The sequence below is a fragment of the Paroedura picta genome, chromosome 8 (genome assembly GCF_049243985.1).
Source record: "Paroedura picta isolate Pp20150507F chromosome 8, Ppicta_v3.0, whole genome shotgun sequence".
In the NCBI taxonomy this organism is placed as follows: domain Eukaryota; kingdom Metazoa; phylum Chordata; class Lepidosauria; order Squamata; family Gekkonidae; genus Paroedura; species Paroedura picta.
Window position 1 is genome coordinate 103,881,810 of NC_135376.1, and position 121,896 is coordinate 104,003,705.

General features: G+C 50.9%; 1 protein-coding gene across 6 annotated transcripts; it reads left to right on the forward strand.

Annotated features, from left to right (window-relative positions):
- Positions 1-4,906: 4,906 nt before the first annotated feature.
- On the forward strand, positions 4,907-121,474 carry PSD (pleckstrin and Sec7 domain containing). 6 transcript variants are annotated; one of them, XM_077351123.1, is made up of 20 exons: positions 6,731-7,048; positions 8,039-8,108; positions 9,174-9,312; positions 14,885-15,888; positions 15,994-16,096; positions 26,118-26,586; positions 45,788-45,912; positions 46,015-46,210; positions 54,903-55,103; positions 55,493-55,573; positions 62,876-62,988; positions 67,027-67,085; positions 70,028-70,117; positions 99,861-99,904; positions 115,320-115,501; positions 116,224-116,294; positions 117,255-117,412; positions 117,724-117,868; positions 118,642-118,785; positions 119,468-121,474. In XM_077351123.1, the coding sequence occupies exons 4-20, from the start codon at positions 14,986-14,988 to the stop codon at positions 119,693-119,695; spliced, it is 3,312 nt and encodes a 1,103-aa protein (XP_077207238.1). In that variant the 5' UTR covers positions 6,731-7,048; positions 8,039-8,108; positions 9,174-9,312; positions 14,885-14,985; the 3' UTR covers positions 119,696-121,474. The 6 variants fall into 6 exon arrangements, 5 of the variants coding, with proteins under 5 accessions (XP_077207236.1, XP_077207234.1, XP_077207238.1 ...); XM_077351119.1 differs by lacking the exons at positions 6,731-7,048; positions 8,039-8,108 and adding an exon at positions 4,936-5,005 and having other exon boundaries at positions 45,788-46,210; XR_013233806.1 differs by lacking the exons at positions 6,731-7,048; positions 8,039-8,108 and having other exon boundaries at positions 45,788-46,210; positions 119,468-121,029; positions 121,163-121,474.
- Positions 121,475-121,896: the final 422 nt, after the last annotated feature.

The window sequence follows — 121,896 nt, forward strand, 5'->3', positions numbered from 1 at the left end:
TGGGGCTACCAGGTGGGGCCCAGGATGGAGAAAGCTCTGGCCCTGGCTGAGGTCAAGTGATCTTCCCTGGGGCTAGACCTCACTTAGAATATTTGTGATAGCGGTAATAAAACCTACACATAGGACATTAAAAATTACAAGTTAGTTGCTAATAAAATTAGCAAGACGGGAAATCACCATCCTAAAGGAATATAAGAGTCAAGTTATTTTTTGCCAGTTCGAGTTTTGTCATGCAGGACTGTGGCCAAAATTCAGCCACCTTCTTTGTTACAATTAGAGGCTTGTCTACTAGTATAAATTGAATTTCCCCAATGGAAAAATGCACAGAATCAGGCATGACCGGGTCAATCAGGTGGTGACGGAGTACAGAAAACAACACGCAGTGCAGCAGAATATGCGGTGCAGAATCAGGTTCAGATTAGCAGAATGTGCACGATCTGTCCTCTAAAGGAGCACCTTTTTATTTCCCGGATAACACCACAGATGGAAAAATGTGCAGCCTGATGAACATAAATGCCCGGCAGTGAGATGGGTTAATAAGGTCTGAGAAATAATGGGGCTGATAACTTGAACTACGGGACAGGCCAAACTACAGGGTGAATCAGTGCGGCTTATCCCTGCCTCGGTGAGCTGAATTTCAATGACCCAGGTTCTTTGCCGAATAATATGGCATATTTGGAGCACACCATAATTAGTCAAAGCCTGTAGGTTAATACCAAGGGTGCTGCTTTTATGGTGTATTTGCTGAGACCAATTAAAAGCGTAAGAATCCATTAGCGGGTCATGGGCTGGGCTCCTACGCTGGGGCCGAAAGTGAAGTTTAAGCCAATACTTGATCATTATTGTCTGAGCAATAGTTGTCAGCAAGTACAAGCCAAGCCAAGTTTGTTACGGAGGGCGAAGAGACTGATCTCATTCGGGAGGCCCAGAATGATATGGGGGAAGAAAAGAATCTGATCTGTCCGCTTCAGAATCGGCTGCGTGGATCCAGATGTGTGGTGCTGGTTCCTAACTGAAGAAAGAGCAGCTTTTTGATGCGTGGACCAATTCAGCTGGTGACCGAACAGGACTCCCAGGGACCGGAATGTGGTCACTTGCTCCAATGGTTTCCCCTTGACTTTCCCGGAGTGACATTTCCATGATTCAGTGAAAATTATCTTCATTTTCTCAAGGTTTATACTCAAGCAGTCCTGGGAGCAAGAGGTGTGAAGGCCAACAGTAGGCATCACAGGGCCCTCTTAGCCGGCATGGGAGACCTCTTGATCAGCAAGGTAACCTCATATTGTGATGTCAAAGGCATCCCATGTCTGTACAGGCCAATAATATGGAACCCTAAATTGTCTTTAAGATAGAACCCGTCATCACTTGGTCATTCCATCTAAAACTCATCACATTACTGGCTTAATTACTTATTTTAGTATATTAGTTATATTAGTATTGCCCCAGATTAGGAGTGTAATTAAGCTACGACTGAAAGTAAATGACGAAATTGCAAACGATCTATGTGGATCAAAAGGTTTCTGTTTTATTCAGAGTCAAATACTATAAAGAGCCAATTGTCACTGGTATTTTAAACTGCAGGATTTGCTGGTGTAGAAGACTACTTTCCCCCCCTGAGAAACAGGCCTCCAAGTGGGGGGTCGGCCTATACGCCGGGTGCCCTTCAGTGGGGATAGACGGAGCTGCCCACAGTGGCCTCCCGGTGCCCGCCCACCTCATTCTGCATTCCATCCAGTATCACGCGGGATCCAGCGCGGCCGCAGCGGGTCATCAGCGTGGCTGTGGTGAGCATCAGCAGCGAGAGAGGGGTGCCAGCCTTTTCGGCATGACTGGCTCGTTCTGCTTGGCGGGAAGCAGCGGCACTCCGGCCTGCCCCTTGTCTACGCAGAGCTCGCACATGCGCACTTGCACACTAGTGCCGGTCACAGGGAGATGCAGGGGCGGGCCGGAGGCGCTGAGGTTGTGCTGCGGCCGTACAGTGGTGACAAACTCTATGTTTTGAGTGGAAATCCCCCCCCCCTCTTCCTCCCAGACCAGACTGCAATCTCCCACATCCCCACACCACCGTCTCGGGGTTGACTCCATTACAAGGCATTGACCTGTTCTGTATTGTACATTTATCTGTTTACATTTATACTTTATATTAGTTAGTGAGCGTGTATTTGATCCTAACGTATTGACTAGATGCTCATACAGAGATAAGTGTGTGTTTGCATGTTCATTGTGGGACGAGGACAGGTCTTGACTTCAAAAGACGACGGGGAGAGAAACCTCTCTGCAGCACAGGAGCAAAGACCTCGGCGTCTGCCAAGGGTCAGCCAGTCGCTCTAGAGCAGGGGCAGTCAAACGGCGGCCCTCCAGATGCCCATGGACTACAATTCCCATGAGCGTTCGCTGGCAGGGGCTCCTGGGAATTGCAGTCCATGGACATCTGGAGGGCCGCCGTTTGACTGCCCCTGCTCTAGAGGGCCGGTTGTGGGAGGCGGTGTGCAGTGGAGCTGTCCTTTCAGCACCACCTGGGCATGGATGACTGGGGGAGGCCTCCAGAAGCGGCAGCTGAAGCTTCCCTTTAGCTGCACCGATGGCCGGGGACAGACGCCCTGCTGCAGAATCGGACCCCTCAAGGGCCTCCCCGTGTGGCAGACTGGACTCTGGCAACGCCCATCAGCTGCCTGGTGGCATTCTCCTTCCCAAAAGATGAATGGTGGGAGGGAGGAAAGGAGGGGATGCCCGTCAGAGAGTGAGGAAACCAGACCACCTTGCTCCCTCTAGACTCGGAGAGATGTGAAAACAGCACAACCCAGCACAGGGAGAGCCCAAAGCAACCCGCTCAGGCCAGCTGGACCAAGGAGACAAATCTTTCCCCGTCAGTGACCCACAGCACAGCGGTCCAGAGAGCCACTGGCATTCCCACGCAGAGAGGAGAATGACCAGGCCTTCTGGATCTGGGAAGGAAGGGGAGGAGAGAGGGGTGGTTTCCTCGGCTGCCTTATGAGCAGTTGCCATAACAACTCCATGGAATTCTTCAAGAAAAAGGGAGTCTGTGGAGAAGAACGGGCAAGAGAAGCAGATGCTCCTTCCTGTTCTTGGTGGTGGTCTGGAGCTGGCCTGCCGGAGAAGCAGTCTGGGCTCACTGTGTGCTTTTAAGAACCCCGTCCCCACTGGGGAAGAGGCTTTTGCCTAAGCTGATAGAGGACAGATATAGGCAGACAATGGATGCTCCCTTTCGGAACCCCTTGACCAAAGCAAATATTTCATGTTGAAGACCAACCCAGCAAAAATGCACCATTTGGGAGGGGGAAAGTAGAATCATAGAGTTGGAAGGGATCGCAAGGGTCATCTAGTCCAACCCCCTGCACAATGCAAGAACTCACAAATACCTGCCCACCCACAGTGACCCCAATTTCATGCCCAAGTGATTCCCCCACCACCAGCGCAGATCTCCAGAATCTAGCCTGGCCTGGAGAAAATTCACCTACAATCCCACAGTGGCCATCAGGAATTCTCTGGGTATGCAAGGAAGGGGCACTAGAAACAAGCCCTGGCACATCCCTTCCTGCCCACCCCCTCCCCATCTGCCTAAATTTATAAAATCAGCATTTCTGTCAGATGGCTATCTAGCTTCTGCTTCAAAAATTCCAAAGATGGAGAACCCACCACCTCCCGAGGAAGCCTGTTCCACTGAGGAACCACTCTAACTTTCAGGAGCTTCTTCCGGATGTTTAGCCAAAAATTCTTTTGAATGAAACTCTTAGTCACCTTCTCTCCAGGCTAAACAGACCAAGCTCCCTCAGTCTTTCCTGGTACGACTCGGTCTCCAAACCCCTCCCCATCTTTGTAGCCCTCCTCTGGACACGCTCCAGTTTCTCTACATCTTTCTTCAGTTGTTGCCCAAAACTCTGTGGAGTGAACTCTGTCATTTCTCATACTCAGGAACAAGAGCAGCGTCCTAATCAAGGAGGGATTGGACTTCATTTCGGATAGGGAGAGCCTCTTGGCTTGTCTACAGAATGGACTCCATCCACAGATGAAAACCTCAGGGGTAGGATGGGCTGTTTTAATGGGCGGCCATCTGACCTGCTAGTCCTTGGCGTTTTCACATCTGCAGAAATCCTTCTTTTGAAATTCAAGTAGCCCTTCCTCTTGGCGGTCATATAGGGCATAACATGTAAATTGCCAACCTGTTTTCAGAGACAGAAAATTACAGCCCTTGAAGGGCGAAGAGGAGCATTTCCCAAGCCCGTCAACCACACAGAGGAGTTTCTGAGGCCTGGTTTCGCTTCCGCCGTTTTTGCGATGGGGGGAATTGCATCGTGCTTCTGGAGCCGAGGGCTCACGCCCTCAAAAGGCACGGCACGGAAACGGGCACGGAGCCCAGGCACGGTCACCTCGCAACTCCCCGCAGGGGCCTCTGGGAGTCAGGGGAGCCCTGCGGGATTTGCCCGGGAGGGTCCATGTGGCCCCGGTTTCCTCAAGGCCGGGGCTCTCTGCACCGCCCGGCGGGGTTTGCGGAAGGAGCAGGAATTCCTGCGTTCCCCTTGATGCGGCGACCTGGCGACCTAGGCACAGGCCTGGCGGGGGGGGGGGGAGCGGGGGCACAGCGGGGCTTCCCGGCCACGGCCCGGGGTCTCAGGCTTCTGCCCGGCGAAAAGGTTGCGGCAGGCTGCTCTGCAGGGCTCGGGCGGCCTCCCGCCTTCGTGCCTCTGCCTGCCTGCCTGCCTGCCTGCCTGCCTGCCTTCTGCGGCCATCGCGGCGTCCTCGGGCAGCCGCCGCCGCCGCCGCATTGGGGGACTCCAGACGAGGCGCAGCTGGACCCAACCATTGGGGGACTCCAGACGAGGGCCGGGCGCGGCGGGTGCGGGGGGGGGGGCTCGGGGGCGTGGCCTGGCGCGGGGGCGGGGGGGGAGGGGAGGGGGCCGCCGTCGCCACAGGCCCCGCCTTGCCCGCTGCCTGCGGCTGCCCCGAGCCCGGCCGGGAGGGAAGGAAGGAGGCGGGAGGCGCCCAGGTGAGCCGCCGCGCGGGCACACAAAGGCGGGCGGGGGGAGGGGGCGGCCGGCGGGGGGGGGGGCGCTGGTGCGGAGCCTGGGCCCGCCTCCCCCCCCCTTCGCCTCGTGGGCCGGGGGCCAGCGCTTCCTTCTCCCGGGAGGGGCCCGCGGGCAGGGCGGGAGGGGGGCGGGAGGGGCTCCCCACGGCGGTTCGTGGGCAGGGATCCCCGGCGCAAGGGGGAGTCGCGCGCGCGGAGAAGGAGCCGTGGCCCTGGCGGCCGCCCCACGCCTCCCGCCCCTCCCGCCCGCGCCCACGCCGGGGGTGAAGCGGCCCCGCGGGAAGTGCCAGGTGAGCGGCCCGGCCCGGCCCGGCCCTCTCGGCCGCCTCCTGCCGGCTCCTCCACCGAAGAAGAGGTCCCATCCAGCAGCACCTCCCGAACTGGGGCGGGAGCGCCTCTGCAAAGGGGGTCTGCGGAGTCCGGGGGGCGGGGGGGGGGCCCTGGCAGCAGATGCCCACCGGAGCGGCCGAGACCTTGTGGGGGAGCAGAGAGGCGGCAGAGGCCAAGTGGGGGCAGGCCCCGGGCGGGCGGGGGGGGGGGAGGCAGAGGCCCACCAGACTGGGATTGGCCCTCTGGGGAAGCCGAGGGCTGAGGGGGACATCAGGAGGTCTGTAAGGCCGTGGCCAGGGGGGAGACAGAACATTTCCTCCCTCTCCCCAAATACTTTGACTTTGGGGCCCTCCGATGAAGTTGATGGGGTGTAGATTCGGGGCAGGCCGAGGGGCCCGTTTCTTGAGTGCTTAAAACATGAGCAAGTCGCTTTTGATCTCCAGACCTGTGCTGGACATTAGAGATGGCTGCCCGGTGTTCCTGGGCCTACCTGCAGGGTCTCCCGGTCTTGTCTGAGTGCTGCTCAGAGCCCAGTCCCCTCCCCCCTGCAGAAGACCCGTGTCTTGGCTTCCCCCGCGTGTCACTGTGCCCGGCGTGGACAAATAACAGCTTTGGCCATTGCTTTTTGGCATGCCCCGAGATTCTGGCTTGCCCACCTTGAATAGTCTGAATGCGAAGCCTGACGTGGGAACCCAAAGGCCAGGCTGTTTTCAGTATCTCTCGACTCGGAATGGTCTTTTAGCGCAGACGCTGTCCATCAGTTGGCTCTATTGAGCAGATGCAAAAACTGGCCAAATTCTTGGCCAATCCAAGACTGCCTCTCTGTCAGCCGTTCTCAACCCCCAGGGGGGTCGATCGACGCTTTCAGGGGTCACCGGCAACCTCAGCAACCCAAAGGGGAAGCGTGAGAGCCCCAGCGGCAGCGATGACCCAAAGGGGGTCGTGGGGTTGCCTTGGCCTTACATGACCGACCGCCAGGCCACCCCACAGCCCCCTTTGGGTCACCGCCGCTGCCACCAGCACAGTGGCAGGCAAGCTGAGAACCTCTATGGGGAAGAGGAAAAGAGGAGCTGCGATAGATCCAGAAGACAGTCTGAAGCCCCATGGGCCAAAGTCCGAGTCCAGCCAGGCACCTGAAGACCAACCAAGTTTCATTCACGGGAGAAGTTTTTCTGGCCTGGCAATCTTCCTCAGAGGGAGAGGGAAATGGAATTTCTCCTCAACCACAGTGCGGGGGGGGGGGGTTAGGGGCAAGGGGCATGATTAACTTGGTGGTGATAGCTGAGATTGGATTAGGGCAGTTGGTAAGATCTGTAATTGGCAATATATTAGCATACAGGTACCAGGGCTAATAAACTGGTTGCACATGGGTGTACGTAAGTGAGCTGTGATGTAAGATGTCCACAGAATGTGAAGCCACAGAACAGAACAGAAAAATCCCTGTGGATTTCCCCTTGGATGGAAAGGGGTGGGGGGAGACAACTGGGATTAATTTACCACATTTTTAGTCCACCTTTGTCACTCAGACACTGGGCAAATGACAGATGCCATTAAGACGATGAGATCTCTCCTAAGCAATGTATTTGCACCAGGATTGCAGCATCTGAAATGCGTGAGAAATATCGGACGGGATGGGCTGAACAGTACAGAAAACTGTACCGAAGGACAAGACTTGTGGGTGTATCTGCTTTTCCTCAGCCTCATTCCCCCTCCTTCTGTCCCCTGAGCCCCTTCCTGCTTCCTTCTCTCCTTCCCACCATCCTGCCTTCATCTTTCCCTCCCTCCCTCCCTCCCTCCCTCCCTGGGCAAGCTCCGTGTGGTACCAGCCGGCAGGCCAGGCCCGGTTGCATGGGGGGGTGGGGGGAGGTACTGATCCCAGGCGTGCCTTCTTCCTTATCCCCCTCTTCTTGCCACACCTTCTTGCCGCCCTCTTGCTGCCTTTTCTTCTCCTGCCCTCCCTCTTCACCTGCACTTGTCATTTCTTTACTCCCCCCCCCCCCACCCGGCAGAGCAGCTGGCCTCTTCTGCTCTCCTCCCTTTTATGAGGCACGGAGAGAACAACTGGCCACCCGGGGGCAGAGTGCGGGTTCGAGTCATGGGTTGCCAGCTCTGGGCTGGGGAAGATCTGGAGATTTTGGAAGTGAAGCCTGGGGAGGGCGGGGCCTTCCAGAGCAGCCCCTTTCTCCAGAGGAACTGATGTCCGTTGCCTGGAGATCAGTTGTAATCCCAGAGGATCTCCAGCCAGCACCTAGAGGATTTGGACCTGGGTCTCACAGAGCTTGGCCTGAAACTTTAATCATCATCCCCCCCCCCTTGGTCTGGCCGGCTGGTGGGCTGGGGCCATCAGGCCCAGCTTCGGACCCACCGGCAGCAGAGCCCGCCAGTGAGGGGAGGAGGGATGTGCGCTTCGGCTCGGTTTGGCCACCTCGGCGGTGCCTCGGCCTTCAGTGATCGCCTCAGCAGGCCAACCGAGCCGAAGGACACATCTCTAGGGACAAGGGTCCCTTGCTTGAGGCGGCAGAACTGTGTTCGCTTTATGGCCACGGTCAGAGAGGCCTCTGTTATGCTCAGCACGGGTGCCCAGTTCGTTCCAGACGGTCAGAGGAACTGGTTTGACCAAATGAGGCCTCTATTAATATTTGGCTCTGCTGATTTTCCCCACAGCCAATCGCAGCTTTTCGAGTCAGACTGAAGATACAGCATATTTCAGCGTATGCTGCCCACGAGCTCAGGGGTGTGTGCGTGTTCTCAATAGTCCAATAGGTCTGATGGTGTAATACTATATATTTAGTTGGTCTTCGTGAATATGTGATTTAATTGAAAGATAATGATGAGATGCCTGGATGAGGGTCAGCTCTTGAGTTCTGCATCCGGGGGTGGTGGGAGAAGCATTACAGCCTCTGTCACTTGTCGTTTTTTCAGAAACAAAAGCAGCAGTGAAGGGGAGGGCAAGGGGCAAGATGACAATTGTGCTTAATTGCATAAAAGGTAGAGCTGTTGAAAAGGAGGCCAGTTTGTTTATTGCAGCTCTAGAGACAAGGGTTCAAGTGAGGGGAAAGGAGGTTCCACCGAAATATTACAAAGCATTTTCTGACGGGGAGGGCTGTCTGTGGATGGTGCCTCAGTCTCCTTCATTGGAGGTCTTTAGGAGGAGATTGCATGAGCACCTGTCAGGAGGGTGTAATCTTTAAGTCCCTGAGAAGGTGGAGGGCAGGATTAGATGTCCCTTTGTGGTTTAGAATCATGGAGTTGGAAGGGACCCCCAGGGTCATCTGCCGCAACCCCCTGCACAGTGATTCCACTTTCAAGCCTAAGTGATCCCCCCCACCACCAAAAACCTCCAGCATCCAGCCTGGCCTGGAGGAAATTCACCTCCCATCCCACAGTGGCCATCAGCAATTCCCTGGGTCTGCAAGGAAGGAAGGGCCACAAGAGACAAACATTACCTGCCCATCCAAGCACAATCTGCCTAAGTTCATAAAATCAGCATTTCTGTGAGATGACCATCTGGACTCTGCTTAAAAGCTTTCAAATAAGGAGAACTTACCACCTCCCGAGGAAGCCTGTTCCATTGAGGAACCGCTCTGTCAGGAACTTCTTCCGGATACTTAGTCGAAAATACTTTTGCATTAATTTCAACCCATTGGTTCTGGTCCGACCCTCTGGGGCAACAGAAAACAACTCTTCTCCATCTTCTCTATGGCAGCCCTTCAAGCATTTGAAGATGGTTATCATATCATCTCTTAGCCGTCTTTTCTCCAGGCTAAACTGACCAAGCTCCCTCAACCTTTCCTCATAGGACTTGGTCTCCAGACCCCTCCCCATCTTCGAAGATTTCCTCTGGACACACTCCGTTTTGCCTACCTCTTTCTTCAGTGGTGGTGCCCAAAACTGAACACAGGACTCCAAGTGAGGTCTTACCAGAGTGGAGTAAAAGGGTAACATCACTTCTTTTAATATACAGCCCAAAATCCCATTTGCTTTTTAGCAGCCAAGTCCCACTGCTGACTCCTGTTCAGGGCATGGTGTACTAAGACCTCCCAGATCCTTCCTACATGTACTACTGCCCAGACCAGTCTCTTCCAGCTTTGTATGATTCTGTGATTCCATGGCTGGAAGGCTGGGCTTGTGACTGCGTTTCATTCCCTGGATTGCCAGCCATCAGTCACCATGTGGTTTTCTCCAAGGGTTCTGCAGTGGTTTAGAACTTTTGCATTTCTCCCCTGGAAGGGATTCCTCTACTGGTCCAGATGGATGTCGTCCCTACTCAGAACTGATCCTTCCTGAGCTAAGGGCACCTGGGCTGATCTAGGCTGATCAGCTGGACTTGCCTTGGCAGGCCAAGGATAGATGGGAGAGGAAGGTGTTAGAAATAGCCTCCCAGACTGGAAGCGATGGGTCACCACTACCCTGTTCTCAGGCAGGAGTGCTGTGGCTGTGCCATTCTGCCTGGCCTCCGCTCCATCGGAGGAGGAGAAGCAGTGGGTGGTTCTCACCTGTCCCACCCCCTTCCTCTGCTTAGTTATGTATTTATTTTGTTATTTTTAGCCCACCTCTTCTGTGCGTGGTGAGGGGTTACAAATAGCTTTTGGTGTTATATATAATTGAGCAGGGCCCTCCTAGGCTTTACTTCTAGTCCGGACTTTACTTCTGGTCCGCTGTCCAATCGGGACATGCCGGACCGGCCACTCCCAGCCCCACCTACCCAGCCAGGAGCACTATGGCGCTATTCGTGCCAGTATGCCTGTGCCTGCCGCCGGGGACAGAGGGAGATGAGACTGTGGGGCGGGGGGGCATGGAGGTCCTGCTTGAACTCCGTCCTGAGCCGAAAACCTGTCCCATGGCCTCTGTGAGAGTGTGGGCGGGAGGGCTGAGAGTGGGGGTGGGGAAAAAGCCCCAACCATGAAAAGCCCCAACCAGCCTGGGAGATGCCATGGCAGGCTTTCCCCACTCTCTCTCTCTCTCCTCTTTTCTACCTCTTTCTACATCTCTCTCTCTCTCTCTCTCTCTCTCTCTCTCTCTCTCTCTCTCTCTCTCTCTCTCTTTCTTTCTCTCTTTCCACCCCTCTCACACACTTTCTTTATCTTTCTTTCTATCGCTCATTCCTTTTCTTTCTCTGTTTTTCTTTCTCTCTCCCTCTCTTAATTTCTCTTTTATTCTCTCTTTCTCTGTAATTCTCTCTTTCTCGCCCTCTCTTTCTCTATATATTTGTCTCTCTGTTCTTCTTTTCCTTTCTCTCTCTCTCTCTCTCTTTCCTTCTACCTATAGTTCTTACTCTCACTCTCTTTTCCCTCTCTTTTCTTAGCACTCTCTTCCTTTCTTTTTTCTATCCACTTTCTCTTTTTATCTCTATTTCTTAATCACTCTCTTCCTTCCTACCTCCCTCTCTCTTTGCTATTTCCCCCAGGTTGGGACCCAGGCTGTGCATGGCCTTGAAGGTTAAAACCCAAACCTTGGATCTGATCAGGGCCGTAACTGGCAACCAATGCAGCTGCCTCAGCACTGGCTGGATATGGGCCCTCCAAGATGTACCCATGCAGACCCTAGCAGCTTCATTCTGCAACGGCTGCCATTTCTGAGTCAAGGACAAGGGTAGGCCCGCGTACAGCGAGTTACAAATCTAATCTGGAGGTGGCCATTGCATGAATCACTGTAGCCAAGCAATCCGAGGAAAGACAAGGCACTAGTAGCCGTGCCTGGCGCAGGAGGAAGAACGCCTTGTATGCTACTCCCATGACCTGGGCCTCTACCAATAAGGAGGCAGCCACGCTTGGCCCCAAAGGGTGGCTGAGGTTGCAGAATGAGGGTGATTGCCCCTGGACAGTGTTGAAATCCTGGTGTGAAGGAAGCCTCCCCTCCAGTTTTCATCTGAGTTCTGCTGAGGGTTCCTCCTGGGTGGAGGGTCCAGGAAGACCATGGGGAGGTGGACTGGCTGAGAATGCAAAGTGGTAACTGGGCTCCAGTTGCCCACCATGTTGCTGCCTGCTAGGTTCTCAGGAGAGTTGGGGGCTTGGAGTTAGATTCATAGAATCATAGAGTTGGAAGGGGCCACACAGGGCATCTAGTCCAACCCCCTGCTCAACGCAGGATCAGCCCAGAGCATCCTAAAGCATCCAAGAAAAGTGTGTATCCAACCTTTGCTTGAAGACTGCCAGTGAGGGGGAGCTCACCACCTCCTTAGGCAGCCTATTCCACTGCTGAACTACTCTGACTGTGAAAATTTTTTTCCTGATATCTAGCCCATATCGTTGTACTTGTAGTTTTTTGCTGACAAAAAGTAGCATTGCCACTGAGCACCCCTTGGGCTTGTGGACCCATTGGCTGTACTGCACAAGGGTGAAGTGGACAAGCAGAGAGGCCTGCTTGGAACTGTGCTGTCCCTGGGGTTGTGCCAGGTCAGATGCTAACTCCCTGTCCTCTTCCCCCTCCCATTTCACTGATGCTTAATCCTGTGGAGGCAAGCTCTTTGCAAAGGTCACAGCCCCAGCAAAATACATGGTGTGTGTGTGTGTGGGGGGGGGGGGGTTGCACACATGGTCTTTCCAGCTCCAGAAGCCAAGGCTGTGGGAAATCCAAGGTGCTTCAGGCCTTGGGTGATAGACTCTGAGCCCCAGCCTCTAGTTCCTGGGGGCTTAAGCATCATTATTTTGTTGAAGGATCGGCACCACTAGTCTGTCACTGGGAGAGCTATACCTTCATGCCCTAGATGGCCCAGGCTAGCCCCATCTTGTCAGACCTGGTGAGGGCTTGGATGGGGGGCCACCAAGAGGGCTACTGAGGATCCCTCCACAGAGGCAGGCCGTGGCCAGCCACCTCTGAACAACTCTTGCTGGGAAGCCCCATGGCGGGCTCCGTAGGCCAGCTTGTTTGGTGGCTGGTTCCTGTAGCTGTGAGGGTTGGGCTTGTTTCTTTCTCTGACCTTGTGAGCCAGGCTCCCGATAGTAGCGGGTAAATGTTCTCCATAACGAGGTAAACTCCTGAGGCTTTCTCTAGTGCTCAGGACTGACTTTGAAGGGATTTGGCATGACCATCTCTAGAGTGGAGGGGGGGGGGTGTGCCTCACTGACCTGACCCTGAATTTATGCAAAGCTTCACCGACAGCTGGCTCAGTGCCTGAAGCCCCACCCCGCCAGGGCTGTGGAGTGCCTGTGAAAGAGCATCCCCCCCACACACACACAGGGCTCCTGAGACCTTTTCCTGCTCCAGCAGAAATCCTCCCCCCCCCCCCAGCAAAAATGCTAATCCGGGTCCAAGCTGCTGAACATAGAGAGCGGCAGCCGGGAAGGAAGATGCCGCTAAGACAAGTTTGGGAAATGACAGAGGGAAGCCGGAGGAAATGGGAGGGGGGATGCCCATGATCTTGAGGGATTTTGTCCGTATTTTGTGTAAACTGCCTGGTCCTTCTCATGGCCGCCAGGTGGAGCAGGTGTGGTTGTGCAGTTTGTGCACTCACAGAGACCGACTCTGCATTCTCCTCCGTGTCCTGGATGCTGAGGTGCTTCTGAAACATTCACGGTTTAGTGAGCTCTGATGTGGGATTAGGGTCCCCGCCCACCTGCTTCTTTCTTCTCCTGGAGCACGAGGTGGCTGTCTTGGAGGGCATGGAGGGGGGAGGGCTGACCCTCCCCTCCCCTCCCCTCCCCTCCCCTGCTGCACAGCTTCTGTACTAGCCCACAAACAGATGGTCAAAGATCCCCACCGGCAGCTCTGAGGAGGGAGGGAGGTTTAACTTGGGGGAAGAACGTGAAGGGAAAGGATCGAGCCCTTCCGTCTCACAGCATCACTGCCCCCTCCCGGAGGCCTTCGGAGCACCTCTTGGTCTCAGGAAAGCCAGCCAGGCCCTGGCCACCTCTGCAAGGGGCTGGGGTCCTTAGTGCCCTGGATGCAAATGTTGCCCCCGGGCTGGCGTGGCCGGCCTCAAGTGCTCCAGGGCTGGTTTGTGGCCTCCAGCTCCCAAGAGCTTTCCTTGGTGCTGACCTGCCCACTTCCTGCCGCTGTCCTTGTGCAGAAGGTGCAATCCAATTACTCAAAGTCGGATTTCCCTCCTCTGGGGGAGGGGGCATTGTTGGGCAGGCCCAGCCAGGAGAGTTAATCGCAAACCTGGCAGGGGGAAGGGATTGATCTGGCATCTGAGAGGAGGCTTGGGGGCAGCCTTGGGGCCGCAGAGAGTGGGAGCTTCTGGAAAGGCCTCTGCTTGGGGCGGAGGGGGGAGGCTGGCTGGCATGCTAGTTCAGTGGAGGGCAGCAGGGCTGGGAACTTCAGGGGGGATAAATGCCTGGAGGTTTGGGGGTGGGTCTGGGGAGGGCAGAGGTGGTGAGAGGGAGGAGCCTCACACCACCAGAGACCCCACCCCCCAAAGCCCCTGTTTCCCCTAGCTCCCCTGGCCCACGTGGCAGCTGGCAACCCTAGCAACTGAAATGCCCCTTGCCTGTAGAAAGCACGCTGCCCAGGGAGCCTCTTCTGTTTCCCCCCCCCCTCCTTCTGCTCCCTACTGGAGAGGAGTTGGCTCTTGGCTTTTCTCCCCTTCTTGCTGAGGAGCAACCACAGGCCTCGGTTTAATCCCCGCTATGCCTCTTCTTGGGGGGGGGGGATTACCAAGGTGCGCCTGAGTGCCCGCTGTGCCCTCTGCCAGCTGCTGCCAAAGCCCACAATCTCTCGCCCGTAACCTGCTGCCCTTCCTGTGCCCTTCCTGTGCCTGTCCTCGCACTCATCCCGGCTAGTCTCCTTCCACGGAAGCCGTTCGGGAAGTCCGGATTGCAGGAACCTTGCCGGATCTGAGGCCTTGCAGTGACTTTTCCAGCCGGAAGGCGGCTCTTCTCCCCTTTCCTTTTGTTCACTGCAGGTCACCTTCGGAGCCGATGTTCTCACTCCCCGAACCAGCCCGGCACAGGCCGCAGGACGGGGGGACGCAGTTTGGTTTTGCGCCCACCCCAGACCTCCAGGTCTGTCCTTGGCCATTTGGGGAGGAGGGCAGCCTGACACGACCACATGTGATCATTTTTAACTAATTTCAATATATATATATGTATATATATATATACACATACACATACACATATATAATACATATACATATACATATACATATACATATACATATACATATACATATACATATACATATACATATACATATACATATACATATACATATATATACATATAATAGCTCCCACCCATTTGAATGTCCGCTGAAGCCCTGGTGCAAGAAGCTGCCAGTAGCCTGGCCGTTGCTGTCCCCTCCAGTCTGTACAACAGCCCTCTTAGGTAGCCCCCCCCCCAGTGCGGCTGGCAACCCCCCTGTGTGGCAGGGAAGAGGGTTTCCTCAGGCTTCCCCCTGGAGTGAGTCCCCTCTCGGCTGCCGGGGCTCAGCAGGGAGCTCCGCCCACTTTCCTCTGCCTTTGCTCCCCAGGCAGAGCCCGTGGGGCCGGAGGGGTCCTGGATGGGGTTCCTGAGCCTTTCTCCCAGTGGCCCCCTGGCAGACCTCCAGCCTTCTGCTTTCTGTTTCAGGAACGGGCACGGGTGCTGCTGCTGCTGCTGCTGCTGCTTCGGCCAGGCTCTTTGGTTCCTTGGGCTTTCCCTCCAGGCTCTGCACCCTCCCTGCTGCCAGGATGGCGGACGCCACAGCCCTGGCCTGCTTCCGCCCTGAGGGAGGCCAGGCCATGTCCCCCCAGCACTTCCTTCGAGCTCTGGAGAGGAGACCTTGGCTGTCGCCGTCCAAGAAGGCAGACCCAGCTGGCTTTGGCCTTCAGCAGTGTCTCACGCCCAACCTCAATGCTGGAAGACTCCACCTTCTCCGCAAGGGACTGACCCCGGAAGCCCGGTGGTCCCAGCTGGGGATGTACAACAGCACCGGTTCCCTCATCCACAAAGTAACCGAGATGAGTTGCCCTGGCAACGGGGGCTGCCTCGGCTCCGGGAGAGTGACGGCTCCGTGTACCCCGTTGAGGAGCAGGCCCCCACCTTCGCTGTGCTCCCCGGGCAGCCGCACACCTTGGGTGGCCCCCGTCCCTGGCGGACAAAGCTCTGTGGTGACCTTCCGCTTCATAGAGAAGGCCAGCGTGAAGACCCTGAATGGCCTCCCCTTGGCCAGGTCCCCGAGCAGAAGCCTGGTGCCCAGGGAAGTCCTCACCGGTGGCTCCAGCGAACCGGGCAGCTCTCGTCCCCCCGTTCTGCAGCAACACAGAGCCGCCACCTCCCCGGAGTCTGTCACGCAAGACACGAGTGAGGAAGGCCGCCTCTCAGCCCGCCTCAGCCCTGCAGACCCAGCAATCCCTCTGGCTCTCAGCAGGAAAGGCTGGGAGCCCCCGGGTCACAAGCTGAGGCTTGAGACCTCTGCCTCGGACCCTCTCCTGGCTGGAAGCACCTTCCTTGCGAGTGCCCCATCCTCCCTGAGCCTGGGCCACAGGAGCCCCCGTGGCCCCTGCCTTTCCAGCTCCCTCACCAATGGGATGGCCAGCCCTTCCTCAGAGCTCTCAGTGCTCCGGAAAAGCCCGCAGAGTGGGGAGTGCCAGGTACTGCTCAGAGAGAGCCACCCCCTTCCTTTGGCCAGGGCCATGCCCTCCGTTGCCCCCTCCCACCCGCCCCTGACCAAGCGTTCTCCTCTTTGCCTTCTACAGGGAAGCTCGTGGGCGTATTCTCGAGAGAGCTCTGCTCATGCTCAGCGCATTGCAAAGGCCAAGTGGGAATTCTTCTATGGCTCTCTGGACCCTTCCTGGACAGGTAATCAACTCACTGATTGGGGGGGGGAGGGGGAGTGCCTCCCTCTCAGACCACCAGCGTTTGGACTCACCAGCCCCCAGCTGTTTTGACATGGCTGTGCCGACGGCATAAAGGAGCAGCAGGCCTGGTCCATCCAGGCATGACAGAATGGAAGGTTTAGTTCCCTCTGGATGATGGGCTAAATACGCTGGAACTCAGGAAGGGAGACCACAGGCAGTGAAGAAAATCAACATGGAGTGGATTTTCCTTCAGGTGACCATTTTAGAAAGCTAAATCCCACTCGTTTGTGGAAGCCAAAGCAGCTCCTTTCAGGATCCCTTCCTTCACAGCATGCCCACTGCAACACCCCTGAGAGGCAGTTGTGGCCAGCCCCCCTGGGATGGGGGACTTTTGATGCATGGCTGTTCTTGCCAGGTGGGAGGGCCCTGACCCAAAATTTCCACCGGATACTTTTGTGCACTTGGGGGGGGGGAGGGGGAGTTCTCCTGGATGTAGTAATGAGCAGGCATCCAGCCAAAGCCATTCTGCAAGGGAAACCGTGCTCATTGTGGCCAAATCATATCACATGACGAGGGATGGGAACTGCACCCTAGGATCACTGTTGGGCTAGTCCATAAACAACTAGTTTCTTTAAGTGAAACCATGTACTCTGGGCCAGATGAATTACATCTGAGGGTATTAAAAGAGCTTGCAGATGTAATCTCTGAACCTCTTCCGTTATTCTTGGCAATTCTTGGAGAACAGGTGAAGTGCCGGAAGACTGAAGGCAGGCAAATGTTGTCCACATATTCAAAAGAGGGGGAAAAGGAGGATCTGGGTAATTATCGACCCATCAGCTTGACATCTATAGCTGGCAAAATTTTAGAACAAATCATCAGACATTCAGTCCTTGAGCAGCTAGAGCGTATGGCTGGAATTACTAAGAGTCAGCATGGCTTTCTCAAGAACAAGTTATGTTTTTGAGAAAGCCATGCTTTCTCTCTTCTCTCTTTTTTTGAGAAACTTACTTCCTTGCTGTATCAAGAGAATCCTGTGGATATAGTCTCAGTTTCAGTAAAGCTTTTGATAAGGTTCCACATGATATTATTGGTAAGTTGGTAAAATGTGGTATAGATCCTCTTACTGTTAGGTGGATCGAGAACTGGTTGACAGATTGTTAATGGTTTGTCATCCTCTTGGAGAGGAAGGATGAGAGGAGTGCCTCACGGATCTGTCCTGGGACCTGTGTTGTCCAACATGTTTATAAATGATTTGGATGAAGAAATGGTGCTTATTAAATCTGCAGGTGATACTAAACTGGGACGGGTAGAAAATGCACCAGAAGGCAGAATCAGGATGCAGGATGATCTTGACTGACTGACTGACTGGAAAACTGGGCTAAAATGAATTTCAAAAGTGATAAATGTAAAGAGGGAGGGGTTATGAGTGTGGACTTCTAATCTGGCATGCCGGGTTTGATTCTGTGCTCCCCCACATGCAGCCAGCTGGGTGACCCTGGGCTCACCACAGCACTGAGAAAGCCTCCCCTCCCTCACAGGGTGTCTGTTGTGGGGAGAGGAAAGGGAAGGCAATTGGAAGCCACTTTGAGACTCCTTCGGGTAGAGAAAAGCGGTGTCTAAGAACCAACTCTTCTTCAGTAATCTCAGGGCTCTCTCAGCCTCCCCTCCCTCACAGGGTGCCTGTTGTGGGAAGAGGAAAGGGAAGGTGAATGGAAGCCCCTTTGAGACTCCTTCGGGTAGAGAAAAGCGGCATATAAGAACCAACTCTTCTTCAGTAATATCAGGGCTCTCTCAGCCTCCCCTCCCTCACAGGGTGCCTGTTGTGGGAAGAGGAAAGGGAAGGCGATTGGAAGCCGCTTTGAGACTCCTTCGGGTAGAGAAAAGCAGCATATAAGAACCAGCTCTTCTTCTTCTTCATCTAAAATTCTTCGTTTAGGTAGGCAAAATCAAATGCATCACTATAGGATGGGTGAGACTTGTCTTGGCAATAGTACGTGTGGAAAGGATCTGGGGGTCTCAGTAGACCAGACACTGAACATGAGTCAGCAGTGTGACTTGGTAGCTAAAAATCAAATGGGATTTTGGGCTGTATTAAAAGAAGTTTAGTGTCCAGTTCATGCAAGGTGATGTTACTGTTTCATCCAGTGTGGTCAGACCTCACTTGGAGTCCTGTGTTCAGTTTTGGACAGCACAACTGAAGAAAGATGTAGAGAAACTGGCGTGTATCCAGAGGTGGGCTATGAAGATGGTGAGGGGTGTGATATGCCAGTGGGTTGGCATGCAGGATCCCCCTACTGCCGGATAGAACGCACCACTGTCTCTCCCTTTCGGATAGTGCCAGGATAATGCCTAGCATGGAAGTGGAGCTGCCCGTGTCTATAACTGGGCTTGCAGTTTCTGCTGCCCCAACCGCACCACTACCAGGATTGGGGCCAGCTTCATAGAATCCTAGAGTTGGAAGGGACCTCCAGGGTCATCTAGTCCAACCCCCTGCACGATGCAGGAGCTCACAACTACCTGAATCTCCAGAATCCAACCTGGCCTGGAGGAAATTCACCTAACATTCCAAAGCAGCGATTAGCAATTCCCTGGGAATGCAAGGAAGGACCACAAAAGAAGGACCACTGGCACATCCCTTCCTGCCCACCCACTCATAATATGCATTTCTGTCAGCTGACTATGTAGCCTCTTCCTGGAGGGGCTGGAGGCTTGGAGGAGGATATACTCATAACCCCAGTCACATTCCATGATAGGGCAGCACTCAGTTGCCCCTCTCTGGATCAACTCTCAGTCATCGGTCTGGGGTGGCTGAGAGCTGAGGTGCCCTGGGGCCCCCAAGCGTGCCCTTCCACCTCAGCCTCTGTCCCTGAGCCCATGGTACCAATCAGATTCTTAACCCCTGATACCCTTCCAGCAGTCCTCCTGACCTCCCGGGCCACTTCTTTACTGGTGGGCATGAAGTTTTCTGGAAGGGTCACCGCCTCGGCCAATGTCTCTGGCATGGAACAAGTCACCCGGTATCGGGCACGGGCACAGAGAATGTGTAACAGCTGGTCCCGCACTACTTCCTCCACCTTTGGCTACCGTAGGATGCAACTAACAGGTTGCCTCGTCTCTGAAGGCGGCCCCCAGGGCTCAGGGCCATTGACCTGGTTGGTATGTTATTGCGTGGAGTTTCTGTGGGTGGGATTCCGGAGACAACTTGTAGGGGTCCAGAATGGCCACTTTCAATTAGTCCTAATTGCCCACCTCTGACTGGTCCAGCGTCTTCAGGGCAGCTTGTGCCTTTCCAGTGAGGTAGGGCCCCAGCAAATAGGCCCACTGCTCCTTGGGCCACTTTGTGGCCTCTGCTGTCCTATCGAAGGTCTTGAGGTATGCCTTGATTTCATCATCAGTTCCTAGCTTCAGTAAGGGAGCCCACGATCGACCTAGTTCACCCAGGGATTTGGGGTCTTGGCTGGGGTTGACCTTTCACCCTCTGCGAGGCGCGGATCGCCTTCCCTGGGGCCTGGGGAGCTTTTTTCCTTCCTACCCGATCCGGAAAAAAGCTCCCCAGTCCCTGGGGAAGGCGAGCCGCGGCTCTGGGGGCTCCGTGGGGCGGCGGCTCTGTCTCGCGTCGGCTCTCTTCTTCTGAGGAGGCGGCGGCGGTGGCAGGTAGGCCCCGGTAGCGGCGCGTCGCTGGACAGCCAGGGGTTCCGTGGGGCGTCGGCTCTGTTCTTCTTCGACGGCGGCGGCAGCAGGTAGGCCTCGGCAGCGGCGCAAAGGAGCAACTGCGAGCCGCGCTGTGCGTGGCTCGCAGTTGCGCAGGGCTGGGAATCGGAGGGACCAATCGCGCAGGCGCTTCGCGCATGCCTATTGGTCCCTCCGATTGTCTGTTCGGAGGAAGGGTCCAATCCGGACCCTTCCTCATCCCGGACACAACCCTCCTCAGAACGCCTTACAGTTTTATTTAGTCCATGGCGCCCGTGGCGCCACGGGCAGTGTTAAGATAATTGTCGCAGCTCTTTATCCAAGACAACTCCCAAATATTTAATTTTTTTCCAGATTTACTCCTGGGTTAAATCTTGGTCTTAGAGCAGTTTATTTTATATCCTGCATGGAGTCCAAAACCTTTTAGTGTGTCAAACAGGATTAGATAGCATCCAAACCATGTTATCCGCATAACTCCTTATCTTAAATCATGACCATCTATATGAAGTCCAGAAAGCACTGTCATATTCCGTAGCTTTGGGGAAGGCACTGGCAAACCACCCCGTATTGAGTCTGCCATGAAAACGCTAGAGGGCATCACCCCAAGTGTCAGACATGACTCGGTGCTTGCACAGGGGATACCTTTACCTTTACCTTTACCTTTTTATTCTGTAGCGTAACTGCAATAGTCTCTAGAACCAAATTAAATAACAAAGGAGAAAGAGGAAACCCCCGCCTTTTACCTTTCTTTATCTGAATTTATTGATATGTAAGCATACCATTTACCATGATTCTGCTCATTGTCTGGGATATATTTTCCGGGTCATTCCATAGTTTGTAAAGTTGCAAACAGGTAATTCCATAAGACATTGTCAAAGGCTTTTCCTGCGTCTAAAAAAAATGTTGTTGGTTGGTGCATCTTCAAAACATAGTCAAAATTTTAGCAACAATTTTGTAATCCACATTCAGTAACAATATAGGTCTGTGGTAAACTAGAGTCTGTTCCCTCTTTTTGTATAAGCGTTATAGGAGCCTGTTCCCATGATTTTGGAATCTCATTGTTCGGTGTGTTTAAGATTTTGTCCATTAATTGGAGAAATAAAGGTGTTATTACACAGGACACTGTAAAATTCAGCCAGAAGTCCATCCGGACCCCAGGCTTGTTGTTCTGTAAATTTCTCTATGGGTATCTTTTCTAAATATCCCATTTCATCTTCCAGATTACCACCATCCTTCTCTGATTGATATAAACTCTGAAAAAAGGCCACAAGCTTGTCCTGAACATCCTTTTCTGAGGAATATTCCTTCCCATCATAATTTAGCCTGGAAATTGTATTCTTTTGTACTCTTTTTCATAATCTGTATGCCAGCCATTTTCCTGGTTTGCCTGCCTGTTCAAAAGCCTTTTGTTTTAGAACATCTTTCCTCATTTCTTCAGTTTCAGTACAGTCTCTATTTGTTCTTAGAGTTAAAATTTGTTTCCAGATTTTCCTCAATGGCTTTGTTTGATATAAGCCGTCAAGCTGTCGAAGCTGTTTGTATAGGAGATTCGTGCTTTTTTCTGTTTCACCTTATTTTGTCAAATTAATACATCCCTCATATAGGCCTTACTAGCATCCCAGATGGTGGACATTTGAGTATCAGGCGTTTGATTAACCCTGAAAAACTCAATTCTTTTTCACGCTCTTGTACACTGAGTTTATCTTCTCACAAATAAGAATTCTTTCTCCATCATGTTAGCCCAGTTCTGAAATAATTCAGAGTAGGTTCTAGTGGATTATGATCTGCAAAGGTATTAGATAAGATCTCAATATCCCTTACCAATGAAGTCAATGATTTGGACAGCCAACACTGATCAATCCTTGAGTAAGAATTCTGTCTTTGGGAGTAAAAGATAAGTTGGCATCTTTGCGGGTTTTAAAATCTCCAAACATCAACTAATGAGAGCTGGTCAAAGTAGAATAAGGCCTTCTTTGGAAGCTTAGCAGCTTGTTTTCTATGAGATTTATCTGATGACTGATCTGGGACGGTATTAAGGTCCCCAACCAAAACAATTCTGTATCCAATACTTCTAAGTGTTTCTGAAAAAAATCTTCATAAAACTTGTCTTTGGCGTTGTTAGGAGCACGGATATTAGTCAAAATTAGTTTTTTAGCATCTGGCAACTGTAGTTTAAGCATAATGAAGCAGCCCTCTGAATCTCGTGATAAAACCTCAACAGTAACATTGGGGTTCACAGTATAAATAGCTACCCCTCTTTTTTCCTTTGAGGCAGAGGCCATGTAAACTTTGCCCAATTTATCAAATTGTAAAATTTTCAAATAGTCACATTTGGTCTGAGTTTCTTGTAAACTCAGAGAGCCAGTTTGGTGTAGTGGTTAGGAGTGTGAACCTCTAATCTGGCATGCTGGGTTCGATTCTGCGCTCTGCCACATGCAACCAGCTGGGTGACCTTGGGCTCGCCATGGCACTGATAAAACTGTTCTGACCGGGCAGTGATATCAGGGCTCTCTCAGCTTCACCTACCCCACAGGGTGTCTGTTGGGGGAGAGGAATGGGAAGGCGACTGTAAGCCGCTTTGAGCCTCCTTCGGGTAGAGAAAAGCGGCATATAAGAACCAACTCTTCTTCTTCTTCTAAACAGATTATATCTAATCGAAGTTTTTTGAGTTGGTTAAAAAAAGTTATTTCTTTTAGCTGGCGCATTAAGCCCATTCATATTAACCAAAAATAATTTCAGCTTCTCCATGGTTTTCCCTGATGCCGATGGGCCAGGCAGTTGAGATAAGGAAGGAGGTAGTCAGAGCCTGACTGGGTGCCCCCTGATATTGATCAGCCAACTCCTGTGCTTGTTGCAGTGTCTTAATAACTCATCTTCCAGTAGGTAAAATAACTTCCAGAGCAAATGGTATCTTTCAAAAGTACCCAGTCCCCTCTTGGATGAGTATTTGTCACAAGAAATGGAACTATGCTCTTTTATGAAGAGTTTCTGCAGGTAGATCTTGAAGAACCTTAACTTCTTGTCCAGAAATGCTCAGGGGGGCAGAGCAGTTCTTCTGCAATACAGAATCGCTCACCAGTCGGCTATCAAAGCTGACCACCAGATCTCTTGGCTGTTTCTTACATACTGCTGCTCTTGAAAATACTCTAAGCCTTGTCAATCCGGATCTCTTCACCTGGTAAGTATTCCGCAAGCGCTGTGATTATTTCCTGGCGGAGATCTTGTTTGCTGAACTCCTCTGTAGCACCTTTCATCCTAATGTGCTTTGTCCTTGTTTGAATTTCAAGAACATCAAACTGTCCTTCTGCTTCAGATTTCCATTTTTTTAAGGTCTGTCACCTCTGTTTCCACTTTTTGTACTTTGGTATGATCCTCATCAGTCTGCTTTGTATGAGTCTCTACATTTTTTAAAGATCATCAATTCTATCAGACAGCTCTTTTTTCAGAATGAGTTACTTGTTTTCAAACAGTTACTATCTCTTTGTGCAAGTTTTCAATTAATGATCTCATTAATTTGCAATGTATGTCCAAACTACGCAGAATTTGAATATTATCTGGTCCTTCTTCTTCCTCCTCTTCTTCACGTTTCTTTTTTGGATTTCTTTTGGCATAAGCCATCTCCCCCCCCCCCCCATATGAGAAATGAGTTAAACTTTTTGATTTTGGGCATTTTGCAAAATGTCTCAACTTAGCTGACATCAAATTATTAGTTTATAAAAGCAGAAATGCACAACATTATCATAAAATTGCATCCAACATTGGCTAGCAATATCTAAAACAGTGGCAGGGTTTTTTTTTTTTTTATGGTGGCCCCACTGCTCACATTCTCCACCAGATTGTGAAATGCCGGTGGGCTGACAAGTTGGGCTCCCCCTACTGCTAGATAGAATGGACCACTGTCTCTCCCTTTCGGAGGATGTCTGATAGGGGGTGGGGATGGCAAGTAACTCTTGGAACTGCTGTTGTCCTTGGAACTGTAGACCCGGGCATCAGGTGACCCCTCCTTCTCCAGCTTTGCTCCTGCCCCTCTGGCTCCTCTCACTCTTCTCCTTCCATTTGTTCCTTCTCCTTGCTTTCTGCTCCCCCCCCCAGGTTGACTCCGCACCTCTCCCCTCTCCAACAGTCAACTCCTCCTGTTTCTCCCGCACTCCTATTACCCCGCCACCCAGTATCCTCTCCACCCTCACCCCACTGAAGAACCATGCTCCTTCAGTTTGGTATTTCTTCTCTCCATCCTCAGGCCCCACGCTATGGCATCTGATGCCTCACCTGGGCCTGCCCCTGCCTGGAGGCTGGGTCCTCCAGACCACCTGGACAGTGGACCAGGTGTCAGTGCTGCACTGCCTGCAGCTTCAAGGTGGCAATGGCAGTGCGACATTTTCTTCGGTGGTGGCAGCCCTCGCAGCAACAGCTGCTGCTCGTGGCCTCCTTACTCCGGCGGCAGTGGTAGTTCCTCCAGCGTTACCTGTTGTGGCAGAGAGGTGTGAGTGGATCGAGGCCTCTCCCCATAGGGGGTTGGTACCCAAGTGGGGTGGGGGTTCAGTCAACTCCAGGATCCCAGCTGGGGAACCAGGAGGTCCTGGACAAAGGGTTTGGAGACCAAGTCGTATTATTTATTATGTATTATTTATTTATTTGATTTCTATACCGCCCTTCCATATGGCTCAGGGCGGTTCACATACAACATGGGGGATACATGGTATGAGGAAAGGTTGAGGGAGCTTGGTCTGTTTAGCCAGGAGAGAATATGACTAAGAGATGATTGGATGGCCATCTTCAAATACTTGAGGAGCTGTCTTATAGAAGATCGAGCAGAGTTGTTTTCTGTCGTCCCAGAGGGTAAGACCAGAAGCAGTGGGTTGAAATTAACTCAAAAGAATTTTCGGCTAAACATCCGGGAAAAATTCATGGAATCAGAATCATAGAATCATAATGTTGAAAGGTACGACCTGGGTCATCTAGCCCAGCCACTTCATGATGCAGGAACTCACAGTCACATACCCACAGTGGCCCCAATTTCATGCCCAAATGATCCCCCCCTCAAAAAATCTCCAGAATCCAACCTGGCCTGGAAGAAATTCACCTACCGTCCCACAGTGGCGATCAACGATTCCCTGGGTATGCAAGGAAAAGCCACAAGAGACAAGCACTGGCATATCCCTTCCTGCCCACCCACTCACAATCTGCCTAAGTTCATAAATAGTTCTGGACAGCTAGAGTAATTCCTCAGTGGAACAGGCTTCCTCAGGTGGTAGGATTTCCTTCTTTAGAAGTTTTTAATCAGAAGCTAGATAGAAATGCTAAGTGGGTAGGAAGAAGGGATTGTGTAGATGCTAGGGTCTTGTGGCCATTTCCTGTATTCTGCAGGGGGTAGGACTAGATGGCCCTGGAGTTCCCCTCCAAATCTGTGATTCTATGATTCTATCTCTCGGTTCTCTGGGAGGCAGCAGGACAAGGAAGCAAAAAGGCATACATCCTGAGTCAGATGATTAGACAGTCTTCTCCACTGGTAGCAGCTGTCCAGAGCCTCTGGGAGAGGTCTTTCGCATCACTTCTGCTGGCTCTTTACTTACTAGAGATGCATTTGCTATTGGGCCAGAGACCCTCCCCTCACAGAGTGACCTTATTCAGCAGAGGTCATGGTCCATGTCCCTGCATGAACAGAAACCAGAGGCAGGGCCTTCTCAACAGTGGCTCTCATGTTCTGCAACTGAGTTTCCAGAAGTTCCTCTGAAATTAAATTTATGTGTGAGAGGGGGACTTTTAGATCCTCTTCATTTCCTGAGTTTTATCAGAAGACTTGCCTTTATCTTGTTATTGTTGTTATTTTATTATTATATTATAATTTATTATACTTCTGTACCAGCGCTCCCAGCACAGCTGACTCGGCCGGTTGACAATATAACTGTCAGACGTTGCAAGGACTCACAACAAGCTTCTTTGAATAGAAAGCATTTATTGAGAGATACTTCATACACCTAGACTAGAAACATAAAAACATCAAATCAACAACCTAAAAACATCAGAATATGATAAAAATTAATACCCTCTAAAACATACAACTGGAATGGCAGAAACAGTAAAAAAAACTCCTCCCCCAACACTGAAGCTATGGGTGTGGATAAGGTATACATAAGAGACTGGGGATTGCTGCTCCTCATGTCAGGTTGCTATTCTTAAGGTTTTAAAATCTGGTGCTGATTTGAATTCCTTTTTATTTTTCCATTTTGATGTGTTGCTTTTTCTTGTCCTAAGCTTCCTTGGAATAGGTGGGCTGTGCCAGAAGGCTCCCTGGGGGGCTTTGCATGTAACCCAAGGTCTCTGTGTTCTAGGGATGCACACTCCGAAGTCACCCGACCCCCCATCTCCAGCCCTCGAGGAACGCAGCCACAAAACACAGCCCAAGCAAGAGAGGGTGGTTCCAGAGCATAGCTTGTGTCATGTAGAGGTGGAAATCGAGATGACTCCTTCAGGAAGCCCAGAGCCAGCAAACTGTGAAACTGGAATCATCCGCAGGACTGTGACATATTCTGAGACAGATTTGGACTCTGTTCCCTTGAGGTGCTACCATGAGACCAACATAGATGACATCCTGGCTGAGAAAGACGAAGTGGATTCTGCCATCGAGAGTCAGAAGGACAGCGAGAGCAATCAGAGTTGCCCAGGAACCGTGGGGAAAGCATCAGTCATCTCAAGGGAACCCTTCTCCAAGCACAATCGGGAGGAAGAGGGCAGGTGTTTGAGAAATGGGATCCCAGACAATGAGGTCCTTGAAGCCTGTGAGCATCAGCAGCCAGAGAGGTGAGGGTCACTGTCATGTGGGCCTTACCCAGCATAGTATTTCCAGTGAGCAGTGTTCCCTGTTTTGCAGTGTTCCCAGAGAAGAACAAAGCCACAGGGCTTGGCTGGCTTGGCGTAATTATGTGTCACGTTCCTGGCAAATCAGGCCATGCGCAGCCAGTAGTCATCTGGAAGACTTTATCAGCTGTCTGGGTGGCCTAGCATGGATGGAGGTTTGGTGCCGTGGGAGATTTACAACCAGTGTTTTTGCCTATTCCATGGTGCTGCCCACAGCCCTCCACCTTCATTTCAAGTCTCTCTGATATCATCTCCAAGTGTCCATTGGGAAGGACATTAATTGGTAGGCTTGTGGTAAAAGTCTCAATATCCTGAGATTTAGAAGAGCACCCGGTTGGGCTGGTAAGTGCAGCATGCAGCTGAATGCATGTGGTCAGAAAACAACAAAGAAAAACACACGCACTGAGACTATTTGTTTAGTAAACAATCCAATGCATAAAAAGGAAAGCCTGGATGGAGAGAGATGCTGCAGGCTTGAAGCAAGAGGGACAGAGAGAGAGAGAGAGAGAGAGAGAGAGAGAGAGAGAGAGAGAGAGAGAGAGAGAGGAGGAAGTAGGTAACAGGAACAGGGCAGTAAGATCAGATAGGTGAATGGTCAGTGTTCCTATCCATCTCACTAACTGTGATGTAGATTCCTGCTTGCAGGTACAGGCAAAGAGGCTTTGGGGAGAGTTAGTAACGCAAGTGAAAAGGACTAGTCAAGTTTAAAAGGGAAATTTAATTAGCAATGACAACCAAGTGAGGGGATGAAAGGCAAGTCCTGAACAATAAGCAGCTAGAGAAGGGGGTGTGATGGGATGGGGGCAAAGTAACTGGGGGTCCCTGCATGACTACTGACTCTTGTCTGAGCTGCAGTGAAGGGGCACGGGAGAGGCAGATACAATGAACAAACTAGGTGGTATCTTCAACAGAGCAGTATAACTTGGTATGCCCAGAATAAATTAAAATAAATTCAAATAAATAAAGAGTAGCCCCACAAAGCCATTTCAGGTTAGGTATATATTTCCCTCCCTTTTTTGAAAACAACTACAGAAATCAAGCTAGGATTCCTACCTGAAGCAGAAGGAACATTATATTCTACAAGCAAGGACCCGCAGCCGACATCTCCTTACCCCAGGATGTCCTCTTCACCTTCCCTGGATGCTCCCATAGCCTCTGCCCCTTCTTGCTTCTCTTTCTCTTTTGCATCAACCATCCAACTTACCTCTATTTGCTCCCTGTCTTCAATGTTCCCTCTCTCCTTCCACCTGGCAGCCCGTCACTGGGAAAATCCAGATTGGTTGTCTGGTGCCAGCTGCTGGGCTGGACCTAAGACTGATGGTCGTTGGTCAACATTCAGAAGAGCTCAGGTGCTTTGTCCTGTCTCCCTAGGCAAGTTCTCCCACTGCCTGGCTGCCTTGCTCTGCCCTTGGGGCTCTCCACTGCTGGGCAAAGGTGGGATGGCTGCCACCTTCCCAATCAGAAAACAGTTTCATTTTGCAGCATAGTGTGGATAGAAAGATACTTTCTGCTTGGAAAGTCTCCAAAACCAATCAAAATTTTGCAGAACTATGGTCAAGTCCTAGGAAGTTAAAAAAAAAAACTCTACTGGTTAGAATATAACCAATTGCTATCCATATTTAAAGCTGAATTCAGCCAACCTTTAGATCTAAGGGCTTCTACACCAGAATTTGAGAATTTATTGATTCAAGGGGGGGGGGGAGTAAAAATTGGTCATCATTTCAAAGGATCCAAAAAGTTTAAAAAAATAGATTTTTGGAAAAATCAGTTTCACAGGACTGCAGTCAGGACCTAGAATCATAGAGTTGGAAGGGACCTCCTGGGTCCTGAAAAGTTTTAAAAATTATGAACATTAATTTGCTTCCTCTTGAAAAATTCAGTGTTTTCCAAATGCGGTAAGAACAAGTAAAATGTATTCATTCCGAAGGAACAACCCTTCAAAGATAGAGGTCCTGGGGCTGGGCAAGAAGAGAACCGGGACTCCTGTGGACGGGGTGCCGCTGTTGGTCACACACAGAGCCAGAAATCTGCATGAGATTTTTGACACCTCCGTCTCTGTGGAGGCACAAGCCACAAAAGAAACAAGGCTAACGTTTTACGATCTCCTCCAAGCCAAGTGAGTAGCGCCCTACTTGGCCCCAGAACACCTGACCACAGTGATCCACGCAAGGGTCTACTCAAGACTGGACTTCTGTAACTTGCTGTCCACAGGCCTGCTCTTATCCTTGCTCCGGAAATGGCAACTAGTCCAGAATGCGACAGCCACACTCCACACAGGAACATCTTGGAGGACCCGTATTCGGCCTGTGCTTCAGCAGCTGCTCTGGCTTCCAGCTGAATTCCAGATCAAGTTTAAGGTTCTGGTTTTACCCACAAGGCCATTCACGGTCTAGGCCCTGACTGAGAGACCACCTTTCTACCTATACCCCCCCCCCCCGAAGAACTCTCCATTCTATTTCAGTGGGGGAAGTCATCCACAGATGGTAAGGTCATGCCTCATGTAGCAGGTGTGTGGCTAGCCCCACCCAGACACTGCTGAGAAACCCTTTCCTACTATTTAATTGCAAGATGAACGAAGTAAAAACTCCAGGGGCTGCACCCATTCACAATTCCAGTGCATGAACCCCAAAGACAATGAAGAGGGACTTCAAGCAGTCAGCTGAGAGCCTGCTCAAGGCTTTTGGGCTGGGGCCTCAGACTAAGAAGAAGGATATCAAGGAGGCAGCTGACTACCTACCCGAGGCTTCTGGGCTGGGGACTCAGAAGGTGATATGCATAGGTGTGCAATTGGCAGCCTCTGCAGAGGGAGCCCCCCGAGGTCTCGGGGGTGGGTTCCTCCGCCACCAGTCAGAACTGGAAGGTGGACAACACAGAGCACCGCGGGAGTCACAAGGGGCTGGCATGCCCTAGTGGTGAGACTGTTCCGGTCCCTGGGAAGTCCCTAGCTGTGGGGCAGAGCCCTTGCAGGAGCTGAGATAAACCCAGGCGTGGGGGGAGTTCCAAGTTCCTAGCAGGAAAGGTGCCAGCTCAAGTGCCACACACCTGGACACAACAGAAAATGTGTGTAGTAGAAGGAAGCGAGTGGCACCTACCTCCTCCCATCATGGGGCTGCCAGTAGCTCCCAACATAGGGCCCTCACAGATGGTGGTTTGGGCAGATATTGCCCAGGCAGTTGTGCCACTAGCTGCCAGGTGATCGTGATGCCCACAGCCATCTAGCCTGTCATCCAGCCCAGTAGCGCACAGGATTTTCACACAGCTCACAGGACGAGCAAACGGAATGGCCGCTCCCACCAGTCACCAAGCTTTTCGCACAGCTCTCAGGACACAGAGAAATCGTGCCCAGTTTCTCCTGCCACTTCCAACAGAGGGAGCAGTCGCAATAGCTGCTCCCACCAGACGCCCTGTTTCTCCTGCCACTTCCAACAGAGGGAGCAGTTTGGATGGCTTCCCACCAGACGCCCAGTTTCTCCTGCCACTTCCAACAGAGGGAGCAGTTGCGATGACTGACCCCACCAGCCGCCCAGTTTCTCCTGCCACTTCCAACAGAGGGAGCAGTTTGGATGGCTTCCCACCAGACGCCCTGTTTCTCCTGCCACTTCCAACAGAGGGAGCAGTCGCGATGACTGACCCCACCAGCCGCCCAGTTTCTCCTGCCACTTCCAACAGAGGGAGCAGTTGAGATGGCTTCCCACCAGATGCCCTGTTTCTCCTGCCACTTCCAACAGAGGGAGCAGTTTGGATGGCTTCCCACCAGCCGCCCAGTTTCTCCTGCCATTTTCAACAGAGGGAGCAGTCGCGATGACTGACTCCACCAGCCGCCCAGTTTCTCCTGCCACTTCCAACAGAGGGAGCAGTTGAGATGGCTTCCCACCAGATGACCTGTTTCTCCTGCCACTTCCAACAGAGGGAGCAGTTTGGATGGCTTCCCACCAGCCGCCCAGTTTCTCCTGCCATTTTCAACAGAGGGAGCAGTTGAGATGGCTTCCCACCAGATGCCCTGTTTCTCCTGCCACTTCCAACAGAGGGAGCAGTTTGGATGGCTTCCCACCAGCCGCCCAGTTTCTCCTGCCACTTCCAACAGAGGGAGCAGTTGAGATGGCTTCCCTCCAGATGCCGTGTTTCTCCTGCCACTTCCAACAGAGGGAGTAGTTTGGATGGCTTCCCACCAGACGCCCTGTTTCTCCTGCCACTTCCAACAGAGGGAGCAGTCGTGATGACTGACCCCACCAGCCGCCCAGTTTCTCCTGCCACTTCCAACAGAGGGAGCAGTTGAGATGGCTTCCCACCAGATGCCCTGTTTCTCCTGCCACTTCCAACAGAGGGAGCAGTTTGGATGGCTTCCCACCAGCCGCCCAGTTTCTCCTGCCATTTTCAACAGAGGGAGCAGTCGCGATGACTGACTCCACCAGCCGCCCAGTTTCTCCTGCCACTTCCAACAGAGGGAGCAGTTGAGATGGCTTCCCACCAGCCACCCAGTTTGCCCCACCACTTCTAACCGAGGGATAATAGCGATGGCTGTCCCCACCAGCCGCCCAGTTTGCCTGCCCCCATCAATCGCCCAGTTTGTCCCGCCACTTCCAATAGAGGGAGAAATTGTCATGGCTGCTCCCACCAGCTGCCCAGTTTTTCCCGCCACTTCCAACCAAGTTAGCAATTGCAATGCCTGCCCCTATGAGCTGCCTATTTTTGTCCTGCCCCTTCACACAGAGGGAGCAGTCATGATGGCTTCCCCCACCAGCCACACAGTTTTCCCTGACACATCCAACAGAGGGAGCAATCGCGATAGCTGCCCCCAACATCTGCCCTGTCTCTCCTGCCACATCCAACAGAGGGAGTAATCATGATGCCTGCACCCACCAGACACCCAATTTTCCTGTGACTTCCAACAGAGGTAGCTATTATGATGGCTGTCCTCACCAGACGCCTGTTAACCAGTCCAGCAACACACAGATTTTTCGAACATCTCCCAGGACAGAGAGCAATTTTGAAAGCTACCTCCTGCAACTGCCCATTTTCTCCTGCCACTTCCAACAGAGGGAGCAATCTCAATACCTGCCCCCACCAGCCGCCCAGTTTGTCCCATGGCTTCCATCAGAGGGGTCAATCGTGTTGGCTGCCCCCCCCCCCCAGCCACCTGTCAACCAGTCCAGCAACCCACAGATTTTTTGCACAGCGCCCAGGACACGGAGCAACTGCAAGGCTGTTCACACAATACCTAGGACAGAGAGTGATCGCAATGGCCGTCTCCACCCGTCTCCCCGTTTGTCCTGCCACTTCCAACAGAGGGAGGACAATGGCAGGACAACAGAGGGAGGACAAAGAGCAATGGCAGCCCCCATCAGCCGCACAGATTTTTCACACAGCGCCCAGGACAAGGAGCAACCGCAATGCTTGCTCCCACCAGCCACACAGCTTTCCCCACAGCTCCCAGGACAGAGAACAATTGCGATTCCTGCCTCCACCAGCCATGCAGTTTGTCCCGCCACTTCCAACAGAGGGAGAAATTGCCACGGCTGCCCCCCCCGCCCCCCCTGTTTGTTCCGCCACGTCCAACAGAGGGAGCTATTGCGAGGGCTGCCCCCACCCATCGCCTGTCAACCAGTCCAGCAATGCACAGGTTTTTCGTACAGCTCCCAGGACAAAGAGCCACCGCAACGGTTGCTCCCAGTAGCCGCCCAGCTTTTCACACAGCTATGGCTTGTCTTCCATCCCAAACTGAAGGACCGGAAGGAGAAGGAGTGGCATACCGTAGACGTGTGCTGGATCTGCGTGTATACAGGACAGCATCCCTTACTTAGGGTGTCTGATGCCCGATTCATTTCCTGTAGCACCCAGGACTTGGGTAGGCCAGTGTCGTGTCCACCATCGTGTTCTGGCTGAAATCCATCGTGCATCTACAAGGCCTATGAGCACTGCAAAATGGTGGTCTCTTTTGACCCTTGCTAGGCACTACAAGATAGGCCAGTCCCCCTTGGAGGAAGCAGCCTCGGGCAGAAGAATGTTTCAACTGGTGGCAGAATATCAGATGGTGCCCATGCACTGTTTGCTTTCCCACCCTAGGGAGCATAGCTTGAGCATAACTAACCATCCTTGGATGACTTCCCTTACTGAAGTAGAACGAAACATTGGTCTTACCTGAAGATTTCTTCTCTTCAGTGGGGCGAAGTCATCCACTTCCCACCGAAAAATAATAACAATAACAACACCTTGGACTACAATGCAAAATACCAATACAGATCTGCATAGATGTGTTTGTAAAAAAAAACTGGAAGGCCAGCCCTTGGTCACCCATTAAGGCCACTCGGAATAATCTGAATATGAATAGCCCCACTGATTAAGCAGAGGTGTGACCTAACAATTTGTGGATGACTTCGCCCCTCTGAAGAGAAGAAACCTTCAGGTAAGAGGATTGTTTCATTCTTTGAATACCAACCAGCTGGTGATCCCTGGCCCCAAGGAAGTATGCCTGGCCTCAACCTGGGCCAGGGTATTTTCTGTTCTGGCCCTCACCTGGTGGAAGGAGCTCCCAGAGCACATCTGGGCCCTGACGAACTAACACAGTTCTACAAGGCCTGTAAGATGGAGCTCTGCCACCAGGCTTCTGGTTGGGGCCAGTAACTTAAATAACATTTATGCCCCCCCCCATCAAAGCCACCTCCAGACTGCAATCTACTTCTAAGAGAGCTGAGCAATATAATATCCATCTGGCCGATGCTGACATTGTTGCACAATTTAATTTTGGTTTAAATCTTATTTTATTGTATGATTTTAATTAATGTTATTCACTTGAGATTGAATTGAATGGGAAACATCTTGGGTTCATTAAATATCTCCACAATAAGAAAATAATGGGTGAATAGATAATCAATTGCTGACAGCTGAGATCTTGCCCTTCTGCCCCCTCCGTAAAGCAGGACACCATTGACCGGGGGAGTTCTTGATTAAAAATTTGGTCTATATGGAGCAACAAAAAGTTGCATAGAACGCAAAAATAGTATTGTAATATATATATTTTTACTTTCATCATAAGTACAATTTGCCAGGTGCCCCCAGATGTCCCTCCAAAAGTGGGACCATCTGGTCAACTTAATCTTAGGGCACCTGAGAACGTCTGTGTGCACACAAAAGCTCATACCTTGATTAAAACTGGGTTCTAAATTTGTTTTTTTTTTATTTATATTTTTATTTATGTATCTCCGCACCCAGCAAGCTCTCTCTCTCTCTCTCTCTCTCTCTCTCTCTCTATCTATCTATCTATCTATCTATCTATCTATAGAATCATAGAGTTGGAAGGGGCCATCAGGCCATCTAGTCCAACCCCCTGCTCAACGCAGGATCAGCCCTAAGCATCCTAAAGCATCCAAGAAAAGTGTGTATCCAACCTTTGCTTGAAGACTGCCAGGGAGGGGGAGCTCACCACCTCCTTAGGCAGCCTATTCCTATTCCTATTCCTATTCCTATTCCTATTCCTATTCCTATTCCTATTCCTATTCCTATTCCTATTCTTATTCCTAGATGTTGGTAGTCCTAAATAAGATACATCATTTCCATTGGCAATTACAAAGTCATTTGTATTTGGTGTTGAACATCCTAACTTTGTGTTTGATAGTCATATTTAAAATCCGAATCTAGTCTGAAGCACTGTGAGATTGAGGTGCCAGCTCACTTTCCCCAGCACTGAACTGGAATTCTTTATTATGGAAACCTATTTGCCATAACTAGTTGATGGACCTTAGGGCTCAGGAGAAGCAGGACTTCCCAGTCACTGCTCTTGTTTCACCCAATATTGAGTCTGCCATGAAAACTCTAGAGGGCGTCACCCCAAGGGTCAGACATGACTCGGTGCTTGCACAGGGGATACCTTTACCTTTACCTTTACCTTTATCATTGTACTTGAAGTTTAAACCCATTACTGCGTGTCCTTTCCTCTGCAGCCAACGGAAACAGCATCCTGCCCTCCTCCAAATGACAACCTTTCAAACGTTTAGGATGCTTTGGGCTGATGCTGTGTTGAGCAGGGGGCTAGACTAGATGGCCTGTATGGCCCCTTCCAGCTCTATGATTCTATGAAATACTTAAAGAGGGCTATCATGTCCCCTCTCAGCCTCCTTTTCTCCAGGCTGAACATTCCCAGGTCCCTCAACCTATCTTCATAGGGCTTGGTCCCTTGGCCCCAGATCATCCTCGTCACTCTCCTCTGTACCCTTTCAATTTTATCTACGTTCTTCTTGAAGTGAGGCCTCCAGAACTGCACACAGTACTCCAGGTGTGGTCTGACCCGTGCCGTATACAATGGGACTATGACATCTTGTGATTTTGATGTGATGCTCCTGTTGATACAGCCCAAAATGGCATTCACCTTTTTTACCGCTGCATCACACTGCCTGCTCATGTTTAGTTTACAATCCACAAGTACCCCAAGGTCTCGTTCACACACAGTGTTACCTAGAAGCGTATCCTCCATCCAGTAGGCATGCTTTTCATTTTTCTGACCCAGATGCAGAACTTTACACTTCTCTTTATTAAATTGCATCTTGTTCTCATTTGCCCATTTGCCCATTATGTTCAGATCTCGGAGTATTTGCCAGTCCTCCCAATTTGGTGTCATCTGTAAACTTGATGAGTAATCCTTCCACCCCTTCATCTAGATCATTAATAAATCAGTTTGGTGTAGAGAGTCAGTTTGGTGTAGTGGTTGGGAGTGCGGACTTCTAATCTGGCAAGCTAGGTTCAATTCTGCACTCCCCCACATGCAACCAGCTGGGTGACCTTGGGCTCACCACGGCACTGATAAAAAAAACTGTTCTGACCAGGCAGTGATATCAGGGCTCTCTCAGCCTCACCCACCCCACAGGGTGTCTGTTGTGGGGGGAGGAATGGGAAGGCGACTGTAAGCCGCTTTGAGCCTCCTTCAGGTAGGGAAAAGCGGCATATAAGAACCAACTCTTCTTCTTCTTCTTCTTCAAATATGTTAAAAGTACCGGACCGAGCACTGAGCCCTGAGGTACCCCGCTACTCGCCTCCCTCCAGTCTGATGAAACACCATTGACAACAACTCTTTGAGTGCGGTTCTCTAACCAATTCCCTATCCACCTAACTATCTGAAAATCCAGATTGCAGTCCTTCAATTTATCCATCAGAACATCATGGGGAACCTTATCAAAAGCTTTACTAAAATCCAAGTAAATGACATCAACCGAATTTCCACGATCCAACAAACCTGTCACTTGGTCAAAAAAGGAAACCAGGTTGGTCTGACAGGACCTGTTGGAGACAAATCCATGCTGACTTCCTTGGATCACCAAATTGTCCTCCCGATGTTTGCAGATCGCTCCCTTTAATATCTGCTCCATTATCTTCCCCACAACAGAGGTCAGACTCACTGGTCTGTAGTTTCCCGGGTCATCCTTCCTCCCTTTTTTGAAGATTGGAATAATGTTTGCTCTCTTCCAGTCCTCCGGGACATCTCCAGTCCTTTAAGAGGTCCCGAAGATGATGGACAAGGGCTGTGCAAGTTCTCTGGAAAGATCTTTGAGCACTCTCGGGTGCATTTCATCCGGCCCAGGGGATTTGAACTCATCCAGTGCAGCTAAATGCTTCTCAACAACCTCTCTGTCCATGTCAACCTGCCATCCAGAAACTATCTCTTGGCTACTGCCATCTCTAGATGTGTCTAAACCCTTTGACCTCTTTTCGTCTTTCTGGGATAGTCATTGATTGAGTATGCAATAGCTCTTGTTTGAGTAGCGCCCACCCTTCACATGCTCCCTTCCTTTCCAGCATTCTCGTCCATGGTATGACACTCATCATGTCTCTGAGTTTATTAAAGTTTGCCCTACGAAAATCCAACATCCACGTCTGGCTACAAGCTTCCTTGCCTCCCCATCTCAAAAGGAATTCTATGAGGACATGGTCACTTCCCCCTAGGGTCCCCAGCACCTTCACCTCATCCACCAACTCTTGCCTGTTGGTCAGTATTAAGTCCCGTATGGCTTAAACTCTTGTGGGCTCATCCACCATTTGATAAATGAAATTGTCAGCCAGGCAGGTCAGAAAGTTGCATGACTGAGGACGCTGTGCAGAGTGTGTTTCCCAGCACACATCTGGAAAATCGAAGTCACCCATGATGACAAGGTCCATGATGACAAAATTGAAGTCACCCATGATTACATACGCTTGGATATTTTCTCAAGCTGCTCACAAAGTGCAGCATCCACATCCTCTCGTTGGTCAGGTAGCAGATACCAACCACCACACTGGTTGTTTTCCCCCTGCTTATTTTCACCCAGATGCTTTCCACTGTAGATATGCTCTCCTTCACTAGAATTTCCTGACAGGTAAGCTCTTTCCTGACATACAGTGCCACTCCCCCACCTCTTCGATCTATTCTGTTTTTTTCTGAAAAGTTCATATCTATCCACTATTACATTCCAGTCATGAGAATCAATCCACCAAGTTTCTGTGATGCCTACTAGATTCAGATTTAGTTTATTAGTCGGCCATTGGCCATTTCCAGCAAATTGACTGTACAGTACAAAAGTCGGTTAAAATTAAGACATCAAACTGATAAAATCACAAGGAGTAATAAAAGTAATAAAGTAATAAAAAGTTACACAAATAAAAAGGAAGCATAATGATTAGGGGTTTAATCCTAATTGTACAGTTTGGACCTGATTTTCCTGGCTGCAAGAGCAAACAGTGCAACTCTGTTGGTAACGTAGGCATCGATATCAGTCAATAAAAAGATCATATACTCAGTTTTTGAGAGGCCTGAGGTGGTAGGGAGTATTCTTTTAATAAACTGGCCTCTTGGTTCATCATAGAGGGGGCAGTCCATTGCATAGTGTGTGAGGTCCTCAATCACTCCCCTATCACATTTGCAGATGCATTCAGATAGGGGGAGATGGGAGAACCGACCACTACGCACTGCTATGGGTAAGGATTGGAACCTTAAATGAGTAAATACCATCCTGGGTGTTAAGGATGGCAAACTCTCCAGATATGAAGATCTGCAGTGAATTCTCTTGAAATGTTTAAAAAGAGGGACAGCTCTGGACCGAGCAATTATATCACCATCTAGAACTGCATCTATTTGATAGATCCATTTCTGGAGCTCCTTTACTGAGCTTCCAGGCCTGATTAGATCATCTGGGATAGAGTAGTGTAAGATAATACTATTTATGTACTCTAGATCAGTGGTTCCCCAACCTTTTTGAGGCTGGGGACCGGCAGCAGCAGGGAGGGCGATTGCCCGGCTGCGCATGGCACATTCGCGCATGTGCGGCCCAACTGCGCATGCGCAATGCGTGTGCGTGGCCCTGCTTCCCTCTCCCCCCCCCCAGTAAGAAGCTTCCCGGGCTGCAAGCTTGTGGCCTGGGAAGATTTTTACTGCGGGGGGGGGGGGGAAGGGAGCTGTGGCCCAGTGCCAGGGCCTTCGCGGCCTGGCACTGAGCCGCAGCCCGGTGATTGGGGACCACTACTCTAGATGGATTCCATCAGTAATGGAAGTGAGCTCTAGGTTTTGACTGCTGATAACTTCAGAATTCTTTTGTGTACATTTCAGCCAGTTTTTCATGGTGATTAGTTTGACCCGTGCTTTTATGGATGGTAGTCCCAGTTCAGCCCTCATAAGAGCCACTGGAGATCCTTTAGGAAGAGCTAAAATCCTTCTCATAAAGACGTTCTGAATTTTTTCTAGGCTGTTAATCACTTGCTCATTCCAGCCCCAAATCTCCGCACCATATAGTATGGATGATATTACTTTGCTGCCAAATAATTTGATAGCGGGGTCAACCAAGCAGCCTCCTTTTGAGAAAACGAATTTGACAATAGCCCCCATACTTCTCAGGGGGCTTCTCACTCTCAGACTGGACAAGTGTGCCTTCCATGTTAATGTTTCACTAGATGTCACACCCAGGTACTTGTAGGAGCTGCACTGTTCTATCCGTGTACCCAGGATACTCCAGGAAAATGTTTTGGGGCGTTTCCTGAAGACCATCACATTGGTTTTAAGATAATAAGATAGCGGTAAAAAAGGCAAATGCCATTTTGGGCTGTATCAACAGAGGCATCACATCAAAATCACAAGATGTCATAGTCCCATTGTATACGGCACTGGTCAGACCACACCTGGAGTACTGTGTGCAGTTCTGGAGGCCTCACATAGATAAAATTGAAAGGGTACAGAGGAGAGCAACGAGAATGATCTGGGGCCAAGGGACCAAGCCCTATGAAGATAGGTTGAGGGACCTGGGAATGTTCAGCCTGGAGAAAAGGAGGTTAAGAAGGGACATGATAGCCCTCTTTAAGTATTTGAAAGGTTGTCACTTGGAGGAGGGCAGGATGCTGTTCCCATTGACTGCAGAGGAGAGGACACGCAGTAATGGGTTTAAAGTACAAGTACAACGATATAGGCTAGATATCAGGAAAAAAATTTTCACAGTCAGAGTAGTTCAGCAGTGGAATAGGCTGCCTAAGGAGGTGGTGACCTCCCCCTCACTGGCAGTCTTCAAGCAAAGGTTGGATACACACTTTTCTTGGATGCTTTAGGATGCTTAGGGCTAATCCTGCGTTGAGCAGGGGGTTGGACTAGATGGCCTGTATGGCCCCTTCCAACTCTATGATTCTATGATTCTATAATTTATGGACAGGCCCTGATCTTTGCAGTATAAGCCTAGGTTGTCCAAAAGTCTTTTTAGCCCTATTCTAGTCAGTGATATCAGCACCATATCATCAGCATACAGGAGGATGGAAATCTTGGTCTGGCAGATACTGTGTGCCATAAAGTGGGAGTCCTCCATCTTCCTTACCACATCATTATTATATAGGTTGAACAGCAGAGGGGCCATCACAAATCCCTTATTAACAGGGATTTCCTCAGTTAGAGCACCTGAATTCCCTACCTTGATCTTGACCGTGGTGTTTTGGTGGAGTTGTCTCATTAGATACATTAAACGTGGATCCAGCTGGAGATTCAGGAGTTTCTGCCAAAGTATGTTCCTGTCCAATGAATCAAAGGCTGCTGCAAGGTCAACAAAGGCCACAAATAGTGCCTTTGTTGGACCCTTCATAGCAGTAGCAGCCAAGTGATAGAGTGTTTGACAATGTTCGATTGTGGAGTGCCCCTTCTTGAAACCCAACTGTTGTGAGCTCAAGATATTGTGTTCCACCCAGTTCTCCAATTTCTTCCTCAGAAAGCTGCCATATAATTTAGAAGCTACAGGCAGAAGGCTAATTGGTCGATAGTTCTGCGGATCGGACCTATCACCTTTTTTGAAAATAGGGACTATGATGCTGGAGGTCCATCCTTGGGTAGTTTGCCAGTATCATTGATTTGGGTAAAGAGTCTAGCAAGAACTGGCACCCACCATTCACTGAAAGCTTTATAACATTCAGAGGGGATCAAATCCTCCCCAGGTGATTTATTGGAAGGGAGTGCTATTATCAATGATTTGATCTCATCTTCTGCTATTGGTGGCCAGCGTTCCGATAACTCGGAAACCTCCATAGTTGCTTTATCCATCTTACCCCCTTCAAAAACCTTAGAATAGTGGTCAAGCCTGGATGGTGGAACCTGAACTGAGCGCCAGATCCTTGGATCCTGAGGAGATCAGTTCCTAGAAGAGTGTTTCCTTTTTATCTTTAATTGCTTCTTGTAAATTAGTCCAAAACTGCTGAGAGTGGGCTTTTTTCTTCCTAGCCAAAAGCTCGTTATATTTTTGTTTGGTCTTCCTTAATTGGCCTAGTGACCATTTGTCTTTGTCCCTTCTCAGGGTTCTGAGACAGCTCAAGACAGGTTTTTTTGCACTCTCCGCACTCGTCATCAAACCAAGCACTTCCCCTATTGGGAGTTGGGTTTTGGTTTTTCTTATGCAGGAACAGAGGCTTTAAACAGTTTATGATTTCCATGGAATAATTTATCGGTTGACAGCATACCATTAGGTTTTCTCTTGCATGCAGCACAGATTTGTCACTAACCAGAAATTGGCCTATTACAGTTTGAAGTTGGTCTGACCACTTGGGTTTTCTATGCCCTACCATAATTTGAACCCCAGCATTGGAGGAATTGTGATGCCTACTAGATCATACCTTTCCATCAGCATGAGAAGTTCCAGCTCTTCCTTCTTATTGCCCAAGCTTCAGGCGTTAGTATAAAGACATCTGAATCCTTTTACTTTTGGTTCCCTATGAGCTGGCCTTCCTGGTTGGGCTGCCCCCGATCGTTCTCCTCCCTTACACTCCCTATGTTGAACGTCTTCTTCCCCTTGTGACTTCAGTTTAAAGCTCTTCTGATGAATCTCCCCAAGTTCTTGCCAAACACATTCTTCCCCACCTTTGATAAATGCAGTCCATCAGGTGCTAGTAGGCCTTCCTCAAGAAAGCCTATCCCATGGTCCCAGAAACCAAACTATCTATCTATCTATCTATCTATCTATCTATCTATCTATCTATCTATCTATCTATCTATCTATCTATCTATCTATCTATCTATCTATCTATCTATCTATCTATCTATCTATCATAAAACATTGGTGCATAAAAACAATCATACAATAATAACATCCTAAAAATAACAATTCACAATTTTCTATATCAATTTAATTTATTCCATTAAGATGGCAGCTTCAAGTAGAACAATCTCTCCAACATCCAATGCAGTGGGGTTCTGGGTAGGTCTGATACCCACCTAGAAACGGGGGGGGGGGGCTGAATTTCCTGGTATTATCGCGCCCAGCCTCAACCAAAAGCCTGGCAGAAGAACTCTGTCTTGCATGCCCTGTGAAACCCAGAGAGTACTGATTGGGCTCACAGCTTTTCTAGAAGCTTATTCCACTAGGTAGGGGCCGTGACCTCAAAGTCCCTTGGCCTGGTCAAGGCCAGGTGTACTTTCCAGGGCCCCAGGACCATCAGCAAATTCATACCAGGACCATCAGCAAATTCAGCAGAGCGAAGATCCCTGTGGGGGGCATAGGGAGGTAAGCGGTTCTGCAGGTAGATACAACCCAAGCCATGTATAGCCTTGAAGGTCAAAACCAAAACCTTGAACTTGATCCGGAAACAGACAGGCAACCAATGCAGTTGCCTCAGCAATGGCTGGGCATGGGTCCTCCATGGTGATCTAGTGAGGACCCTAACAACCACATCTTGTACCAGCTATAATCTCCAGGTCAAAGCCAAGGGAAGGCCCACATAGAGCGAGTTACAGATGTCTAATCTGGAAGTGACCATTGGATGGATAACTGTGGCTAGGTGTTCCTATCTGTGCCTGGCACAGATGAAAAAACACCATCTGGGCTATCTTTGTGATCTGAGCCTTCATGGAAAGAAAGGCATCAAAGATCACTCCCGAATTAGAATCATAGAATCATAGAGTTGGAAGGGACCATACAGGCCATCTAGTCCAACCCCCTGCTCAACGCAGGATCAGCCCAAAGCACCCTAAAGCAATTCCTGGCCAGTGGTGCAGATTTCAGTAGCACCCCATCCAGACAGGGCAATTGTGCCTCCAAATCCTGCCCCCTTCTCCCCAGCCACAGGACCTCCTTTTTGGAGGGGTTGAGTTTCAGGTGACTCTTCCTGAGCCATCCAGCCACTGCTTCCAAACAACTGGCAAATGTTTCCGGGGGAAGATCTGGCCAGCCGTCCCTCAGGAGATAGAGCTGGTTGTCATCCGCATACTGATGACACACTAGGCCATAACTACGGTCTAACTGGGCCAGAGGGAGCATATAGATGTTAAATAATGTAGGGGAGAGTATCACCGCCTGTGGCACCCCACAAGGGAGTGCATAGGGATCCAACAACATCTCCCCTACCACCAGCCTCTGTGACCTGCTCTTAGGAGAGGAGGTCAGCCAACAAAGCCACATCCCCTATCCCTGGATCAAGACAGAGAACCAAGAGCTCATGATCGACCACATCAAATGTGGCTAATAGCATGAGGATGGCCGACCTGCCCCGACTGAGCTGGCGCCGGAGAACATCCATCAGACTGACCAGCATGGTCTCCATCCCATGGCCACAATGGAAGCCAGACTGGTATGGATCCAAGGCCAATGTTTCCTCCAAAAATGCCAGGAGCTGGTCTGCAGGAGCCCACTCAACTGCCTTACCCAGGAACGCAAGGTGTGATATCAGGCAGTAGCTGACAGGGCCCCATAGATCCAACAACGCTTTCTTCAGAAGAGGATGAACCACTGCCACTTTAACCTCTGAGGGAACACCCCTGAAGAAATGCAGAGAATCTCCCCCAGGGAGATTACCTATCCGCTGGTCATCTGATCTGTGCAGCCTTGATGGACAAAGATCGAGGAAATATGTGGTCGCACTCACTGACCCTGGCAATTTGTCCACTTTGGCTAAAGAGAGCCCCCTGAAGCCATCAAACTTAATCCCCTGCGACAGCCACGGGGCTTCCTGTTCACATTCTGTATCAACCGTGGCAGTAAATTCACGGTGGAGCAACAAGACTTTGCAAAAAAGCTTGCTAAGGACTTGAAGCCTAAATCCAATCCACTACTCTTTTGGCGCCCTTCCTCGAGGGCAGTAAGAGTCCGAACTACCCTAAACAATTGGGCCAGGTGAGAGCTAGCGGATGCCATTTCACCGCTTTCTCATAGACCCTCATAAGCGTGCGATGAGATGTTCTTGCAGCCTCGTTGCAAGTCTTCCACCACACTCGCTCTAGCGCCAGCCTGATGGGTGGGGCCAGCAACAAATTGTGAGAACTCCAGTGTCACCATGGCCGACATCATGGCCAAGTCCTGGGGATGATGAATCCGCATGGACATTGAAGTCCCCCAGGACTAATAGCCTAGGGAACCGCAATGACCAGGGATCCTTCCATCTCTTCACAGTATCTCTCTTCCAGGGATGGGACTTGGAGCACACAAAGGTGCCCCAGAGGGCAGGACTAGGCCTGTTGTGCTTCTGGGCAGTCTACAATGGAGTACTGGGGGAAGGGTCTTCACGGGAGGAGCAGTTCAGCCATGGAACCTGTTGTGTTTGTAGACCTGTCAAGAACCTGAGCTTGAGGCCTGAGGGAGGATTGTAATCCTGCTATCGCGACTGGCCAACTCGCACTGGATCCCGGCTGCCGGACCTGATGAATTTGTATTGAAAGCGACCAATAGCGTGCACTGGTGGGAAGTTGCTATTGTCAGTTCGGTTCCTCAGTAGAACAGGCTTCCTTGGGAGGTGGTGGGTCCTCCATCTTTGGAGATTTTTAAACAGAGGCTGGAGAGCCATCTGACAGAGAGGCTGATTCTGTGAAGGTTCAAGGGGGTTGTAGGTGACAGTGGATGAGCGATAGGGTTGTGAGTGTCCTGCACAGTGCAGGGGGTTGGACTAGATGACCCATGAAGTCCCTTCCAATTCAATGATTCTACTGTGTATATATGTTGGTGTCTTTGGGGTGGGGGAGTTCTCACTTCAGTTTGCTTCTCTGTACCTTAGAGCTGGGACAATAAAGAGCTGAAATCCACTCCCTGTGTCCAGGTCTCTGAACCCACAGGTTTAACAGAACCAGTGGTCTAAGGTAGTGGTCTCCAACCACCGGGCCGCAGCCCAGTGCCGGGCCGCGGCTCCCTCTCCCCGCCTCCCCCCCCCTCGCAGTAAAAAACTTCCCAGGCCGCAAGCTTCGGCCCGGGAAGCTTCTTACTGTGGGAGGGCAGGGAGAGGGAAGCAGGGCCGCGCACGCACATTGCATGCGCGGCTGGGCAATCGCACTCTCTGCTGCCGCCGGTCCCCAGCCTCAAAAAGGTTGGGGACCACTGGTCTAAGGGATTCTCAGACTCTCCCTCATTTAAGGTGTCCAAACGGGGGCTGGTCAGCCATCTGTAGGAGATGCTTTAGCTTCAGATTTTTTGCACCGAGAGGAGGCAAGAGTAATGACTGGGGAAGGCCCTGGCAAACCACCCCATAATGAGTCTGCCATGAAAAAGCTGGAGGGCATCACCCCAAGGGTCAGACATGACCCAGTGCTTGCCCAGGAGACACCTTTACCTTTTAAGAACACTTCTTACTGTAGAAGATGAGTTGGTTTTTATACCCTGCTTTTCACTACTAGAAGGAGTCTCAAAGCATTGCTTTCTTTTCCTCTCCCCACAATAGATGAAGCTGAGAGAGCTCTGACTGCTCTCTGAGAACAGCTCTAACAGGATTGTGACTAGCCCAAGGTCACCCAGCTGGCTGCATGTGAAGTGGGAGTGGGGAATCAGAACCAGCTCGCCGATTAGAAGCCATCACTCTTAACCATTACACCAAGCTGGTTCCTAGGGCCATAAGGGAGGGGTGGATGGATGGATGGATTTCCTCCAAGTATACCCTGTCTTTCTCCCTAATGGTAACCCAAAGCAGCTGGCAACATTAGCCTCTCTTCCTTTCTATCCTCTGTGTCAGTTAGGCTGAGAGGGTGTGCCTGGCCCAGGGTCACCCAGCCAGTTTTCAGGTGGGGGGGGGGGTTCCTAGTCTAACCCATCCCTCCCTGCAGAAATTCTGCTTTGCTGTTCCCTTTCTCCGCCTTCCTCCTCCTGCACTATTGCTAAACGGGATGCGCAGCAGAGCCCATCCCTCAGCAGTACTCATGTTAGGGATGCCAGCCTCCAGGTGGGATCTCCGGTTCCCCTGGAGAAAAGGGATGTTTTGGAAGAGGGGCACCATGCCCTTGTGCCCCACTGAGGCCCATGTCCTCCCCAGGCTCCAACCCAAAGACCCCTTGAATTTCCCAACCTGGAGCTGACCACTGTACTTGCTCATTTCCTGCCCAGGGGGAACAGGGAGCCCTGAGTTCCAGAGAAGGAAAAATCACGGTGCTTCTGTTCCATGGAAAGCCAAAATCACCAAAACCACCCTTAGGAGGGGAGATCAGCTGAATTAGATAACTTGTATGGGAAGCTGCTAGGACTTGCTGTTACAGAAAGGGTGCCCTTCCTCACCGATTTCTCTCTCTTGGGGGGGGGGGACTCTACACCTTACTTTTCCCAGTGGAAGCCCAAAAGGATCAAGTAATGCGGACTCTGCTAGCCTGCTCATGTCAGAAGCTTCACCAGGTTAGTGCTTGAATCAGAGACCACCCAGGAAGTCCGGAATTCACCTCTCTCTCTCTCTTTCTCCCCCCCCCCCCCCAATGACGCCTGGACAGAGATGCTCGAGGGCTGCTGAAGTCTCCCGTTCTCTTCCTCCTGGGCAACAACAGCCCATCCAGAGATGGCATGGATTCATTCAGCAAACACTTTGAGAGCATTGTGGAGTCCCACCGCGCCAAAGGTACCTCCTATACCAGCCTGGATTCCATTGACATCCTGTCCTCCCCTGCTCACACCAACACCGGCACGTACTTCACCTTTGACCTCCCGACCCTCACCCTAGATATTCAAGAGCAGATTCGAGACAGTGCCAAGCTTATAGAGCAGAACTTTGCCCCTCTGGCCCAGCGAGAGCCAGACTCTGGGACTAGTTCTGCCACGGATGTCCCCTGGACTGAGAGAGAAGACCACTGCTCAGGCCAGAAGAGCCCCTGCCACTCGGAGGACAGCTTGGGCATCCCTCTGGCTTCCATCCTCAGGTGAGTTACCTGAAGGTTGCTGAAGACCTGTTGCTGGGTATCTTGTTCTGAGAGCCTGTTCTCTCTGTGGTAGGTAGGATGGAAACAGTGTGTGGAGGATGTGGGCATGGGAGCACCTTTTGCTCTTTCTTTCTGGAGTATTACTGCCCTGCAAAGCTAGCAAGATTAGATAAGGATGTGTGAGAATGAGAGAAGAATAAATGGGCAGTGTGGAGGCATATTTGGACTCTGTGTGCTGCTCCTCAATCTTGTTGGACTTGCTAGAAATTCTTATAGAAGGAAGTGTGTGTGTGGTGGCTTGTGTCAAAATAATTAGGATTGCAACAAAACTTTGCAGGTGATGCACGTACTGCTGTCTGAAACTATATCTTTATACCCCTCCTATCTCCCCCATGTGGACCCCAAACTGTTGGCATCATTCTCTTTATCCTAAAATCATAGAATCATGGAGTTGGAAGGGGCCATACAGGCCATCTAGTCCAACCCCCTGCTCAACGCAGGATCAGTCCTAAGCATCCTAAAGCATCCAAGAAAAGTGTGTATCCAACCTTTGCTTGAAGACTGCCAGTGAGGGGGAGCTCACCACCTCCTTAGGCAGCCTATTCCACTGCTGAACTACTCTGAATGTGAGAATATTTTGCCTGATATCTAGCCTATATCGTTGTACTTGAAATTTAAACCCATTACTGCTTGTCCTCTCCTCTGCAGCCAGCAGAAACAGCATCCTGCCCTCCTCCAAGTGACAACCTTTCAAATACTTAAAGAGGGCTATCATGTCCCCTCTCAACCTCCTTTTCTCCAGGCTGAACATTCCCAAGTCCCTCAACCTATCTTCATAGGGCTTGGTCCCTTGGCCCCAGATCATCTTCGTCGCTCTTCTCTGTACCCTTTCAATTTTATCGACGTCCTTCTTGAAGTGAGGCCTCCAGAACTGCTCACAGTACTCCAGGTGTGGTCTGACCAGTCCCGTATACAATGGGACTATGACATCTTGTGATTTTAATGTGATGCCCCTGTTGATACAGCCCAAAATGGCATTTGCCTTTTTTACCGCTGCATCACACTGCCTGCTCATGTTTAGTTTACAGTCCACAAGTACACCAAGGTCTCATTCACACACAGTGCTACCTAGAAGCGTATCCCCCATCCAGTAGGCATGCTTTTCATTTTTCTGACCCAGATGCAGAACTTTACACTTATCTTTATTAAATTGCATCTTGTTCTCATTTGCCCATTTCCCCATTGTGTTCAGATCTCGTTGAACTCTGTCTCTATCTTCCGGAGCATTTGCCAGTCCTCCCAATTTGGTGTCATCTGCAAACTTGATGAGTAGTCCCTCCACCCCCTCATCTAGGTCATTAATAAATATGTTAAAAAGTACCTGGCCGAGCACCGAGCCCTGAGGTACCCCGCTACTCACCTCTCTCCAGTCTGATGAAACACCATTGACAACAACTCTTTGAGTGCGGTTCTCTAACCAATTCCCTATCCACTTAACTATCTGAAAATCCAGATTGCAGTCCTTCAACTTATCCATCAGAACATCATGGGGAACCTTGTCAAAAGCTTTACTAAAATCCAAGTAAACGACATCAACCGAATTTCCCCGATCCAGCAAACCTGTTACTTGGTCAAAAAAGGAAACCAGGTTGGTCTGGCAGGACCTGTTGGAGATAAATCCATGCTGACTTCCTTGGATCACCAAATTGTCCTCCAGATGTTTGCAGATCGCTCCCTTTAATATCTGCTCCATTATCTTCCCCACAACAGAGGTCAGACTCACTGGTCTGTAGTTTCCCGGGTCATCCTTCCTCCCTTTTTTGAAGATCGGAATAACGTTTGCTCTTTTCCAGTCCTCCGGGACATCTCCAGTCCTTAAAGAGGTTCCGAAGATGATGGACAAGGGCTGTGCAAGTTCTCTGTAAAGTTCTTTGAGTACTCTCGGGTGCATTTCATCCGGACCAGGGGATTTGAACTCATCCAGTGCAGCTAAATGCCTCTCGACAACCTCTCTATCCATATTAACCTGCCACCCAGAAACTATCCTTTGGCTACGGCCATCTCTAGATGTGCCTAAACACTTTGACCTGTGGGAAAAAACAGATGTAAAATAGGCACTAAGCCTTTCTGCTTTCTCTGCATCTTCCGTTAGAGTTTGTCCATCCGCACCCAACAGTGGGCCTATTGCCTCCTTTACGTTTGCTCCTCACATAACTGAAAAATCTTTTCTTGTTACAATGGGCTTCCCTGGCCAATCTTAGCTCACTCTCAGCTTTGGCCTTTCTGATGATTGATCTACAGTGCCTAGTAACCTGTAGGAACTAAGAAAGAAAAGGAAAATGTTTAGGAAATGGAGAGAAGGACAGAGCTCTAAAGAAGAGTACCTACAGGTACCTACAAATCCCTTCTGCCGGCACCAACTACGCAGCCAGAGTCACCTCCGATATCTTCCTCTCCCGACGCATTCCTCTTCCCTTGACAGGCAAGATTGAAGAGAATATCACTTGTGCCCCCATTTGCTTGAGCTTCCTCCCTAGATCTTGATAGTCTGTTTTAATAGGAGCGATGGTATTCAGGGACATGTCATTCATTCCCACATGAACCATCACAAATGGGTAATGATCCATAGATTTCAGGAGTTTGGGCAGCCGTCCCCTATTTCCTCTGTCTTCCCCCTCCTTGCTGTTTCCCTGCCTTTGCTAATTGTTTAAGCTTCAAATAATAATTTGTACTGAGATGATCAACACAGCCTTGTCTTTCACTTAAAGTTAACTCCAGAGTCTGCTGATCGTGCCTGTTTCTGTAACTTTAACATTTCTTTCTCTAATTTTTCAATCCCCCCCTTTTTCTTTCTCGATCATTTCCTCTATATTTTCCATCTGACTCATAATGTCCTCGTAATATGCAGTTTTCTCTGCTGTCTTCCTTCCCTTCACAGCTTAGGCCTCTGCTTGCATGGTGTCTCCTATTGGGGGGGGTCGCTTTCTCCACTATATTTTCCCCACACCCCCTTTCCTCCCCCAACCAATTCTTGTTTCTCTACGTCTCCCAGAGCCCCCCGATTCCCGGGGATCCTTTCACTGTCCATCGTGCTCATGACTGGACTGGATGGCCGTGGATTTCTTTCTTCCTTGCTCCTGTCTTCTAGGCTGGCAGCCATTTTCTGCTCTTTCTGCTGAGTCACGGTCTCAACAATTTTTGCCTGTTCTGCTTCATTCCCTGGGGTCTTCTCGTCTATTTTTAGTTTTTTTACTCCTGGTGACTCCCTTCATCGAAGCCATCCTAAGTTCCCTCCAAACAGGGGGGCACCCCTAAAATCAACAAAAACCTGGATGTTTTCCAAGAGCCCTTCTACTGTGTGCCTGCCCTATTCAGAAGGAGGAGGAGGAGGAGAAAAAGAAGAGTTGGATCTTAGTTACCACTTTTCTCTACCCGAAGGAGTCTCAAAGCAGATTACAGTCGCCTTCCCTTCCTCTCCCCACAACAGACACCCTGTGAGGGAGGGGAGGCTGAGAGAGCCCTGAGATTACTGAAGAAGAAGAAGAGTTGGTTCTTATATGCCGCTTTTCTCTATCCGAAGGAGGCTCAAAGGGGCTTCCAGTCGCCTTCCCTTTCCTCTCCCCACAACAGACACCCTGTGAGGTGGGTGAGGCTGAGGGAACATCCCCAGTTGAGCACTGCAACATCTGGATCCAGGGCAAGGACTGCACAGCCTGCACAAGAATTCCCATTTCTGATCCTGAGAAATATATTCTCATGTCTTGCTAGGATTGCCAACCTCCTGGTGGTGCCTGGAGATCTCCCAAAGGTACAAGGGATCTCCAAATCACACAGATCGTTTCCCCCAGAGAAGAACTGCAGCTTTGCCAGGGGGGCTTTATAAGAGCTGAGGTGAATGCTTCCCTGTCTTCTTCAGGCAAGGTTTGCTGTTTAGCATACTGCACACACAAAAATGAAAATAACCTTATTTTGCAAGCATTTTATCAGTGAGGCCATGCACACTGTAAACATTTGACTTCCGGGGGCGTGGCAGGGAGGTGTGGCCTGGTGACATCTTTCTGGGGTTGCTCAAAGCCTGAAGAGTGTTTCCGGGGATCCTTAGCCCCTTAAAACGGTTGAGAAACCCTGTCTTAGGCCGATCTTCAAGAGAGGCCTCTCTCCCCAGGCTGTGCAGGGGTTGTGGTGGTTCACACTCACCCTCCCACTGTTTGTCAGGCTGTGCGGGAGAATGGTTCAGACCATCTCCTGCACAGCCAAACAACGGATTTGCACAGAGATTTCTAGCCCGGAACACTCAAGTGAACACCCCAGAAAATATATTCAACCAGACCTGAACACAGTGGGAAAGTGAGCAGATGAGAATAAGAGGCAATTAAACAAGTGTGGGGTTCTGCATCGGGGTCACACAAAGGAGAAGCAGGCAGCCTGGATGGGAGATGCGCTTCTGCATGACAGTGGGTGTGAACATGAGCTTTGGGGGTACTTGTGGATGTGGGAATGTTCAGCCTGGAGAAGAGGAGGCTGAGAGGAGACAGGATGGCTCTCTTGAAGTAGGGTAGGGAGTGGTTTCTGGTGGCAGCAGAGGATAGGGTGCACAGTGATGGGTTTAAACTACGTGTAGAATGATACCGGAGAGATAGCAGGAAAATAATGTTTCACAGTTCTAGTAGTTCCGTGGTGGAATGGGCTGCCTAAGGAGGTGGTAAGTTCTGATATATTTGCACTGACCAGGGGGTTGGCCTGGATAGCCCCTTCCCACGCTAGGATTCTGTGATACTTGCTCTTCCCGCAGAGACTGGGAGCCCACATTGGTATGCAATGCTGGGATATGGTGGTCTCTGTGTGTGTTCCCACGATCAGCACCCAAACCCTGGCCTAGACCTCAAAGCCACCTCTCGTCAGTGGCACCTAAGAGGCACTTTCCGTCTTGGTGTGCGTGTGTGTGTGTGTACCTGAACCTCAATACTGTGCACACCTCCCACAGCTCTCTTGCTCTTCAAGGGCTTACAGGAAGAAGAAAGCAAAGGCAGCTGTACAGCGGGGGGGAAATGCTGCAATGGGGAAGCAAAGCTTCCCTAATGCTGGGCTTGCCGATGCCTGGGGCAAAGAGGAAGTTCTGTTCTAACCCCCATCCTCACACACACACCTGCACACAGCATGGTCCTCCAGGGCCATCATGGACCTGAGTAGGCCAAAATGGGTGCAGTTTGGCACATTAATGGACATGTAGCCAAACGAGATTTGCTAACTGGAACAGATTTGTGCTGGCAAGCTCTCTCCTGCTTCTGCCCACCATAAAAGTGGGTACTATGGCAACCAGAGGTAAGCAGCAGGAGGCATGCATGGCAACGAGGAGGGTCTGGCTGCAGCCTGCAGAGCCGGATGGTGGGCCGGGGGCTGCAGAGCTGAGCTGAGTTCAAGCAGCTGATAGGAAGGGACTGGAGGGGGAGCAAACACACCCAAAGACAGAATCAGAATGCAGGATGATCTTGACAAGATGGAAAACGGGGCTCAAATGAATAAAATGAATCTCATTCGTGATAGATGTAAAGTTCCTCATTTAAGTAGGAAAAATCAGATGCATCACTATAGGATGGGCAAGACTTGTCTTGGCAGCAATACGTGTGAAAAGGAGCTGGGGATCTTAGGAGACCGGACCCTGAACATGAGTTAGCAGTCTGACTCGGTAGCTAAAAAGGCAGATGGGACTTGGGGACATATTCAAAGACATATTTTATTTATTTATTGTATTTATACGCTGCTGTCCCAGGAGGCTCAGCGCGGTTTACATACAATGTAGACAACAGTACAAGAAACAATCCATAACATATAGATAACATTAATACTCTTAATTGTAACAATGGTAACAGTGCAACAGGTTCAGGAGCAGAACGCCTTGATGAATTTCTGGGAGGGAGCAGATGTTGCTGGTTACTCCCGGTCTCAGCCAACCCTTTTGCAGGCCCTGCAGAACTGTTTAAGCTCCGTCGGGGCCCTGATCTCCTCCGGGAGCTCCTTCCACCAGGTGGGGGCCAGGACAGAGAAGGCTCTGGCCCTGGGCAAGGCCAGGCGGGCGTTTTTGGGGCCAGGGACCATTGGCTGGTTGATGGTGGCGGAGCATAGAGCTCTTTGGGGGGCATAGGCAGGGAGGCGGTCCCTCAGGTACACTGGGCCCTGACCACATATGGCCATCAAGGTAATTACCAGAACCTTTAAGCCTGATCTGGAATTCAACTGGCAACCACTGTAGTTGGTGAAGAATGGGCCTAATGTGGGTCCTCCATGGTGTTGCTGTGAGGACCCTGCCCGCTGCTGGACGAGCTGTAGTAATTTTTCAGGGTAGTTGTTTTATTGTTTATTCACCTGGCTTTGCACAGAACCAGTGTCAGAGGCGGGTTGTTTACCTTTGCCTCCACCCTAGTGTCATAAAGGATGGGGTGGAGTTTGGAGGTGGTACGAGTATGGTTAAATTTCAGGCCCCTTGATTTGGTGCATCTCCAGATCATGCTAGGTGATGTTGCCACTTTACTTCGATCTAGGATGACCTCACCTGCAGTCCTGTGTTCAGTTCTGGGCACCGCAACTGAAGAAAGATGTAGAGAAACTGGAGCTTGTCCAGAGGAGGGCTATGAAGATGGTGAGGGTTTTGGAGACCAAGTCATATGAGGAAAGGTTGAGGAGCTTGGTCTGTTTAGCCTGGAGAGAAGGTGATATGATAACCATCTTCAAGTACTTGAAAAGCTGCCATATAGAAGATGGAGCAGAGTTGTTTTCTGTTGCCCAAGGGGGTCAGACCAGACCCAATGGGTTGAAATTAATTCAAAAGAATTTCTGGGCAAACATCTGGAAGAAGTTCCTGACAGTTAGAGCAGTTCCTCAGTGGAACAGGCTTCCTCGGGAGGTCATGGCACCTCCTTTGGAAGGTTTTAGGCAGAGGATTGGTGGAATGATTCTCATGACTGGAATGATTCTGTTGCCTTGTTTACCTTATGTTTGCTCCTTGCATATTTGAAGAGTAATTGGTTGCAGGTTCTCTTGAAACGGAAGCTCTTACTCCCTGTCAAGAAAGAGACATATTCGTCTCCTGGCGGCAAGACTCTGAGACGCTGGGACTTTCAGTTGTCACTAAATGAATTTGTTCATAAACAAGTTTCAAATGTGACAATATGCACATATATTTTAGGCAGTGTTCTCTACACCTACCATGCTAGGAGAAATGGCCTCCATGAAGCACCATGGTGGATGAACTCTGGCCAGGGCATTTGCATTTTTCGTTTTTGTTTTAAAAAAGAAAAGATAAAAGTCGTGGGCACAACAGGGGAAGGAGCTGTCCCCTAAGGCTTTTTTTTTGCGGGGGGGGGGGGCTTCTATATTCTATACCTACCACTCTGCTTTTGCCCTCAGAAGAAATTCCTGTGCAAAAAAGTCCATGGGGAAACCAGCTGAGCCTCCCCACCCCTCGGGATCTCTCCCTGCTCCCAAAGCGCCTTTGACCTTTATTCTCAAAGGCGGAAGTCTCCTCTCAGGTCTCCCGCTCTCTTTGCTCTTCCGGCATGTCTGATCTCGTGCAGACTGTTTTTCCCCTCTGGATACCAGCCATCTTTCTACGGTATCCTGATAGCACTCGGGCAGAAATTGTATCAGTCCCAAGATGACTGGTTTTCTCTTCTGGTGGGCATTAATTTTAAATTTCCCCAGGGAGGAGAATGGAGCATGAAAGCAGAGACCCAACACCCCTCCCCCCCCAACTTGTACCACATTGTTGAGGCCACCCTTGTGTTTCGCTGTGCATATCCCACGTTCCCTCCCTCCGCAGGGGCTTGAGAATATCGACCTTCTCCAGATCAAAACCATTTAGCATGGCGTAGTGCCAGGCACAGACGGTGGTCAGGAGGCCGGGTTCAAATTCCCAGCCAGCCCTGTCATCTCCTGGACTCCCTCTCGGCCTGGAATGTTGTGAGGATTCAATGGGCTCTCTTGGGGCTGCCCCTGTCAGGTGAGAGGCCAAAGCATCAGGCTTGGGCTGCCTTCGGTGGTGGCATTGCCTTCCAAGCAGGTGAGCCTGGGCGTGGACTGAGACTTGGCTTACCTGCTGGGTGAAGCAGCTCATCCCTCCTCAACACTGAAGTGACTCCTCCCTGCCAGCCCTGATCAGATCTCCAGAACTGCTGCCCTTCCTCCACCCAGGACTTCCTAAATTCTTTTGGTGGATTTAGGACCCACCAGGCTTCCAGTAGACACAGGCCCCACTAGTTTGGCCTCCACTGGGACTTAAAATGACCAACTATGTCATGAATAGCCTAAAATCGTGTCACTCTGTAGGGGTCCAGATGACCAAGATCCATAGAGCTAAGGTAGTGGGACTCACCTGTTTCCTCTCCTGCTGCTCCCGGGGGTCACTCTCGGGAACATGGGGCAAAGTGGGGGGTATCAGCAGTGAGAAGGGGGGGGTCAACAGGCATTGCCACCCCCTCTTTTGAGAAAAGAACCTCCTGATCTGACAGAGGCCCTGCTTGGTGAGATAGAAATCTGTGGGGCTCAGAATCCCTCCTGGGCTTGCTAGTGAAATAACACAACTGGTGCTCTGAGAGTCAAGAAATAATGTTGATGCCACCTCTGTGAAGCACCGTGAGATCCAAGTCCTCTCCCCTCTGTGTGTGTGTGTGTTTGTGTTTGTGTGTTCCTCTCCCAGCGAGCACCCTCTCAGCCAGCTGGTCTCCGACTCAGACTCCGAAATGGACAGCACTGAGCAGCTGGCTCTCGGGAGCACCGACACCCTCTCCCAGGGGCACAAGGCGGACCTGGAGGCGGCCAAGCGCCTGGCCAAGCGCCTGTACAACCTGGACGGCTTCAAGAAGGCAGACGTGGCCCGTCACCTGGGGAAGAAGTACGTGTGGGTATTCGAAGAAGAGCCTCCTCCCCCTACCGCAAGCCCCCTCAACTCCTCCTGGGGACCATTCCCCTGGGACCGTCCTGCGGAGAAGGCCAACAGGGAGCCCTGTGGGGTCAGGGGCAGAGGGGCTTTCCATGCTGTGTGACTTTTCCTCTAGCCCGAGGGGCCTTCAGCTCTCCCCGCCCAGCCCTGATGGGCGGGGCCACTAGAGGATGGAGCTCTCCTTCCCAAGTGAGGCATGTAAAGGTCCTTCCCTCAAAGATTTCCAGCACTTTGTCCCACTAGAGGGTCCTGGTCTCCGGAGTCTCCCCCCCCCCCGCTCACTTTTTACCCCCGGCTAAAGCAGTGCTTTTTTGTGTTTTTGAAGGTGTTTTCTCTCTCCCTTCCAGTAATGATTTTAGTAAGATGGTTGCTGGGGAGTACCTGAAGTTCTTTGTGTTTGCTGGCATGGACCTGGACCAAGCACTCAGGTGAGTGCCCCTGGTGGGAAGGGGGGAGACGGGCTGGTTCAGGAGCTGCTCCAGGCATGGAGAGTTTCACGAGCAGATGGTCAAAGAGACCCATTGGATAGTTCCCTGGATATCGGGACAATTTTTCTCTTCTCCGGGCTCTCTGGATTATTTATTAACTAGTAGTGAAGCCCTGTTGTGTGCTAACGTGCCACAGACACCAGTTAATGGTTTGATGTGGTTTCTCTTATGCAGCATGTCTGCCAGCCTCCTCTAGCGTAATCCCATCAACCCAATCTGTAATGATGACTCATTGGACCTTAGAAAATGACAAAGTGGTTCTCATTCTGAGGCCTGTCAGCTTTAGTGGCGTAGTACAGGGGTAGTCAACCTGTGGTCCTCCAGATGTCCATGGACTACAATTGCCATGAGCCCCTGCCAGCAAATGCAGTCTGTGCAGTTTCCAAACTTGAAAAGGCGGGGGGGGGGGAGTGAAATGCATGCCATGCTGTGGGCCCTGTGGCCATGAGAATGCCAAGAGATCTCATTCGGGCCTGTCCAGCAGCATTTGCCGTGCAGCACTAGGTGGAAGACTGCAGCCAAGGCCCACGGAAGGGACCTCGGTTGGGCGTTACTCTGCTCAGGATCGCAGTGGGGCTCTTTCAACAAACAAGAGAAGGGCACACACAATGTCACGCCACAAAATAAGTGGGGGGGAGAGACATATAAGGCAATTAGAGAGTGTCATGAAACAAATTGTGGCCCATAAGACCTTCATCAGTTCAGCAAATAATTTCATTCACTAAATTCGTCAAAAGTCCATAAGGTAAAGTCACTGGTTACAGAGAACCTTTAAAGAAGAGCTTTCACTGAGATAAACAGGGAGGGCTTTCAAACACTCTTCGAATCTTCAAGCAATAAATAAGACATGAAGAATTCAGCTAGCTGTTTCATAATCATGTCTAATTGCCTTGTAGTTTTGTTTTTATTAGTTGCTCCTTCAACAAAAGCAGTGGCTGCTATTCTCTATGGCAATAGAGGTTTTCTGAATTCTGGCCAGCTTTGGTCTTCTCCAAGGCAAAGTCTTTTCATTTTTTTTTCTTTTTGAAAACTACAGTTCTAGTCATGCACACCACACACAATTTAAGGAGGGGGCATCCAGTGGGCATTCTGTGCATGCAGGACTCATGTGTCCCCTTTAGTCTGGGATGTGCTTCATCCGCTCATTCCTCTCTGGGGAAATCGGATGCTGTTGCCAGCCTGCTGCATTCCGGAGTTTCCTGTTTTATTTTCTCCTCTTATCCAGAACTGCTGCTGGGCTCCCTTTCCCACGGCAGTTTCTGTGGCTCCTGTTTCCCACCTGTGGATCAATCTGGTGGCCTCCCAGAGCCACCCTCCGGCCCTCCCGCCCGCCTCTTCTGCTTCCCTGGATGTGAGGAATGGCTCCCTCTTCACTCCCCGAATTCCTTGAATGGATCAGTTCCATTTCTCTGGAGGGAAATAATGCATTTCAGTGGGTGCACATTAATATTTAATTTTTAAATGATTGTAATGTTGTAATGTGCAATTATGGTAGTAATTTTTAAAATAAACAACTTCAGCTGCAAATGGGAGGATGAGTAATTAAAACCTCCCTTCCTTCAGGGAAAAGGAATTGATTAAGGATCAATTCAGGAACATTAAGGTGCCAGCAGAACAAGTTGGCAAGAAAGGATTTATCAGTTAAGCCACAGAATAAGCTGGGAATAAGCCTCTTGTGGCGCAGAGTGGTAAGCGGCAGAATTGCTGTCTGAAGCTGTCTGCCCATGAGGCTGGGAGTTTGATCCCAGCAGCCGGCTCAAGGTTGACTCAGCCTTCCATCCTTCCGAGGTCGGTATAATGAGTACCCAGCTTGCTGCTGGGGGGTAAACGGCAATGACTGGGGAAGGCTTTCAGCTGGAAAATAGCAAGTCTAAAGGGGCCGTTATAATGGAAAATCAGGGCCAGTGCTGAATATGGCTTCCGCATAAACATATTAGTAGGATCTTGCCCTTGGATGGGCCTTGCCAGATTTTTAAAAGAAAGACAGAAGATGCTGGACGGCAAACTGGAGGTGGAAAGAAATGATCATCTCAGGGACCACCTGTCAGTAGAGAACCACTGTGGATTTCAATACCTGGGAGAGCTCCATAGTGACCCACCAGAATTCCAGGGCATAAGCTGTCCAGAATCAAAGGTCCCTTGGGACAATCTCATTAATACGTGTGTGAGAGAACCTCTAGTCACTTTCAATAAGCAGACTTTGTTTAGGAAAAGGAAGTGTACTGAAGGGGGACCATGAGCTCATCACAGGGGTCCTTGGCAGGAGAGCTCAGCCCCTCCCAGGGCCCAGCTGTTGATGGGTTCAAGGACTCCCCAGGTTCAAGGATCGCAGGCAACAGGGTTAGGGGCTCGTCACCGTGAGGCCGCACAGGAAGAGGCCAGTTGCAGCACCAGAGATGGGGAGGGGGCATCTAGCAAGACGGTCATATTGACGAGGGCATCCGGCTGTGCAGCCCAAGCATGACGTAAAGCAAAATGCAAGGCAGAGCATCAGCAATGGCAGGCATCAAGCATGGGGGCCGGCGAATAGGCAGACGAGTTCCCCGTTCAAATCTAAGTAAGGCGGCCAGGTCTCCTGCGGGGGGGGGGGAGACTTCCCACGGACAACCTTCCTTGCCTACTGCTGCTTGGCTGTGGGGAAAATGTGAATAAACCACCAGCATGACACGCATGGCAGAACGTCACTTCCAAGTAAATCCCAGACATGGCCTCATGCCACTCTAGGAATCACTGAAAACTCCGTCTTCACCATAGAACTACTGGTGATTCCGCGAGAGATGGGACATCACTTTGGGGGGTTACCTGGAAGGCGTGTCATGTCTGTTCTTGGAAGCCAGGCAGGAGAGCTGGGCATGGACAGGCAGCGGTGGGGAAGGAAGTGGTTTGGTTTGAGTTTCATGCAGACTCCCAAACCAAACTTGAATTGAAGCAATCTCTGATGAACCAAAACAGTTTGGTAAGTTTGGGATATGGGAGAATGCCCCTCCCCCGGGTCCTAGAGACCCCAAACCTGCTGGAGATCTACAGGTGACTCTCTTCTACCTGCCTCCCAAGTCTCGTGAGGGTTAGACTTTGGACTCTGAGTTATGGCCCTCTGAAGGAGATCACTGCTATGCAATAAAAGTCAATTAACTTTTTAAATATAGGTCTGCGTATAAATACTTAGGGTGATGATTACTCACATGAATGAAAAGGCTCACACTAATAAAATGTCTCCAAATCATAGAATCATAGAATCATAGAGTTGGAAGGGGCCACACAGGCCATCTAGTCCAACCCCCTGCTCAACGCATGATCAGCCCTAAGCATCCTAAAGCATCCATGAAAAGTGTGTGTCCAACCTTTGCTTGAAGACTGGCAGTGAGGGGGAGCTCACCACCTCCTTAGGCAGCCTATTCCACTGCTGAACTACTCTGACTGTGAATTTTTTTTCCTGATATCTCTTGGAGCCCCCCATTTAGAATATTCTTCAAAGTGTCACCCCACAAAAAATGTAATATATAAAGTTAATTCATTATAAAAATCTAAAGAATGCTCCTATTAAAAACTTTTAATATGCATATACACACCTTATTGAAGCCCTCTCTCAGCCTGAGGTTGTCCTCTTTTCATGTGTCTCATAGATAGAATGTAGTGAAATATGGTTTAAATTCTCTCTGCTGTAAATTAGCTGCCTGGTTGCAACTTGTGTGGGTGACTGAGGAAAGTCTGCTGAAAGGAGAGGCCAAAAGATGAGCAGGAACTTACAAAGCAAGAAACTTACTAATAAAAAATCTTTTTACCAGAACCCCACCTTGCTGTCACATCAACAATTCAGCATTTTTAAATAAAGCTGCCATGCAATCAGTCTCCTCAGTTAATCCACATGGAGAGATACTGTTCAGTTGATGAATCCAGAATAGTTCCCTTTCACCCAGACCTTGAAATCCATCTCTGTGTGGCCAGATGTTGTAAAATGTCCCACCAGGGCACTGTCGTCGTCCTCTGCTTGACGTTGCTGCGATCTTCACAAATTCTTGTTCTGATGACCAGGGTTGTACACCCAATATACGTTTTTTCACATACACATTGGATCACATAGACTACAGAATTAATTGCACAATTAGCAAAACAATTTATAGCAAAAGACTGATCTCCTGTAGCGTTCCTAAATGTTCTTGATTTTAGAGACAAGCACATACTAAACAGTGGCCACAACTGAAGGAACCCTCTTATTATCTGTGGTGTTAGTCTGTGTCTTCCTATTCCTGGATCTTTTATACGCAAAAAGAGGGGGAGCCCTGCGTCTGGGGATGCTGGATAATAAGTGCCAGTGTTCGTGAATGATGTCCTCGATGTACTTGTACATCTGTAACCATCATCATCATCCTTATTATTAATAATAATAATTTAATTTTCATACCACCGCTCCCATAACTGGCTCGTGGCGGTTAACACAATAAAAACATCCATACAATTTAAAATCCCAATAAAACAATTAAAACAGTTTACACATATGGCAAGTTATAACTAGCACTAGCAAGAAAGCCCATTGCAAGCAGTAATACAATGGGCGCTAGGGCCCAGGTGACACCAGGAGGTGCAGATCTCTCTCTCTGACTCTCTCTCTCTCCATGGATAAGGATTATAATAAATACAGAAGGGGGTCCTAGGAGGAGTTGGGCCTCACCGTTTACTGGCCAATAAGGTCACCTGTATGACTCCTGGCTGTGTCCTCCTCCAGCCTGATTGGCCAGCTGCCCAGCAGCCACCCAGTCAGAATGCGTGTCCTGCCCCTGACTGTCTCCTCACAGTTCTTTCACTTCACAGTTCTTTCCGGTCCTTGGAGTCTGTTGCCCCTGGCAGCTAACTCCTGCTGTGAAGGGGCCTCTAGCAGCCCTTTACTGAGGGGAGGGAGGCGTTTCCTTCTGAGAGCAATGCATGGAAGTCTGTGGACATACTTGTGCTTTCCTTTTGAGCAGGGGCTAACAGAAAATCCCATTCTCACCTAAAAGACTGCCCTGGCTGGCATCACTGCTGGAGGGAAGACACATCCAAGCCATGCATATTTCTTCTCCGTGACACTCTGCAGATTTCAGGCCTACCACCCAGGGTTGTTGTGGAGATGAAACTGGATGCTGTTGTGGAGGTCCTTTTGCATCCTGTTTCATCTACACCAGTGGTCCCCAACCTTTTTATCACTGGGGACCACTCACCGGGGACCACTCAACGCCTTTTACTGAGGCCCGGTGGGGGGGGTAGTTTACTCCTCTACTCTCAGCCACTGCCCTAACGCTCTCTGATCGCTATGGTAATGTTTAAACATCCCTTCAAAATAAGATACAGATACGCCACAACAATGAAATGTGTTGTAAAGGGCTGGAGGGATGAAGGGCCGGGGGGGGGGAAGGTATCCTTCAGGGCCCACCTCCAATTAGTCGAAGGACCACATGTGGTCCATGGCCCACAGGTTGGGGATCGCTAATCTACACAACAACCTTGTGCAGTAGGCCTCAAGTGTTTCACCTCCACAACAACATGCATGGGAGGCCTTAAATGTTTCTTCTGCACAGCAGTCCTGTCCACCTTCCAAAGCAGCCCTTTCTGCTCTTTATACTCTGCAGATGGGCTGTACTTCCAGGAGCTCTCCAGGCCCCACCTGGAGGTTGGCTACCCCTGGGTTGGAAATATTCCTAGAGGTTTGGAGGCGGCACCATGCCTCAGAGTCTACCCTCCACAGTAGCCATTTCTGCCTGCAGAGCTGACGATTATCATGTAGAGATGAGCAGCAATACTAGAGATGACGGTGGAGGCTTGCCGACTGAGACTGGGGAGGAGTGGGGTGGGTGTGCCCCTCCTGGGCTCTGGCCAGCCCTTTCCAGCCACTGTTTCTCTTTTGGGGCACAGAAAGACAGACAATCCATCATGGGTCCTGCAAGTCTGGAAAGAGCAGGGAGACCTAAATAAAGGACCCACAACGGAGTAAACAAAGTGCAGACTCCGCCCAGGCCTCCCTCAGGTCAGTGCCCCCCAAGCTCCCAAGCATGGCTCACAAAGAAGTGAGCTTTGATGCACTAAAGCTCCTCCCCGGCCACAAATGTGGTTAGTCTTTCAGGGCTCCTGGACTCTGGCTCTTCTCTAAGTTCTGAAAGTCAAGGGTCAGCCGGGCCCCCTTATTTTCTCTGCTGACTTTAAACTGCTATGATCCACTATGTTGGAGTCCCACAGCCTTGTGGGGCTGAGTGGCAGCCATTCCTTTTCCCCCATCCTTTACTAACCTCTGGGCTCTTGGTATCCGAAGCAACCCTAACGTTTTACCAAAGCCCCATGTTTGGAACTCCCCGATATTTTTTCATTTTCTTGCATGATTTGAATTGGAGAACAGCACCATTTTCTTGACCTGAAACAGCCTATGGCTCATCCATTACTGGCTCTGTCAGGTTTACAGCATGAACCACCACTCCTATAGCCACCCTCCACGTCGTTCCACTTTTTAGGAGGAGGGCTGCTGGGAGCAGGGCCACCTCCCTCCCCTCCCCCCCCCACACACCCCCCCCCAGCAGGTTGATGCCAGTCTCTCAACATGGAATTCTAGGTCTGCCTTCAGACACAAAGATGAGAGTGTCAGAAGTTGATGCAACCCCACAAGCCAAGGCATTGCTTAAGAAATGTCCAAACGTTGTTTATTGAAGTCCACAGAGACAGTCTTTGCAATAAGGCATTGCTAAATTAATTTGCTAAGAGAAACCTAGGGTCCATATAGACCAGGGGTAGTCAAACTGCGGCCCTCCAGATGTCCATGGACTACAATTCCCAGAAGCCCCTGCCAGCATTCGCTGGCAGGGGCTCCTGGGAATTGTAGTCCATGGACATCTGGAGGGCCGCAGTTTGACTACCCCTGAAATTCCCCTTCACCCCCTAATCACACATTTTGCGCACCAAAACACTTTCCCACAGAACACAGTCTCTTGTCTTCAAAGTCCAGAGCAGAGAGCTGACACCACGGTGCCAATAAGACAAAACAGACAAGTGACAAGAGGCCTTCAGACAAACCAGACAAGTAAACGCAGATAAGGCTACAGAGAATGAAAACTTCCTGGAAACAAAAGACTGGAGGCAGGGAGAGCAGAGTGGTTAACGGCCACCAGGAGACCAAAGGAAGGGTCCAGAAGAAGTAGGCATGCAGCTCACCAAAGAGAGGGGTGGGGGCTACATTCCAAGAAGACCGTGGCTATTACAACCATCTCTTCCTTTCCCTTCCAGGTCCTTTCTGAAGGAGCTGGCCCTCATGGGTGAGACGCAGGAGCGGGAGAGAGTCTTGGCTCATTTTTCCCAGCGTTATTATGAATGCAATCCCAAAGCTGTCTCTTCTGAGGGTGAGAGACCAGGAGAGGGGAGGGGGAGGCCCTCAGGCTCAATTAGAAACCAAATAATGGGCTCTGTTCTTTGGGGGTGTGGGCTGCTGCCATGCCAGCCAACCCGTGACCCTTCATGATTTCCCCCCTTGGGAGTGTGTCCCACACTTGCATGCTATGCTTGCTAGACAAGGACAAGGAGCTGCATGCATCGGGATGAGGTTGGTGCCTAAAGAGAAGCTGCAAAAGCTGAGGATATGGATGCTTGGAGAGCTGTGTGGTGATGGGGAAGCAAGGAGTGGGGGGCTGGTCCTTCTTTTGCTTTCCACATCTTGCAGCATTAGCCATGCAGAGAGGAACTTCACTATTAGGGGACAAGAGCAGCTGTAATCCCTTTGCCGACACCTCTTGCCGCAGATGTGTCACAGCACAAGATTTTGCCCCAGGTCATGCCACAAAACACGAAGGTGGTAATGCACATGAAGATGTGACTGCTGACAGCCAGCCTTTGTCAACAATAAATTAGAATCATAGAGTTGGAAGGTACCTCCAGGGTCATCTAGTCCAACCCCCTGCACTATGAAAGATCTCATAACTACCTACCTACCCACAGTGACCCCAATTTCATGCCCAAGTGATTCCCTACACACATGCACACACAAAAAAATCTCCAGAATCCAGCCTGGTCCATCTTCTATATGATAGTCTTCAAGTATTTGAAGATGGTTGCCATATCAACTCTTAGTTGTCTTCTCTCCAAGCTAAATATAACAAGCTCCACCAACCTTTCCTTATATGACTTGGTCTCCAAATCCCTCACCATCTCCAGTTTCTCTACATCTTTCTTCAGTTGTGGTGCCCAAAACTGAACACAGAACTCCAATTGAGGTCCTACCAGAGTGGAGTAAAACAGTAACATTACTTCACATGATCTGGACGCTATACTGTTTTAATACAGTCCAAAATCCCATTTGCCTATTTAGCTACCGAGTCACACTGCTGACTCCTGTTCAGTGTCTGGTCTACTAAGACCCCCAGATCCTTTTCACATATACTTCTGCCAAGACAGGTCTTGCCCATCCTATAGTGATGCACATGACTTTTCCTACCTAAATGGAGAACTTTACATATATTACTGTTGAAATTAATTTTATTCATTTTAGCCCAGTTTTCCAGCCTGTCAAGATTTATTTGTTCGATTTATCATCCGCCGCTATCAAACAAGTCATCTTGTGGTAGGTTATAACATAAAATAGATCACCACAAGATAAAACATTAAAACCACAGCATAATCTGACAGCATGAATAAATTGATATATACAAAGTCCAAAATCATCCCCACCTCTTCCCCAAGCTCCTCAGGGTCAGTCTCCCAGGATGTTGAATATCAGAATATAGTTGTTCTTAAGGAAATTCTCAGATGTAGATGTAACTGTAAATATAGATGAGGCCCTAGATCTTCTGCGCCCTGGCTTCAACCAAAGATCATCTTGTATTCTGATTCTGTCTTCTGGTGCGTTTGCTACCCCTCCCAGTTTACGGTCATCTTCAAATTTAATAAGTACACTCAATATTTCTTTATCCAAATCATTTAAGAATATGTTGGACAACACAGGGCCCAGGACAGATCCCTGAGGCTCTCCACTCATCGCTCCTCTCCAAGAAGAAGATGAACCCTTTACAAGCACCCCTTGGGTGTGATCTGTCAACCAGTTCTCAGTCCACCTAACAGTAATAGGATCCATACCACATTTACCAAATTGTCAGTAAGAATATCATCATCAGGATTATCAAAAGCCTTACTGAAATCAAGATAAACAACGTCCACAGCATTCCCCTGATCTAGCAAGGGAGTAACTTTCTCAAAAAAAGGAGATTTTAGTCTGACATGATTTGTTCTTGAGAAAACCATGCTGATTCTTAGTAATTCCAGACATCCACTCTAGCTGCTCAAGGACTGACTGTCTGATGATTTGTTCTAAAATTTTGTCAGCTATAGAGATCAAACTGACAGGTTGGTAGTTACCCGGATCCTCCTTTTTCCCCTTCTTGAAGATGGGGACTACATTTGACTGGCCCCTAACTTCACCTGTTCTCCAAGAATTGTCAAAAATAATGGGCAGAGGCTCAGAAATTATATCTGCAAATTCTTTTAGTATGCTTGGATGCAATTCACCTGGTGAATGAATTTGGTTCCATTTAAAGAAGCTAGGTGTTTATGGACTTAATCCTACAGTGATCCTAGGCCACAAATCCCATCCCTCATCATGTGAAAGGATTTTGCGACATTGAGCATGATTCTCCTAACAAGAGAAGACTGAGGAGAAGTAGGAATTGAGCAGTTCAGCCCTCTCTTCATCACCTGTAACAGTGTCATTTTCTTGTCCCCACAAGGGTCCTACCATGTCGTTATCCTTTTTTTTTACTTTGAATATAACTAAAGAACCCTTTTTTGTTGTTGTTTTTAGCATTTCTTGCTAGCCTATGCTCATACTGACCTTTAGCTTTTCTAACACTCTCCCTGCAAGCATTGTTATTTGTATATATTCCTCCTTGGTTATAAGGTCCTCCATCAGTTTACTAAATGAGTCTTTTTGATTACTCAGTTCTTTTGTAAGCTGTTTATGGAGCCATCCTGGCTACTTTCGGTTCCTCCCAGTTTTCCTGCTCAGGGGAATTGTCTGCAATTGTGCCTTCAGTATTTCACTTTTAAGAAACTCCCAGTCTTCTTGGACTGTCATCTCCCTGAGTCCAGCTTGCGACTACGTACAGCTTTTCTCTTCCCCAAGATCATAAAGTCCAAGATCACATGGTCACTACTACCAAGTGTGCCCACAACGTTTACCTCCTCAACCAGTTCTTCCCTATTGGTGAGAATCAAGTCTAAAATAGCAGACCCCCTGGTTGCCCTTTCCACTTTCTGGGGAATGAAGTTGTCAGCAAGAAAAGTCAAGAATTTATTGGAATTCTCATTTTAGCTTGTCTTCCAACAGATATCTGGGCGACTGAAATCTCCCATGACCACTAGGTCCAGTCTCTCTGAGAACTTTGTAATCTGGTCTAGGAGCATCTCACCCAAGTCCTCTGCCTGGCCTGGTTGTCTATTGCAGACCCCCACCATAATACCACTATTATTTCCTACTCTTTTTTTATCCAAAGACTCTCAGCTAAACTCTCATGTTCAGACATATTTATTTCCTCACAAGTACATATATTCTTAACATATAGTGCTACTCCTCCCTCCTTTATTTGTCTTTCCCTGTTAAATTATTTGTACCCCTCAATCCTGTTATTCCATTTGTGTTACCCCACCAGGTTTCTCTAATGCCTATTAGCCCATAGTCCCCTTCAGTTATTAGGACTTCTAGTTCATTCTCACCAAGTCAGTAATTCAAACAGTTGATCCCAGATTAAAACCTCAAGATTCCCTATAGGATCTCCTAAAAGGAACATGTTGAAGTTTAGAAATCATGATGAACATACATCTTAAAATATGTGCCGGCCTGAAAGTAATGACAAACTTATTCACAAAGTACATCTATTGGCAGTGCTTTATTCATACTAATCAAAGAATCACTGACCAGTCTCGTGTTAGTTGTGTTTAAGCACGCAGTATAAATCAAGCATAGTAACGGGAAGGGGCTGCAACTCAGTGGTAGATCTTCTGCTTAGCTTGCAGAAGATCCCATTAAATCCCAGATGCCTCCACCTGAAGGACGCACCGGCAGCAGGTGATGTGAAAAACCTCTGCCAGAGACACTGGGGAGTGGCTGCTGATCAGAGTAGACAGTACCGGCCTTGGCGGACCAGTAGAAGGCAGCTTCATGCATGTTCATGCTATATCAGACTCCTTCAGCTTTCCTCCCAATCTTGGCACATAGAATTTTACTGGGCTTTTCTTCCTCCCATTTTCCTATCCATGCAGAGTTAGTTAGACAAGCAGAGATGTGGGCCTCCTCTAGGAGGGCTCCGGGAGGGATCAGTCGCACAAAGAACTGCAGACAGGAGAGTGGTTTGGCTGGGAGCTTATGGATGATCTTTCTGGTCTTTGTGCCACAGATGGAGTTCACACTCTGACCTGCGCTCTGATGCTTCTTAACACAGACCTTCATGGACACGTGAGTACTGCCTCTGCCCTCTGGCTGCCTGGCGTGGAAGTCTGTGGCCGAAATGGCTTCTGTGTAAGACAAATCCGCCCCACTTACCCTTTCTGCTGATCTGAACAAGCTCTAGTGTACCTCTAGATCAGGGGTAGTCAAACTGCGGCCCTCCAGATGTCCATGGATTACAATTCTCAGAATTGTGGTCCATGGACATCTGGATGGCTGCAGTTTGACTACCCCTGCTCTAGATTGATCCCCTGCCTCCTGCAGTTCTCTGGAAGTTCCCCTCAGATGCCCCATTGGAACGTTGAGGTCAAAAACTAGATGGAAGGTGGAGGCGGAAGTCATGAGAGTCGCAAAGCTGGCATTTTTCAGTCTTCACCAAGCTATGCTGCTAGCGCCCTACCTGGCCTTGGAACACCTTGCCAGGGTGATTCATGTAACCGTCACCTCTAGCCCGGATTACTGTCGCACTCTACGTGAGCCTACTCTTGGCTCTAGTCTGGTCCAGAACACAGCTGCATGGGCCCTCACTAAGACACCCTGGAGGGCCTGTAGAAGACCCATGCTGCAGCAACTAGATTGGCTCTGAATATGTCCCCTGGAGAACACTTCAGTCATCTACAGCAAACTGGTAATCCCCAGCCCCAAAGAAGTGTGAATGGCCTCAAGCAGGGCCAGGACTTTTTTGGCCCTGGCCCCTGCCTGGTGGAATGTGCTCCTGGGGCTGAGAGTCCGCCTTTCTCCTGGGTGGGACTCAAGGCGGATTACATGAAAGCCCATAAAACCCATAAGATCACGGGAGGTGATTGTACTACTGTGCTCTGCTCTGGTTCAGCCTCACTTGGAGACCTCTTCTGCCCCACAGCTCAGGTGGCTGCAGAGCTGCTTCCAGAAAGTGTTCCACTCAAACCAAACGTTTTTAGAGCACTTTCATTAGGCATCACTTACACGATTGCAAAGGTTCTTCTAAGGGAAAAGTGATTCTTTATAAGTTTGGGTAGGAGAAAAAGAGTGAGGCATCCCTCTGCGGCGGATGGCTGAAGAGTAACAAAGAGTTTGGGAAGAAAGAGGAAGGGGCATTTCCCCGCCTTGGCTATTAGCAGGAAATTGGGCTTAAGTTCCAATCGCATTTGTTGGACACAGGAAAGAGCAAGCCTACTACATTACCCAGCATCCTTTCTCTTAAAGCGATAGGGGAGAATATCTCCTGTTTCTCAGAACTCCAGCCAAAAGCTGCCTGGCTGGACAGAACAAGACTTGTGTTCAGTTTTGGGCACCACAGTTGAAGAGGGATGTTGACAAACTGGAATGTGTCCAGAGGAGGGCAACAAAGATGGTGAGCAGTTTGGAGACCTGACATATGAAGAGAGACATATGAAGAAAAGTTGGGGGAGCTTGGTCTGTTTAGCCTAGAGAGAAGACGACTGAGAGGGGATCTGATAACCATCTTCAAGTATTTATGGAAGATGTGATAACCATCTTCAAGTGCCATATGGAAGATGGAGCAGAATTGTTCTCTCTTGCCCCAGAGGGACAGACCAGAATGAATGGGATGAAATTAATTCAAAAGAAATTCCATCTAAACATCCAGACGAAGTTCCTGACAGTTAGAGTTGTTTCTCAGTGGAACAGGCTTCCTCGGGAGGTGGTGGGTTCTGCCTCTTCGGAAATTTTTAAACAGAGGCTGGAGAGCCATCTGATGGAGAGGCTGATTCTGTAAAGGCTCAAGGGGGTGGCAGGTTACAGTGGATGAGCGATTAGGATGTGAGTGTCCTGCATAGTGCAGGGGGTTGGACTAGATGACCTGTCAGGTCCCTTCCAACTCTATTATTCTATGATTCTTAAAACCATAAACCTCCAGATGGCAGAAAAAAGAGAAAAAAATCAGAACCAAAACCTTGAACTTGACCCAGGCTATTACAGTTAACGGGTGCAGCAGCCTCAGCACAGGCTGGATATTGGTCATCCAAGATGAACCATTGAGGACCCTAGCTGTTGCAGCAGCTGGAGTTTCTGGGTCAAGGACTAGGCAAGCATAGATCCAGTTGCAGAAGTCTAGTCCAGAGGTGACCGTCACATGGATCCCTGGGGCCAAACAGTCCAGGGCCAAGTAGGGCATGGTGGCTGTGTGAGAAATTGGGCACTTGCATTCGGGACAGCTATAATTTCTGGAGCATGGTCAAGGGCAGGCCTGCATAGCGTGAGTTACAGTAATCAAGTCTAGAGGTGACCGTTGCATGGATCACAGTGGCTAGATGTTCCAGGGCAGGTAGAGTGCTAGTAGCTTAACTTGGCCAGCTATTCTACCTTTGTGACTTGAGCCTCCATCATTAAGGAGGCATCAAAAATCACTGTAAACTGCACCTGTTCCAACCTGAGAAGACATGGTCCCTTCCTCCCCAGCCAGAGGACCTCCATCTTTGAACTGGCTCTGAGCCATTCCGTCACCTCTTCCAAGCACTGGACCAATGCAGTCAGAGGAGCATCTGGTCGATCATCCACCAGGAGACAGAGCTGGGTATCATCTGCATATTGGTGGCACTTAAGCCCAAAGCTCCAGACTAGCAGGGTGAGAGGATGCACAAAGATGTTGTATGATATCATGGAGAGAATCACAGCCTGTGGAAACACACAAGGGAGCTGGCAGTAGTGCAGCTGATCCTCCCTGGTTGCAGCCCTTTGTCCTCGACCACAGAGGGAAAAAAGAGAACCCACTGAAGGGTTCCAGATCATCTCTGGCAACAGCTGGACCAGAGCTGTATTGACCCCATGGCCAGGGTGGAAACCTGACTGCAATACACCCAGGACCAATAGTCATGGATGAGCACACATCCTGCATGCATTTATCTAAGTCTTTATTTATGAGCCTTCTGAAGTCATCCTTGGTAAATTTCACCTCCGTTGACCTGCCTTGCTTCTGTTTCTGATGACCCCATTATTCCTCAATCCTTTAGAACATCGGGAAGCGAATGTCTTGCTCGGATTTCATCGGAAACCTAGAGGGACTCAATGGAGGGGGCGATTTCCCTCGGGATCTGCTCAAGGTAAATCCTGTTAGAGCTCTTCTTGGGGAACTGAGAGGGGTACCGAGAGTCTCTGGATGGTTTTTCGTTGTCTTGCCTTTCTAGGACAGGTACCCAGGCTCGGCATATCTGGTGCTAAGGAAAACAACAACAAGGCTTTCCCCCATTGGGGTATTTGAGATCTGGCATGGATCGGTATGTTCAGAAACAGAAGTCCAGCTGAATGTTGACAACAGCCACAGCTACATCCCCAAGACCCAAAGGGCACAAGATTCTGTTTGGGATCTGGTCTTGGAAATGTATGGCTGCTTTGGGTCTTCATGTGTTTTACATTTAAAAGAAAGCACACATTTTGAGTTTGTAATATCCCACTGGAAAAGCAGCACCTGTCAGGCCAACCATTCCCTATGGCTGAGTTCCTATGCTGGTCATACTGCTGGGTCAAAGATGATGGCCAGACATGGCTGCTGGATATATTTAGGGGGGAAGGGGTGGTGCTTAAGATGCCCCAGAAGCCACAGAGTACTGGACAGAACTACTATGATGTGCCAGGCAGTGCAAACTCATGGCAATTGTCCCCCAAAGAAGAGTTGGTTCTTAGATGCCTCTACCCTTTTCTCTACCCGATGGAGTCAAAGTGGCTTCCATTTGCCTTCCCTTTCCTCTCCCCACAACAGACCCCCTGTGAGGTGGGTGAGGCTGAGAGAGCCCTGACATTCCTGCCCAGTCAAAACAGCTTCATCAGTGCTCTGGCGAGCCCAAGGTCACCCAGCTGGTTGCATTTGGGGGAGCGCAAAATCAAACTTGGCTCGCCAGATTAGAAGTCTGCGTGCCTAACCACTATACCAAATTGGCTCAGAGTCCTGGGAAGAACTCAGCTTATTAAGAGATACAAATGGCTACATAAGATGTTGTATTGCTAAAGTTAGAGGCATACAAAGGTTGGGAATAGATGTAGAGCCAGGCCCCACCCTCACCCCTGCACCATTTTTCCCCACAGCCTGTGATCTTAAAGGATGCACCATGCAAAGGCATGCATGATTGACAGCATGACACCTAAATGCAGGAAAGGGCAGCCATAACATTCAGAGTATGATAGGAGGCCAGATGGCCCTGAGAGCCTGAGAAATGGGGTGGGGAGACTTGATGGAGGAAACTCTCCAGCTGCCCCGAGAGAATCCTGGAACTCTGGTCAAAGGGACCATGCATGAACCAGAGGCAAACATGACATGGGGGCAGAGATCCAGTCCAAACTCTTGCAAAGCTCAGGCACCACACTGGAACTGCCACCTAAGCTCTGCATGGTTAGAGACATGCACAGGCTGATGTCAGTTTGCCGAAATGTCAGCCCGCCTCAGTCCACAGGCAAGGCTCGGTGTGGAAGAACAGACGAAGTGCCAGTGCATATCACTGTGGTACATCTGAAAACAGTGCACACCAGGGGTGCCTGCCAGTAAGGTGTCAACCTGTGCATACAGAAGCATTCAGACCTCATGACCAGCCTATATATATATTCATTTGTATGAGCAAATTTGATTCAGTGGTGCTGCACTCTTAAGAGCAGGAGGAGCAATAGAGCAAAGAAGCCACGAGAATCCAACTGAAAGCAGCTGCTGCTGGCAAAGAGTGACCCTTTGGAAGGCGTCTCAGATTCTGTCCTGAGAAAATGTGGTCTCCCCGATGGAGGGTGCTGAGTGGAGCCTCCCGAGAAAGAGGGCTTGTTCCAGCTGAAGGAAAGGCAAGGAAATAGCTGTCATTCCGGGGCCCACGGGGCCACTCTCGGGATCCAGCTCAAGGGTTCTGAGTTTTGCTAGGATGTGGCAGCTGGGAGGTGATGGAGGAAACCTCCACCGCCACTTCCCTGAAGACTGCTGTCCTCAGCGAGAGGCCTGATTAGCTTTGTTGTTGTTATGTGCGAAGTCGTGTCCGACCCATCGCGACCCCATGGACAATGATCCTCCAGGCCTTCCTGTCCTCCACCATTCCCCGGAGTCCATTTAAGTTTGCACCTACTGCTTCAGTGACTCCATCCAGCCACCTCATTCTCTGTCGTCCCCTTCTTCTTTTGCCCTCGATCGCTCCCAGCATTAGGCTCTTCTCCAGGGAGTCCTTCCTTCTCATGAGGTGGCCAAAGTATTTGAGTTTCATCTTCAGGATCTGGCCTTCTAAAGATTAGCTAAGCTCCATTAATTCCAAGAAAACAGTGGATTCACTTTTGTTGAGGAATATTTGCAAGGGGGTATGAGAGACTTCTATTGTAAATAAGCAAACTCTTTGAATTAAAGTTTCCTTATAAGAAATGCAAGCATCTCCGTTGAAGGCACAGTCAGAACTGGCCCACAAAGCATAGCGTAGGGGGCTTGAGAGTGATCACCCTCCCCTGGGAACTTGAACCAGACGCAGTTCAAAAGAAGTCATAATATGGAGATAACAATCCAAGCATCAAGGGAGAGGAAGATGTGGGAACTAAGGTACCAAACGGGGAATAAAATTGAGGGCAATAAGGGGGAGGAGATGAGGAATGTTTGGGGAGGTTAGTATGCATAAAATACAACAGCAGGAAATCATCCTTGAGGTGTCAAGCAAAAGCAGCTTTTTTTAAAAGTTAGGTTAGATGGACACACGAAATCACAGCAGAGATATAATCATGGCAGAAATACATGGAGGTTTCTGACATTCTTCCCCCCTTGGCCCCCTCCCAAAATCACCCCCCCACACTTTGGTGGAACAGGAGGAGCCTGCTTCTGTGGAAAAGCCTTATGAGATTTGCACATCCTCTTTGGGGCCCACACATGCTCAGACCCCACCCACTCACAGTCCCCCGTGGAGAACTACTTCCAATCTACTAGGAACTGAAGCTTCCCACAGTGCATTCTATGGGCCAGAATCTGATGCACTTCATAATAGCTGTTTTCATCCACAAAAACAGGGATTTTATTTTATTTATATCCCGCCTCCCTCCGAAGGCTCGAGGCGGCTCACGCAAAAAACTCCTCCCCTAAAACCCATAACAATAACATAAATTACAATGAGTAACAACCAATTAGTCAACAATAACAACAATAGATGGCATAGTACTAATCATCGAGTCTCCGCCGCCTCAGCTACAGGGAGGTGGAGGGAGCTGGCACTCACTACCGCCAGATTTTGTGAGGGGAGGGCCTGATCCTCCTCACTGCCCGGCCTCGCCCTAGGTCTGGCGGAAGAGCTCCGTTTTACAGGGATATGGTCCGTAGGGGCAAGATGCCACTGGTTCTGTGGACCACCGCAGTAAACTGGAATTAAAAACGGGGCAAACATTCTTATAAATCTTGGGCAAGTCCAGTTCCACTGCTACGTCAATCACCACTTTGGATATCTTAAAAGGGCCTACGAAACAGGGACTCAATTGCTTGGAAGGCTGCAGACAGCGCAAATGCTTTGTGGACAAGTACACCATGTCCCCCTCCTTCCACGGGGGCACCAGGCTGCGGCGTTTATCAGCTTGACATTTATAATTCGTTTTCAGTCTTGCTGTGCAGCTCCACATTGGGACTGCGCAGACACGCAGGCCGGCCATGGAAGTCTCTCTAGCTTTAGCCCTGTAGGGGGCGCTACCGTTCTGACATGGTGCGCATGCGTGTGGTTTCCCACCGGAACGCAGCCGTGACTCAGATGAAGCACCAACTCTTCCCTCATTTCCTTTTTTGCTACTGTGAAGAACAGTCGCTCGCTAGTTTGTTCCTGCTCTTTGAAATGCCTTCAAAGGCACTATTTAAGCAGAGGCTGGATGGCCATCTGATGGAGAGGCTGATTCTGTGAAGGCTCAAGGGGGTGGCAGGTGACAGTGGAGGAGCGAGAGGGTTGTCAGTGTCCTGCATGGTGCAGGGGGTTGGACTAGATGACCCAGGAGGGTCATGTGAGTCATCTGAATCATGTGTGTGTTCCAGTGGGAAACTGCATGCATATTTACCATGTCAGGGGCTAAGCTATAAAGACTTCTGTGCCCGTCTTGCACACATGCGCAGTCCCAATGTGGGTCTGCACACAAGACTTCAATGAACAGTAGTTACAGGCAAGTACAACCCCATTTTCTCTTTTGCTGTCTCTATGTCTGACCAGGTAGCCTGGATCTGGGCCGCCCATTTATTCAGGTCTGGGGGGCTCTCAGGCAGCGGGGAGCAGCCAAGTGAGTACCATAAACCACCTCAAATAGGGAGACCCCCGTGCTGGCACGGGTCCCATTTTTGTATGCGAATTCAGTCTAGGGGAGCAGTGGCACCCAGCCCACTTGTTGACAGTTAGTAAAGCACTTTAAGTATTGTTCAAAATCAGATTGATCCTCTCGGTCTGACCGTTTGTCTCTGGGTGGTAGCCTGAAGTGAGGGCTTACTCTACTCCCAAGAGCTTCAGGAGCACCTGACAGAACTTGGCAATTAACCGGGACCCTTTGTTAGAAAAACAACGTGCTGGGATCCCGCAGAGCTTGTATACGTGTTGCACAAATGGCGAGGCCAATTTCTAGGCAGTGGGTACCATTGAGCATGGGATAAAGTGTGCTTGTTTGGAAAACCCAAATGACTATTTTCCCCCTGGCTAGGGGGAAGGTCCATGATAAAGTCCATAGTGCTGTCCCTACAGGGAGTGGGACAGAGCCTCTTGTGGCGCAGAGTGGTAAGGCAGCCGTCTGAAAGCTCTGCCCATGAGGCTGGGAGTTCAATCCCAGCAGCCGGCTCAAGGTTGACTCAACCTTCCATCCTTCCGAGGTCGGTAAAATGAGTACCCAGCTTGCTGCTGGGGGGTAAACGGTAATGACTGGGGAAGGCACTGGCAAACCACCCCGTATTGAGTCTGCCATGAAAATGCCAGAGGGCATCACCCCAAGGGTCAGACATGACCTGGTGCTTGCACAGGGGATACTGTTACAGGGAGTGGATGGCGTCCCCAAGGGCTGAAGCAGACCCTTCAGTGTCCCCAATCCCCATTTGGGAGTGAGGCAGGTGGGTCACCCCTTCACATAAGCTCCCACGTCTGCTCCCAGAGGCGGCCACCAAGAACGCCTGCACACTAGATGTAAAGTTTTTACAAAACAAAAATGACCTGCAGGTTTTGAATCGTGACCCGGCTTCAGTACTTCCACTCAAGCAGCGTTAGGGACATAGAGATGATCCCCCTCGCGAAGCAGCCCCTCCTTCTCCTGTAAGTCCGGGCGGAGCGTAGCAATTTCACTACCCTCTGCCAAGACGCAGGGAGGGGGGAGCACAGCCTGCCCCAGTGAGTTGCCCTGGTGTAACAGTTGGGGGGGGGGGGAGAAGCAGAACTAGCCCCAGTGAGTTGCATTGGTGTAGATGTTCAGGGGTGGGGGAGAAGCAGAGCCAGCCCGTAGTGGACGAGCTTCAAAGGAATTTCTGAAAGCAGCAACAGGCCTCAAGGATCAAATAACCAAGCAGGGGAAGAGAAGTAGATCAAACGTTAAGGTCAGCACTCCCGGTAAAACAGGAGGCGGCCTTTAAAAAGAACCTCCCCCTCTCCAACCAGGCTTGGTTTTGTCGGGGTACAGAGCATGAAACCTATTGAGCAATCTCAGGGCGGCGACATCCTCTGCATCTATCCATTCGTTCACGGAGTCCAGGAAACCCTTCCAAGCTACATAATATTGCAGGAGGCCCCGGAAGAACCTAGAGTCTAAAACGTTAGACAATTCATAATGCACATTCTCACCCACCATCACTGGGGGGGGGGCACGGAGGAACCGAAGGATGCCAACCAGGACCGGCTTCAGGAGACGAACGTGAAGCACTGGATGTACTTTATGAAAGGAAGGGGGCAATTCCACCTTAGCTACTACCTCGTTTACCATTTCCAAGTTTTAAAACAGCCCCGCATAATGGTATTTGAGAGTCTTACAAGGACATTGACTCTTTAGGTGCTTGGTGGAGATGAACACCAGACCTCCTGCTTTGTAGCCTGGCCCTGGAGCATGGCCCTTGTCTGCCTACCTCTTATAGTTGGCTTTAGCCCTTTTCAGAGACTCAGACACCTCCCTCCAAGTATCCTGGACTTGCACTGCCCATTCCTCTACCCCCCCCCATCGGGAGACAGCTCAAAAACGGGGAATGATTGGGGGCATAACCATAAATCACTTAAAAAGGGGAGAGCCCCCTACTTTATTGGAAGTAGATCAGGTCACTTAAACGTTCGAAGTCAAATCTGTTCGATACAAGAACAGCAGGCACTTATGAATACTTTTCTCCCGCCCAAAACTTAAGCGTTCCCAAGGGAGGGGGGGAGCCCCTCACCCAGGTGCCATCCCAGGCTTCCTGCCAAGGTGTTGAAGTTAGCGCGGCCTTGGTCAGGCCGGCGCCTCAGGCTAGCTGATAAGCTGTTCACAGGTAGCGGGCAAGATTGTTTCACAATAGGGGGGAATATGCAGTGTGAAAATGCAAGGATCGAAGCAATGGGAAATCAAAGGAAAACTACAAGCAGGGGCTTTGGTTACATGAGAACGTTTTGGTTACATGGGAACGTTCCAGCAAGGCACAGCACAGACACAGCCTACAAGATGGAGTCAGACAGGTTCACTGAACAGTAATCATGGCAGAGAGCAGAGAGCACTGATCCTGACAGTGGCAGCCGGCAGTGGCAAGCGGGGCAGCCGTGGCACTGGCTGCCTCCACTGGTTGCCTCTCCAGATTGTCCTGCTCCACTGCTGCCGCCACCGCAGTCTGATGGCGGTTGAGAGCCGCTGGGCTAAATACTGTGTCCACGTCGTGATACTGTGTCCACTCATACTTCCTGTTTACAGTCGTGTTGAGACTGGGCATCTACCAGGAAGTTTGAATGACCTGGGATGTGGCTTAATGTGAACTCAAAGCGGGAGAAGAATTCAGCCCACCGAATCTCCTTAGCATGGAGTTTTCGCAAGACTTCTAGATTCTTGAAAAGGCTTGGTGGACCCCTCTAACAATGTCTCCAAGCTGTCAGTGCCATTTTTTTTTACCGCTGCTGCCTTCTTTCCCCAAATTCCCCAGTTGCACTCAGCGGCAGAAAAGTTGCAGGAAAGATCAGCACAGCGGCATAGTTTCCTGTACTCTTCTTTCTGCAACAACAACTGCTGATTCGGAATCGTCTACTTGCACAATAAAGGAGCGTGTCGGGTCTGGGTGAACCAGCACGGGTTCAGTAATAAACAGGTGTTTTAGTTCATCAAATGCGTTCTGACAAGAGTCAGACCAGTTCAGGTGGCAGCCTGGCTTCCTAGCCCCCTCCCCCTTTCCTTGGGTTTTTAACAAATCAGTCAGAGGCAGGGCCACTTTCAAGAATCTGAGTAAGAAATCCCAGTAGAAATTGGTGGAACTGAGAAAGGATTGGAGCTGCCGTCTAGTCGGGGCGTCCCAATCCAGCACGTCTCGGACCTTTGTGAGGTCCATGCAGATGTCTTTGGCAGACACTTGATAACCCAGGTAATCAAGGCTACCCCGGTGAAAATCACATTTAGACAATTTTGCATACAGTTTGTTATCCAGCAGCTGCCAGAGCACCTCCCTCACCAGGGGAATATGCTCTTCCTCATTTTGGCTGTATATCAACACATAATAAAGATAAACTCAACTCTACCCCCTTCTCCTACTGCGGTGGTACTGTGCAAACGAACTCTCGGCCTTTCTCCTTGGAGCAGAGTGGGAGGAGGCGGACTGGCCCATTGAAGGGAATATAGTTCCTCGGTGATGGAGGTGACCGACTCCACCTTCTCCTGAAGTTCCCGGCTCAATCTAACCACTGATCTAAATTGTTAAACATCCAACATAGTCACTGGACCCTCTTGGGCCATTGTAGTTGGGACCGTCACAGACGTTATGGTGGTCACCAGAGCTGACATGTCTGTGAGGACCCTCCTGCCCTCCACCGTAGCCTGGAACAAGGTCAGTTCCCCCATTTTCCAGGGTCCAGTCTGGAGTTCTATAAATTCACAAGTCAACTCCACTCACCAGGATTCCCCCACGTGGGGCCCATATCCATTGCGGAGACCACTCAGAGGGTGATGAAACCAAAATTGTGGGGCACTTAGCTACCTCTAGTCTGGGTGAAAAGCAGCAATCTCCAACTCAGTTGACGCTTTGGTTGGTTGGGTGTCGGAGGGGGGGTTCACCCAACCCAGCCTCAGAGTCCAAACATCCAGATTCCAGTCTCCCGAGTTTTTGTGTTGGGGGGACTTCATCCAGTGCCAGTCTCACTGGAGTCCAAGCACCCCACACACTCCAAAGCAACTTCCGCAGTGAGTCTTTGCCACACAGGGAATCGTGGCCATCAGTCACGAGAACAGACTATTTCCTCAAGCCCTTTCCTGCGGCCACTGCCATGGTTGGGATGCATGCAGGTGGAAAGAGGCTAATGGGAAGAGGATGGTCTTTGCCAAAGTGTCATGAATCCCAGGAAGGCAGTCCCCAGATAAATCTCCTTGTAAGACAAAGCCACAACATGTAGTCAACATGTAGTAGCACAGTCTTTATTGGGAGAATAACAGCAAGGCAAGAATCTTCAGGAGTTACACAGAGCAGAAGAATTGGCAAAGACAGGGAACAAAGGGGGAACAGAGTTTATATCTAGGCGGGATGTATCTTGTAAGAAACACGTGGGATAATACAGTCCCCACACATTCTCCTTTGATCTAACTGAGAACATAAAACCAGAGACTGAAGGTCTGCACTCCCCGACATAAATCCAGCTGAAGCTGGGAAACTTCACACTTCCAAGGACTACAGATAAGCAGGGAGCTTCAAAGGAATTCCTGAAAGCAGCAACAGGGCTCAATGATCAAATAACCAAACAGGGGAAGAGTAGCTCACACCTTAAGGTCAGAGCTCCCGAGTAAAATGGGCAACGGCATGACAATAGGAAGGCAAAGAAAAATTATGCAGATAAATGACTGGCTACGGCAATGGTGTCATTGGGACAAGGTTTGGGTTTTGGACCATGGATCACCCTACCATGATGAGGCTCTTTTTTCGGGAGGTGGTTTCTACCTCACAAGGGCGGGGGCGAATGTCTTGCAGACCTGGTGAGGAGGGCTTTAAACTAAGTCCAAAAACTAAAACTCTGGGGTGCTCATATGAAGGATTATGATGTTTCTACACTAATGTGCAGAGAATAGGAAGAAAGAAGGAAGAACTAAATGAAGGAGACTATGATCTAACTGGTATTACAGAATCCTGGTGGGAGAACTCTCACAACTGGAATAATAGGATTGAGGGGTACAACTTATTTAAAAGGGACAACAAATAAAGAGGGGGGATGAAAAGCACTATATGCTAAGAATATATAGACTTATGAGGGAGTAGGAGAGTTCGGCTGAGAGTCTCTGGGTAAAAATAAAAGGAGTAGGAAATGATAGTGGTATGATGGTGGGGGTCTGCTATAGACCACCAGGCCAGGCAGAGGACTTGGATGAGATGCTCCTAGACCAGATTACAAAGTTCTCAGAGAGACAGGACCTAGTGGTCATGGGAGATTTCAATTCCCCAGATATCTGTGATTTTGGACTTTGGAAGACAAAAGCTGTACGTACTCACACATATAGACTAGACTTCAGGAGAGCAAATCTAACAAACTTAAAGTTATGTTGGGTAGAATCCCCTGGTCAGAAAAACTTAAGGAGATGGAAGTCCAAGAAGGTGGGGATTTTCTCAGAAGTGAGATACTGAAGGCACCATCGCAGACAATTCCCTGGAGAAGGAAAACCAAGAGGAACCTAAAGAAACCAGGATGGCTCCAGAAATAGCTTTCAAAAGAATTGAGTAATAAAAAAGACTCATTTAGGAAATGGAAGGAGGGCCTCATAGCCAAGGAAGAATATAAACAACCAAGGCTTTTAGGCATGATTCTTCTCTTGTGAGGGGAATCCTGCTTAATGTGGCAAAATCTTTCACGTGATGAGGGAGGGGAGTTGTATCCAAGGATCACGGTAGGGCCAGTCCACAAACATCTAGCTTCTTTAAATGAGACTAAATCCTCTGGGCCAGATACTAAAAGAACGTTCAGATGTAATTCTGAGCCTCTGCCCATTATTTTTGACAATTCTTGGAGTACAGTTGAAGTGCCGGAAGATTGGAGGAGGGGAAAAGTTCTCCCCATCTTCAAGAAGGGGTAAAAGAAGTATCAGTTTGACATCTACAGCTGGCAGAATTTTAGAACAAATCATCAGTTAGTCTTTGAACAGCTAGAACGGATGGCTTTAATTACTAAGACTCAGCGTGCCTTTCTCAAGAACAAGTCATGTCAGACTCTATTTTTTGAGAAAGTTACTACCTTGTTAGATCAGGGGAATCCTGTGGACATAGTTTACCTTGATTTCAGTAAGGCTTTTGATAAAGTTCCCACCCAAAGGGTGCTTGTAAATGATTCGTATGTTCTTGGAGAAGAGTGACAAGTGGAGTGCCTCAAGGATGTGTCCTGGGCCCTGTGTTGTCCAACATATTGAGAAACTATTTGGATCCAGGACTGGAGGGGAGGCTTATTAAATCTGCAGGTGTGGGGCATCAAACACACCAAAACACAGAATCAGAATACAGGATGATGTTGACAGGCTAGAAAACAGGGCTATAATGAATAAAATTAATTTGAATAGTGATAAATGTACAGTTCTTCATTAGGGTTGTTGTGATTGTTAGGTGCAAAGTCGTGTCCGACCCATCACGACCCCATGGACAATGACCCTCCAGGCCTTCCTGTCCTCTGCCATTCCCCGGAGTCCATTTAAGTTCGCACCGATTGCTTCAGTGACTCCACCCATCCACCTCATTCTCTGTCGTCCCCTTCTCCTTTTGCCCACCATCGCTTCCAGCATTAGGCTCTTCTCCAGGGACTCCGGCCTTCATAGAATCATAGAATCATAGAGTTGGAAGGGGCCATGCAGGCCATCTAGTCCAACCCCCTGCTCTACGCAGGATCAGCCCTAAGCATCCTAAAGCATCCAAGAAAAGTGTGTATCTAACCTTTGCTTGAAGACGGCCAGTGAGGGGGAGCTCACCACCTCCTTAGGCAGCCTATTCCACTGCTCAACTACTCTGACTGTGAAAATTTTTTTCCTGATATCTAGCCTATATCATTGTACTTGTAGTTTAAACCCATTACTGTGCGTCCTATCCTCTGCTGCCAATGGGAACAGCATCCTGCCCTCCTCCAAATGACAACCTTTCAAATACTTAAAGAGGGCTATCATGTCCCCGCTCAACCTCCTTTTCTCCAGGCTGAACATTCCCAAGTCCCTCAACCTATCTCCATAGGGCTTGGTCCCTTGGCTCCAGATCATCCTCGTCGCTCTCCTCTGTACCCTTTCAATTTTATCTACGTCCTTCTTGAAGTGAGGCCTCCAGAACTGCACACAGTACTCCAGGTGTGGTCTGACCAGTGCCGTATATAATGGGACTATGACTTCTTGTGATTTTGATGTGATGCCCCTGTTGATACAGCCCAAAATGGCATTCGCCTTTTTTACCGCTGCATCACACTGCCTGCTCATGTTTAGTTTACAATCCACAAGTACAATCCAAGGTCTCGTTCACACACAGTGTTACCTAGAAGCGTATCCCCCATTCAGTAGGCATGCTTTTCATTTTTCTGACCCAGATGCAGAACTTTACACTTATCTTTATTAAATTGCATCTTGTTCTCATTTGCCCATTTTTCCATTGTGTTCAGATCTCGTTGAACTCTGTCTCTATCTTCTGGAGCATTTGCCAGTCCTCCCAATTTGGTGTTATCTGCAAACTTGATGAGTAGTCCCTCCACCCCCTCATCTAGATCATTAATAAATATGTTAAAACGTACCAGGCCGAGCACCGAGCCCTGAGGGGCCCCGCTACTCACCTCCCTCCAGTCTGATGAAACAACTCTTTGACCTTATGAAAAGCTTTATTAAAATCCAAGTAAATGACATCAACTGAATTTCCATGATCCAGCAAACCTGTTACCTTGTCAAAAAAGGAAACCAGGTTGGTCTAACAGGACCTGTTGGAGACAAATCCATGCTGACCTCCTTGGATCACCAAATTGTCCTCCAGATGTTTGCAGATCGCTCCCTTTAATATCTGCTCCATTATCTTCCCCACAAGAGGTCAGACTCACTGGTCTGTAGTTTCCCGGGTGATCCTTCCTCCCTTTTTTGAAGATCGGAATAACGTTTGCTCTCTTCCAGTCCTCAGGGACATCTCCAGTCCTTAAAGAGATCCCGAAGATGATGGACAAGGGTTGTGCAAGTTCTCTGGAAAGTTCTTTGAGCACTCTCGGGTGCATTTCATCCGGACCAGGGGATTTGAACTCATCCAGTGCAGCTAAATGCTTCTCGACAACCTCTCTGTCCATGTCAACCTGCCACCCAGACACTATCTCTTGGCTACGGCCATCTCTAGATGTGCCTAAACCCTTTGACCTGTGGGAAAAAAACAGATGTAAAATAGGTGCTGAGCCTTTCTGCTTTCTCTGCATCCTCCGTTAGAGTTTGTCCATCCGCACCCAACAGTGGGCCTATTGCCTCCTTTACTTTATGTTTACTCCTCACATAACTGAAACATCTTTTCTTGTTACAGTGGGCTTCCCTGACACTCATCATGTCTCTGAGTTTATTAAAGTTTGCCCTACGAAAATCCAACATCCGCGTCTGGCTACAAGCTTCCTTGCCTCCCCATCTCAAAAGGAATTCTATGAGGACATGGTCACTTCCCCCCTAGGGTCCTCACCTCCTTCACCTCATCCACCAACTCTTGCCTGTTGGTCAGTATTCAGTATGGCTGAACCTCTTGTAGGTTCATCTGTTGTTGTTAGGTGCGAAGTCGTGTCCGACCCATCTCGACCCCATGGACAATGATCCTCCAGGCCTTCCTGTCCTCTACCATTCCCTGGAGTCCATTTAAGTTTGCAGTGGGTTCATCTACCATTTGATAAATGAAATTGTCAGCCAGACAGGTCTGGCATGACAGAGGATGCTTTGCAAAGTTTGTTTCCCAGCATCCACATCCTCTCGTTGGTCAGGTGGTTGGTAGCATACACCAATCACCACACTGTTTTCCCCTCGCTTATTTTCACCCAGATGCTATCCACTGTAGATATGCTCTCCTTCACTAGAATTTCCTGACAGGTAAGCTCTTTCCTGACATACAGTGCCACTGTATTCATTAGGGTAGGAAATATCAAATGCATCACTTGGCTTGGGTGAGAGTTGGCTTGGCAGAAGTATGTGTGAAAAGGATCTGGGAGTCTTAATTGACCATATACTGCATGGGCCAGCAGTGTGACTTGGTGGCTAAAAAGGCATTGCCTTAGTAGACCATGAGTTAGCAAAGTGACTCGGTAGCGAAATAAGGCAAATAGAATTTTGGTCTGTATTAAAAGAGGTATGGTGTCCAGATCACGTGAGTTGATCTTATCAAATTACTCCGCTCCGGAAAGACCTCACTTGGATTACTGTGTTTGGTTTTGAGCACCACAACTGAAGAAAGATTTAGAGAAACTGGAGCATGTCCAGAGGAGGGCTATGAAGATGATGAAGGGTTTGGAGACTAAGTTGTATGAGGAAAGGTTGAGGGATCTTGGTCTGTTTAGCCTGGAGAGAAGATGAATAAGAGGTGATATGATAAACATCTTCAAATACTTTAATGGTTGTCATATAGAAGATTGGGCAGAGTTTTCTGTTGCCCCAGGGGGATGAACCAAAACCAATGTGCTGAAATTAATTTCAAAGACTTTTTAGGTAGACATCTGGAGAATGTTCCTGACAGAGTGGTTCCTCAGTGGAACAGGCTTCCTTGGGAGGTGGGAGGTTCTCCTTCTTTGGAAGTTTCAAAGCAGAGGCTGGAGAGCCATCTGACAGAGAGGCTGATTCTGTGGACTCAGGCAGATGGTGAGTGCGTGGGCAGGAAGGGATGTGCCAATATTTATCTCTTGTGGCCCTTCCTTGCATACCTTGGGAATTGCTGATCACCACCATGGGATGGTGGGTGAATTCCCTCCAGGCCAGGTGGATCCTGGAGATATTTTGGTGGAGGGAATCTCTTGGGCATGAAATGGGGGTCGCCGTGGGCTCATACATTGGTCAGGGGGTTAGACTAGATGACTCTGGAGTTCCCTTCCAACGCTATGATTCTATCATAGCATTTTTCCCCCTTGGGGGGCTATTCTGGGGCACATATTGGTTCTCCTCCCTTCCTCCTCCCCTCTTTTCTGATGTTTGTAAAAGCCGACCAGAGAAACAGGTTCCCCACAGGCGACTGCCTGCCTCTGTGCTCACAGGCCACTCGCTCTTGCTGGCAATGGGGCTGTGTGGGGGGCAGCCAGGCCGGGGAGTGGCGCGTCTGCAGCGGGTCCTGCAGCTATCGAACTCTGCCGCCCACCTCCCCGGACGGTGCAGCTGCTGGGCCCACCTCTCTTATGCCAACATAAGCGGGGGGGGGGGGGGGGGAGCAGTAGAAGCCCTCCGCCCCCAAGGAGGGGAAAGGGCAGGGTGGGCGCCTCGGCCGGTCCCCCGGGGCCACTCTTGCAAGCGCCGCTTCGCCCGGCCGGCAGAGAAGCCTCGGGGCGTGTCCGGCCAGTCCGTGCCGGTGAGCGCGAGAGCCGCAGCGGCTGCCTCCGGGAGGCTGGGCGGGGTCTGCGGGGGGGGGGGGGGCGGGCAGGGAGGCAGCGGTGCGCGTTGCCAGGCGACGGCGTGGTGCCTCCTCCTCCTCCTCCCCCCCCTCCCTGCGGCTGCCGTCACTGGGCGGCCGGCTGCTGCTGGCGGCGGGGCTGGCGTCGGGGCCGGGATGATCGGCGTGAACAGCATCAATAGCGGCGGGGGGGGCTCGGGGGGGCGGCTGCGCTCGCGCTCCATGTGCTCGGTGCGCTACGGGCGCAACTGCCGCGGCGCCGAGACCTTCTGCTACGGGTGGCCGCAGCGCTCGCGCACCCTCAAGCCCGTCCTCTACACCGACCTGGTGGTCAGCCGCCTCCGGCGCAGCCGCCGCCCCACCAAGCCCCAGCCCCAGCGGACCCCGGTGAGCGCGGCATTGGGGGGGAGGGAGGGCGGGGGGCCCGCAGGACCAGGCGCCGCCCGGACGCCCCCGCGCGCAGACGCTCCCTTTGGCGGCGGAGGGAGGCAGCGGGGCCTCGCCGGGAGCCCCTCGCCCGCCTGGGGGGGTGGGGGGAGCCAGAGGACTGGGCGCATTGCCCCCCCCCCCTCCTGAGCACGCCGAGGCAGAGCGGAACCCGGGGGGGGGCGGGGGCGGGGGGCTCTCTTGGCAAAGTACCCCGGAGCACCTGCAGCACTCTTGGGCCATATATCTTCTCTCCATATCTCTAGATCTATATCTAAGGACACGGCCTGTATTGATGTCTCTAGATTTGTCTATGCCGCCCTTCCCCGGCCCTGGGTGGTTCCCGTCAGACCCCGCGGGGGGATTGCAGAGAGCCCCCGGACGCGGGCCACAGCCTCAGCAGAAGCGGCCACCTGAGCAGGGCCCCGGGCGGGGGGGGGGCGGGGGGCTCCCTTTGGCGTCATCGCCGACTCCGGGGCCACGTGCGGGCCCCCTCGGGCCCCTGGAAGAGCAGCAGTTGCCCCCGCGGTCCAGCTGCCTCGCAGTTCCCTGGGCCATTGGGGGGGGGGCAGTCAGCCCGCAGCAGGGACCAGGCGATCATGGCTGCGATCCGGGATCCTCCGGAGCTCGATCTGGGGTTCAAATGTTGGTCTGCAGGTGCTTCTCCTCCTCATCAGAGGCTGCAAGGATGGCTGAGTGCAGTTTCCTCTCCGCCTTGTTGGGGTTTCCTGTTTGGGACCAGTTCCGCTTTGGAGTAGGCCCAGAGCCCTGTCGCTCAATGCCGTGGAGCTCCAAATCTGCCAGCAGCACCAGACGAAGGGTGTCCGCAGCCGTCGGGAGGGGAGGCCTTCAGGGCAAGGGCCACGCTGGCTCTCCGGTGGGCTTCAGCAGGCTGGCTCCAGAGCATCCCCTGCCAAAGTCAGCCAAAAGGGGAGAGGCTACTTTTCCCGCCTGCAGGGAGGGCAGAATCCTTTCCCTGCTTGGCCAGGCAGCCAATGACTTGAACTGTGCAGTCCTCGGGTATTCCCGTGGGAGTGCGGTCTCTCGAATCCCATGGGGCTTGGTTCTGAGCACGCCTACCACCGGTGAGGCCGCAGCGCTCTCTGTCTCTGTGGCTCTTTCCAGGCCAGCGGGTTGATGTGTTCTGTGCTGATCTTGGAGTATTTGTGGATTGTAAACTAAACATGAGCAGGCAGTGTGATGCAGCGGTAAAAAAGGCGAATGCCATTTGGGGCTGTATCAACAGGGGCATCACATCAAAATCACAAGATGGCATAGTCCCATTGTATACGGCACTGGTCAGACCACACCTGGAGTACTGCGTGCAGTTCTGGAGGCCTCACTTCAAGAAGGACGTAGATAAAATTGAAAGGCTACAGAGGAGAGCGACGAAGATGATCTGGGGCCAAGGGACCAAGCCCTATGAAGATAGGTTGAGGGTCTTGGGAATGTTCAGCCTGGAGAAAAGGAGGTTGAGAGGGGGCATGATAGCCCTCTTTAAGTATTTGAAAGGTTGTCACTTGGAGGAGGGCAGGATGCTGTTTCTGCTGGCTGCAGAGGAGAGGACACGCAGTAATGGGTTTAATCTTCAAGTACAACGATATAGGCTAGATATCAGGAAAAAGTTTTTCACAGTCAGAGTAGTTCAGCAGTGGAATAGGCTGCCTAAGGAGGTGGTGAGCTGGCCGTCTTCAAGCAAAGGTTGGATACACACTTTTCTTGGATGCTTTAGGATGCTTAGGGCTGATCCTGCGTTGAGCAGGGGGTTGGACTAGATGGCCTGTATGGCCCCTTCCAACTCTATGATTCTATGATTCTATGATCTTCCCTTGTGGGCTGCTCATTCCTTCCGTCAGGGTCTGGCTCCAATTCCTCTTTGTCAGGCTGCCCCCTCCAGAGGCTGCTGGGGTTCCTCCCCATTCCTACGGAGGCCTGAATCACCAATTAACAGGAGACCTTTTGAGAATTTTAGAGGGGACCCTTCATTTGCTGTTTGAGCCAAGGCCCATTGGATATTATAAGTTGAGAGACTTGAAATAGAATAATTACAGGACAGAGAGAAGTTCCAGAGGGACAAGCCACTGAGGAAGGAATGTGGATTTGAAAGCAGGATATTATAATCTGGAACCCACGGGCTTGACCTGGAAAATAAGATGCTATAAACTTTTCATTAATTATTATATTATTTTCATGAGAAATAGTCTGTCATTTCCCCATTGGGTTTCTTGTTGTTGTTAGGTGCAAAGTTGTGTCCAATCCATTGCAACCCCATGGACAATGATCCTCCAGGCCTTCCTGTCCTCTACCATTCCCTGGAGTCCATTCAAGTTTACACCCACTGCTTCAGTGACTCCATCCAGCCACCTCATTCTCTGTGGTCCCCTTCTTCTTTTGCCCTCGATCGCTCCCAGCATTAGGCTCTTCTCCAGGGAGTCCTTCCGTCTCATGAGGGGGCCAAAGTATTTGAGTTCCATCTTCAGGATCTGGCCTTCTAAGGAGCAGTCAGGGCTGATCTCCTCTAGGACTGACCGGTTTGTTCGCCTTGCAGTCCAAGGGACTCGCAAGAGTCTTCTCCAGCACCAGAGTTCAAAAGCCTGAATTCTTTGACGCTCGGCCTTCCTTATGGTCCAATTTTATTATTTATTTATTTTATTTTTTACTATATGATATTTATACTAGAAATAAAGCCCATTTTATTCTGCAATAAAATGGGCGCTAGGAGCCGGTATTCTCTCGGCCCCGGGAGCAGCATCACCGCAGCGAGGCCGCTCCCAGGGGTGAGAGAAGGCCGGCTCCCCCCCCCACCCTCCCCGAAGTCCCGAACGGAGAAGGCGGAGTGGGCCCCAACTCACCGGGGTCGATGGTGGTGGCTTCTCCCGGTCACTGAAGCGGCCTCGCCCTGTCTATGACGCAGTCCCAGCCGGGCGAAGCAGCCAATGGGGAGGCGCGCTTTGCTCGCCTCCCCATTGGCTGCTGGCCCTGGATGGACACTCAAAGGGGCCAATCAGGAGCTTTGTGGCTCCTGATTGGCCCCTCCGAGTTTTCATCCTGGACAGGGCCCGCCCTAACTCCTCCCCGACAGCCCTTACTCGTTTATTTAGTTCGTGGCGCCCCGAGCCGCGGGACGGTTTAAAGATACTGCCCTCCCCGGGGGCTCAGGGCGGTTTACATAATAACATAAGAACAATACATGGAACAGTGTATAAAAAATAACCGTGCAATAATAATAACCGATAATTGTAAACATATCTGTAACCGCTCTGCGGTAATAAATAAACCGCTAAGGGCAAGTTGGGAGGAGAAAGGGGCGGGCGCCGTCCGGGATAAAAACTCGGAGTGGCGAATCAGGAGCCAAACTAAAAGACGCATGTGCGGACTTCTGCACGTGCGTCGTTCGCCTCGCCCACGCTTGCACCGCCCCCTGCTGACTATGCTAAACCACGCGTGCGCTGAGTCATGCGCCATGATCTTTGTTTTCTTGATGTTGAGTTTCAAGCCAACTTTTGCGCGCTCCTCCTTCACCCGCATCAACAGGCTCTTTAGTTCCTCTTCACTTTCTGCCATTAGAGTGGTATCATCTGCATATCTGAGGCTGTTGATATTTCTCCCTGCAATCTTGATCCCAATTTGTGACTCCTCTAATCCCGCCTTTCTCATGATGTGCTCCGCATACAAGTTAAATAGGCAAGGCGACAGTATACAGCCTTGCCGAACTCCTTTCTCAATTTTGATCCAATCAGTGATTCCATGTTCAGTTCTCACTGTTGCTTCTTGACTTGCATATAGGTTTCTCAAGAGACAAATAAGATGCTCTGGTATTCCCATCTCTTTAAGAACTTGCCACAATTTGTTGTGCTCTACACAATCAAAGGCTTTAGCATAGTCAATGAAGCAGAAGTAAATGTTTTTCTGGAACTCCCTAGCTTTCTCCATGATCCAGTGTATGTTGGCAATTTGATCTCTAGTTCCTCTGCCTCTTTGAAATCCTGCCTGTACTTCTGGAAGTTCTCGGTCCACATATTGCTGGAGCCTAGCTTGTAAGATTTTGAGCATAACTTTGCTAGCATGAGAAATAAGTGCAATGGTGCGGTAATTTGAACATTCTTTGGCATTGCCCTTCTTTGGGATTGGAATGTAAACTGACCTTTTCCAATCCTGTGGCCATTGTTGAGTTTTCCAAATTTGCTGGCATATTGAGTGTAGCACTTTTACTGCATCGTCTTTTAAGATTTTGAATAGTTCAACTGGAATGCTGTCACCCCCACTAGCTTTATTGTTGCTCAGACTTCCTAAGGCCCATTTGACTTCACATTCCAGTCTGGCTCCAGGTTAGTGACTATCCCATCATGGTTATCAGGGATGTTAAGCTCGCTCTTGTATACTTCCTCTGTATAATTTTGCCACCCTTTTAAAATTTCTTCTGCTTCTGTTAGGTCCCTACCATTTTGGTCCTTTATCATGCCCGTCTTTGCATGAAACGTTCTCTTCATATCTCCAATTTTATTGAAAAGATCTCTGGTCCTCCCCATTCTATTGTTTTCTTCCATTTGGGCTGATGCTTTGGGCTGATTCTGCGTTGAGGAGGGGGTTGGACTAGATGGCCTGTATGGCCCCTTTCAACTCTATGATTCTATGATTTGTTTGCACTGTTCATTTAAGAAGGCATTCTTATCTCTTCTAGGTTTTCTCTGGAATTCTGCATTCAATTGGGTGTATCTTTCTCTTTCTCCCTTGCCTTTCACTTCCCTTCTCTCCTTAGCTATTTGTAAAGCTTCCTCAGACAGCCATTTTGATTTCTTGCATTTCTTTTTCTTTGGGATGGTTTTAGTTGCTACCTCTTGTACAATGTTGCGAACCTCCATCCATAGTTCTTCAGGCACTCTGTCTATCAGATCTAATTCCTTAAACCCATTGGCTTACGGTGGCTCAACTCGCCTTCGTGTTTTCTCTACTGGATGGGGCCTGAGGCACCCGCCGCTGCCTCAGAGCCTCAGTTTCTTTCTTTCTCACCAGTCCTGCTTCTGTGAGGACCTGCAGCCCGGCCCTTGAGGCACACAGGCCCTGGTTGGCCACGTCTCCATTTGGGCTGCTTCCCATAAGTGAGCTGTCCTCCATAAAGAAGCCCCCCTCCCCACACACACACACACACACACACACAAGCCTCCTCCAGTCTGAGGACCAGGGTGTTTGTATTTTCTGCCTGAAAAGCTGCTCGGGCTCCGGGGCTCACTGGAGACAGGGCCAAATGACGGCTGCTTATTTTCAAAGGGGAAATGGTGAGTGGCTTTTGAGGCAAACTGAGATCTCGCTGGGAGCACCGGTTTTGCTTCCTGCCTGATCTCAGTGGTCCCCCTGCCACCACTGCTGGGCTCCAGGAACCTGGTCACTCGGTCGGCTGCAGGCTGCTCTTCTGCTGGATGGCCCCTCCCCCCTCTAGGATTCGATGAGTCTAGTTTAGCAGAAGAATGGGCTGCCTAAGGAGGAGGAGGAGAAGAAGAAGAAGAGTTGGTTCTTATATGCCGCTTTTCTCTCCCCAAAGGAGTCTCAGAACAGCTTACATTCACCTTTCCTCTCCTCACAAGAGACACAAGAGCCCTGACATTACTGCCTTTATCAGTGCTGGTGAGCCCAAGGGTCACCGAGCTGGCTGCTTGAGGAGTAGACCAGAATCAAACCCGGCTCGCCAGTCCACACGCCTAACCATTACACAAAGCTGGAGGTGGTGAGCTCCCCCCCACCGGCGGTCTTCAAGCAGCAGCTGGACAAATACTTCTGCCGGATGCTTTAGGCTGGTTACCAAAACCTTAAGCCTAGTCCAGCATTCAGTTGAGAGCCAGTTGAGTTGTTGGAGTGCCTGCCAGATGTGGAATCTCCATGGTATATTTGTGAGGATCCTGGCCGTGGCATTCTGATCCAATTGTAGTTTCCGGATCAAGGATAAGAGTAGGCCTGTGTAGAGTCAGTTACAGAAATCTTTAGATTTGACCGTCACATGGATCACTGTGGCTGGGTGTTCTGGGGCCAAGTAGTGTGCTTAGTAGCTTGGTTTGGCGTAGGTTTGGCGAAGACTACTCTCGTGACCTTCGTCTCCATAGAGAGGGAGGTGTCAAGTATCACTCCCAGATTTCTGACGTAGTGGGCTACTGCTAGTCTCACTCTGTCCAGGTTGGGCAAACACGCTTCCTCGCTTGGTCCTTTCTTATCCAACCACAGGACTTCTGTATTTGAAGCATTGAGCAGGGGGTGGGACTAGATGGCCTGCATGGCCCCTTCCCTCTCTAGGATTCTAGGAGTCAAGTTCAGCCGTGGAAGGGGCTGCCTCAGGAGGTGGGGAGCTCCCCCTCACTGGCCGTCTTCAAGCAGCGGCTGGACAGATCCTTCTCCTGGATGCTTGAGGCTGATCCTGCACTGAGCAGGGGGTGGGACTAGATGGCCTGCATGGCCCCTTCCCACTCTAGGATTCTAGGAGTCTAGTTCAGCAGTGGAAGGGGCTGCCTAAGGAGGTGGGGAGATCCCCCTCACTGGCCGTCTTCAAGTAGCAGCTGGACAGATCCTTCTCCTGGATTCCTGAGGCTGATCCTACCCTGATCAGGGGGTGGGACTAGATGGCTTGCATGGCCCCTTCCCACTCTAGGATTCTAGGAGTCAAGTTCAGCCGTGGAAGGGGCTGCCTCAGGAGGTGGGGAGCTCCCCCTCACTGGCCGTCTTCAAGCAGCAGCTGGGCAGATCCTTCTCCTGGATGCTGGAGGCTGATCCTGCACTGAGCAGGGGGTGGGACTAGATGGCCTCTACAGCCCCTTCCCACTCTAGGATTCTAGGAGTCTAGTTCAGCCATGGAATGGGCTGCCTCAGGAGGTGGGAGACCAGAAAGGAGACCCAGGGTTGCCATGTTGAGACAGGCAATGGTCAGAAATCTCTGAAGGTCTCTTGCCTTGGAAACCGCATAAGGGGCCCGCATAAGCTGGGTGCCAGTTCTCAGTTGTGAGATTGTCAGTACTTTTATCTCAAGCTGAACTAAAGTTGTGTCCAGTGGCACCTTCAACAAAGTTTTATTCAAGGTGTGAGCTTTTGCGTGCATGCACACTTCCTCAGACAATGGAACAAGGATCATAAGAGTAGAGATATAAGAAGAGAATTAGTAGTAAATTAGTAAACAGCATCACAAAGGCATCCACAAATATGCAGCATGATAATGAAGATCAGATCATTCCTTGCTAGAATAGCAAAAGTCCTTTAGGTTCAGTTATCATTTACTGATGGGGAATAAAAATATTGCGGTTAGTGATTAATGGTTGATGATTTCCCCAGTTGTGGAAAGAGGTAATTAAAAGAGACTTTTGCTAGCCCCATCCTCCTCCACCCAGGCATGGAGGTTTCCCCGCAAGTTACAAGCTCTGCTGTGCGTATTCTCCTCTCTGAAAACCAGAGAGTTAGATTCTACATTGCACACTTACTTACATCACATTACAGTCCCATTGTCCCAAATAAAATAAAAAGAAGAGGAATCTTTAACACTTAGCTGCTCTTATAATATTGGAGCAGCTGCCTCCTGGGTGGAGCTGGCCTGGCCTCTGTTTCTGGTCCCGATTGGCCCGTGGGCCAGAAACAGAGGCTGGTTCAGCCCCCAATGAACCCGGTGAGGGGCATTCTGGTGCCCTGACTGCTGCCGGGAGAGGTTGGTGGGGCTGGGGGTGGGAAAGAAGGGAGTCCCCTGGGCCGAAAACGTGTGCTGAGCCTTGGAGAGGCCGGGGCAGGCCTTTTGGGGGGCAGGGGGGAGGGCTGGTGGGAGGGCTGTCCGGGGGGGGGGGAGGAGGGGATACTAGCGCCCGTTGTATTTACATGAATGAGAGTTGAATGAGAGTTGCATATATAGTAAGATAAGAAACCAATATCCCTGTTGAGTCGTGAGGTTTCCATTATTTGGACTGTCGTAATAACTTGCATCTCCACAATCTCCCTTTCCTGTCTGTTCTTGAAGTTTCTTTGCAGTAAAACAGCTCTGCTACTTCAGACCAACCTGGCTACTCACCTGAATTTATCTCAATCTGTAAAGCTAGAAGGAGCAGAGCTGGATCTCATCCGCAGATCAGGGCTAATCAAGCCCCTGGGACTCCCTGGGTGGAAAAACAAGTTGGGGTGGAAAAACATCCCACTTTGACTAGCTGTGCTCAGGTGGAGTTCAGCTGATCCAGTCCCTGGCGATTTCTGCCCATCTGCTAAGTGTGGGAATGAGAGAGACCATCAGAAAGTTACTTCATCCATCAATTTCTAACAGGTTTTGGAAGCACCTTTCCCCCTTCTTCATCTCTGGGCTGTTATGCCCACAAGTGGAAATCTGGTTGTACAGAGATGTGCCTGTCTCCATAGATCATCTCCCCCCCCCCAAAAAAAAAGCTGCCTCCCTCAGTCTCAAGCGATACGTTGGAGAGAACCTGCTGGGTGCCATCATGGGGCTGGTGAGTGGGTTTGACTGGCACTCAAGATCTAGTTGATCCCCAGACGAGGCATCTGGAAGGAGTTCTGCCCATCCAGTCAACTGGGCCTCCTTTTTCTGTAGCTCCTCTGTCGGTCCTGTGAGCACTCTGTGCAGGGCCGTGGCTCTAGGCCCAGCCTGTGCAAGGAGGTGGACCCTTCCACTTATATTTATTTATCTTTATCTTTATCTTTTTATACCGCCGCCCTCTAAAGAGCCTGATTCCAGGGCTGTATCGTTTCCCCAGTGACAGGGGGCTGGAGGCTGGATTATGATTTCAGAAGAAACAAAAGCAGATGTCCTGTATTTCTGTGCCCCCGTCAACAAGATCTTTCTAGCGGCGGCTTGCCCTTCAGGCGATCTCGGCCCTCTGAGATGGGATGTGCCTGGTTCTCCCTGTCAGGCTGCGGGAGGCGCTGGACTCTGCAGGCCGTGGGACTCTCTCCTCCCAGCCACGTTGAGGACTGGCAAGGAATTCACAGGATGCCGCTTCCACTTCGGAGTTGCTGCGGGGGCTCCCGTCTTACTTTAAAGCCGATTCCGTAGGATGTGACTTCGTGTTCTTGGCATTCTGCCCCCCCTCCCCCCAGGGCGAGTGTGTGTGTGTGTGTGTGCGTGTGCATTTGGGCTCTGCCCACGTTTTTTTTGAGACATCCAAACTAGAGAATCACTGCAGTGGCTCCACATCCGCCTATCTGCCATCGGAGGGAGCGGGGCTCGCTTTCCGGAGCCTGGAGTGCTGTTGGTTTGCTGTATATCAGCTGCTGTTTTTTTTTTTTTTTAAAGAGCTCCCAGGTGGACAATTTGATGGACTGCATTTTTGTCCTCTCTTGCGGTGAAAACTTGTCTTCCTACTCTGATTTAAAAGCAATATAGCTGCCAGCTAAAATACCAAGGAAGGGGGCACTCAGGGTCCAGCTGTGGGGGCAGGTGGCTGCAGGCGCTGTGTGTGTGTGTGTCTGTGTGTGTGTGTGTGTGTGTGTGTGTGTGACTCCCCCTTCACCGCGCCTGTAGCTGTGCCACTTGGGAGGTTGACCGGTGTGGGCCACTAAAGGTTCAAAATTGCATTGCAACTTGTGTCTGTGGGTACCTAATATGAATAAGTTTTAAATTGTTATAATGTTGCCGCTAACTATGAATGTTTTATTGGAAGGGTGTTTCCAAAATAGAACAAATCATATATCGCAGGACCAGTATCCTGGCCCTGCCCTCCCTGGCCATTTTGCTCACTTCTTGCCAGTCAGGCACATTGGGAGCACGTCTGGGGCCCTCCCCAAGCTACACTTTCTCCTTCAGGGTGAGAAGGAAGAGCCCCAAAATGAAGCACCGTGACATCTTTTTGCTCAGGAGTGGGGCCGGAGGAATGGCTTTTGCCTCCCTGTGTGTGTGGAGAGTGCAGGACTCTGCTGGATTCCCAAAAACGTGCTGACTGCAGTTCCTCTCCCCAGTTCTCCCCGTGCTTTGTGCATGTGACACATTAATTTCATGTTTGGCCTTAGTAGCCTACGTTTCCCCCATGTCGCTTCCCCTTGATCATCTTTGCTGCCATTTCCTGTCTTTTTTGTGCTCTGCAGCGTCTTGTTCAGATAGAGCAGGTAGAACTAAACGGGGTCTTCCAAACATTGCTGCGCCACAGAGCTGGAGTTGATTGTCAGTCATCCTCCTAAAATGTTTAGGCATCCTCCATTTTCTCTCTGTCAGGGGCCTGAGGCTATGATTGGGACGGAGCTTTTCCTGTCACCCTAGATCTCTTCCGGGCTGATCAGCTGAGTCCTCCTCAGCATACCTGTGAAATGAGACATGCTTTTCTTTGCATTTATTTTTCCAGAATCTCATGTGCCATTCTTTATCTTAGTTTGGATACATTTTCTTAATATTTATTTTTATTTGCTTATTTATATGCCACTACTCCCAGGGTTACCGGCTTGTGGCAGCTTCCAGTGTCAATATAAACATAGTAAAATGTAATGCAAACCAATTAAAACATTATAAAATAGGTAATAAAACCCATTAATAGCAGCAAGCCAGATACCTTTATGGTTCAGGCGGCTACAGGATTCCCGAAGATGGTTGGCCTCAACCCAGATGCTGCTTGACTTTCACCATCCACAATCATTCTGCATGATCTTCAGGTTTGGAAGTTTCACTAATCACTCCTGACTTCCCATCATTTTTGAACAGAATCAGAGAATCCTAGAGTTGGATGGGACCTCCAGGGTCATCTAGTCCAACCTCCTGCACAATACAGGAAATCACAACTACCTGCCCACCCACAGTGACGCCCATTTTCATGCTCAAGTGATCCCTCCATCAAAAATCTCTAGAATCCAGCCTGGCCTAGAGGGAATTCACCTACCATCCCACATAAGTGATCAGTAATTCCCTGGGTATGCAAGGAAGGGCCAAAAGAGACAAAAACTGGCACATCCCTTCCTGCCCACCCACTCACAGTCTGCCTAAATTCATAAAATCAACATATCTGTTGGATGACTATCTAGCCTCTGCTTACAAACTTCCAAAGAAGGAGAATCCACCACCTCCCGAGGAAGCCTGTTCCACTGAGGAACCTCTCTAACTGTCAGGAACTTCTTCTGGATGTTCAGCTGAAAATTATTTTGCATTAATTTCAAGACATTGGTTCTGACTGGATCCTCTGGGGCAACAGAAATCAACTCTGCTCCATCTTCTCCATCTATGACAGCCCTCACATCACTTCTTAGTCGTCTTCTCTTCAGGCTAAACAGACCAAACTCCCTCAACCTTTCCTCAAAAGTGAAATACTGAAGGCACAATCTCGGACAATTCCCTTGTGAAGGAAAACTGGGAGGAACCTAAAGAAACCAGGATGGCTCCATAAATATCTTTCAAAATAATTGAATAAAAAAGGCTCCTTTAGGAAATGGAAGGGGGACCTTATAACCAAGGAGGAATATAAACAAAAAACCAATGCATGTAGCTAGAGTATTAGAAAAGCTAAAGCTCAGTATGAGTTTATGCTAGCAAGAAATCCTAAAAACAACAATAAAGGATTTCTTAACTTAAATTCAAAGTAAGAAAAAGAATAGGGACATGGTAGGACCATTGTGGGGACCAGAAAGTGACATTGTAACAGGTGATGAAGAGAGGGCTGAATTGCTCAGTTCCTACTTCTGATCCACTAGCTTGACATCTGTAGGTGGCAAAATTTTAGAACAAATCTTCAAACAGTTGGTCCTTGAGAAGCTAGAGCAGATGGCTGTAATTCCTAAGAGTCAGCATGGCTTTCTGAGGAACAAGTCATGTCAGACTACAGGATGAGTGAGACTTGTCTTGGCAGTAAGTAGTACATGTGGAAAGATTCTGGGGATCTCAGTAGATCAGACACGCAGTGTAAGTTGATGTCTAAAAAGGCCAACGGGATTTTGGGCTGTATTAAAAGAAGCATAGTGTCCAGATCGTGCAAGGTGTTGTTACCTCTTTACTCTGCTCTGGTATGACCTCACTTGGAGTACTGGGTTCAGTTCTGGGCACCATAACTGAAGAAAGATGTAGAGAAACTGGAGCGTGTCCAGAGGAGGGCTAGGAAGATTGTGAGGGGTCTTATGAGGAAAGGTTGAGGTCTGTTTAGTCTGGAGGGAAGATGAGTAGGAGGTGATATGGCAGGCATTTTTGAATACTTGAAGGGCTGCCATAGAGAAGATGGAGCAGATTTGTTTTTATAGGGTCGGACCAGAACCAATGGGGTATAAATAATTGAATAAAAATTCGGCTCAACATCCAGAAAGAGTTCCTTCAGTTATGGTGCCTAAAACTGAACACAGTACTCCAAGTGAGCTCTTACCAGAGTGGAGTGAAGTGGTAACATCACCTCCCATGAACTGGACTTAATGCGGGACCTATCAACTCATGACATTTCCAACATTTACTATCAGGCTGATTTGACATCTTATCGTTTTAGATGTTAAACACCATCTGAAAAAAATTTATACCAGTTTTCTCTCAACATCTGAGACTTGGTTGATTTTACAATTTTGCACTATAATTGTTCCCATTCCTCCATCATAATTGTTTTACCAAAATTCTGCATCCATTTTTTAAAAATCTGTTTTTAATCTGTTCGAAAGAGTTTATAAGTTCTACCCAAAAGGCGTGATCTTTCTTGCATGATCAATTTTTCAAAGTTGGTTTGCTCCTTTAATTTTCCTGGAGAGTCCTTCATCTCTCCTTTAACATTTGGTGCAAGTTGCATATATGCAAACCAGTCAATTAATTCAATTAATTAAAACAGTTATTTGAGTTTCATCTTCAGGATCTGGCCTTCTAAGGAGCAGTCAGGGCTGATCTCCTCCAGGACTGACCGGTTTGTTCACCTTGCAGTCCAAGGGACTCGCAAGAGTCTTCTCCAGCACCAGAGTTCAAAAGCATCAATTCTTTGATGCTTGGCCTTCCTTATGGTCCAACTTTCGCAGCCATACATTGCAACTGGGAATACCATAGCCTTGACTAAGCGCACTTTTGTTGGCAGGGTGATGTCTCTGCTTTTTAGGATGCTGTCTAGATTTGCCATAGCTTTCCTCCCCAGGAGCAAGCGTCTTTTAATTTCTTTGCTGCAGTCCCCATCTGCAGTGATCTTGGAGCCCAGGAAAATAAAATCTGTCACTATCTCCATTTCTTCCCCATCTATTTGCCAGGAACCCTTTTTTGGTGTTTTTAGCATTTCTTGCTAGCCTGTGCTCATACTGAGCTTTAGCTTTTCTAACACTGTCCCTACGAGCATTGCTTATTTGTTTATATTCCTCCATGGTTATAAGGTCCTCCATCAGTTTACTAAATGAGTCTTTTTGATTACTCAGTTCTTTTGTAAGCTGTTTATGGAGCCATCCTGGCTACTTTTGGTTCCTCCCAGTTTTCCTGCTCAGGGGAATTGTCTGCAATTGAGCCTTCAGTATTTCACTTTTAAGTAACTCCCCGCCAAGTTGGACTGCCATCTCCTTGAGTCCAGCCTGTGACTACGTACACCTTTTCCCTTTCCCAAGATCATACATTCACATGGTCACTACTACCAAGCACGCCCACAACTTTTACCTCCTCAACCAGTTCTTCCCTATTGGTGAGAATCAAGTCTAAAATAGCGGACCCCCTGGTTGCCCTTTCCACTTTCTGGGAAATGAAGTTCTGACTGGATCCTCTGGAGCAACAGAAATCAACTCTGCTCCATCAAGAATGTATTGGACTTTTCATTTTTAGCAGAGCTGGTCTTCCAACACATCTGAGTAATTGAAATTTCCCATGACCACTAGGTCCTGAGAACTTTGTAATGTGGTCTAGGAGCATCTCATCCATGTCCTCTACCAGGCCTGGCGGTGTTTAACCATAATGCCACTATTATTTCCTATTCCTTTTATTTTTACCCAAAGACTCTCAGCTGAACTCCCATGCTGAGACACATGTATTTCCTCACAAGTCTATATATTCTTAACATATAGTACTCCTTCTCCTCCCCTCTTTATTTGTTGCCCCTTTTAAATAAGTTGTGCTCCTCAGTCCTATTATTCCAGTTGTGAGAGTTCTCCCACCAGGTCTCATCACCATTTTCAGGTCCGAAGGTGATTCTGGTTTTGCGGGGGTGCATTATCTGGGCATGGAATTGGGGTCACTGTGGGTGGGCAGGGGGTTGGACTAGATGACTCTGGAGGTCCCTTCCAACTATATGATTCTATGATTTTATTTTAATTTGCCAATTCCTCAGAAGGATGGACTCAAAGAAAACCATGCTTTCAGTTCTCACGGCCGGAGCATGCTTAGTTATAGAACATTTGGGAGATGATTAATTCACGGTATCACTGTGAGTGGAAAGGAACTTGGCCGCATGTGTCTCTCACACACAAACACCTATCTGAGGAAGCTTTCTGCTTTTAAATCTCGGCTTGGGAGATCTGAGGATCAAGGGTGCCTTGGCAGTAATTCCCACTCCCTCCTTTTGCATTGTTTTGCTTCTGTGTCCTGCCGTCATTCCTGAGTTTCTTTTGCTTGAGCTTATGCTCACCTCATTCTCCCCGTGTGGGCAAGGAAGCCTCTTGTTGGCATTTCTGGACTAGTTTGTGCTCCTCCTAATCTGGGGAGGCTCCCTGTCCTGCTGGATCAATCCTAGATTGTCTTCATTCCCCCAGAGTACCTCTGAGATGAGCCGAGCGCCTGCTAGTTGCCCCGTTGTCATTTCTATGGAGCTTGTGTTGTGCTGACAGCCGCTGTCTCTTCCTTCCTTCCTTTGCAGACTCTGTATAGCTCCATCAAGAACGAGAAGCTGCAGTGGGCCATGTGAGTACCTTTGCTTCATCTTGTCCTTTGTGCCTGGGCACATTCCTTGGTGGAGTAGACCCAAAACAGTTGCTGACAACAGTAGAATCGTATGCCTGAATTAATGAATTAAAACGCTAAGAATTGCCATCTCCTTCAAGCCTGAAAAAGGTGAGAGCAAAGCAGCTAGCTGGAGGCAGAGTGTGTGTGGGAGCCCCATGGTGCCCTTTGCCCCCAGTCATCTGGGGATGGAAAAGGTAGGTAATTCATTCTCTGCTAGGAGTCAGGCGGTGGCCCTGCCACAGGATTCCTGCTCTGCTGCTCCCGTTGATCACACAAACCACCATCTTGAGTTTCTTATGAGTCTCCTGGGACCCAATGATTTTTGTTGTGAACGTACATGAAGCTGCCCTGCCCTGGATTCGAAAGGTTGTCACTTGGAGGAGGGCAGGGAGTGGTCCCTGTTGGCAGCAGAAGACAGGACCCACAGGAATGGCTTTAAACTACCTGTAGAGTGCTACCAGCTAGATATCAGGGGCGGCGGCGGGGGGGGGGGATTTCACAGCAGTGGGAGGGGCTGCCTCAGGAGGTGGGGGCTCCCCCTCATTTACAGTCTTCAAGCAGCAGCTGGACAGATCCTTCTCCTGGATGCTTGTGGCCACACTTTCTCAACCAGGGTTTCCCAAATGGGTGGGAGTTGACTAATTTAAAATTTTTTATTAAACATTCATCAGATATGACTGTGCTGGCCTGCCCCCCCCCCCCCAGGCAAGTGGCCAGTGGTGGGCCTGGATGGCCCCTTCCAATGCTGTGATTCTATGAATCAGACCACCAAGGTTGGTTCTGTCTACTCAGACCGGCAGGGGCACTCCAGGGTCTTGGGCCAAGGCTTTTCACATCAGCTACTGCCCGACACTTTGAACTAGAGATGCGGCTGGGGGTTGGACCCCCAACCTGTTCCACAGAGCCACAGCCCCTGTGAAGAGGCTGTGAAGAGTCACATGTAATTTTGTCCCACTTTGTTGTTTTTTTAAAAAATAAGAAAAAACAGCATTGGGAGGTTGGAGCAAAGGACCTGAGCAAGTGTGTGTGTGTGTGTGTGTGTGTGTGTGTGTGTGTGTGTGTGCGTGCGTGTGCATGCGTGTGCTTTCTTCTTCTTCCATAATTTTCTCCTCAGATTTGCTTCCAGCTGCTTTTGGGGGCCCGCCTTCAGTAACGGCATGACATTCCTTTCAGGAAAACCTAGAAATGTCACATCCTATTTAGGGATCCCTGGAAATTCTAGGATAAAATTGTAGCGTTTCTGGTGTTTCTTAGAGAGGGTTGAGTGGCATCAGGCCATTAGTTGGGTAGCCAATATTAAAAATTATCTCACTGCCACTCTGAGTGGGATGGAAAACATGGGTGTGTGGGGGGGGTCTTACGGGAACATTTTGTTAGGATCAAAAAATGGACGAAAGGGCATTGTAACTCCCCAGGGGCCCCAGTGCTGGGGTAGAAGCTTTAAGGCCCTTGCCTGGGCTCCATAGGATCACAGAAGAAATCCACCTCCCATCCCAGCCAATCACAATCTGCCTAGATTCCTAAAATCAGCATTTCTGTCAGATGACTATCCAGACTCTGCTAAAAGCGTCCAAAGAAGGAGAACCCACCACCTCCCGAGGAAGCCTGTTCCACTGAGAAACCGCTCTAACTGTCAGGAACTCCTTCCAGATGTTTAGATGGAATTTCTTTTGAATTAATTTCATCCGATTGGTTCTGGTCCATCCCTCTGGGGCAAGAGAGAACAACTCTGCCCCATCCTCTACATCAGCGCTCCCCAACGTTTTTCAGTCTGGGGACCGGGGAGGGGAGGGAGGCCCGGGGGCTGGGGGTGGGAGAGAGAGGTGCAAACCAGCAAGTAGGCCTCCCTCCCTCCCCCCCCACCCCGTGGCGTGGTGCTCGCTGTGCCGGGAGTGCGCTGCGGGGGGAGAGGCACGGGCACCGGCATGCCAGCGCCTGCAAACACGTGCTTCTCCGAAGAGAGATGGTTTGTGGGGGGAATGTGGTGGGGATCAGTCAGTAGTAGTTTTGAACTTCGTAGAGAACGATATCAGGAACAGGTTTTTCACTGGGTAGTTTGACAGTGGAATCGACTGCCTCAAGCAGCCTCGGCGGGCGTTGGTGTGCAGGTGGGCACAAATGCACAGGCGCGAACCTGGCGGACCTGCCACACCGGCGTGTTTGTGGGCAAACTCCCACTGGCCCTCTGGCCCCCACACCTTCCCCCCCCCCCCCGCAGCACAGCCCTCGTTGCACCAGGAGTCGGCCGATCACTCCCGGCGCTGCGAGCACACACTGCGGGAGGGTAGGGAGGTGTGCCTCCCTCCCCTTCACCGCAGCCCCGTACCGAGGGCCATGGCCTGGTGGTTGGGGAGCACCGCTCTACATGGCAGCCTTTTAAATACGTGAAGATGGTGTCAGGATCACTGCTTGTTCCTGCCATGAATTGACATGAGAATCTCCATGTTTGTTTGCTTTGCCTTTTTGCCTTTCTGTTCCTGGGGCCCCTTGTAACCAAGGCCCATATATTATGCTTGCATGCCTGAAATCGAAACTATTCTGCTGCATCCTGCTATCTCAGGGAGCTGTGAATTATTTGTCTTTTGAACTTGCCGGCTGGGTCTGCCTTTTGTAACCATAACATCTTATCTTGTCCGAGGCGGCCAAGGACGTGCGAGAAGTAACACTATGGTTTATGGCACCTGGCGCCTCATCTCCCCCTCCCCTGGGAAGTCTCAAGTTTTGGGCGGGAGAACACTATTGATAAGAGGAGGCAAATGTGAACTCAGGCAGATTTGACTTTCTTAGCTTAGGTGTATGAAGTAACTTCACAATAAACGCTTTCTTTATTAAATAAGCTTGTTGTGAGTTCTTGCAACGCTTGACATTAAGTCAAATCTCACAACACCTTTCGCCTGCCAGCATGCAGGACGAAGGCAATATCTATAGTGAGCAGGACGAGGACATGTACGGGGATTACACGCAGGACGAGTTGGCCGCATCGGGCTCCTTTGGCTCGGGGATGGCCAGAGTCCTGAGCGAAACTACCCTGGGACCCTCGGAGTTCCTGGAGAGACACATCACCGAGCGCAGATGGTTATCCAAGTACGACCACCTGACCGGTGACGAGCTGTGGCCCGACAAACTGCCCGCGGGGGTGCCAGTCCGAGGGACAGCGGCGACCCTGGAGGTGCAGGAGCTACAGCAGCGAATAAGCCATGTGTCCGACTGGCTGCACTCGGTATCGGGCGAATTGGCACCAGAATCTCAGCGCGAGGCGAGGCGCCTCTTGCGGGAGCTGCAAGCCGACGCTTGAGGGCCGAGTGGGCGACGATCGGGGGTGCACATGGCGGCGGCTGCGGGCGCAGTGGCTGGAGCCGGGATCGTGATTCCGGCAGCGGCGGAGGCTGCAACCCACTCTTCGGAAGAGGAGGATGACTACGGCGACCTGGCGGGTGCCGCAGCAGGAGGGCGGGAGGAACCCCCGGCGGGGGCCCGAGAGGAGGTCCAGGCAGGAGCTGGAGCAGCTCAAGCGGTGGTGGCGGCTGGCGCAGCGGGAGTCGCCGCAGCCGCGGGAGTCGGCGCGGCCACGGGCGTCGTGGCCGCGGCTGGGGCAGCTGCAGGAGTGGGACGCGGGGTGCGCCCACGTCCCCGAGGAGCCCGCCAGCCGAGGGATTGGGGCAACGCCCGATTGCCACCGCAGCTTCGCGGGGTGGAGATGCGAAGCACCTATAAGTTCAAGGCCCGTTTCTCCGGAGATCTGGCAGCCTTCCCAGGGTTCCTGGTCCACCTCCAAGCCTACATGATGGACATAGGCTTCACCTTCCAGGACGATGCGGAGCGTATTCGGTTCGCGGGGGAGTGTTTGGAGGGCTAAGCAGCGAAGTGGTTCATGGACCTCTACCGCTACAATCCTAGAGCTGTGAGGAACTACGACCACTTTGTGAGAACCATGCGCCTGATGTATGTAGACCCGTTCGAGAGAGAAACGGCAGAGAAGAAGCTCAAAGCGATCAAGCAAGAGACGAAGACGGTGGCGGAGTACTCCTGGGACTTCTGGAAGCTGTCAGCCTCGGTACCGGAGTGGACGGAGCCCCAGAGGGTGAATGCTTTCGTCACGGGGCTCTCCGGGAATCTGGCCCGCAAGTGCCTGCTCCTGGACGACCCAGCGACCGTGATGGGCTGGGTGCACCTGGCAGGGGAGATGGAGAGTCGTTTGCTGAAAGCGGCGGATCTAGGCGGCGGGCAGGAAAAAGCAGCTGTGAAGACCTCCACCCCCAAGAAACCCAAGCCGAAGGGCAAGGTGGATTCCAGCGAGAGGGCTCGCCGGCGTGAGAAAGAATTGTGCCTGGGCTGTGGCCAAGCTGGGCATTTCCTAGCCCAGTGCCCAATGAAAACGGGAGGAGCGAGCCCCACCGAAGCCAAGCCGGCGGGGCGTGCCTCAGCCCGGGGATCGACGGCAAAGAAGCCGGCTACCAAAAAAGCGGTCCGGTCCCTGTTGGCCCCAGCGGGGGTGGCAACCGCCCCAGTGGAGTCGAGCGACAGTGGCCCGGAGGAGGGCTCGAATGCCAGCGAGCCGTCGGGAAATGAAGACGACCTGCTGTGAAGATGCCCCGCCAGCAGGTCCAGGGCAAGGGCAAGCGTTTGGTGAGTGATTCCCCTTTGGTACTTTTGCCGGCCACCCTCACGGAGCCCAGCTCGGGGACGCGGTTGGGGGTGCGCTGTATCGTGGACTCGGGTTGCACCAAGACCCTGGTGAGCCCAGACTTGGCCTAGACTCTGGGGGTGGGGAAGGTACCCTTGAAGGAACCCCTACCCATCACCCAGCTTGACGGGGAATGTGCCCCGGGGGGGGGGGGAAGCGACCGTAAAGACATCCCCCATTGATCTGGACATTGATAAGCATTGGGAGCAGATACAACCCTTGGTGGCGCCCCGTTCAGCCTTTCCGTGCGTGCTGGGCTTGGACTGGCTGCGGGAGCACGAACCTGTCGTGAAATGGAAAAAGGGGACTGTGAAATTCTCATCTCCGGGGTGCAAACAGCACTGACGCCTCTCGACGCTCCCTGAGGGGCCGGTGCTCGCCCCAGTCGCCGGGGCGGGGGTGCTTGCTCTCCCGAAAGAATACCGTGGGTTTGAGGATGTGTTTGCGGAGACGGAGTGCAATCAGCTGCCCCCCCACCGCAAGACAGACTGTGCGATTGAACTAAAAAAGAGGGAGCCGCTCCCAAAAGCCAAATTGTACTCCATGAGCCCGCGGGAGATGAAGGAGCTCAGGGAGTTCTTGGACAAGAACTTAGCCAGGGGTTTCATTAGGCCGGCCACCTCCCCCTTGGCGGCCCCGGTCCTTTTTGTAACAAAGGATGGCATGCTACGCCTCTGCACGGATTACCGGGGGCTCAATGCTGTGTCCACCTGCAACGCTTATCCCTTGCCGCTCATCAAGGACTTGTTGGGACAATTGGGGAGGGCGAAGATTTTTACTAAACTGGACTTGAGGGAAGCGTACTACTGGGTCCGCATAAAAAAGGGGCACGAATACCTGATGGCTTTCAACACCCCCATGGGCCAATTTGAGTATACTGTCATACCGTTCGGCCTCGCCGGCGCTCCGGGCGTGTTCATTAACATGATTAACGAAATCATGCATGATTTACTGTACCAGGGGGTTTTGGTGTACATTGATGACATTTTGGTGTACTCGGACAATCCCGAAGAGCACGCGGGGCTGGTCAGGGAAGTGCTGAGCCGACTACGAAAGCACCAGTTGTTTGCCAAACTTTCCAAGTGCGAATTCCACCGTGACTCTGTGGAGTTCCTTGGGTTCAGGGTTTCCCACGCGGGGATTGAGATGGATCCAGGGAAGGTGAAGGACTTGCTAGCATGGGAACTGCCCAAAACGCGTAAGCAACTCCAGAGCTTCTTGGGGTTCGCCAACTTTTACAGAACTTTTATCCCGAATTTTGCCAAAGTGGCCCTCCCCCTAACGGACTTGCTAAAAACCAAGGAGGGGGGGAAGGCGGCCTCGCGGCCAGGCGCCCCGCTCAAATGGACGCCGCTCTGCCAGGGGGCTTTCGAAAGACTGAAGGAGCTCTTCACGTCTGAACCGGTACTGGCCCACGCAGACCCGACCAAGCAGTTCACGGTGCAAGTGGACTCCTCGGATGTGGCCATGGGGGCCGTAATCCTCCAGGAGGGGGGCGATGGGAAGCTGCACCCGATTGCCTACCTGTCAAAAAGGTTTTCGGGACCCGAACGCAATTGGGCAATCTGGGAGAAGGAGGCGGCGGCTGTAAAATTGGCATTAGCTACATGGAGGCATTGGTTGGAGGGGTCTGCGGTCCCGTTCGTGGTTTGGACGGACCATAAGAACTTGCAAGCGCTCAAGCAGCCCCGCTCTCTGTCCGCCAAGCAGATGCGGTGGGCGGAGTTTTTCTCCCGGTTCAACTTCTCCCTCAAGCACCTGCCTGGGAAACTGAACTTTCTAGCGGATGCCCTTTTGCGCCTGCCGCAGTACAACAGCAAGCGCGACCCATTGGTGGACACGGTGTTCACACCCGCCCAGCTGGGGCTAGCCGCGGTGACGCACAGCCAGTCAAAAGGGGGCATTCCCGTTCCCGGGGGGTGGGTCCAGAAGGAGGTCCTCCAGGACGCTGAGTTCGTCACCCTGCGCTCCACACTGGTCGACAAGGGGGGCCTGTTTTTCAAAGACGACCGGCTCTACGTCCCAGCCGGGGCGCGGGGGGACATTTTAAAATTGTGCCTCGACTCTAAAGCCGCGGGACACTTTGGGTTTCTGAAAACTCTGCATTTGACAAGGCGGCATTATTGGTGGCCGTCCCTGCGAGTGGATGTGGAGAAATATGTGCAAGGGTGCCCCACTTGTCTCGCATCCAAACCCTTGGGGGGAAAGAAACGTGGCTTGCTACAACCTTTGCCTACCCCCTCCTGCCCATGGTCAGACGTGTCCATGGATTTCATAACCGATCTCCCTCCGAGCCAGGGCAAAAGCGTGATCTGGGTGGTGGTGGATGCTTTCTCAAAGCAAGCCCATTTTATCCCCTGTGGGGGATGGTATCCCTACATGGTATCCCTAGGAGACTGCTCTCAGATCGGGGCCCCCAGTTCGTTGCCAAGTTCTGGCGGGAGTTTCTGCGCCTGCTAGGGGTGGAACAAGCCCTCACCTCGGGGTATCACCCGGAGTCCAACGGCCAAACTGAACGGGTGAACCAAATTTTGGAACAATACCTGCGCTGTTTTATCAATCATCAGCAGAACGATTGGGTTGCCCTCTTGCCTCTGGCTGAGTTTGCCTACAACAATGGGGTCCATGCCTCCACGGGGGTGTCACCTTTCAAAGCGGTCTATGGGACTGACCTATTGGCAGCCCCTACCTGGGAGTTGGTGTCCTCCGATGCCCCTGATGTGACCAAATGGGCTAAAGACATTGCTAAAGAAAACGCTTGACAGATGGTCCCCTCTCAGACGTCTCCTCTCCAGGCTAAACAGACCAAGCTCCCCCAACCTTTCCTCAACCGTCTTGGTCTCCAAACCCCTCACCATCTTTGTTGCCCTCCTGGACACGTTCCAGTTTGTCTACATCCCTCTTCAACTGGGGTGCCCAAAACTGAACTCAGGACTCCAAGGGAGGCCGAACCAGAGCAGAGTGAAGCGGTCCCTTCGCCTCCTGTGATTTGGGTTCTCTCCTTCTTTTAGTACAGCCCCAAATGCCATTTGCTTTTTTAGCCCGGGAGTCTCGCTGCTGAGTCATGACCCGAGATCCCTTTCCCCAGTCTCACCCATCTTATAGTCATGCAGAGAAACCTTTAGTCATTACAGCCACCCAAAAGAAAGGGAGCTGCCTTCCCTCCCTCTTGTGCTTGGGAAGAGCCTGAGGCCACCCGTGTCTTTGTCCAGACTGTGGTTGTGAGATTGCGGCTGAGGAGCCGGCCAGGAGCTCCCTGGCAACCAGCACACTTCCTGCTTGCCTCCGCTGAACACGTAATTCGCCAGTTCTGTTTGCCTGTGCAGGATTGAGAACTGCAACGATGGATGCATTTGTCTAAAATGTTTGTTATTTTTTTAAATTATGGCTTGTTATCTTCTGAGCCCCAAGTGTGGCTGGATGCCCCCAGCCGAAGGGCTTGATGAGGTTCACGAGTCCTTGGGAGAGTTGACAGCCAGTGGCAGCCTCTAGTCAGGAGAACTGGGTTTGATTCCCCCTCCACAGGCAGCCAGTTGGGTGACCTTGGGCTAGTCTCAGTCCTGTTAGCTCTTCTCAGAGAGCAGTTCTGTCAGAGCTCTCTCAGCCACACCTCCCTGACCTCTGACGAAGAGTGCTTGCCCTCGAAAGCTCACGCCCTGAATAAATCTTTGCTGGTCTTAAAGGTGCCTGACTCGACTCTGGTTTTGTTGACCTCCCCCACACGGTGTCTGTTGTGGGGAGCGGAAGGGAAGGCGGCTGTAAGCTGCTTTGAGACTTCTTTGAGTAGAGAAAAGCAGGGCTTAAAAACCAACTTTTTTCTGGGTAGGCTCAGAGATTGCCACATCATAGCTCCTACTCAAGGGTAGGGATGGGCAATTTGGCTCAGTTAAGCTTAAAAATACTTGCATCAATTTACTTTGTGGGCTTATCAGAGTTGAATCACACATCCTGTCACTTTAAACACTTGGAATCAGAGCTTGATTCGGCTGATTCATCTGCAGGGAACCCGCTCTGTCGAGGAGGATCGCAGGGCCCAGAAATCCCACAGGAGGAAAATGGCCACTCATTTACTTCCCCACATTCACACCGGTTTAGTTTAATCCTAATTTACTTAAACCAAGTCTTAGTCCTACTGAGGTTCTGCATTGCCATCAAGTCTCAGCCCACTCATGGCATCACCTGCAAGGGACTTTCAAGGGTCGAGAGGAACAGGGGGGGGGGGGGTTGGCCTAGCGGCCCTGGACTTCCCTAAAGGTCTCCCATCCAAGTGCCAACCAGAGCTGACCCTGCTTAGCTTGGGAGATGTGATGAGATCAGGCTAGCCTGGGCCACACAGGCTTCTCTCCAGAGGCCACCCGCAAAGTGAAAAGTTCTCTGCTTTCGGCTAAACTTCCATCTTCCCAGCTCCATGACAAACTGCAGCGTCTAATCCCATTGATGCTCCCCCCCTCCCCTGCCCAGTTGCATGATGTGCATGGACATGAGGGAGCCAGCCCCAGCCCCAGCCCCATCCTCTTGCTCAAGCCCCCTCTGACAGACAAGAGGGGGTTTCCGCAGAGATGCTCTTGAAGGTGACCCGTGCTTTGGTTTCCGCTCGCAGCGCTCCAGGGGAGTCAGGCGTGGGAGAGCTCTGCCTCTCTTGCTACCATGCTTAAAACCTTCAAGGAGGGACTGCTACCACTCACTCCTGGCGTGGAAGCCCACGATTACATGCAGTTCTGTTTGAATGCCCAGGATTCTTCCTGAAATGCAAAAATAGAAAGAAAAAAAGTTACTAAGTATGATTTTTCTTGTTGTGCTCGTCATATGCATTTATTTAAGGTTACTTACCATATAATTTTCCAGCAGCTGAAAAGGAGCTAGAAAGGAAATGTTTTAGTCCCCAGTGACTCATTTCTGAAGGTTGTTAAGGCAATACAGAAAGTGGAAGTGCATTATTTTAAAGCACATGATCACTGTGACTCTCCCTTTCCATTTACCAGAGTGGAAAATTCATGCACCGTTTTTAGTATTCGTTGTTGTTGTTAGGTGCGAAGTCGTGTCCGACCCATCGCGTCCCCATGGACAATGATCCTCCAGGCCTTCCTGTCCTCTACCATTCCCCAGAGTCCATTTAAGTTTGCACCGACTGCTTCAGAGACTCCATCCAGCCACCTCATTCTCTGTTGTCCCCTTCTTCTTTTGCCCTCGATCGCTCCCAGCATTAGGCTCTTCTCCAGGGAGTCCTTCCTTCTCATGAGGTGGCCAAAGTATTTGAGTTTCATCTTCAGGATCTGGCCTTCTAAGGAGCAGTCAGGGTTGATCTCCTCTAGGACTGACCGGTTTGTTCGCCTTGCAGTCCAAGGGACTCGCAAGAGTCTTCTCCAGCACCAGAGTTCAAAAGCCTCAATTCTTTGACGCTCGGCCTTCCTTATGGTCCAACTTTCACAGCCATACATTGCAACTGGGAATACCATAGCCTTGACTACACGCACTTTTGTTGGCAGGGTGATGTCTCTGCTTTTTAGGATGCTGTCTAGATTTGCCATAGCTTTACTCCCCAGGAGCAAGCGTCTTTTAATTTCTTTGCTGCAGTCTCCATCTGCAGTGATCTTGGAGTAGACACCGTGGAAACACTGGTCGTCTGGCATCAGTTTTATGGCTCCAGTATGCTGAATTTCCAGCTCTCGGACAGACCTCTGGTGTGCCTGTGATGCGCTGGGGAGGGAACAAAACGGTTGGGAGGCAGAGCTGAGAATTCTGTTCTGTAGTCCTGCTCGATGATTGAGAGGACTCACTTGTCGGAGGTGGCGACTGCCGGTTCTCTGCAGATGCCCCCCCCCCCCGGCCGCACATGGGAGTCAGGCGGAAGTCTTCTTGACTGTTCCCCTCCTGCTGTGTAGGGAGGGTTGGTGCTGCCGCTGCCTGCCTGAGACCAGCACTTTGTGTGTGTTGAAGGCCTGGCGTCTGTCGGTCGCTGCTCGAGGGAACGAAGCCCCATAAGGGCGAAAGGAGTGGACCTGCTGTTTGGGGTCTCCAGCCTTGGAGGTCGAAGACAAAGGCGTGGCCTTCTTCTTATCCGTTTTCTCTACCAGTTCTTTCTCAAGATTTGACTTTTGAAAAAGCAGACACCCTGCAAACCTCTCAGCGGCCAGAGCAGTTTCTGAGGCAGTGTCCACCTTCCAGTGCTTGAGCCACACATGGTGTCTGTCTGTTCACAGTGGCAGCTGCTTGTGCTCCAGGCCCAAACTGTAGGGCACCTTGGCCTGCATCTGCTATGAACTCAGCCTCCCATCTGCTCCCGGCTGCCTGGCCCTGGTGTCAGCATATGCCCAAAGGGCAAGAACTCGTGGGAAATTGGCCGTCACGGCCCCTCCTGTGCTCTCTCCTCTTGCGCCTGGCCATGCCGTCTCTTAGAGGGTTCCTGCCCTCCTTTGGGAGGACTGCCCCAGAATGTGGAGCTGCCACTGGCATCTTGAGATCTTCCTTATTTAGTGATTCATTTATTTATTTATATAACACCCTCCCCAAAGGCTCAGGGCGGTTTACATGAAACAACATAATGGTAAACGTAACATTATTCTTGTAACAGTAAGGTGGTAACAACAATAACATCAACATAATAACAATAGCAACAGTAACATTAGAGGAAGGTGAAACTGCAAAGAGCCTTAGCTCAACTCGTTCTGAGACCCCGGGGGTTGGGTGGGGGTTGGGTGGATTTGTTCACAGTCATAGTAGGAGGGGAGGGCTTGGGGGCCAATTGGAAGCGATGGCTTGGGTCGACCCCAACCAAATGCCTGGCGGAGGAGCTCCCTTTTGCAGGCCCTGTGGAACTGCTTTCGTTCCGTCAGGGCCCTGATCTCCCCTGGGAGCTCGTTCCACCAGGTGGGGGCCAGGATGGAAAAGGCTCTGGTCCTGGTTGAGGTCAAGCGAGCTTCCTTGGGGCCAGGGACCACCAGGAGGTGGGAGGTGGTAGAGCTAAAGGCTCTTTGAGGGGTGTAGGCAGAGTTCGCATTGGTAGGCGATAGATCTTCTTAGCGAGTGAACTCAAGGCTGAGCCCCCTCCCCTGGAGTGGCCCATTTGGTCCTCATCACCCTCCCAATAATGGCGAGGAAAGGGTGGCACATATTGTAGTTGAGGGGGAGCCTTGAAGATCCTTTCATCTAAGTCCACCCTGTCCTCAGTTGGTTCTGGAGGAACAGGATACTTGCGCTGTAAATATTCCATGCAGAAGAGTCTAGCTGAGGACTCTTGTGGTTGGTCTTCCATTCCAGACAATTCACTTTCCTCCCTATCCAAACCCAAATCTACAGAATCAGGACGGGCAGAGATGAGGTCAATGGAGGCATTCCTGAACTCAGATTAACCCACCGGAGAGACCAGTTCCAAATCATTGGTGTCATCTGCCCCCTCCAATTCCACCGAGGTAGGTGCAAGCAGAGGCACAGCTGTCCTGGCCGTCCACATCCTCTTCAGTGGGGTGTGGCTGTGGCTGAAGGGAGACCAGGTGCCCCAGAGACCACTGAAGCTTCAGCCATGTGGGTTCCTGCACCATCTCCCTGAAGGAGAAGCAAAGGGCTATGAGGCCTGGTTGCAGGAACGCAGTAGCCAGAGGGGAAGGGGGCTGGGCAAAAGCCCCCCCCCCCATGCTGGCAGGAGGGGCCAGAAAGCCCCATAGGGAGACCAGTCCCATGGCTGGTAACAGAGGCTGGGCTGGTAAGACCGATGGGACCTCTCCGGGTGTGGTGCAGAGCTCCCAGAGCACCTGGGTGATGCTGCTCTGCCGGCCCAGAGGCTGTTGTGGCTGAATTCACCGGCAGCAGCACAAGAGGCTGAGTGAGCTGGGAGAAGATTGACTCCAGAGCGGCCGAGGCAGCTGCAAAGGCACCAGAAGCCCCCACTGCAGCCAAGGCCTGTTCCCCCTAAAGGAGGCTAAAGGAGGGGCCATGCTGGTGTGCTTGTACTGAGAGCAGTATAGTATCCAGATCACAGTGCTGTGTTCAGTTTTGGGCACCGCAATTAAGGATGTAGGCAAACTGGAGTGCATCCAGGGGAGGTTTGGAGACCAAGGCGTATGAGGAAAAGTTGGGGGAGCTTGGTCTGTTTAGCCTGGAGAGAAAAAGAGATGATATAAAACCATCTTCAAGTACTTGAAGGGCTGTCACATAAGAGATGGAGCAGAGTTGTTTCCTGTTGCCCCCGAGGATCAGACCAGAACCAATGGGTTGAAATTAATTCAAAAGAATTTTCAGCTCAACTTCTGAAAGAGGTTCCTGATGGTGCATATCCTCAGTGAAACGGGCTTCCTCGGGAGGTGATGGGCTCTCCTTCTTTGAAAGTTTTGAAGCAGGTGCTAGATAGTCATGTGACAACAATGCTGGTTTTATGAATTTACGCAGATGGTAAGTGGGCGGGCAGGTCTTTTGTGCCAGTGTTTGTCTCTTCTGGCCCTTCCTTGCACACCTAGGAAATTGCCACTGGGATGGTAGATGAATTCCCTCCAGACCAGGCTAAATTGCGGAGATTTGTGGTGGTGGGGGGGACCCCTTGGGCATGAAATGAGGTATGAGTTCCTGCATTGTGCAGGGGGTTGGACTGGAGGTCACTTCCAACTCTGTGACTCTACATTTTGAGAACAGCTGTCTCTCCCGGACCGTGTGGGCCTGAGGCACCAGTTGTGTCTAACTTTTGTTTTCAGGTCTAACTACAGGGGATGGCATTTGGATTGTTTAGCAGTTTCCAGAGGGGAGTTGCTATGACTGAACATTAATAATGGGCAACAGCAACAAGGGACATCAGTTTTTGCAAAGGTTTTGAGATGCTTTCTTAACTATACTTTCAATAAAGAGATTTTTCCTCAATAAAGTCTGCTAATTGGAAGCAATCAACTGGACTCTTACAAGAGGCTTCCTTGAACTCAAAAGGAAAAATGCATCAAATTACTTTTAATGTTTTGTTATCCTCTTAAGTCTTTGGGAAATGTGAGCTATACATGACGCTACGGAGGATTATAATGTTGCTGTTGAGAAGGGGTAGAGCCCCCCCCCCCACACACAAAAAATGAATGAACATCCCCATACGAATCGCCCTAAGCTGCAGGGGAGGGCAGCATATAAATATAATAAATAAACATATTTGGACTAGGGTTTTTTATAGCATTCTAGTATAATAAATAATACAAGAGCTAAGCATAATTAGATGGTGATAGAGATTATGCACTTGCCCAGATGTTGTCCCCTGCATACACGTCTCACCATTTCAAGAGCATTTATTTTTTTAAATCCACATTTGTCCTTGAATACATGTTCACCTTTCAACTCATTCCAAGGATAAAATGGACACACCTGGAATGTCAGTGCAGCAGAGTCCATTGAGTTTTGCCTTACTCTTTGCTTGTCATTGAAGAAGGAGGTCGTGCCCCCCTGCCGGTCGGCCCCCAGAGCCAGAATCAGCCTTCTTCCTTTACTTCTTTTCTGCCAACACAGCTGACTTAGGAGAGTTCGTAAGGCAAGAGACATTCAGAGGGGGTTCCCGTTGCCTGCCTCTCTGCCACAAGGAGCTCTGGTTTTCCTCGGAGGTCTCCCATCTGAGTAGTGGCCACACCTGACCCTTGGAGATTGGACATGGGCAGGCTACACGGTTGAGGCTTGACTCTGCTACAGAGAGAAAATGGCTCCAAAGGGGAAATTGCCGATTGCAAGTCTGCACACGACCCACGGAAAGATCACCCAGAAGTTTCCCTTTTGACCCAACAAAGCAAAGTCCCAAAGCATCAGGCACTTGGTCAAAGCTGGCTTATTAGAAGGAACAGGCTTCAGCGGGGGTTCATCACAGCAAGGAAGTGGACTAAGACAGTTTGAAGAAAGGACCTATGGGGCTAGATACAGGTTTAGATCCCCACCCCTGGGATCAGGCAGGAAGCCGGGTTCTTCGGATAAAGCACTGGAAACGCAAAGGTGCCAATACTGATGCCAGCTGCCCTTCTACTCCTAGTCACTACAAGGGGTGTTTAACATTTCAAAGGGGAGCACACTGATACTGCTTGGGAAGAACCTGGGAGGGAGAGGTGGATCCCACCTCCAGCCCTGGGAAACCAAGAGATCGGCATGGGCACATGACACTACGTAGGGCCAAGTGGAAGGCCGCAGCCTGTGGATCTGACAGCACCTTCAAATGTAGCAGGCTGCGGCCTTAACGAGGACAAACTGGAGGAGCTCTTGCATCTTGCTGGGTGAATTGGGGGCAAACCAGATGAGGCCAGGGGAGTGCTGTTGACTCCCCCCGCAGTTAATCAGCCACAGTGGGGGGGACACAACAAATGGGGGTCTAGGCCCTCAGGGGGAGGGCTTCTTCTGTGGTTGAAAGCCCCCCAGGAAACGATGGAGAGCCCTGCTGGGTCCTGATTGGCGCTCTCTCGGTGCCCGTTGCTGAAACTGGCAGGGAGCCAGCAGAGTTAACCTGCCCGTTGCCTTAGACTTGCCACCCTACCCAGAGACTACAAACTGGAAGCTGTGCTTGGGATGGTGCCCGGCCTCCGGTTTGGCTTCCCGAAAGGCACGTGTGGTGCAGCTCCTGAGGGAGACGGGCGGCTGGGCCACTGCCGGGTCCCCTTTCTTAGTCTCGGATTTTTATCCCTCCTGGGAACGACCTGCGGGGACCGAGCCAGTTCTGATGAAACCGATCTCTGCTTGTTCTTTGCGCTTCAGAGATGAAGAAGAACTGCGCAAGTCTCTTTCCGAGCTGGCAGACCCCAATCCGAAGTCCATCAAACGCATCAGCAGCTGCAGCAGCAACCCTTTCCTGGACTTCTCTCAGGACCCCAGCATTGCCACGTACAAGCACGGCCCCCTGGTGCGCAAGAGCCACGCAGAGCCCAACTGCAAAAAAAGTAGGTCTGCATTGGGGGCGGGGGGCGGGCTGTCTTGGGCCATTGGGGGCTGCAGAGCTCTCTCCTCTGGCAGGCAGGCAGGCAGGCAGGCAGGCAGGCAGGCAGGCTCCCAGCTGAAGAGACAGGCGAGCAACTGATGCCTACCTGACCTGCCAATTTCTGTGAAGTCATTTCTCAGTCGCTTGCCTTCAACCTTCCTTTTATTTTAGCCCAGGAATGTCCCCTCTGCCCACCCCACTGGCAAAGGTAGACGCAGTCTACTGACAGCTTTGCGGGGGGAGGGGGGTCACCGACCCCCAGGGAGAAGCTAATCCTTGCACTGTCCGTGGTAGACTGGCAGGGTTTGGGCACTGCAGCAGCACCCTGCATCAAGGCTGTGGGCTTCCCCAGAAGACGCGAGGGCTACTATGCACAGAGGGGAGAATCGCATCAGCTTAGCTCATTGGGATGCCGAAGCATACTGAAGCCCAGGGCCAGCAGGGCTTATCCCAGACACCATTTTCAAGGTGTGAGAAGGGCCAGCCACAAGGCAGCTTTATTTCTCCTTCCCACTGCCAAAGCTGCTCGTGGCCCAGCCCAATCAGGCCTCTCTGGCCAGAGGAGCTCGCCCCCCCCCCCCCCGCTTGGGCAGCAAGCGGCCCCCAGATGCCGGCAGGGCTTTGGGCAGGTCTCCAGCCGTTCGTCCTGCAGCTGCTGATGTCCTGATCTCCTTGGCTTGGCAGCACCCAGAGGGAAGCGGGGATGGAAGACGTTCCACGGGATCCTGAAAGGGATGATCCTGTATCTACAGAAGGTAAGACCCGCAGGGCCACAGTGGCGCCAACACAGCCAGCCCCCAGGCAGAAGGAGGACTGGCCAGCCAGGCTTTCCCCTAGTTCATAACTGGAAAGCAGAACGAAGCCGGGAACGGGATCAGGCCTCCACGTGAGATATGGCCTCCTCCTTAACTGCACAGAGCTGAGTGGGCGTCAAGGCCTCTGGGAGTGAGCACAGGGCAAGAATGGCAGACGTTCTTGGGGGAGGGGAGAGGCACCCTGGAGAGAGCATGCGCTGCTCAGCAGCTCTCACCCATCTCTGCCTTGAAGGGGGCAAAGGAAGGAGCAGCTCCATTTTCAACCCTTGTCAGAAGTATTCTCCTGGGGGGAGGGGGGAGGCAGGGGGGGGCTGCTCCATGACCTAGCATTGGTGTGAAATTATTGAGACTGCTTGACTGCAGGGGCCCCCTTTGATGGGCACTTGGGGGCTGGGAGAGGAGAGCTGCAAGGGTCAGGCTGGGAGCAGGGCAAAGACTGACTGAAGAAGCACCCACCCCTCCTGGGGACAGCATGAGGGGAAGCACCCCCGTGGCTTCAGGTTTGCCCTCCAAGTCCTGAACAGAAGACCCCTGAAACGAGAGAGCGGGGGTGGGCTGCTTGCACCTAGGGAAGTCAGAACCCCACCCCCACCCCAAACGCCCAAGCAGCCACAGGGTTTCTGACAGCAGTTCAGTAGCAAAAGTGGGCCAGGAGACCCCAACCCAGTCTGTGCTAGCCCCCAAATTCTGCAAAACGAAGTCAAGTGCCGGTCAAGCAGCAGTGTCCCCTGGCCGAGCACTCAGTTTGGCTGCCTGCAGGTAAGTTTCCTGGGCCTGCCCTTTGGGGCTTCCCACGGCAGAAATGCACGGAGGCACAGGAAGCCCAAGTGGTGGGAGCCCCGTGCCCTCAAGGAAGGGGAGAGGAGCCAGTCTCTCAACAAGAGCCTGCCTGCCTTTCAGGAGGAGTACAAGCCCGGCAGAGCCCTGGCCGAAGAGGAGTTGAAGAACGCCATCAGCATCCACCACTCTCTGGCCACCCAGGCCTCCGACTACAGCAAGAGACCCAATGTCTTCTACCTCAGGACGGCAGACTGGCGGGTCTTCCTCTTCCAGGCCCCGTGAGTTGGAAGAACCCGTAGCCTTAGGGGGAACCCTTGGCCCACACTGTTCTGCTGCCCCAGAGCCAGGCCTTGCCCATTGGCAGGCCTACAGGGGAGACTGTATCCAAGGAGCTCCCCTGACACCTGGTCCATCACTCCCAAAAGGCAGAAGAGGCCACAGAAGCGAGCTGCCTCCCCCCCCCCCCCGGGCTTTTGGGTCGCCAGCTGCAGCTGCTCTTGGGTGCCAAACCTTCCTGCAGAACAGCAGCCGCTGTGGCCGCTCTCCAGGTCAGCCGCTTCCTTGGCTTACTGTGTGTCTCTTCTCCCAGCAATCCAGAGCAAATGCACTCCTGGATCACACGCATCAATGTGGTGGCCGCCATGTTTTCTGCCCCGCCTTTCCCAGCTGCCATCGGCTCCCAGAAGAAATTCAGCCGTCCGCTCCTGCCCAGCTCCACCACGCGGCTGCCGCAGGTAAGCCCAGAGGTGCCTGCCAGGTCGTGTGTGGGCGTAACACGGGGCAGGAGGGGTGGCACTAGAGGGCTGAAACAGAGACCGGGGTCATGGAAAACCACCAATCCGCCCAGGAGTTGGACTCTCCCGGGAAGCATAAAGCAGCCTGAGGGACCAGCTTGGGCCACCTCATCAGAATGCAGAAGCGAAGCAGGGTCAGCCGAGGGCAGTGGGGGGTGGGTGGGGGGGAGGCCACCAAGGAGGCTGCTGTGCTGAGAAAGGCAAGGGCCGGCCCCCCTGCTCCCCTCCAGCCAGAAGCCCATTCCCTGGGCCATCACAGGGCAGCAGGCTCAATGCAGAGTGTCTAACCCCCTCCGCCTTCAGGGGGGCTGGAGCGGATCGGAAGGCTCTGGTGGAGGCGGAAGGCAACTCCCTTGCTGCTCTGGAAGGGTCCCAAGGGGATCATCAGGATAATGAAGAAGAGTTGGGTACCCTGCTTTTCACAACCCAAAAGGCCCAAAGCAGCTGAGAGGCATCTTCCCTTCCTCTCCCCACACCAGACACCTTGCACGGCAGGTAGGGCCGAGAAAGCTCTGGCAGGACTGCGACTAGCCCAAGGTCCTCCAGTTGGCTGCATGTGGAGGAGTGGGGAATCAAACCCGGCTCACCAGATACAGGCCACGGCTGTTCACCACCTGGATCTCGCAGCCTCTTGGGTGGGTCAGGAAGCAGGAGAGGAGAGGAGAGGAGAGGGGAGGCTCTGGCACAGCCCCAGCCCTGATCTCTCTCTGCAGGAAGAGCAGCTGAAGAGTCATGAAGCCAAATTCAAAGCCATGGCTGCTGAGCTGCTGGAACACAGCGCCTCCCTGCCCGAGAAGAAGGTGAAGGGGAAGGAGTACGAGGAGCTCAAGCAGAAGGAGGAATACCTGCTTTTCGAGGTCAGTCAGGCCCAGAGGCGGTAGGGGGGCACCCCCAATACGGCAGACCCGGGTGGGCGGGGGGGGGGGGGAGGGGGAGGTCTGCCTCACGGAGAGGAAGGTTCTTCTTCAGGCCAGGCCATGCCATGCTCCCAGGGGTCCTAGCCCAGCGCCTGCAGCTCAGCAGGCACCAACAGCTGAAGAGAATTGCCTTGAGCCCGGAAGGTGTCCTGAGGTTTCCAAACAGCAGAGCAGAAGCTGGGCATAAAACCTCTCTGCCGTTTACAGTTTGGTCGTGAATTACTGCAGATCAGGGGTTTGGTCTCCGCCGCCTGTGAATTTCTCTAGGCTTCTTCTCAACCTTTTTAAGATGGGCATTGCTGTTTCCCGAGCCCTCGCTCCTGCTCTGAGCAGTGGCTTCTGTAGTCCCAGAGACTTCCCTCACATCAGAGGCCTGCTGGTCCTGCAGCTTTCTTGTTTTTGAGTTTGAGATCCACACTGGTGGGCCGCACTTTCCGTGCCCTGTGCCCTTGACTGGCACCCCTCCCTCCTTCCCTCCCTCCCCTTGGCTCCTTTTCCCCACGCCCAGGCCTTCTCCCAGGCCCCGGGAGAAAGAGGGACCCGGTGAGACACGGGCAGGACAGGAGGGGGGTGGGGGGAAGCCGGGGGGGTCAGCTGCCTCTCGCTTCTCGTTCTGTCGCAGAAATCCCGCTACAGCATCTATGCCACATTAATGCGTGCCAAGCTGAAGGCCGGCTCCGAAGACCTGGCGGCCCTGGAAGTTGCCCTCTTCAGCTCTGCAGCCGGCGGTGCCATCAGCCTCCAGCAGTCCCAGGCCAGCCTTTCCGACCACCAGGAAATGAGCAGCACAGGGCCCCCCCGGGGCAAGCGCAGCCCCCGGCAAGCCCCCGGCAGCCTGCAGAAGTCCTAGAAGGGCCCAGGAGCCTGCGGGGGGGGGGGGGGGGGGGAGAGGAGATCCGGCTCCAGAGCCAAGAACTGCCCTGCAGCTTTGCTGTCTGACCAAGTCCTTGGACAATTTCACCAGCCAGTGGGAGGGCCAAGAGCCCCTCCCAGCCGCCATCCCAGCGTGCAAAGCAGCCCAAGCCCCCTCCTGCGGCACCAAGCAACTGGGCCGCTTTTCTGAGCCGGGGGGGGGGGCTGGGGGGGGGAACCCCAGCAGGAACAAATCAGCCCATTTCTTGCACACACAAATAAGAGGCAACTACATCATGGCCGCCTTGGACAAGAACCCTTGCCCCTACCAGTTTCTTACACTTTGTGATAAAATATTTTACAGAATTTTAGTACCTGACAATGCTGAGCCACACTGCTTTTGTGAATGTTAATTTTGACGCTGGGAGAGATCCACAGAAGTCCAGGCAAGAGAACCTGTTTGGTGATCCGTTTTGTTGAGCCGGGGGGCTGGGGGGAGGGGGGAGAGCCATCCACTCCTGACGGTCCCCCTCCTTGCACCGGTTGTCCAATGGAGCTGCCCAGTTCCTTCACCAGCAGCAGCGACCCTGGACTGGCTGGGCTGTCCCTGTCACCAGCATAAGCTGGCCCTCCGCTGGCCCTAGTGCTCTGCTCCCCACAGCTGGTTCCAGGGCTGGCCCATGAGCCCCAAAACCCCAGGGCTGCTGGAGGCAACTGGCATGCAGGGGGAGGAGAGCACAGCAGAGGGGGCCCACACCACAAAGCCATACTGGGGTGTCTCAGGAGCACACCCCCTTCTAGTCCTTTGCCCCCGCCTCACCCCAGCAGTGTGGATGGTGGGTACACCGGCCACCTTTTGAGGCCTCTGGCTCAGTCCTGCCCGATTCGGGTTGGAGGAGCCAGGGCAGAGAAACCTGCCTACCGTCACTTCTGGAGCGCCCAGCCAGGAAGATCATGCATCTGGGTTAGAGCACAGCCAGACCAGTGGGGGGGGGGATTGGTTCTCACGCTGGCAGGAGAGCCCCCATCCCTAAAGCCATTGCCACCCCAGCTGTACCTCCACCAAGCTCCCTGTACAGATATCCTGCTCCTTTAAACCTGTCATTTCCAAGGGCTTTAAAGGACATCACTTAACTTGCAACCTGCATGCAGTGAAGAGAGACGACTACGGAAAGGCAGCCCAGACCGGTGGCTGCGCGTGGGGTGGACAAGAGCAGGCTCCGCAGAGACCTCCAGGCACAAGAAGGGGGAGGGGGAAGAGCACAACCCCCTCACTCCGAGGGGCACCAGGAGTCCAGTAGGGCCCATCAGATATTGCCGCATCATACACAGGCTACTTTGACATCCAGAATGCTAAGTAAATCGCGAGGCGTTCCGCTGTGTGGCTTTATCAAGGCTACACAAGAGTGATTGACAAAAACTAATCATTTCCTAAGAATTGATGTCCCTTGATAAAGCCACACAGCGGAACACTGTGGGATCTATTGAGCATTCTGGATATGAAAGAAGCAACGGAAGGCAGAAGACCCCCTGGAAGGCTGTGTCTTGTGCTGTAATGTGGGCTCCCTGGGCCCTCTTGCTTCCTCTGTGTCTGGCCCTTCACTGGGTCCTCCCCTCCTGTTTCATTTTTGCTTCCACTCCAGCACTGACTTGTTGAATGTGTATTTCTAAAAAAAAAAATATTCTGCTCAAATTGACTGCAAAAAAAAAACAAAACAAAACGTTAAAGCTCTGTACAGTTTCTTCATTTACAGAAGTAAAATTTTCAACCACTCAAGTGGCTTGATCCTCACTCTTGTCCTCAGAGCCGGAATAGGGATTGAGACCTGGAGACCTGGCCCTGCCTTGCCCACAGCCCCGTCCCCTCTGGATGAAGGCAGGGAGCAGGGGACACCCGAGAAACAGGGCTCAGCACTGACACCGGGAAGGAACCCTTTCCCGCCAGCGTATAGGGTTGCCTCTTCCCAGCTAGTTCCAGCAGAAGACCCCGGTGCTCCGGCAGGTGGGGCATGGGCATGACTACCTTTTAAGCCCAGAAGAAGGGAGAAGCCCCGCAGTTTCAGGGGGGTGGAAGACTCTAAAAGTAGGGGGTGAGGTTTAAAATGTAAGAGAGAAATGTTTGGGGGTGGGGGGGGGGATGAGGATGAATGAATGCCAGGAAGACAGAAGAAAATCCCCACGTGAAATGCTGCTCAAGGA

Excerpts from the sequence above, each read along its gene's own strand:
- PSD (XM_077351121.1), top strand. The coding sequence starts at position 14,986 with ATGGCGGACGCCACAGCCCTGGCCTGCTTCCGCCCTGAGGGAGGCCAG. Across the intron at positions 16,097-26,117 it reads TCTGGACCCTTCCTGGACAG|GGATGCACACTCCGAAGTCA; the intron begins GTAATCAACTCA and ends TCTGTGTTCTAG. Across the intron at positions 117,413-117,723 it reads GTCTTCCTCTTCCAGGCCCC|CAATCCAGAGCAAATGCACT; the intron begins GTGAGTTGGAAG and ends CTCTTCTCCCAG.